Source organism: Lissotriton helveticus, chromosome 3_1 (genome assembly GCF_964261635.1).
Source record: "Lissotriton helveticus chromosome 3_1, aLisHel1.1, whole genome shotgun sequence".
Taxonomy (NCBI): domain Eukaryota; kingdom Metazoa; phylum Chordata; class Amphibia; order Caudata; family Salamandridae; genus Lissotriton; species Lissotriton helveticus.
The window spans coordinates 1,833,400,442-1,833,544,620 of NC_136061.1; positions in this window are offsets into that span (position 1 = coordinate 1,833,400,442).

A 144,179-nucleotide genomic window follows, 5' to 3' on the forward strand; every position below is an offset into this window, starting at 1 on the left:
TATTGAATGTGCTATGACTGATAAGTCACAAAAAGTTGTGAAGTATGAAAAGGTTCCTGTATCAAGGCAAGAAGGTGTTTGGGAAAGAGCTTCTCTTGACATAGCTGGTCCGATTTGTTTGTCCAAGAGTCCAATGTATATAATTGTTCTTATTGATCAATTATCTCAGTGGCCAGAAATTAAGTTAGTTCATCATATTGATTCTCACTCAGTCATTCAATTTTTAAATGAAGTGTTTAATAAGGAAGGGTTGCCCAAGTGTTTGGTTACCGACAATGGCACATAGCTAACATCCACTCAAATGGAAGATTATCTGGCTAAGCATGGTATTTCTCATATTAGAACATCGGTATATTATCCACAGAGTAATGGAATTGTTGAAAGGTGGGTAAGAGTTCTGAAAGAGGGTGTAAAACTGGCATTATCTACTGGCAAGAATTGTTCTCAGATCCTCAAAGATTTAGTGTGGAATTAAAGGGTTACTCCTAGAGTGGTAGGTGATCTGTCTCCATTTGAGAAAATGAGAGGGAGAAAGGCTGTTTGTGACTTAAACCAGTCATGGATGTTAGAGATGACAAACAAGGTTGACCAATCCAAAGTATTTAGGAGTCCTAATGATAAGTGTCGATGGCCATCCAATGAAAGGCAATTGTCATCTCAGAAATGTGGAGATACCTTGTCTCAGTTTCATGTAGGAGATTGGGTACGAGTGAAGAAGGGAAGATTAATAAACGCTGGAGAATCCAAGTTTTCTATGCCCATGAAAATAGTTAGAGTTGGGCATCAAGTTGTAGAGTTGAAGGATGGAAATGTGTGGAGCATGTGCAAGGTTGTTAGAGTGCCGAAACGTTTGTGGCCTAATTTAGATACTTCGTCTGGTCCATTTATGTCTTCATTTAGACAACAAAACTATAATAAGACAAGATATTCAGCTACTTCAAGATTGAAAGTCAAACCAGCTTGGTGTAAAGATTATGTTATGTCATAATACTTTTAACTATTTATATTCTTGTTTGGTGTCAAACTTATGTTCATAAGTGCAACAGTTGAATATGTTGTACAACTATTCTGATATTTGTAGAAAATGAAATATTTGTTGTTTTGTTTAGCCATGAATTTTTGGTTATTTTTTTCATCACATAACATGTTACATTTCTTTTGATAACAATGTACTTGTAAATTTGCGTTGACAAAGGGGGATGTGTGGCATCCTGGCCAATGGTGAATCGTGGAATCATGGGCCAGGGTTCTACATATCTCACATTCTTTGTAAGTCAGTTTGCCCAGGCTCTTTTCACTATATGGTTCATTATTTATCTCCAATAAATACATATACAAAGATATCTCGTCTGGATCTTTTTAAAATGTAACACATAGTTTCCAGCTCCCAATTGGAAATTGCATCTTATTAAATGTAATAAGGAATGCCAAGTACTATACTATAGGGGGGGTGTTAGAAAGTCATCCTTTTTACCCTGTTGATTCACATTGTTTCACTGATACTGGTGGTAACTGACTCTGACAGTGCCCTGAGCTCTGCTATCCAGGCTCAGGGCCAGTGCTCTCATGAGAACGGTATATGGTAAATTGGGGTGATTACAATTGGCAATGACACATCCCTATAAGTACCTAGTTATAGTAAAGAAAGGTGGATTCAAACTGCAGATAAGTCCTTAGTATATAAAAGGGTAGGGCAGGGTAGAGGCCCAGTAGCTTTTGCGCACTGAAGTGTGCACTGCTATATTGCCTGCTGTCACATTTAAAAGCAGCCCTGCTTTGCAGACTGCCTTTAAAAGTAATTTACAAGAATATTCGATTTTGGAATTAAAGGTACTTTCAAAGTGGTAATCTACCTTCCTTATTTTTACATATAAGGAACCCCCGCCCAGGAGCACGAGGGGTAGGATGCCATGTAACTATTTATTTATTTATTTTGGAAGCTTATATAGGGCAGGAATCAACCCCGAGGGGGTATATCTGCTCTGCGATCAGGCAATTGTAGGGCTACAGACAGTTAAGCCACAAAGAGTTCCGTTTTAAGGAGTTTTCTGGGCCGCAAGTGATCATCACAGCTGCACAGAGTATGGGGTAATGAGTTCCACAGCCATTGGGCCTTGTAAGTGAAGGCTGTGCCTTCTAAACGTGACTTCTTCACACAGGGAATAGTAAGAAGATTTTTTGTACCCGAGCGTAAGACTCTGCTCGGCTGGTAGGGAATATGTTTCTGAGCTAAATAGCAAGATCCTTTGCCATTTAAGGCTTTGACGACAATACAGCACACTTTGAATATACTAGAAGGCATACTAGTGACCAAGCATGCCGCTGTGTTCTGTACAACTTGTAATCTATTTAGCAGAGGTTCGTTGGCAGCATCCAAAAGCATATTACTGTAGTCCCAGTGACTCATAACCAGTGCCTGAACTAAGGTTTTGCGTGCAGCTAGTGGAAGGAGCGAAAAAAACAATGCAGCAAGCATAACATATAAAAACAAGTCCCGGAGGTAGCCCCTATAGCCCACTGTAATGAGGGACATTCTAAAATATATTTTAAATACCTTGGTGAGGGGAAAAGCTGCCAATTTAGTTTTTTCCCATAGTAAATTATTAGGTCCATAGACTAAACATTTTAATGTTGTGAATGTATTGCTGGGAAGGGGCTAAATATGTCACTCAAAGACTTAAAAAAATGGTTACGATAAATCCAACAACTTGCCATTTTTTAATTTATCATAACTAGCACAGAAAAAAACGTTATATAACATTCTTTTCTGTGAGCCATAATCCAACTTTCTAGCAGCCTCTCATAATTGGTCAGTTTTAACAGGCTGCTTTGATGAGGTGATAAGTTGCCTACATAGAGCAGGGGTTATCAGATGGGGAGGGCTTTGCAGCTGCAGAAAACAGGTCAGGACGGGGGGACTGGGCAAATCAAACTGGGCTTCAAAGAAAGAGCAGGCCAGTAAGGAATTACAAGCATGCCCGCCCCCCCCCCCTTTACTGTACCCCTGTCTAGATGGCAGTCCCAGGTATGGAATTCAAGGAGGGCTCGAAATGGAGTGTTAATGGAAATGAGCCACACCAATAGGTTGGCTTAGCCAGTTCTCACTCTAAAGGAGAGAAAATCTTCATCTTGAAATTTAAAGTGCAATGCATTGTGGGACAAGATTATGCTGTACTTGGAGGAAGCTGGTATGCTTTTGGGTGACAGCCTGCACCTCATTGAACAAGGGTGCCCCCATGTGTGCCACCCCAGATGGGAAACATCCTTTACAACGCAACTTTTACCACGCACTACCTTTACCACGCAACTTTTACAATGCAAACCATTACAATGCATTGCGCTGGGGGGCGCTCTAGGATAGGGAATAGGTTTAATTAAGGGCCGGACTGGCTACCGGGCAGTTGTGTGTGCTGCCGAGCTGGGGGCTAATTTCTCTGTGGTGGGTGCTTATTTCGTTGATGGAGACCTGCGTGCGCATTGAAATAAAAAAAGCAAAACGGATTTCGTTTTTCACACGCAGGTCCCTATCAACTAAATCAGCCTCCAGTTCGGCAGCACACACAAATGCCCGGTAGCCAGTCCGACCCTGGTTTAATTTACTATCCAACACCTTCCCTACTATCCATGGGGACTGGAGTTGGAATAGTAAATTAAACTATTCACTATCCAGCGCCCCAAAGCACTATGCGTTGTAAAGGCATGCGTTGTAAAAACAGCGTTGTAAAGGCATGCGATGTAAAAGCATGCGTTGTAATGTCATACATCCCCCCAGATAGTTAAATGAATATGTAAGAGCTGCATAGCAACTCAGAGTTTGGTGCCTGAAACTACAAGAAGGACTGCCCTGCTGGAACCCTGATCTGCACCCCAAAGGAGTGCAATATGAAGGATTGCTCCCGCTACACACTTAGAACTACAGCCCTGAGGACTCTGCCTTGCTTTAAAAAGGATTAAGGAGATGATACCCTGAGACCAACAGTTTAACAGAGCTTCCCTGCACCAACTTTCTACTTCAGTATCTTGCTGATCACTATTCTTGTTTCTAACCTTTGGGCCCAACTCTTTATGTCCTCGATCATCTGTAAAGCGCTCTAATACCCGCTTGGGTCATGTCTGGGTGATATAAAACTTCATATAAATAAAGAAATCTTCTATAAGAATTCAGTAGTTTTGAGTGTGTCCAGTGGACGTTTGAGGCTTTGACCACGTGCATAGTCGGAATTGCTGTCCCAAACTTCCAAGGACCATTCTAGACCTTTTGGATTTGTGTTTTGGACACTTTGAACACTCAAGAGGTACTTCAGGAAGAAGTTCCAGAAGTGTGGAGAAGTTTGGAACAACTTTTGGAAAAAGCTCCATAAGAGTCAAGCTGACTACCTTCAACAGCATCATGGCTTGCTTATCAGGTTCATCCCACTGAAAGTTCCAGAGCTCCAGACTTCCAGGATTTGACCGGGGCCTCAGGGAAATGCAATCCAACCATGTCACATCAAAATCAGCCTGCTGGAGGGGACTGCACGACGTCGAGAGGAAATCCTTCAGAAAAGTGTGAAGGTAAAATGTTGACCGGAGCCTCCCGCTTAGTGTATCTGGCCAAGACTACATCGCGGTCAGCCTCAAACTTTGACTTTGTTTTGATCAAATGTGACCAGATTTCCCAAAGGGGCATTATATGTTTTAAAGCAACAGAACGTGGTTAATCTTTGAAAATTCATACCTCCGGTTCCTTATATTGCCTTTTTTGTCATTTTGGTGTTGTGCATTGTGTCCTACTCATTGAATGTATTACTGTATTTAAATGCTTTACACACCTGTCTCTTGAGTTAAGCTTCAAATGGAAGAAGGTGCCCTCTAAAAATTAGTTATAGGACTGGGAAAAAGAGGCAAAATACAAAATGGCCAGAATTCTCTGTGTGCTTCACAAAAGCGCACCACGTCCTGCATGCTACTATGCCCTGCATGTGGGATCAAGAAGATCTGAGAAGAGGCATTTCTTTTCCTGTGCACAGAAAGACCTTGAAGTCACAACTTAGCCACTCTGGAAGGTAGTTACCAAACACAGGCACCTATTCAACACCCTTAAAAGAAAGGGTGTCTAAATGGGTCTGTCCTACCGCTCCTTTGCCAAATATAAGAAGGTGAGGAGGAGCTCTAGTCTTTCAGAGCACATGCGACAAATATATGAGGACAGCATACCCCATATTGTCTCGCCAGATGTTATGATATACATCATGAGGTCCTGAGGAAGGTGGTTTCCTATCCTTAACGCCCTCGAAACATAGTTCGACGGTTTGTTTGAAAAACTCTGGCTCACATTAGAAAATATCTCTGGATTTATTCTAAGATGTATGTGAGATCAAGCTGGGACATGAAAATTGGTTTGTAGTGTGACTGTGTGCATGTGAGGTATGAAGTAGAGAGTGTACATATGGGTCAATATGTATTGCAAAATATTTGGTGATGAAACGTGTAGATTTGAATGTACAATTCAGTATGTTCTTGTTCGGTAAGTGTGTGTATATATATATATATATATATATATATATATATACATATATATATATATATATATATATATATATATATATATATATATATATATATATATATATATATATATATATATTCAATATTCTCTTTCCAGTAAAGAAAAGAAGTTGGGTCGCACTCCAATACTTCTTAAAGCAAATCCATTTTATTTTCAAAAAGACCTCCAAACACCAACGCGTTTCGATCTCCCACTGAGATCTTGATCACGGTACCGCCCTGCTTTTGCCATTAGTTTTTAAAGGTCATGAGGTACGCTACAACCCTCCCCCTTTATGGGCAAGGCACTCTGGTTAATGTAGTGCTATTTACAACAAACAGTGACAATAATAAATACAACTTTAAAGTGGGTTGCTATTCAAACTTATATGTGAAATTAATTGAATTCTAATAACAAGTTTCTAATAATTACTGAGTTCATAGTAATTGAATTCATTCATGACTCAATCTCCATGTATTTTATAACGGATAACTCCAATTAGTCCATGTCTATCCTGTATGTTGTTGGCCAATTCATTTGTTTCCAAGAATCACCAAAAAACCTCAATGTCTTTGACACATAAATGCCTCCAGTGGCATAACAAATATTATCATCATTAGTCCAACACAATTTTCATTTTTTTCTTAACCTTGATAATAAACCCAAAGTTTATAAGTCCAACCAATTGTTCAACATGTGTGATTTATCCTCATTATTAGAACTTAGTGTGCACTTAACTCAGTTCAAGATTTCCACAGCTAACTTGATGCTAAATTCGAGACATTACTGTTTTTCTCTGCCTGTTTTGCATGATGTCATTCCAGTTCCAAAAACTATTTACAAGTGTGTATATACATTTCCTCACTCTGATTCAGACCGTACGGAAACCTTGTTCGTAGGCTGAGGATGTATCTGGATTCTTTCTTCCTCAGCATTAGTTCTCAGTTTCCTCCTCTCAGTGGTTTTTTTACTGTATCAATCCCATAGATTTTTAGATTTTTCCATTCGCTGTTGTGATGAGACTCTATATGTTTGGCAACTGCATTGCTTCTATCCTGATGTATTTGTGCCCTCATGTGTTCCAAAATTCTCTTTTTTAGTTCATTCTTTGTGCTGCCCACATATTTTAGTTTGCAAGGGCATTCAATTACATAAACCACATATGGTGTTGTACATGTGATTAACTCATCAATCTTCCAGATCTTACCATTTGCCAACATTATTTCTTGGATCGGTTTACATATTTGACAAACCTTACAGTTGAAGCATTTTTTGAAGCCTTTTCCTTTCAGCCATACTTTCTTTTCCTCTTTGAAAAAATGACTCTTTGTTAGGCGGTCTTTCAGATTTGGTGCTCTGCGATATGTTATTTGAGGTGCATCACCCATAATGGGACCGATGGTTGTGTCCATTTTTAGAATTTTCCAATTTTTCTTTAAAATGTTCCTGATTTGTTTGGACTCATTCGAAAAGGTTGTTATAAATCGTATTACCTCTTTTTCACTGTCATCTTTTTTCCTAATTTGCAACAAGTTGTTTCTATCCTTCTGATTCGCTCTTTCCCAACCTTTCTTTATGTGACTTTTTGAGTATCCTCTTTTTTCAAATCTTTTACTCATGGACATACTTTGTTTTTCCCATTCTGATTCTTCAGAGCATATCCTCCGTAGTCTCAACAATTCCCCATAGGGGATATTTTCAAACAAACACTGCTGATGGAAACTATTAGCATGCAGAGTTGCATTAGTTGCCGTTTTTTTCCTGTGTAAGGTTGTGTGTACTTCATTGTCTTTAATATAAATCTCAGTGTCCAAGAAAATTATTTTGTTGTCACTCAATTCATAAGTGAATTTGAAATTTGCAGTTGAGAATTTGGAAATAATCATTAAACTCATTTTCTGAACCATCCCAGACAATTAGGAGATCTTCGATAAAGCGTACCCACAGTATCACTTTATTCAACAAAGTGTCATTATCTGCTTGCCACGCCCACTTCTGTTCCCACCACCCCATGGTGAGACAGGCAAAGCTAGGGCTGAAAGAAAAACCCATCGCAGTGCCCTTTATTTGGGCGTAAATTTCTTCTCCAAAGTAAAAGATGTTTTGGTTCAAACAAAGTCTCATCATTTCTTCCAGCATGATATTATGTATTGAGAACTGTATATTCCTATCCTGGAGGAAGAATTTACATGCTGCAATTCCCACCTCATGATCTATATTCGTATATAAGGATACAACATCCATTGATATTAGTTTATACGAAGATTTCCAGGGAATGCCATTTAGCTGTTTTAACATGTCCGTCGTGTCTTTTATGAAAGAACTTAGCTTTGAAACATAAGGAAGTAAGAAAAAATCCAAGTAGTTAGCTATTGGCTCAAATAGGGAACCCATGGCGGAAACTATAGGTCTTCCTGGTGGTCTAGTTCGATTCTTATGTACCTTTGGCAAAAAGTACATAGTTGCAGTCACTGGGTCATCTACGGTGAGATATTTATACTCATCAAAATCAATCAAACCTGAATCTAGCCATTCTTTTAGTTTTATATCCAAAGATTCTTTCATTTGCTTGGTAGGATCATTCGTTAATTTCTTGTAGTACATTTGGTCTTGTAGTTGATCATGGGCTACTCTTGCATATTCTAGTTTATCCCATATGATGACATTTGCGCCTTTGTCAGCCATCTTGATTTCAATGGTCTTGTCCTGACTCAATGTTATTAATGCTTTGCGTTCTTCGCTGTTTAGATTGTCCATATAACACTGTTTCTTCAGTTTGTAAATATCCTGGATTACTGCTTCATGAAAAATATCCCCCTTATTGCCTGGTGAGAATTGCGGATAAAAACGTGATTTCGCTTTTTTTGACTCAGACAAGCTCCGGATTGTGTGCAAGTTTGTTCTAGTGTTAATTCTTGTGATTCACTCATTGCATTCAAATTCATCAAAGTCATGTAACTTTCAGCATCTTGAGCCAGTAAGGTGCTACTCGTTGTCTTTTTAGCTGAAGGCGCAGTTTTTTGGGTGTAATTTTCCTTTTCTTTGTAAAGCTTGGCTAGTTTTATCTTGCACACATATTTGTACACATCTATTCTCGTTTGTGCTACATCTAGATGTACCTTTGGGCAAAAGTTTAAGCCTTTTTTCAATAGTGTGCTTTCTGGTTCTGTTAGTTGACGACTTGATAAGTTGATGACAGTTAATTCTTGTTCATCCTCTAAAATGTTTTTTTCAATCTCATGCTGCGTGTTTGTGGTCCCACTCTTTCCTCACCGGTTGCCCCTTCTTCCTCTCCTTGCTTGTTGCAGCGTGGTTTTCCACGGCCTCGACCCCGGTTTGGCGGCTGAAATCCTCTTGTTTGTTCCCACTGTCGTTGTTGGAGGACCAGCCGCATGTCCCCTAAAAAAGACTGTTTTCTGGTTGACATATTTTCTTCATCGCTTTGTTCCACAGATACATTCGATGATAAACTGTCTGAAGTGCTTGCATCACTTAGATTATAATTTTGTTGCTGTAAATAGTCATATTTTCTTGCATATGTGAAAATTCGTCCTGAACTGTAATCCTTTTTGTCTCTCATGAACTTTAAACATTTACGATTTTGTACTGAGTCTTCATGCGCATGCATGTTTTTCCAGATCTGATTTGAATTGTTTTAAATCAGGTGTTAAGTCCAATGTTGCTATTTCTTTTTATATTTCTTGATTTTTAATTTTTTGTAGCGAAATTTCAATATGCTTTACTAGTATGCCCATTAATCCAAGTGATGAACAGAGCAGATATTCACCCCATTCTTGTAGTAGTTCATTGCTCGAGTCTTGATGGCTTGGCATTAAATGAATTCTTAAGCCTCTTGGCACTCTTTGCCAAGAAAGGGAAAAAGAATGGGGCTTTTAGAGTTATAACTACTTTCTCTGAGAATGCAGGAGAGATTAAGAAGATATTACGTAAGAATTGGAACATCTTACTTACGCATCCTGTAATTAGAGATGATTTGCCCACGAATCCTTTGGTCACTTTTAGAAAAACAAGATCCCTTAAGAACCATCTAGTGAAAAGCCATTATATGGGACACATAGCACAACCCAAATTACCTTCTTTAAAGGGCTTCTATCCTTGCGGCCGTTGCAAAGCCTGCAAATATAGTAAACGTGCATTAACATATAAGGTACCGGGGTTGATCACACCGAAGTGTATACAGAAATTTCTAACATGCTCAACCCCTTATGCGATCTATTGCTTAATTTGTCCTTGCGGGCTTAAATACATTGGGAGCACCATACATCCCGTGAAGTTGCGAATCTTGGAGCACATGCGTGCTATTAAAAATAATGATGAATCCTACCCTGTAGCCAGGCATTTCGACAAGGAGCACCAGCGTAACAGGGATCTGTTATCATACATCTGTTTGGACAGTGTTCCGACAAATGTGAGAGGGGGAGATCGTTTACAAAAACTCAGGAGATTAGAATCTCGTTATATCATAGACCTCCAAAGTAAAATGCCGAAAGGATTAAACATGCATGAAGAATTATCTGTACATTTGGGATAATATAGGCTGCTCTGAATCGATGATTTATGTTCTAGATGCAGGTTTTGTAATGCTTTAATTGTTCTGATAATTAACTTGGATATGGGTGATTTATCTCACATGATAACTGGGACCAGTTATTCATGTGTCATATGAAATATTTGTTCATTAGTTTTATGTACATCAGGATAAGCAATGACCGGCTGGCCTAGTAATGAACTATATGTACCTGTTTTGATTTATTAACCAGGTGACGGTAGACTGTTTCTTAACGTTCTTAAATAGATTGTTTATTATGAAAGTAAGATGGATAACCATTGTCTATGCCCATCCAGGGCGAGAATTCACAACGAGTTTATAACAAAGGCATTGCATGAACTAGCCCATTCAGGGCGTGGATTTATAATTTATAATTATTTATAATCATGTAACATTTCATTTGACTCTTGATTTCATTGAGCATTGAATATCATGAATGTTTAGTCTGATTAGATTTAGGATTATACTAAGTTTAGGAGGTATTTGCATTTTCTAATATGGCGACTGCATTACAACATAATTTGTCCCTTGTTTATGTTGTTTAAAGTGTTTAACCAATGGTTATAAAATGACAATGGCGGCCTCGCATCTCTGTGTAACAATTGACGAAGGCCGATGCCGAAACGTGTCTTACTATGCTGTGAGGTTTCGTAATAAACTGGCATATGAAACCACCCCCGTAAGTGCCATGATCTTTATGCAGGACGAGTCCCTGTGGATGTGTTGAGCGAAATATTGAAAAATGGGTACACCCCGTCACGTGAGCACCCGCTCGTGAGTGCGGCAGGCTGGTGTTGTGGAAACTGTGGTATTATTTTCCAGCCGCACCGTCGAAGTGAGGCTAAGTGAAGCCACGGATTGCACGGATACCGGAAATCGTTGTGAAGAGGTCAGGGAACACCGTGACAGACAACGAGAAATTGTCCGGGTAAGGTGCTTGTGGCACATCAAAGACGTTGATTTTTCAGACTTTCACCACTATCACTATCTATACAGAGCGAGGGGGAAACAGCACTAAGTACGGGAAGCTGCAGATGCAGCATCTGAAACAAACAGAATGTTTTGTGAAACAGAGAGACGCGAGGCGGAACAAGGCATGTTCAAAAATAAAAAGAAACAGTCAGACACACAGAAAGCGGGCACCAGCCAAGGAAGCGGCGGCACTACACGTTTGAATATGAGTCTAACAGCCCTAGAGCGTTTGTTTGAACGCGAGATAAGAAAATGGTGGGAGGCAACATCGTTACAAAATTACATAGATGTTCTATACTATACCGACATATGAGAACCCGGATCCGCTACTATTGGATGCATGGGCGGAGCATACTGCTCAATCGTACAAAGGGAGCCTGCAGATCCTGGTGCGCTTTGCCTGGAGTGATCGTGAGAAAGCGCTGGAACAGATTGAAAATCTAGAAGAAGAATTATCAAAAGAGGAAGACCAGATCAATCTAGGGGAGAAACGAGAACTAATGAAAAAACGTCTAAAAAAATATGAAGAAAAGATCAAACAACGAAAAGAAGAGAAATTCGAAACAGATGAGAAGGATTATAGCCTGGGTAGGGTATTGACATTTGCCAAAAAATATGATAACCCAAGAAAGGATTTGAGGAAAAAAGCAAGTGATCCAGCGCCTAATATACCAGAGACATCTGAATCTGATGCCACTGCAGAGGAAATATCTAGTGAGGAAGGCATAACAGAGGTTTCTCCTTTTCACGAGGAGTTCAAATTGATGAGAAAACAACAGTTGGAGGGTGGCAGAGGCAAGCCCCCAGAGAAACGAGTAGGAAGAGGAAGACGAGGCGGGGGAGGGGGGGACCAGAAACGTTGTAGGCTCACCACCAGTAACCCGCAACAAGAACTTTTACAAGAAAAAGAATTAAATGATTCTAATGAAGAAGAATCAAGTCTTACTATCATCAATCTTACATCTAAGGAACTCACCGGGGAAGAAGAATCGATTCTAAAATTAGGACTTTCCTTTTGTCCCCGAAGAAATTTCGAATTTACTCAAATGAGAATAGACATTTTCAAGTTCGCTAGGAAACTCAAACTGCATAAGTTTTTTAAAACGAAACCGCCTCCAGTCAAACCCCAGGGCACTAGAGACATTGTTGAAGACGGTTTATTATGCAGAGACCTGGTGAGTGTAAGAACGATGGAAGGGCTACGTCAAGAGATTGACGAAGGCAAGGATGGAAACATTGGCAATACCCAATTATTGATAGAAATGGAGGTGCAGCAAAAAGGAGGAGCAAGTACTTTCAAACCTGCCTCGAATTTCATGCCCGTTATGGGTATTGATGCCATTGACACTTTTTCCGACGCACTAGTGAGAGATTTAGTTCGTCTCAGAAACAGAAACAAACACACTAATACAAAGGGGAATTTTACCCACAAACAACAACAGGCATTGAAAAAGCTGAGTGATGATTCGTCCTTGGTCTGCAAACCTTCTGACAAGGGAGGAAATATTGTATTACTGACTCACACTCAATACGAAAGAGAAGCACTGCGACAGCTAGGTGATACCAACACGTACCAAAAAGTTACGGAAGGAGTATATCAGAATAGCATCAAAGACTATCATGACATGATTACGAAGTGGTATAATGCCAATATGTTGAACACAGATGAATATCTATTTTTAAGGTGTCTTTGTCCCATCATTCCGACATTTTATTACCTCCCAAAAGTTCACAAAGACAAAAACAATCCACCAGGGAGACCGATCGTAGCCTCAAATGGGAGCTTAACGGAAAATCTATTGATTTATATAGACTCATTTCTTTCTCCTCTGGTGACATCTTTACGGTCGTATTTGAAAGACACTAAGCATTTCTTGAACTGCATTGAAAACATTGACTGGAAAAACAGCTATTGTATGATGACATAGGACATCACTAGCTTATATACGTGCATTGCACACGATGATGGGCTTAGGGCTGTACAGAACTTTCTGGGGAAACGTGCTGCTATATTTTACGAACATAACAAAATGCTATCAGAATTCTTCCTGTTTTGCTTGAACAACAATGCCTGAGACTGCACTCTGTTGGGGCTACCTGTGTGATGGATATGTAACGGCCGTTGCCCGATCGTAGAGTGCGCCCACCGCTTGTTTGCGGGCCCGGACCGGCATCTACTCGGCGCTGGTGAAAAGCGGGAGGAAGGCACGTCAGAGCCAGTACAGGGCTGGAGCTGGTGTGATGTTCATTTTGACAACTCTAAAGCAGAGCAGGCATCGCGACAGGACAGTGCATCAACCCACATGGGTACAAAACTGTGTTTTAATTTTATGGAAAAGGAAAAGCAAACCCACTTGGCATGACAGTGTGCACTACATTAACCAGAGGGATGTGGGGCGGCCACGCCCACTGAGGCAGGTTTGTGGAATACAAATAGTGCACAAGCAGCGCTGCTTCCTTTTCCTGTTATCGCCACTGAAGAAGGGAAAGGGAATCCTGAAACGCGTCTGGCGAATGAAATAATGCTGATGCCCTCATCCTGTCGGACTGTCTGCCAGCGAGTTGTCATTAAATGAAGGTGAACAAATTATCTGCTTGACGCTGCACTCTGTTGGGGCTACCTGTGTGATGGATATATATATGCATATATATATTACGAAACACTCCTCCAAAAAAGAGCAGAGGCCACGTAGGGGAAATCGGGAAACACTTTATTTACGCTGTCCTCATTATCGGCGGATGCATTTCAGCATAGTAGCCTTCTTCAGCGCCTAGAGTTATGAGCAGGGTGTGGGCGAGAGGTAGTTTTCAAGGTGTCCTGCCGCACACCGATAGGTTAGCACCTGACTCCTCCCCGTAGTTTGTAGATCTGGCTCACTTGTTGGCGGGAAGCTGCTGTGTGGACTGCAGGCCCCAGAATGCTGCTCTGTGGCAAGGTGAGTGATGCGGGGAAAGTTAGATGCTGATGCGATCTGCAGGGCTTCTCGCACTTGCTCACACAAATGTCCTGCATGTTGCTTTAATTTGGGTGCCCCCTCGAGTCCCCTTGACCGCACCAACCCCAGAAGTACAGGAACTAGGATGGCGGGGGCAAATCCGGGAGTCCAGCTCACCAAAGGTGGAGCAAAATTGTTCCAGCACCGCTGAATCTTCACTCCCAACTCCGGAGGTGGGACTGGGGAATTTCAGTACCCTGAATTGAAAAAAGATCGCCGTAGCAAAAAACAGCAAGTCCCAGGCCAGCTTATGATGCGGGGGCCCCTGTTGCGCGATTCTGGCACTCGCGCTCCAAATTACGAAACACTCCTCCAAAAAAGAGCAGAGGCCACGTAGGGGAAATCGGGAAACACTTTATTTACGCTGTCCTCATTATCGGCGGATGCATTTCGGCATAGTAGCCTTCTTCAGCGCATAGAGTTATGAGCAGAGTGTGGGCAAGAGGTAGGTTTCAAGGTGTCCTGCCGCACACTGATAGGTTAGCACTTGACTTCGCCCCGTAGTTTGTAGATCTGGCTCACCTGTTGGCGGGAAGCTGCTGTGTGGACTGCAGGTCCCAGAATGCTGCTCTGTGGCAAGGTGAGTGATGCGGGGAAAGTTAGATGCTGATGCGATCTGCAGGGCTTCTCGCACTCGCTCACAAAAATGTCCTGCATGTTGCTGTAATTTGGGTGCCCCCTCGAGTCCCCTGGACCGCACCAACCCCAGAAGTACAGGAACCTGGATGGCGGGGGCAAGTCTGGGAGTCTAGCTCACCCAAGGTGGAGCAAAATTGTTCCAGCACCGCTGAATCTTCACTCCCAACTCCGGAGGTGGGCCTGGGGAATTTCAGTACCCTGAATTGAAAAAAGATTGCCGTAGCAAAAACCAGAAAGTCCCAGGCCCGCTTATGATGTGGGAGCCCCTGATATATATATATATATATATATATATATGACAAACAAAGGAGGCGGCACATCAGGAATTGTTTTAAGTCTTTTTAATCAAGACTTCACCCCACCAACGCGTTTCAGCCAACACTGGCCTTGCTCACGGTTGGCTGAAACGCGTTGGTGGGGTGAAGTCTTGATTAAAAAGACTTAAAACAATTCCTGATGTGCCGCCTCCTTTGTTTGCCAAAATTTCCCTGGGTCTGGATCCGACCCCTGGGCTGAGCACACACTGTCGAGCGCTCTCGCTAGGCTTGAGGATCACTTTGGAGCAAAAAAAAAATATATATATATATACATTATTTTTTATAACACTGGAATATATGTATTGATATCTGCTTGGACAAAATAAATGAGCTTGAAAAATATGTATGAAAAACTGATTATAAATTACAATAAAATGACATGAATTTGATTAATTATCAATGGCATCTGTTGGTGGCTAAGACATCAGGTACTAAAATGTACTTTTGAAGATATATAGGTCAAGTGGGAATGTTTTCATTCTTTTCTTGAATTACGCCTGCCTGCTCACAGACAGCTACCAAGGGTTGAGCCAAGGGCTAATGTACTAAGACCTTAACTGGACCTAATATTGCAGTGGTGACCTTATTGCTACTGGTAGGTGCATAGTTACCTCTACTAATCCAAGTTCCAACAGAGGGGTAGGTATCACAGTGTGAAAAAAGCTAATGTAGGAGTTTTTCACTACCAGGGCATGAAAACACACGTGTCCAACCTTTCAATTACACTTCTCCTGCCCTATGGGCTTCCAAAGGCCTACGGTAGAGTTGACTTATTTGTGATAAAAGGGGAATTTAAAGCTTGGCAATGAGGTTTGAATGCCAAATCGACATGGCGGTTTAACGCTGCATTCATGCTGCAATGGCAGAATTAGGTGGCACAATAAGTGCTGCAAGTTCACTGGTAGCATTTAATTTCAGGCTCTGGGTATATGGTATACCACTCTAGAAGGGACTTATTGGAAATGTAACTGCCAATTGGTTAATGCCAATGGGACCACGGGGAGTAAGCACAAGCACTTTAACACTGATTAGCAGTGGTAAAGTGCACAGAGTCCAAAGGCCAAAAAAATGTAGTGTAGCACAAAAGGAGGAGTTGAAGCAAAAAGGTTGGGGAAGACTACCCTAAGGCTGGCAGGTCTAACAATACTCATTACTCTTAGATCTTGATAACGAGTTGTATGAAGTGATACCCACCTCACATATAAGTTGCCCGTGTTACCATGCCCAGATTGACCAGGTACAGGAAGTTCAAACCAAATTTTGTCTCCAGAAAATCACGCTGGTAGAAGTGCCATTGAGTGGGCTGCAGAGCCAACCACGACCCCTCCGTCCTACTGCACTCTCTCGGCTACACTTGTCTCCCATTCTTGCATTGGTCCCTTCCAAACACATTTACCACTTACTCGGAACTGTTGTTAAAAACATGTGTAAAGTCCCACAGAATTAGAAACTGCATGCAGAATTCCCCCGGTAAATGTGGTTCCACGCAGGTATTGCTCATACAGCGGAGTTTTTCTAGTGATAGAGGGTCACATGTGCACCTATACCGATTGGGAATGGAAATTCCAGCCACCCTGCATCTCCGTATAAATATTCACCATCAGACCCATATTAGGGTGTTGCCTTGTCACTGTAACATACGACCAATCTTGGGGAAATCATTGTTGCACATAACTTACATAACGCCGATTCTTTAGGAAATGGAAAATTAAACAGAGATTCTAAACGTAAGTATTAGGACTGCAGTCCTCTCTGTGCAGGTGTTAGTGCAGGTAAATAGATTTGTAGTATTTACTATATACACTGGGTTTGGAAAATGAGGCTGGATTCATTCTCTGCTTTCAGATTGAAATTAGTGGCAAGAATATTATTAAACCGTACCTTTTGATAATAAAAACACAGATGCTCTGGCCGAAACGTTGTTGTCACCCTTGCACAAATGTGGACCTTCTTTATCCCTGCACGTCTCAGGAGTTTAATATATATATATATATATATATATATATATATATATATATATATATATATATATATATATATATATACAAACATCTCTACATTGCTGCCAACGTTTTAGACTGCTTTGTGTGACACTTTCATGATTTCAGCGTAATTATGAGTGATATTTCAACGCCTAAGAATCGTAAAAGCAAGCAATGAAGACAAGGGAAACATATAAATATCAGAAATTACACCCATTTGAGCAATGGGAAAATCTATCTTGATACTGCTGCAAAGCTCCAGAAATGGAAGGACACAAACCCGGTGCCCTTGTAACCTGATTGACAGGTGTGTGTCTGTGTGTGATTTGTGTGGGTGCTATGTGTGCAAGCACATTTGTTTAGACTGACAATTTTAGAATGACACATCAGGGACTAGGTCGGGAACTGACTTTGTTGCTGTATTGAGTGGGACGGGAAGAGCCTGCTAGTTGTGGCCAGCCACCACAACCATAATCAGATCCTGCCAGCGGCAATGCTGGCCACCAGATATGATTGGGTCTAGCCTAGCAGCTTGGCTCATCCAGCTAGCTGCAGTCAGGCAGGGGTGTTTTGGGTAGCTACACACCACTTAGTCCTACTGCTCCATTGGTCAAACAGTGAACTCCGTCAATACAAGAATCAGCCGTCTGGACTATGGTAATGCCCTAATGGTCATCATCCTCAGCCAGTTTGTTGGTGGTCCCGAGGTTCCAGAGAGTCAGGATGGGTGGCCGCTCATTCAGTGTCGCGGCGGCCAGACTTTGGAACTCCCTTCCTCTCTCTCTGAGAAGCCACAAGGATTACCTACCATTTAGGAAAGCGCTGAAAACGCATTTGTTCCCGAAAATTGTTTGAGCAGTGAGTTGTGTGCCTGCCGAAGTTCAAAGCGCCAGGATGCCCTCTGGGTGATAGGTTGCGCTTTATAAGTACACAAAATAAATAAATAAATAAATAATAAATGAATGAAGTACTGTTTGCTAAACTCCAGTTGGTTCAAAATACTGCGGGACAACTAATTGGTCATCTTCCACCTTGCTCGACCTCAGAATACATTCTCAGAACCCTTCATTGACTCCATACAAAAATGCGAGCCAAGTTTAAACTCCTCTGGTTGGTCCATATAGCCCTGTATGGAGGTGGGCCTCTTTATCTGCAGGGTAAACTGCAGGGTACCCCCCTACTCGGATTCTTAGATCCAGTGATAAACTCCGGTTACGCACTCTGTGTATTCGCACCACCAGGTATGAAGACTGTTCATTTTCATATTCAGCCGCCCAGCAATGGAATCTGCTTCTGCTGCAACTACATGCATGCACAGATTTTAAACAGTTAAAAAAAATCTTGAAACCGACTCTTCTAGACATTGCCATTTTTTAAATTTGGGCCTTCAGAACTTTTGGAGCAGCAAGAACACCGAGGGACCCACATCCGGGGTTATATGTGCAAACCTACCATAACATAGCATAACATAACATAAAAATACCCAAAAGGGAAAACATACTCAGTTGCCCTAAAGTCCTAATAACTCCCAAGCAAAAATCAATGGTTAGGAACGGTTATAAAATAAAGGGGCAACATTCACATCAATTATATATCGACCATAGGATTCAATCTAAAACAGTATCTAACTGGAGGGAAAATAGCATCAAAGTTATAATCCCCTCATTTAGACATAGCTTCGATGAAATATGTTACTGACAAGAGTGTTAGGAATGGTTGTGCAAGAAATTGCAGCTGTCACTCCGGTGGGCGTTAGTCCGTGGTTCAGTCAGTTGCGATGGGGCCCGGACAGTTTGGTTGGCATCGCGGGGTCATTCATCACCATGCGTGGCACTACATTGCCATCAACTAAGCAGCCTGCCAAAACTTTCTTTCTGATTTAACTGCCACCTGCTCTTGCCCCTGGTGGCAGGACCCACCCGCCTATTACAGAATTTCACAAACTCACACCTGACCTCACCGGCTGACTCTGTAGTAGCCACTGGGCATTGACTGACTCGCTCCTCCTGATGTCAGTGTATGTATCAGCATTGAGCTCAGCTAGCCTACAAGCCTGCCAGGAGCAGCGTGCTGCACGTGCTGCCACTCCAGCTTTCAGTCACTAAAGGGTGTAATAGCAGCTAGCGCTCCGTGCAGCTTGACAGCTGGGGAGGCGGTAAATGTGTGACTTTGCATTTCAGCTCAGTGCTGCAGATCACCGCACTGGAATGCGTAAGTCGAATGCCTGATGCGTGGTACTTGGCGGGGCTGCTCTATATGATTTAATGTCCCTGTATCTTTCTTTTCTTCTTTCAGTTAAAACTGGATGAAAAATATAGCAACCAGACTTGCGGACTCTGTGGAGATTTCAATGGGGACCAGATCAATGAGTTGATTGTAAATGGTAAGAATCTAGAAAATGAACACTCAGCGTATCATGCCTCACTTATTTTTCAATCATAAAATTCCAGCTGTTTTAAAAGTTATACATGTTTTGCCTCAATTACTCTGCATTGCCTAAGAGAGAGAAGATGTTGATGGCATATGGTGTTACATTCTAAGTTCAATTAACATAATCGGATACTGAAAAAGCAAAAGCCACAGGAACAACCTGTCATAATACTTATTCCCTCCCTGTGAACTCGCTAGATGTCTTATCTACTACCTCAGTGATTTCTAAAGGCAAACCAAATCTAGGTAAAAATGGAAAGCAATAGATTAAACCTCTGAAGAACATTCACTGAAGCGGTTCTTTTCAGAAAAATCCATTTGATCACATTGATACATTTCACTTACTAGTTTTGATCATTCTGCATTCATTTGTAAGCAACATTTAGCAGAGGTTATTGGGTAAAGGGAAAGTAATCAGTTGTACCATTGTAAAACGCCGCAGTTAAAAAGATGGACACAACTAGCAAATTAAACATTGTGTGGACCTTTTCAGCTATGACCCATTAAATCAGAGAAATGATTAAATGACATATTGTAGATAGACTTCCCCCAACATTTGCACAGGACCCGATTGACAATGTACCTTTAGTGTTTCAGTGGTGATCCCTTTCATATGGCCAATTAAGTGTCACACCACAAATTCTGCCTTCAGTATTAGCAATTTAAAGTATAGTAAGCATTAGACTCTAAAATGTTTTGCATCTTTTTATCAAATTGATCTTGCTCGAAAGGATGCGTAATAAAAATTCATAAAACTTTACAAAATTAAAATGATCACTGCAAAGTACAGAGAATAAGCAGAGAGAATAACATTCTAACAGGCGTTACAAAATGCCCAATTATGGGAAGAGAAAGCAGAAAAAAAGAATAAACTGTGGCAAAGAACAGTCTGTTATTTTATTTAGCATGGGATAAGACTCTCCTGTTTATTAAAATATATCTTTCTTATTGGTATTATGGTCACCCTACTTTATAGTATCATCACAGTTTAATGATAGGTCCAAATATATGACAATTTTGGAAAGACAGGACAACAGAATAGTAAATATTGGCAGGGGGGAAAGTGGTTGTACCTGATTGTTTTTGAAACTCTGTTTTATTTACAAAGGGACCATGCCATTTGAAAATCGTACTTACAGTTTTGACAGATTTATCTGAGGCAACATTAATAAGATGTGTGATTTGAGTTGCCTGACTGAAAGAACCAATTGTTCTGGCAGTGAAGCTGGTAGACCAAAAACCCCTGTACACTATAGGCTCTTTTCAGATACATTATGCTTCTTTTGCTGGTGGCAGGGGGTGGGGGTGTTTAACCTCCATTCCTGTTAGCAGCAAATCAATGGTAATTATCTCAAAGTATTACAACACATGCTCGGGACGCACAGTGGGCTGATTCCTGCTAGAAACACAAAGTGTTGCATGAATTATCTGGCATGACCAGGTTAGAAGGTTGTCGCACCGATTAAAGGGGCATATTATCAAGAACCAGCGTTAACATTATCGCCGCTTTATCGGCAGAAACTGCCGCTAGAGTGGCGATAATGAGCTTGATAATACGCCGTTGTAAATTCCCTTAGAAGCCCATGTTCTGGTGTGAACATGTTCTATAGGCATTCTCTACGGTGCATTATCAAGCCCATTATCGCAGCTTTAGCAGCGATAATGTTAACGTCGTGCTTGATAATATGTCCCAAAGGAAACTCCAGCTCCTTTTTCTATTCCCTGCAGAGGCTGCAGAAGCTGAGAAGGAGCTTACAGAAATGAAGAAAGGGACGTCTTGGGCCCTCATTGGCTGATATACCCTACTCCTGGCCTGCACTCTGGACTTCGTAAACTGTCTCAAAGGGTGGTTACACAAGCTCCATCAGTACTTCTCAGGACCAGCAGTGAGCAGACCTTCAGAAGTATTGGAAGGCAGAGATTTCCTAGACTTCTGTTCTATGGTCCAACTGTTAGTGCCGTAAGAGTGGTACCCAATTCCTCTTGAAACCACAGTAGCCCTGAAGGCTGTGGAAGGCCTGGATAGAAAGGAAGAGAAGGCAAGTAGATGTGTCTGCTGTGGGAAACTTCGGATACTACTGCCAAGAAGACCAGAGGAAAGGAAAATAGCTGTACCAGAAGACGAGAGAGCAGTGCCACAGGGCTTACAAGCCAGTAGGAAATGCTCACACTATAGCCTACGGTTTAGGAGGCCACTGCAAAACACCTCTGGTGGCTAGTGCACATCACCAGTAGCAACTAAAAGCAGAAATCCGACTGGAATCAGTCCCAGCATATTGCAAAACCAGAGAGCCTCCTCTGTGCAGCACCTTTGGAGCCTGCTGCGGGTTCCCTCTATACAGGGGCATCAAAAACCACTGAGAAAACCCTAGCACAATGGCAGGTTTCTGTCTAGGGATCCCGTTTGTGATGGGTACACCTGGGGGACTGAAAGGTATGGAACTTACAAGAGGGTATCATGCCACCATCCCAGGAAACCCCAGGCATGTGTAGCATGGCCTCTGAGGAGGGAGGCTCCCCAGGAACCAGCAGCACTTGGCTCTGTAATGATGCATGTTCCTGAAGCACAAATGGGCATCTGCTTTGACGGACGTGCAAGGGGACGCATGTTAAAAAGCAGACATTCACACTGTAGTGCTGCATCAGAGAAGAAAACAAGCATTTGCAATGCAATAAGTCTCGTAGTTATGAGAGTTTCAGCTATTGGCATTGTAAATAACATTGCTTTTTATTTTTGTTTTTACAACAAAAACAACAAAAAAAGGCATTTTTATTTGCAATGTCAATAGCTCAAACTCGCGTAAATGCAAGACCTATTGTATTGCAAATGCTTGTTTAACATGGTTTTAAATTGAAACCTTTTTTTTTTACCTTCAACACACATTTCTGCAGTTCAGGCCAAGTGAACCACGAACAAATATTTTAAAGCAAAAGCTGCACTGTACTGGCAAACGCATAAATAGCTTCATGTCTTACACATATTGTTTCTAAGCGTTATAATAAACCTATAACAATACATTCCACAAACACATTGATACATTGAACACGGTTGCAGAGAACATTTATTCACACAATTAACCCTGTGTAAACCATTGTTATGATCCTCATTGTCAGTGCACATTACTACATATAACCACGTGTTCCAGCACTGGAGCAGAACAAATGAAAACCACTCCTCCATTTACTGCGTGTAAGACACAGAGATTAGAGTGAAGGCATTTTGTAGCTGCAAATGGAAGTTTTTAGGTCTCGCTGAGTCAGCGCGGAGAGACATTCAGTAGCTGCTTTTGGAAGTGCTCCCAAAGCGGCCACCAATTTGCTAGAACGCGCACAAGCACGCGCGACGTGGACAGCACTTTTTCCCGGTGCGCGTGCGCGCACAAATCGTGTCACCACTCTCGTTCTTTTGTTTTTATATTTCATTTAATATACATGAACGTTGCATTTCTTACTTATTGCACACATTAATTTCCTGTTGTATGTATTAGTCTGTTTTTCTTTAGCCCATGTGGACCTTTACAATGAGTATATGTTCGTATTTCTCTAGGTTACGTTATAACTTGTGCAGCATTAAACAGGCATGGTACACTACATGCATTTGTTTAACTGTAATTACCATCTCTAAGATGGCGGTCGCTTTAGGCATTAGTTTATTTTGTCTACATCAGTCCCCTGTCTAGCTCTATTATCTTCTAGCTCGTTTCCGCTAACACTCACTATTTCACTCGACTATGCTTTTGTTTTCACTGAGCACCCGTTTTCACTGAGTGCTTTCAGCACGTCACCTTTTTTTAACTTGCTTGCACAGCTAACTACTTAATTACCTCCCTTAATAACGGGGAAGGGGGGTCGCAGGGACAAGCAATTATTTAAAGACCACTCCTAGTTCAGGTCCCCAGCTACAACATATAATAAACACAAAGGAACGAAGGGGGGTCTGCAAAACCACCTCGTGTGGCTGGCTACCCTAAACTACAATGAAGGTCAGGAGTAGGTAACCTAGTCACCCTGGATAGCCTATTTAATAACATACATTATAATGAAGTGTATGTGTGCATATAAATAAGTACATACAGTGCCAGTTTACTGAATCCCAAAAAGCTCAGAAGTGGATTACCATCAAATGAACTTGGTGATCATTCCTATCATTTGGTTCACCCGTATCAAGTGGTTGGTCCTTTGGTCATCGAAAACATGTAACCACAAGCTCGATATTAGAGCAGGATCAAGTCCACAGGTACTTGTGACAGCCGATCATTGATGGTTGTAGGGATAAAGCATGTTACCCCTGGACGCTTGCAAGATGTTGTTGACTTTGGACTTTGTTGCCAGGGTCAGTAACCAAGCTTCCTTTTTGCGCTTCATTTCACAGAGACAACTAGCTGTTATAATGTTATGCTCAGTGCAGCCAGGCAGACTATAAACAGTGCATTATTCATACGGTGCTCTTAGTGAGGTCAGGCATAAGCCACACACACTGGAATAGAGCATCCTGAGACACACACTGTAAAAATAACACTCAAAGTGTTTAGTAATTGTATGTTTCTCTTCCTCTTGTGCTGGTTTCATCTGGACGTGCTTTTATGGTTTCCAGTCTACTTGCGGGGGTCTGGTGGTTTTTTCGAGCCTGGTTCCAGGCCCATTTCAGAGTTAGTTTTTCAGGTCCCCGTCCTATCACTCTGGTGCTTTGTACTTTGGGCTTTGCCTCTGGGTTTGCGGCATCTCCAGTTCCCCACATGCACCTTTGGCCTCCGTGGGTTCTGTCTTGTCACCATGCTGGTGCTGTTTTGGTTACCATCTGCTTGCTGGCTGGCTGCTTTTGGCTCATTGTCTTGTCTGTCTGCTGGCTGTTGGTGTGTGTCCCAATTTGTCCTTTGGTGGGGGCCGGGCTTTGTGCATGTGGTGCCTCCTTCTCTGTCATTTTCCTCTGCTTTTTGCTGGCACTCTGTTGGATTGCCTTTTGAGGTCTCTTCTTTCTCCCTTTGAGTCTCCTTCTTGAGGGGGGTCACTGGATGCCTCTTTCCAAACACCTCTCACCCATACCTGCGCCTTAAACCTGGTTGGAAGCGCCCCTCCCCCGCTTCCCAGTTGTCACTTTCTCTCAGCGCCACTCAGGACGCACTTGAAGGCCGAGCCCACAGCCTCCCGGAGCCTCAAGCCATACTCGAACCATGGGCACCACCAGCTCCCCCGCAGCAGGGCAGCATCTATCTATACTGCAGCTTCAAGGACGAAAAGTAACTTTTTCATGTCTTTCTATAGCCCCTACAGTCTGCAAGCAATGATCCTAGAAGGAGGCGGCCCTGAGGAGTAAAGGGGGCGTCTGCGGGTCTTTGTCCAGAGCCAGCTGTTAAAGGGGGAAACGAGAGAATACAAGCATTTGCAATGCAATAGGTCTCGCATTTACGCAAGTTTAAGCTCTTGGCATTCTAAATGACAATGCCTTTTATTTATCTGTTTTTGAGAACCAAAACATAAATAAAAGGCATTGGCATTTACAACGCCAATATCTCAAACTCAAGGAAATGCATTTCAGGGGGAGCACTTGAATTCTCCTGGTTTTAAACCAAAACGACGTGGGCCATAGTTTGTAAACGCGTATTTGCCCCTTTGGCCAGGCCTGGAACTAGTCAGGAGAGGGGACGGAGGGCAGCAAGTGCATGGCGCACAGAGGGGACCATTACCATAGAAGAGAAGGACTGCCAAACAAGGGGGAATTCATAAAATAAAAATAAAAAACCCAGCAATAGAGCAAAAATATATCCATTGAATTCCCAGGAAACAATTAAAGAAAAACTTAATTAAGTGGTAAAATGAATGTAAAAAACATAAGCAAGCAGTAAACAATCTTTTACTCACTTTCACTGGTGCCGTCGAAAGCCAGAATAAACAGGGTCAAAGAGACCACGAAGATTTTCCATCCTCCTGAGACTGTGGACCCCAAAACACAGGGGTCGGATATTGTGCCCTAAAACAAAGTCCTGGCGTGAACCGGTACTCCAGAGAAGACCGACTCCCTCTCCTGGAGGTTTATGTCCAAAGTCCACAGCAGGGAGGTCGGGGGTCAAAAAACCACTGCGTGTTCTCGCCCAGGATCAAATGATGTGATCTTGGCAGCTAAAAAAAATAAAAATCCTAGTGCCTGGAAGCCTAATTTTGTTGCAGGTCATCAAGGAGCTTTACGCAAGCAGATTGGCCAGAAGCAAGTCAGACAGGAGGTGAAAACAAGCTTGTTCACCTGAACAAATGGTGTCCAGTATCAAAGGAGCTTGCATTTCCCAGACAGCAGAGCTGGCTCGTCTGTGCCTTTGCGCGGTTGGAAAGGTTTTCAGATCGGAACCGGATCACACAAGTAGCTTTTGTTGGAATGCACCATTAATCCAAGAGACGCCCAGTCCTTTGCATCAATACCCTTATTTTGAAGCTGGGAATGGCAGTATCTGAAAGCATTGTCCCTTCACAGCTATAGCAATAGCCGGCAAAGTAGACAGCTCTCGACGAGCTACAACAATTATTGCCACAGTTCGCCCTGTTTCGAGCTCATTACTGTAATGTGGTTGGCAACATTTGTGAATAACAAGCTGCTTTGTGTAGGGGGGCGGGGTTTTAAACAAAGCCTGACGAGCTGGGAGCTTTGAGTATCAGCGCCAGCAGCTTAAGTGTCTTACATAAAACGCTGCCCGGTAGGCACTGAATTGCTCTCTGCCAATTATAAGACGGCCTAGTGCGCCACAGGCAAGGACTGCTTTTGCCGTAGCGGTCTCACATGACTGCTGCCGGCAACCCCACTCTGTTAACTATCCCATGGGGAGCAGAAAGCGAGAAGGAATGTAGTGTAGTTCCTATATTCCCAATAGGCTCTGCCATTGGAATGATATATCCTATAGATTAGACGTAGGACTGAGGTCGACTAGGTCTCTATCGAATATACTAAACTTAATTGTGTGTGCCAGCTAGCTCAGAGGTCACTAGAAACTTTCTCGAATTCACAAGAAGGGATTAGTCTCTGACAAACGCATAAACATGAACACTTTGTTTCCCCAAGATAAAACGTATCTTCAGAGTCGTGGAAACAATAGATAGATATTTCACTCAGTCAATCGTGCATGCTTCGTTTCACAAGTGGTGCAGAGAAATAGATAGACGGGCGTTTTCAATAAAAAGAATTATTGAACAGTCTTCTTTCTCAAGCATAAGAAATGAACTGCTACAATTGTAACACGGTTCGTAAAATATAATGTGTACAGTATAAATAGTAGAATAAAATAATACTGTAAGAACATTGTATGGTTCCTAAACCATATAAAAATACAAATATAAATAACAGAGGCTAAAAGTACTCAACTGGTGCTTCTAAAATATGCCTACCCCGGTGCACCTAACCTAAGCTTAGTACGAGGATAGAAGTAAGTGAGGTGTAGCATAAATGTAGCATTCTTTTGCCAAGAATCTGCCCAAGATTTCTCTAAGAGTCTAGTCAGCTCCGTACCTTAGTTTAGAATGGAGAAGGCTGGTCTCGGGACTCGATTTCCCAACAACCCGCAAGGATAGCTTGGAAACACTGGAGCTGGATTTCTCGGCAGGGGAAAAGACAGCGTCTCTCTCAGTGCGTCTGCTGGAGGGTCGGCTTCCTTCGGCACTTGCTGTAGCAGGCTGCGTCGGGCAAGTAGATATTCGAACTGCTCCAAACCACTGTGTGTTTGCTTGGGCAAGTGTGGGCATATTTATACCTTGAAGGTGCCTGGTTTGACGTATGGTTGGACATAATAACGTCATCAAAGAGTCTCAGTTCTTTGACAACTCCATGAGTTCTTGGATAAATCAGTGCTCAAGCAAGGGGAAGTCCCTGACTGCAGAAGGAGGGTTTTTCTAAGAAATCGTTGTGGATTTTCGGAACTAGTGGAAGTAGCCCTGCCGTATTTGGACTGTATGAGCTATGCCTAAATATGGTTATGATTTCTATGCCTATATAAGGATATAGGGCCCGATTCACAGAACTAACTTAAGACAAAATCCTAAACTTTCTGCTTTTGGTATTCACAGAAGTTAGGATTTTGTCTTAAGTTTGACTTAAGACAGACTTAAGACAGACTTATGTTAGGATTTTGTCTTAAGTCTGTCTTAAGACAAACTTAAGACAAAATACTAACTTCTGTGAATACCAAAAGTAGTAAGTTTAGGATTGTGTCTTAAGTTAGTTCTGTGAATCGGGCCCCTAGTGATTTATACCTATAATGACATGAATCAGGAAACTTACAATAGGGTCCTAAAATAATACATAACACCCACTCCACGCTATTATGTTCATCTAAGAGTAAATACTAAAACATATAATCTAGAGCATGTGTCTACAACCACCAAAGTATCAATAAAATGAATTTGAAACTGTTGCACAGAAAAAATGAGCATTTTGTATAGTTCACATTTAAAGCAAATGATTTCATTGTAAGCAAATGATAAGATATTAGCAATGCTAACTGATTGAATCATGACAATTACATTTATGAAATGGCTCTTAGGTATAGAAGAGAAAAAAAAAATCTAGACCATCCCATAGCAGAATATACATACAGGTTTTGTTTGTGGATTAGGCTAATATTGTTTCTTAGGAGGTGTTCAAGGAATTCTTGTTCTCTAAGAATAGTTCTACTTTAAGCAGATTACTTAGTGCCAAAGTTCAGTCTGTTTTGGAAAAAATCAAATCAAATTGTAGTGAAGTAGAGTTCCAAACATGGAAGCTTTTATCTTGAAAAAGTGAAAGCCAAATTTCAGAATTCGAAAGAACGCTGTGGGCTTAATTTCAAAAGTTATTCTTGGTTTCAGGAGAAAATATTAAGTCATCAAGGCTGGCCAAGAAATCGTCTACCACAGTAGATGAAAGTTTGACTACTTTATTAAAAAGGTCAATTGTGCACAGTTGCGAAGCATCGCTGTCAGCGTCAGTCGCGTTAGCAATGTTCATATCAGATGGTACCTGTGTGCCTGTTGATCCGCGTATCTCACCTCCAGTTGAATTTGCTGGTGAGATCTCAATGAATGCCGTCATCATGCTGCAAATTATCAAAAAACCCTACTAAGGAAATTCAACAACTAATAACTGAGATTACAAATAATGGCCTTGTACTTGAGTTTCTTAGCCGCAATGAATACCAATTCCTGAACAAAAAGAATCCAAGAATACCGGTAATATACACCTTACCGAAAATCCATAAAGACACTACTCGGCCTCCAGGACGACCAATAGTATCTGGTTGTGGCTCGGTTTTAGAGCCCCTTGGTCTATTTGTTAACTATTTTATCAAGGATTTTGTGCCTATCACTGAATGTTACATTCGTGATAGTATGCATATGATTAATATGATTGAATATCTTCCATATGATCCCACGTCCGGAGTACTTTGTACTCTGGACGTGGAGTCATTGTATACAAACATTCCTCAGATAGACTCTATTCTGGTCATCCAACAAGTCCTCGACCGACGTCCTAGGCCCCATCAAGTCCCTACTCTTTTTATTTTACAGTTACTCGAAATTTGTTTAACAACATTTTTTTTTATGTTTTGATGACCAATACTATGGCCAGATAAAGGGTACCTCAACGGGTGCAATTTTTGCCCCTAACCTGGCGATTTTGTATATGGATCATCTTGAATATGACAGTATCCTGTCCTCGACTAACCCCTTCCATAGTGGCATTGCCCTATGGAAGAGGTATATTGATGAAATTTTTCTAATTTGGCAGGAATCTGAAGTTCTGCTTGCCCAATTTCTACATTGGCTTAACAGCAATTGTAGTGGACTTACATATACTCTATCTACCAGCCGTGGATCTATTCCGTTCTTGGATCTTAACATTCAGTACCATGAAGGTCGTCTTATTACAGGATTGTACCGTAAACCCACAGAGCGTAACACTCTATTAAGTTATCAGAGCCACCATCCTCGTGCCTTACGAGATTCCCTTCCGTATTCACAGTTCCTGCGGTTATGCAGGAACTGTTATATGAAGGAGGATTACTTTCGTGAGGCTAAACATCTTAGTTCTAAATTGAAAGTGAGGGGTTATCCACATAGACTTATTCGGAGTTCATTGAAAAGAGCCTGGTACTGCCCAAGGGACATCTCGCTTGAGCCAAAAACTAAGACCACTGAGAATCGTCTTGTATGTGTGACCACTTTTTGCCCGGCATCGAATCTTATCACCAAAAGTGTCAAGAAACACTGGCCTGTTGTAAATGCTGGAGTACTTACTGTAGACAGACCCTTGTTTGCCTTCAAAAAATCAAAAAATATTAAAGATCATTTAGTGAGGGCTGCTTTACCTTCCATCAAAAACACTGACACCTTGAACGACCTATGGGGCCTCCCCCGGGTAACTGGTCATGCTAAGTGCGGGAATTGTTCTATGTGTGAGACTACCATTGAGGGCAAGGAATTTAGCTACGAAGATGTAAAGTTTAAACATAGATATCTTACCAACTGCAACAGCGTGAATGTTATTTATGCTATTCTTTGTCCATGCCCTAAAATCTACATAGGGCAAACGACCCAAAAAGTACGACTAAGGATGTGTCAACATAGAAGCCATATTAGGTGTAAGACACCCAAGTGGTTGGTTGACCACTTCAGTGCATTGGCCTATACAGAACTGGATTTTCAATGGACTGTGATTACCCAAATCAAAATACCTCCAAGAGGGGCCAACGTACAACAGCTCCTCAATAAAGAAGAGCTCCATTGGATACTTAAAACTAAGAGTATACAGAATGGGCTCAACCGAGCCGAAGACTGGACCCCACTACTATGAACTCTGGAAATTAATCTCTGATGTGGTTCATGTGTTGGTACTATGATTACCCTTTGCTCTGTATGTATAAATTATTCATTGCACTAGGATCATTTACAATTATGTAATCCCCCAGTATAGCCTGTCGCTTTTGCCCACTATCTCTGGAAGAATCAAATAGCCTGGATTTAATTCATGTATTGTAATATCATGTTTTTAATCTTATGCAGTGTAAACTCCCCTGTCTATATAACCCTGCGGTGTGAGAAGCATTCTGAATAATGTCCGTAATGTTGCCATGGTTACTCTTTGTGTAGCGACCTTTGAATGTGGGCTTTACCCTTTGTAAACATAAACAATGTCCGTAGTGTTTCCATGGTTACCTTTTGTGTAGCGACCTTTGAATGTGGGCTTTAACCTTTGTAAACAAAAACAATGTTTGTAAAATAAGTTTTTGTTCCTTGCGGGAGGGGCATGTTAATGAGACAACTTTAAATATGCCGAGTATTGCCCTCGATCTAAACATATGTGGGCCGAGAATACGTACATCTGATTGGTGATAATGTGCCAAATGATTAAGGCAACTACTTCCTGACCAATCTAAAATGGCGGTGTAATTCAGGTCTTTGGTTGGGTTATCCCGTACCATGTGACCGCGTGATATTTACTTCCTGGTCCCTTGACTTTTGCCGGTAGGGTGAATCGATCCTTAGACGCTGACCGCATTGTCGGCACGGCACTACTTTATTCAGGTAACAGCTCATATGTCGGGCTTTTAAATAAAATCCTCGACTATCCCCTATCTCGCTAAGTAAGTTATGGTGGTGAGAAGTAACATAGTGTTTTTATTTACAGCCATCTCCCTTATCACGAGGGCTGCATTGCTGCACCAATTGGTAAGCAGTCTTCGTTTTAGATTGAAATTAGCTCACGCACACCTCAACTATATCGGTCTTTTTTAACTTACCCACCTTTCATTTAGGTAGCTTGCTAAACATCGAGGCTATTGACGTCTGCGCCTCTTTACAGGTATAACTAATGCAACACTAGTTGCGAAGTGTTGAGGTGGTGGTTATCTGGAATTCACACTTAGTGCACTTAAACCTTTCACAACGTGTGACAATTGGTTATGTACAACATTCGCTAGGTGATTACATGTTTCATAGCTATGACGATTGAGTTGTGCACTTTCGGCATCACTCTATGGGTTATTGATGTCTATATATTCTCACTTGCATGTAGTTAGAGATCTGCATGGATATTACGCTATAGGTCATTAGAACTGAGTAATGGCTACAAATTCACGGCTACATCTGTGGGCAAATGGAACAAATTAGAGGCTTTTATTATCAGAATAGGTGTGTATGTACAATGTTTGTTTACATGCCCTATTCTATGAAATTTGTTTGTCTCCCCTTTTGTTTCCCAAATTTTTATGTTTGTTACAATGTATGGTTTGGCAATTTTTGTTATATATAGAGGCTGAGCAAGTCAAATCTGATTTTGTTATATTCTCTGATAAAGTAAAAGGCATATATGTAATGTCCTGAGGATGAACCTGTATTAACCATAGGTTTGAAACGTTGTCGACTATACCACACTATATGCAGTTGAAATGTACTAATTTGTATCGGCAATAGTGTGTTTGTATTATTGTCTGATTGTGAATTGACTACACAGACTGTTTTAGTTGCCTTGTTTGTTTTTCTTAGTGTGTCAGTTGACATCGGCTGGTGTCCTGCTGCAACACTTTTTAAAAACTTTTTTCTAAAATTGTTTATTACAAAATAAATCTGTCCGGCTGGACTAAGAATATAGCGTCTATTTAGCCTATCTTTATTTGATACAATTGCTTTGTCTAGGGACCACTGTCCTGTTTATAGTCATCAGGATTGGTAGCCGTTGGGGGCAACACAACACATGAGCCGTTACCGGACCCAGTAATGCGTCAGCATCCATTGGCGCAACCGATAGTAGTGTTAGACAGACATCTAACACGCATTCCTCTCCACAAAGCAGGCATTGTTGAACAGGTAAGATGCAATCTTGCCAGGTTGGTCTGAATGACAGGAACCATGTGGTATTCAGATCTCTCAAACAAGCCAAGCCAAGGATCTGTGTTATTCTGTCACGGTACCTCATCGCCTGTAGCGCATGTCCCATGCCGGCTTGGGTATTGTTGGTGGCTGGATTTGCCATAACGGAGCAGTGGGAATAAAAATAAGATCCCTGCTATGAGTCCCAAAATGAGAGGCAGGCCGCCGAACACAGAGTGGACAAAGTTAGGAATAATGCCCAGGACTGCTTTAAAGGGTGCTAACAGTCCCGAAAAAATCGTCTTATATACAAATGCAATACCGCTGGTGTCAGACATGTTAAAGATACGACCTAACATTTCTGTGAAACGTACTGGGCAGTTTGTTGATAATAATGCATGTATCTCTGCAGAAGTCCTTGCAACTTGCAGATCATACGTCTCTTTAGACGAGGTCAGTGGCACAGTTTTTTGCAAAAGAATGGCTTTCATTCTGCTTAAAGTATCAATTCGTATAGAAGAGATGTTCAGTGAAGACCATTGTGGTGACTCCCCGTCTGTCATGGTTTTAGGAAACAATACTTGCATACAACAAGTGACCCTGGCTGACACAGTAACGAGATAGCGTATTCCTGACATCATTCCCCAACAGCTGTGATCATTGAGCATAACGTAGCTGCCATTGGAAAGCTGCCCGAAAATTGGATCTATCACCGCTATGGGTGAACCTTGCAGGTGGCAAGAAAGGTTATTGGAAGAACCTTTGCAGGCTCTGTGTAAATTAATACCTTGACACAATAGTGTACCGCTTAGTGAGTTTTCACAATTTTTGCCACTAAGAAATACTTCCTTTCCCCCACTCCAACATTTGTGTGTGTATGGTAAATCCCAGGTCGACTTAATGTATTCTCTACCCAACCTTTCATAGAGGCCTGCTGGTATATGTTTTAAGCAATACTGAAACTGGAAAGTCGTCACTGGTATCGTGATGGTGCCATGTATTATCCATTCAACTGATGGTTTCTCAGAAACGGTCAATGGTAATCTCTCTAGTTTTTCAATGCTCAGCACCGTATAGTCTGCTCCCCTCCCCAACAAGATTTGTTTATCTGTAAGGTTAAATATAGTAAACAATGACGTTGTGTTGATTAAACGCCAAGGCACATAGCCAGAACGAAGGTTTTGCAATGTCCAGCCAAATAGCATTATAGAACGTAATTGAGACTGGCCATGTTGTAGCATTAGCAAGTCCTGTTCCATTATGTCTACGGCAGAGGATACAATGCCGTCCAAAGAATACATTCTGGACGAGAGAGTTGACCCAATGAGGTTGTATTTAGAAACTTTATTAATTTTCATTATTTCTTTTCACTGTGTAGTACCCAACACTTGAGGTCCTGAAGAATTGCTATATTGGCATGAAACATGTCGACCTTCTTAGAGGGTTGAGCAAGTTCACTGTAGCTTATACAGTCCCTTTCTCCCCTCTCACCCTTTTAAACTAGGGAGCCAGCCACCCCAAATAAAGTTTATTGTGGACTGACTCACCTCTTTTTAACCTCACCTTCTCACTCACGACTACACTTACACCAGACCCCTCACACGCACGCAAGAACTGGCTGGAACAAAAGATCTCCAACAAAGAGCGCCTACGGCGCCCGTCAGACATTGCAGCGCCAGTCTGACGAGGAGCAGGAGACCAATGATGAAGCATGACACCTAGGCTCCCGTCTGGGTGTGTGAGGTCCCCTAGTTCCAACAAGGGAACACCTTGTTCCCTGACTGACTGACTCTCTCCCAGCTCCATACACCTCGTTCCTTTTCTTTCCTTTATTCTAATTTGGGGAACTAAGTATTTATTTGTTTATAAGTTGTTAACCCATTGTCAACTACTGAGAGTGATTTCTCTAGATTAATACGATCAATTTTATGTATTCTTTCAGCTGTTTTCATTCGCGTGACTTTCCAAGCTTCATTTTAAGAAGCATATATACCGGTGAATATGAAACGTTTATGACGTGGATTACGAGGACCTAGTAGGAATTCTCGTAACTCAACCCCATCTTTAAGCAAAAATAAGTGTTGTTTTATGTCTGGAAGTGTGGATCTCTGTAACCACGCAAGGCATAGTTTTCCTACACTATAAGTTATTATTATCCCGGGATGTTGTCTTTGGATATATCTTGGATCTGGCCGAGTTACTGTAAACCCTTATGTCTTGTTCAGGAATCTATCTTGACAGTTATTCATGTCTGTGGGCCAGATTAACCATTTTTTCCATTCAGGATTTGTTCTGTTCTGTTGTAAAAAATAATTTAGGTCTACCTCCTCACCTGAAGTTAAGCTACTAACAGGTGCTTGGCTTAGGTATGGATGGTTTATTTAAATCTTTTATCTTAGCAATGCCAAGACAAGATGTCTGTTTAACAGTGTCATTTAAGAACATCATTTGTTCTGGGATGATGCAGGCTCTGAACAATGCTTCTAAACCTTGTACCTGCCAGTCTTTTGTGCCCCAAACAGTTTTTGTCTCAATGTTGTCTTTCCAAAAGTCAAATCCTAAGGTGGACAATTGAGCATAAAAGGAAGCAGAATAAATGTATTTAGTATTTGTCAACATACTTTTAATGCCTGTCTTATTCACATTTTTAAAGTAAAAACTTTCTGGGTTTGTAACATTAAAACCTGTGAAATACGGACATGTTCTAAGAAAGGTTTTAGAACTACCTTTTGGAGGTGTTGGACAATGTTCCCATTGATGATAAGTTAAAACATTTCTATCGTTTGCAGATTTATGCAAGTAATGATGGCCAAAATTATTAAAGCAATACATTTCTTCATAATTTGATGAAGCTTCTAAGTATTCATGTTTTGTAAATGTGCCTGACATTTCTAAGTCTGCCATCATGGTATTAACAGTCTCAAAGTCCCAATCATCAGAAAACGTGCTAGGTGAGACAAAATCACTCAAGGAAACCTTAAATTGATGAGGAATCTTTAGCAACTCAACAGGGCCATAAATGTCATAATCAGTTCTATCCCATGCTATTCCACCGGGTAGTGGGACCGCTGTGATGTTCACTGATGACAGGTCTCGTTGTTCATGATGAGATGATTTGTGTGGCTTCAGGAGCAAGTTTATGTTCTTACTTGCTGTGTCCATTTTAATGTGCTTTCCATCTATCAGCTTTCCCAAACTTAACACAAGAATGAGCCATAGCAGGAGATAAAGTACACCTAACACAAACCAAAGTTCAACCCAGGGTGAAACCAGATATGTATTTGTAAGCTCTTGACCAAGTTCCTTTACTATTTCCTTGAAAAATGTGTTTGCTGGCATTTTTTCAGGTTCACTGGGATCCTCAGTAAAGTTATCGAAGTTGATAAAATAGCCAGAGGCAGTTCTGTCAATTGTTGGTATTGCATCCGGATTCTTTGAAATCGCTGGAGCTGCTTGTTCCCTTAACATGTTTGTATAGTCAGATGCTACATCATTGTAGACGGGAGTTTCTTGACGAACTGTTATTTGGGTTTCAAGAGGCACAAGTTCCATGGCTTTATTGCATAGTCCTTCTTTTCTCACTGCAGGTTTATCAAAGGTGATAAGTCTTTCAGTTTGAACCTCTTGGATAGTAGCAAGATTTGGTCATCTGCTACATCTTGGGAGTCCACTGGGCCTACTACTTATTATCGGCCAAGAACGTACGATCTCCTAATGAGGAGGATCTGGACAGGTTACAGGTCGTGCAGAACACTGCAGCTAGGCTGGTTGTAAATGCTCCTCCCAGAACACCATCAAAACCACTTCTTGCCAGGCTTCATTGGCTCTCCATTCGTCAGAGGGTCATCTTTAAGATCTGTTGTACGGTACATAAAGGACTTCATGGTTTGGGTCCCCCTTATCTGGCAGACAAGTTTGTGCCGTATGTCCCTTCCCGTGCTCTACGGTCCAGTGATCAATTGCTTCTTACGATTCCTAGGATCAAGCGGGCAAGGCAAGGGGGTAAGGCCCTGTCGGTAAGGGGACCGAAGATTTGGAATGGCCTCCCCCTCCAGCTTAGGCAGCTTGAAAATCATCTGGCCTTCAGGAAAAAGCTGAAGACGTTCTTGTTCCAGGTCTAACCATACAGTTTCAGAATTGGATTGCAGTTATGTAACTCGATCTCCTGCAGGTTCGGCAGTCATACAGCGCGGAGATACTCCCCTGGGAGTCTATTCTAGCGCTCTACAAACACGCAAAATAAATAAATAAATAGTGTGGTTTTACCAGGTCAATTGACACAGACAGGTTTTCCTTTTTTCCAGCAAGGGGCGGCAGTAGTACTGTTCTTGATCTGTGGATTGCTAGTACAGGTACTGGTTTTCTGTAAGGAGGCCCACATTCCTTCTTGTCCCCTTTTTTCTCCCTGACCAGATCCCCAATCTTTGGAATCCAGACAGGTCTTGCTGGGACAGGTGGTTTTACTTCAGTGGTCATTTGTTTTTGTTTTTTGATATGTTTTATTGATTTTTTCACATACACACAGCACAGTAAAATATAACAATACTAAACATCGATACGAATCAAAAAATACAAAATACAACGAAAAAAAAAGACTAAGAACTGCTTTTTGCGGGTTCTTATACATAACACAACTAACAACCGGACATGAAATATATACTAGTACATGTATTCAACTCCCAGACATACCCTCCTTCCATATCCGTATTGGTTCCCAGATTTTCTTCCCTACCACCCTCGCCCTCCTACCCTTTCTAGCATATATGCCTTTTTCTAAGTTATAGACAGGCAGGAGGCTAGCCAGCCACTGTTGCATCGCCGGTGGTGTTTTATTCAGCCAAGTCCTAGCTATCGAGAGTCACAGAACTGCCATGGCAACAAATAAGTATTCCCCATACATACTATCCAGATCTGTACTAACGCCAAGTAGTATCAAAGGTGGGGTACGGGTAGTACTGACCTCTAACGAGTGGACAAAAAAAAAATCGATATCTTTAATAAGTGTATAGAGTTGTGGGCAGGTAGCAAATATGTGTATGATATCTGCCTCGGGTGCATTGCAGCGTGAGCAAGTGGTCCCAGAGGTTCCTCCCCACTGAGCTATTCTTGCCGGGGTAAAATAGCGAGAGTATAGTGTCTTATAATGCTGAGCTTGCAGAGAGGCTGAGCATAATACTAAGCACCCTAGATCTATAGAATCTTGAAAGCAGCCTATCTCGATGTCTAATTTATTACCCCACTTGGCTCCATGCTTTCCCAGGTCATCTGGTTTGGCAGCTGCCAGAGCTGCGTAAAAACTGCGGATTGTACACTCCCGCCCCTTTCTATGGAATCCAAGATGTCATTATTGGAAAACCCTGCAGCCCCTCCCTGCCTGTTACTTAAAAAATTCCAAACCTGTAGGTCTTTAAAAAAGCTCCTCCTGTTTATGTGAAATTTAGCCTCTAGATTCGAAAATTGAGGAATAATCTCAGACGGGCCCATCAGATCCCCTATCTTCACAATCCCCTTTTAATCCCAATCTGCCATAATTGAATCTGAGAATATCGTTGGAGGTAGAGATCTATTTTTATAAAGCCCTGTATATATTTGGAACCTCCCCAAGCCGAATTTCTTCAAAACAGCAGTCCAGACTGTCTTAAACCCTGTCCTTTTAAAGTAGGAGTAGTCGGTGCAGCTAAGAAAAGAGTTCTCCGTCTCAGTATGAAGAACAGTTGCATAAACTTCTGTAGAAGTGGACGTGATTTTAGGATCTAATCCACCGCCTCCAATCAGACCCTGCATATATTGCACAGCCGCTGCCCAGTAATAAAGTCTAAAGTCAGGGACCCCCCCAGCCTCCTCTAGCCCTACAGAGAGTAATAAACCTATATGCCCTCCTTGTTTTCTAGTGCGCCCAGATACATTTATTCAAAACTAACTCTAAACTACTGAACCATTTAGCCTAAAAAAATAAAGGTATTGCCCTGAAAAAGAATACAAATTTAGGTAAAATTAGGATTTTAATTATATTTGTACGACCTACCAAAGATAAGTGGAGATTATTCATTTGTTTTTTGCTGGTATTGCATAGACTTCTTCTTGTTTCATTTAAGTCCAGTAAAACAGCCAAACGATCTTTGATATCAAAGGGTTTTTGTTCCACCACTGAAGTGTGACAATCAAGATCTTCGACCAACATTCTAGTTCCATTAAAGGATTTCATATGGAGGTTATTAAGACTACGTTGGACATTTATTAGATGTTTGACCCACCCATCACACGAACCTAATACCCTAGCTGTTATAGATTGCTTTATGTCACAGTTTTTTCTCTCCACGACTGAATTTCCCTCAGGATGGAATGGACTCAAAAATCGCAATGCAATGCCCAAACTGGCCATGGCCTCCTTGTAAGCCCTAGAGCTAAACGCAGGACCCTGGTCAGAATGTAGCGTGCCGATTGCGTATGTGCTGATAAAGACTCGCAAATCTTTTATAACAGTTCGAGCATCAGCTGAGCGCTAGGGTCACATCCAAATGAATCTTGTCTTAATATTTGGGGGACTGTATCAGTCTATTTGGACGTCCGCATGTAGATATCCTTATGCTGTCTAACAGTGGTGTCTGTACTGGGCTGGCTACTCTGTAGTCAGGAATCTGGTGGTGTTTAAAGCTGTGGTATTTGTAACAGTCATCGCAATTAGTTCCGAATTTGTATACATGAGCTTTCATCCCTGGCCCCAAGTACATCTCTTCTTCATCTAGTAGAGATTTAGAGATCCCTTGATGTATGAGACCCTTGCCATATGTGCTTCGAAAATGAGAGCACCTCTCCTGTTTCAGTTTGGAATTACCCTATCCCCCACTCCAGGTATTCGAGCAAAAGGAACAGAGTTTGCATCAATTATGTATTTATATTCGAGTGGATAGTTTAGAGGTAACGCGACTCCACTGCCTTTGCTCGTCGCATTGACAGCGAGCATGGTTTCACCGTCTATCGTTGTTTTTGAACGATTAATTGTAGCTACGGAAACCGTTTGCACAGCTGCCTTTGCGGCTGCATCAGCCAATGAATTCCATGCAACGTGAACGCCATCACGTTGATGACTCAGTGCATGAATCAGGTGAGTCTTTTGTAGCTCTTTCTGCAAAAGAACTACTTGTTCCCACAGCTTTTTATGATTGATTGTGCCACCTTTTGTATTTTTAAAACCATTTTGAACCCAGGTCTGCAGTTACATTGTAATTCCTGACGCAGTTATAGGAATCGCACACTATGAGTGTGGGGAATTTGCGATCGGTATTTTCAAGCGCCATCTTGAATGCCTGTAGTTCAGCTCGATGAGCTGTACAGTCTCCGAGAGATTGAGTTTTTGTGACCATAGGTCTGAATTTACGATCGTGCCAGCGACCTTTAACAACCGCGCATGCAGCACTGTAAGCTTGTTTACCCCCAATTGCGAGCTGTACTGATCCGTCTGTATCCATACTACTATTATAAAGAGAGAGCTGAAACCTTTGAGGCGGGTAAACTCAAGAAGTACAGCACCAATCACAACACCCAATACAGCATTGGAAAGGGGAGTTGCAGCAGATGGACATAGGCTATACAGGTGGCCACCATATACATGGCCAAAGAACCTTAGGGGTAAAGTAGTCCCTTGTGGGCGTGGGCGTTGACGTGGGCATGTCGGGGGTGTGTTCGTGGGCGTGTCAAACTACACACATTTTACTTTGTGGCCGTAACCGTTGTCAGAGGGGCGTGGGCATGTCAAACTACACACTCAGAGGGCCGTGGGTGTGTCAGGGGCGTGGTCGTAGCCGTGTCAATGTACACCCATTACACTTTGTGAGAGGGGCGTACCACAACAGAGTTCTCAGAGGGGCGTGCACAAATTTTATAACAAAAAAATGGGCGCGTCATTCAGTAGCGCGCCTTTCCATTCACGAGTTATAATCACTTCTCACACGTCCTTATAGAAGACACAAGAGGCGCCGCATTCACGCACATTGCCAGTCAGGCGGCATTAATAACATATGTTGCGAAGCAACCTTTGTGGGCATAAGCGTTACCGATCTCAACCGGGGATAAACGCAGGCGTCTCACAATGCACACACCCACACGTCTCAGAATGCACACGCCCACACACAACAACGCTGAAAAGCACGCACACCTCACCACGTGCACGAACGCTAATCTCACTGTGATGAGATTAGCGTTCATGCACGTCGTGAGGTGTGTGGCCGTGTGCATTCTAAGACGCCTCCTGCATTGGAAAGCGGTGGGGTAGCGTTCGGTAAAGTGTGCCGTCCTTCAGGTAAATCTTTTTTATACCCGGACAACGACGGGACGGGCAGCTAGTATATTATACAGCCGTAGTGTTCTAGAGGTAGAATTTCAGTAGGCAGGGGACATTCTTGTTCGTATTGGAGAAATTCTTGTGTCTTCAAGTAATGGTCAAAAACGTATTCAATGTCTGTTGCAGCAAGATAATTAACCCATTGTATCCATCTCGAATGTAGAGCTTTTGCATTTGGAATGCTTGCCTTCATCACTGCCTCTAAGGCAGGTACAGGTGTAACGACTTTAATGTGTTTACCCTGTGCGAGGGCTCTCTCCTTTGCTACAGCAGTCAGAACCGGTGTCAGAATTTTTTCTGTTGAAGTGAATTTCATTTCAGCTTGTGTGTACAAGTGTGACTTGTAAGCTATTGGTACCTTTTCACCTGCGTTAAAGGTTAGGTATGTGAATCCGCATCTCCCTGGGATGATTCAGATTACAAGGTTGCGTACATTGTCACGTGTTTGTAAGTGTGTTGTTGCCAACATGTCTGTTTGTACTGAACGCTAAATTTCTGTATGTTTTTGAGTCCAATTATTAGGTTTGAAATCAGGTTTGATTAATTTGTAGAGAGGTTTAACCCTTTCTGCGTAATTCAGAATGTAAGTTCTTCCAAAGTTTAGGAATCCTAGAATTGACTGTAGGTTTTTCAGCGTATTTGGAGTTTGGAGCAGCGCACATTTTTCTAAAAAGTTTGCTGCCAGGCTTTTAACTTCATTCAAAAGTTCGTACCCCAAGAATAGGACGTTGAGGTGGGCAATTCTGGACTTTTTAAAGTTGAATGTATACCCTTCCGAGGCGAATCCAAGTATTATGGTGTTCACCCTGTTTAAGTGCCTGTCCAAATCATCATCTGTAAGATCGATGTCATCGACGTAAGATAATGCCTCATCATCATACGTTTGTAGTAACTCTGTTACTCTGGCTGAAAAGAATCCTTGACTTTTCTTGAATCCCTGGGGGAGACATCAAAATTGTTTCTGTGTCCCCATAACTGAGAAAGCAGTCAAGTACCTGCTTTCTGGTGCAATGTTTTGACAGAAGAAACAGTTTGAAATGTCTAATGTCGTTTTGTATTTTTTGTGCACAATGTTATTCATAAGTGCTGCACTGTGTGCATTTTGTACTGCAAAGGTTTTGCTACAAGAGTTTAAATGTCTGTAGTCCAAAACTAGACGATATGTATTGTCTGGTTTGGAGACAGAAAACAAAGTATTGTTCATTGACGAGATGCATGTTTCAATCACCCCTTGGTATTCAAGTTGATCTAAGATCTCCCTGACTTGTTTTTTAGCTTCCTGCTTTACTGGATACTGGCTCTGAGCAGTAGGTTGATTTTTTAACTGTATTTTATGGTGAGTAGAATCCTCATCCCATCCAACATGATTTTTATATAATGCTGGAGCCTGGGCCACAACCCATTTTCTGGCATAGGTGTATTTTTTATGAATAGGAATATGATTTGAGAAGGCTTGCATAATGATTTCTTCGCCATGTGGGCACTCCCTGACAAATTCAGGTGGCCAGTCTTTTTCAGCTAAAAGGATGTCATAACCCTTAGATAGTTTTTCCCAAAAGAGTGCTTTTATTTTCCTAGTTATATCCCCCTCTATCCGGAGCGTTACTTCATATAACCTATGGGGTACACTAACCCTGGTGTCGGCAGTTTCAACCTGAATGTATTCATTCAGATCCACTGTCTCCAGAAGATCCTTCAGGATACTGCGAGCTATGGTGACCTCTGCTGCGCTGTCCAGCATTGTCTGGGCCCACTCCCCGTTCTTGAGTTGTGTCCCCAAGATCCTCGGCATGTCTGATTTTTAGACTTGCTACCTTCTTTTTTGTGAATTGGGTTTTCTTATTCTTCGGAATGTGTTGATCGTCTTTGGACTTAACACGTTCTTCTTTTTGTTCTGATCGTCCTCTTCTTTTGGATTTCTGCGAGGAAGTCTGAAAGGTTTGAGAGGATCAGTATCTTGATATCTATCAGGTTTTCTTATATTATCCCTATTTCTAAGATTATATCTCTTCTCAGAGGGCTCCTTCTGAGGAGACCTTCCTCTGGACTGAGAGTGCTTCTTTTTAGGAAGTGTCTGTTCAGTGTTCTCCCACTTCTTTTTAGGAGTAGTGAGATTATTTTGGATAAAAACTTTTTCATGATTTTCTGTTAGTTCAGGCTTTACAGGTTTCCCTCCCAAACTATCTCTACCTAGTTCTTCATAAGATTTTTCAATATTTCTGGCAAGTTCATATGGTTGCTCAGTAATATCTGTTTCTTTTAGCTTTTGGCGGATTGCCACAGATGCTGCTTCACCTTTAATGTTGGCTAATAGTATAGCCGAGACCTGTTTGAAATCTTTCAGTAATTTCATACCAAGATTTAAGGCCGGTTCTGGACCGTATTCATTTTGAATCTGTCTTAGAACGTCTGGAATTACCGCCATAGATGGGACACCATGTGTTTTTGTGTATATTGAAGCAAAGACTGTACCCCAAGTGTCACAGTCCTCTACATGTGGTGCAATCCCCATTGGTAGACAGATTGTTAGAATCCTGTGTTTTTTATGAGGTGTACTATCGGGAAATACTGCCTCTATTTGAGTAATTTTCTGGGCTAACCAGAATGGAATTTGTTCCCTTTTTGCAGGCAACTTACCGATTACTGACTGTATAGTCTGTGGTGTGATGTTGTTTGTGTTCCCCTGATGAGGGGTGTGCTGTGGAATTCTTACAGCTAGTTGGAATGTTAAAGTCCGCATGACATATTGTACCAATTGCCTATGTATTTTAATTAATTGTTTTAGCTGAGCTAACAGTTTTACATCTGTCATTCTTTCGATGTTAGGATGTGGTGTATAGCTGGCTAATACCGGCCATGTAGCTCCCGGTCTACCTAGTGGACCGAGCCTGGTAATGTGATTTTGATGTTGTAGGGCACCATTAAACCAGAGCTGATGCTCTTGCTAAGTTAGTGGAATTTCAACGTCCTCGAAAGGAGCTTATTCCGCTGGATGTTCTTCTATTTTATAGTAGTGGAACTCATGTGTTACTGGATTTGCTTGTGAAAAGACTATCCATGAATAGAATACCTCTGTCTATTCATGTGCCTCTATCACAAATATTACTTTACCACCTCTCGATGATACTCCATTATTTATGAGTTTGTAAGTTATAATTTTCCTTACATTTGCCGGGATGTGTATAACATCGGGGTCATTTTGTTGGAGACCTGTCTCATCTAGGTTTTGTGCAAGTGCTGCTGTTGCAGCTCTAGCTAACTCTTCGTCACTCTCCGTAATTTTTTATGAAGGTTTGCAGAGCAAGTTTCAAGGAAATTTTGGAACATTGTATCCTTCAACGTTGAACAAAACCATAAACTAATACATAGGATTTTTCGTCCTACTCAGTTTGAGGTGGATATGTTATTCTTTAACCCACTCCAGACGTCTATTGGAGTATTTTACGGGAAAAAGGGGTCTCTGTGAAAAGCACGACTGAGTTACTCTAGTATCTAGCGTTAAATTAGTGCCTTGCCAAACGTTGGGCGCCATGTACTGTAGTTCCTATATTCCCAATAGGCTCTGTGCATTGGAACAATATAACCTATAGATTAGACGTAGGACTGAGGTCGACTAGATCTCTATCGAATATACTAAATGTAATTGTGTGTGCCAGCTAGCTCAGAGGTCACTAAAAAGTTTCTCGAATTCACAAGAAGGGATTAGTCTCTGACAACCACATAAACATGACAACTTTGTTTCCGCTAAGCATGGGCGTAAAATCCGTTCCGCTCGCGGATTTTGCGGATTTTCGGTAAATTCGCAATCCGCGAACTCTAGCGAACTTGCCGAAAATTCGTAAAATCCGTGCGAAGCGGATTTTTTGCATGCCAACTAGAATACTATACAATTTCGCGGGAGTAAATACTTGCGAACACGTAGATGCGGCGGGCAGCGACAATCTCGCAATTGCGAGATTGCAAAATTTGCAATTTCGCACAAGAAATCCACCAGCAGGCAGCATAAACCTTGAAAATTATGATTTTTATCAGAATAACTCCTCAGGTTGACATTTGCCTGCACTTTTTCTTTGCAAGGAGTCCATTTTGGGGGGTGGGGGTGGGAGGAAGGAAGTGCCCCACAGTCTCCAACTTCCTGTTCCTGTCCACCAGGCACCTCCCAGTGCTTTCTTCATGTGCTGGTCACTTTGATTTGGATCTTGACCTGGAAGGATTACTTTTGTGGATGCTGCTGGATATTTGGATTTTTGCAATACTGAAAGCACTCAGCAGGTGCAAAAGTTCAATCTTATCATTAGTAACCATTCCCTGTAGTGCTTCCTGAGGGGCCGCTTCAGAGTTCATTTGCCTACTTGCAACTATTCTATGACCCTGCTCTGACCCTCACAGCAGGCTCAGAGAATAGCTACAAGTATACAACAAAGGTCCTGTTAAAAAAATTACACTGCAACAGAAAGCAATTACAGACAAAACTGAAAGCACTCAGCAGGTGCAAAAGTTCAATCTTATCATTAGTAACCATTCCCTGTAGTGCTTCCTGAGGGGCCCCTTCAGAGTTCAGCAAATTACAGATAAGGAAGCAGGTGCCAGCCAGACTGGAAGTTTAAATTCAGTGACACATTAATCAACCCCAAATTAATTCATGTCAGTTGAAGCAGGGCAGGCGTGCTTGCTTTTTTTCACCCACATGATCTACAGTGATAAACCAACCAGAGGGTGGCAGTGATGTACCAGAGGGTGGCATGGGTGTACCAGAGGGTGGCAGTGGTGAAACAGAGGGTGCTGTGAACCTGTGATGATGAACCAGATGTAGAAACAACATAGTCGCGGCCGTTGCGAGCCGACAAGTAAGTTCGCAATTGCGAATTGGTACAGAACCCTCGCGAACTGGCAGAAATCCTTGCGAACAGAAAAAAAAAAAATTCGCGAGAGTTCGCGGATTTTGCGGATTGCGAATCCGGAAATACGCAAGTTCGCGGATTGCCAATTCGTAAAATCCGCCCATGCTTAGTTTCCGCAAGATAAAACATATCTTCAGAGTCGTGGAAACAATGGATAGATATTTCACTCAGTCAATCGTGCATGCTTCGTTTCACGAGAGGTGCAGAGAAATAAATAGACGGGCGTTTTCAATAAATAGATTTATTGAACAGTCTTCTTTTTCAAGCATAAGAAATGAACTGCTACAATCGTAACACAGTTTGTAAAATATTATGCGTACAGTATAAATATTAGAATAAAATAAAACTGTAAGAGCAGTCTATGGTTCCTAAACCATATAAAAATACATATATAAATAACAGAGGCTAAAAGTACTCTCAACCGGTGCTTCTAAAATACGCCTACCCCGGTGTACCTAACCTAAGCTTAGTACGAGGGAATAAGTAAGTGAGGTGTAGCATAAATGTAGTATTCTGCAGCCAAGAATCTGCCCAAGATTTCTCTAAGAGTCTAATCAGCTTCGTACCTTAGTTTAGAATGGAGAAGACTGGTCTCGGGACTCGATTTCCCAACAACCCGCAAGGGTAGCTTGGAAACACTGGAGCTGGATTTCTCGGCAGGGGAAAAGACAGCATTTCTCTCAGTGCGTCTGCTGGAGGGTCGGCTTCCTTCGGCACTTGCTGTAACAGGCTGCCTCGGGCAAGTAGATAGTCGAACTGCTCCAAACCACCGTGTGTTTGCTTGGGCAAGTGTGGGCATATTTATACCTTGAAGGTGCCTGGTTTGACGTATGGTTGGACATAATAACGTCATCAAATAGTCTCAGTTCTTTGAAAACTCCATGAGTTCTTGGATAAATCAGCGCTTAAGCAAGGAGAAGTCCCTTACTGCTGAAGGCGGGTTTTCCAAGAAATCGTTGTGGATTTTCGGAACTAGTGGAAATAGCCCTGCTGTATTTGGACTGCATGAGCTATGCCTAAATATTGTTATGATTTCTATGCCTATATAATGATATAGTGATTTATACCTATATAAGGGCATGAATCGGGAAACTTACAATAGGGTCCTAAAATAATACATAACAGGAAAAGCATTGTAGCCCGCTGTGATCATACATCTGGATGCAATGACAAGCAGCAAAATACAAGTTGGGCGACGCACTATGCTAAGCACGATTTTAAGGTTACGTGTTTATAAGCCATGCCCTTAATTACATCAGCCACGCCCCTTGGAGAAACTCAATTTTTTTCAGTCCACCTATAGCCCTGGGTGTAAGGTTTTTAAACCCCACCATCACTGCTGCAGTGTCCAGGACTCCCCTCTGCCAGGAGGGCAGGGGGCTTTTTAATAGGGTGAACGCTGCTGGTGGGGCAGGGCCCCTCTGCAAGGATGGAATGTGGGCTCCTTAAATTAGGTGAATGGTGCTGATGGGGTAGTCAGGGGGCTCTTTAAGTGGTGAACGCTGCTGGCTTCCCCATATCTGACTAAGAGCCGTGAGCCACCTCTGGACAAAATGTTGTGCCCACTTTTGTTGAAGAGACCCCCCCCGGTTACCCCTGTATGCTCTATTAACTCCATATCCTTATCAATTAACCACGAACTCCAGTCGGAGTGAACATGTGCAGAGGGCCAGTTTACCGTGAGGGTACTTCCCCCTGTTACCCCTGTACGCTCTCTTAACTCCATTAAAGGGGGCCCTTGCAGCTCTGCGCCGTTTACTGTCGTCATTGTGCACGTGCGGGGTGGCCAACCAGCCTAGAGAAAGCGTGACTCCCCCCTCCCCTGCACCCCGCCAACAGGCTGTAACTGCCCCTGGAGTTCTAGGAGAGACCACTTGTCCCTCCCCTTGGGCGACCCCATTCAAGAATGTCGCACCCCTCTAAGGACCTTAAAATTACTGCTCACCAATCATGACCTTACCTCAACAGGCCAGCGTAGTTGACCGACTATCTGCCCCCCCTACACTTCCTCACTGAAAGGTCATGCCCTGTCCTTAAAACTCCCCAGCCAAGCCACTATATTCTTTAACAGGATTTCAGTCCCTAGCCTAAACAGGTAGACTCCGTCTTTTAAGAAACACGGCTCCCCCTGATGCACCCATGTGTGATCGCCTGTAGTTGAGGAGACTTGAACAATTTCCCTATTTTATTATTGATCCTCCTTACAGAGTGATTCAACGCTTTTACAGAATCCCCCCACATTGAAATCTGGGTACCACCTGAGACCACACTATGATGCACCCCGGGCATGTCTAAGCTAAAAACCCACCTCTGAAATTATGGCTCCCCTTCGCCCCAGGTTTACCCGATCGTTCCCACCCAAGTGTAGGATAACTATGTACAGGAATGTACAGGAATTTATATAGCGCAAATCACCGAGCGGTTTCTAAGCGCTTGCTTAGGGAACCCGTCCTGGTATACTATGCTGGGTGGAGCCCCATGTTTACCTAAAAGGACCGTAATGAAACCCCTTGACTGACTAAGGCAGAGCCCCCCCTTTTCTATGAAATGACACCCTAAAACCGGCCTGTTCAACTTATCCTTTTTAAAGATTTCATTCTCAGAGACACAGTACCTGTCACAGGGCGTATCTCGGCCATAGACGTGGAAAAACCAACCCACTTCAGAAATGAGTGTTCCTGACTAACCCCCTTTCTACCCAGTCATTCCCAAGTTGCAGGATAATGCTAGGGCTGGCTTACTCATAGGCACTACACACCGTTTTGGAGCCCCTACCTGGCCTCAATCGATAGCATCACGGTGTCCCGGATAATCACGTCACCCCAGACAATGCCACGCATTGCTGGTGCAACTGTACCATTGCAAGGCTACCCAAGGAGTGACCCACAGCCCCCACGCTCTCCCATAAGTATATCATGTAAACAGTGAACTATCTATACCTGACCACTATGTTCCTGGGATAAGCTCTATGCAAGCCCATCCTCCAACTACGGAGCAACCCAACACTGTAGTGTCCGCTACGAAGGTGCCCGCGAGCACCATTCCACGACAAGGGTGTTGCTGTGTCGCATCTGCCTGTAATACCTGTGTTCTGGTCAAGCTAGCAAGGTACACACCTGTCAGGCAGCATACTGCTAACTTACCACAAATGGCAGCCACCAATGGTTGACACACTTATACATTTCAACTATAGTGCATGGGCCGAAGCGTCTCCTACTTGCACCAACTGAGCCCTTGAATTGATCGCCCTTCACACGTGATGCCGTAGCTTGCCACTCACGTTTCGGATCCACTGATTCCCTTGGTTGTTCACATCTTGCAGTCATAGCGATGTGGATCACTTCCCCGGCATCAGGCGTGGACCCAGTCATACATAAATGAAAATCAAACATCAATGATTAGTGCCTTTTGCATTTAGATGATACAACACAATTCGCAAGTAAGCGCTACTTAATGAGACTGTACCCCCCCTTCCACACCCACCCCCAGCTTAGGGTGCTTCAATACTGTCCGCTCCTAATGGTTCACAGGTACTGTCTAACATAGGCATCCAAATGCCCCAAATGTGCACCAGCCCCAGGGGGAGTTGGACCTGTGCAACAACACAGGAATAGCTGACAGGCACAAGGGTGCAGAGACACTGCGTGACACTGCCATATTGTACACGCACAGGGTTGTGTGCCGGTACTGTGTGACGCCACACAGATGCATCAATACTGCGTGATAATACACCTGTATCCAGTCTGTCTGACAACATAGGCACCCAAATGTGCACCAGCCCCAGGGGGAGTTGGTCCAGTGCGACACAAGACAAGAATAACCTGTTCAACTGTACAGGCCCAAGGAAGTCAGTAATGTGTGACCCCACACGTACATCTCAGCAAATAATGCGACATTGTACACCCACAGGTATGCAATGGTACCGTGCGATGCCACACGGACTACCATGGTCTAAGTGCACAGGCACATGGGTACAGAGGTACTGTGTGATACAGTATATTATTGTGCCTACGTGCATGAGCACGAGGATGTACAGATACTGTGTGGCAGACACCGGCGTACAATGCCTACGTGTAAAAGCAGACTGGTGCAGAAGCACCACGTGACATAACGCACTCCTAAAGCTTATGTGTACCTGCCCATGGAGTCTAGGGCTTTTAACACAGATCCCTAAATCCTATGTACCACCGCACCACGCGCAGGGATACCCTTGAGGTGACAACAAGGCCTGAGATGTACTGTTTGACGCCATAGGTGTTAAAAGTATACTTGAGGGACCCTCCCTGACTCCAGTGCCAAGTAGGCCTGACCTCAAAATCATGCAAATTACTTGCTGTAATATGCTAAGCATACCTCCCTCAGTAAGTAATTTCACCCAATGTGGAATCCTGGAGCCTATCTTAGAGGCAACATATGTAGAGAAAAGGAGGTTTGGCCAACATGGCAATTTACCAATTGTGTGCGCAGACCCTACAGTGATAGGTCAGACATATATATTACATGGCTGCGGGTGGCACAACCGGTGGTGCAAGCCCAATAGCAGCATTTAGCTTACAGGCCATGACACACACCCATGTAGTTCCAAGAGGGCCTAGCATAATATAAGTTATATTACATAAAGATCACTGAAATCAGACATTCAACGAGAGCGCTTAGTATAGCACCAGTTACCTTCAGAATTCCAACTCAGAGCGCTTAGCATAGACCAGTTGTATTACATGATGCACATTGAAATTATGCTTACAGTGAGGGTGCCTAGCATAGGACCAGTTGCATAGCTGGGGACCTCTTTGTATATTTCCGCATTGCTGTGATATTGATATGACCCGATAAATGAAGCCTTTAAATGAGAAGTGCAAGTGCCATCTACCATCTTGGACCCTTATGAAAAGTGCTGCCAACAAAGTGAAATGCCCATGGCTAACCCACTGTGTCCGACGGGAGGGGAATGCAATTAATTAATGTTATTACTGTACTGGCTTGTATTCAAAAGCATCCTCTGCACTTTCCCCCCCGAATGTTTACTCCACGTGTGCGCACCCTACTAATTAAAGAATGTCCCTGGAGTATACAGTGTAATGTAATAGCGCCTCCATGGTTACTTAATGATAGTATGGAGTATAAAGTCGAGTGTAACAGCGCATTCATAGTTACTTAAGATGTGTCGAATCCATGGTGCGAAATGCACATTTCTTGCCAAGTTGGTGTTATTGGCATTACCGAATCCTATTCAAGCGTAAATGAACCTAGACACACACAGCATTCTATAACGCCTGGCCTAATCAAGGCATATTCAACACATGATGGGTTACCTTGTGCGTGCCCTTTCGGTCACCCATTAAAGTTCCCACCCACCATCATGTTTCTGGGTGCTGGGGCCTTCCCCGCGTAACCATTTTATTGTCTCCAGATCTACACATACGATGAAATCGTCAATAATTCTGCACACACAGTGCCCGAATATGACACTAAGGGCCACATGTAGGAAGGCATTTACCGGTCGGTAACGGCCGAATTTGGCCGTTACCGACAGGTAAATGCCTTTTCCAATGTAGGGGGCATGTATTTACAGATTCGGTATTTTTACCGAATCTGTATTTACCGAATCGGTAAAATTACCGAATTGGCAAATACAGACTCGGTAAAAATACCGAATCTGTAAATGCAGTGCCACAGGCCCCTGAGAATTCGTTATTTACCATGTAATACTATTGCATGGTAAATAACGAATTCAGGTGTACATGCACATCTGTGCATGTACACCTATGCCATGTGACACACAGACATGCCCTTAGGGCATGTATGTGTGCCAAATGGCACACAAGCCTGACATTGGGGTGCTACAGGGTGTCAAAGTGACACCCCGTTCCCCCTGCCAGGATTCGGTATTTACCGATTCGGTAAATGCCGATTCGCTATTCCCATTAATTCCTATGGGCTTCAAGGCCCATAGGAATCAATGGGAAATACCGATTCGGTATTTACCGATTCGGTAACTACCGAATCGTACAGAATCGGTATTTTTTCAAAGAAAAATTACCTACATCTTCCTACTTCCAATTTACCGACTCTTAAATACCGAATCGGTATGATTCGGTATTTAAGAGTCGGTAAATCGGAATTACCTACATCGGGCCCTAAGTGTATTATGTACTTATTGCACATACTGATTCTAAACATGGGGTATCTATATGTATCATGTGCCCATGCATACACAGACTACAAATACGGCACTGTGCTCCCCCCTTGTCCCCGGTGTAACCCGTACAGAGTATGTAATTTGGTATCCTGTCCGGTGCACACACGGACCATGTATGTTCTTGTATCCTCAGTTGACGTTACAGACTATACAAGTAATAGTGTAAGCATGATGTCCTGATTTAAATCGTCCAAATATAAATACAGTACTATGTGGTTCCTCCCATTTTTTGTTTGCACACCTTCCGACTGTGAACATGCCACTGTGTATATCAAGGACTTAGTGCACACACATGCCAACTTTAAACATGGCAGTGCTTGCCTTGAGTGTTCAGTGCATATGCAAAGATATGCACAGTGCACACACATATGTACCAAAAACATGACGTATGTAGTGCACGCAAATAGATACTGCAGTGTGTTTACGTGTACTCAACACATACACACTGTACTTGACACTGTTTATCCTGTGCTTAGTGCACACACGCATAAATCACTATAAAACCGCTTTATTTCATCCAGTGCTTCAAACATACATTGACAATTGTCAACTTTACACATGATTATCAGGTGATTTGTACACATGCACAGACACTAAATTGTGTGTTATGTTTATCCTTTGGTTAAAACATATAAGTTAACTTGTGCTTAACAACTGCACGGACACTCTATAAGCTCTACATTGCATTTATCATGTGATTATCACATACAAGGACACTCGGTTACCTTTACTCATGTGTATATAATGTTCCTAGTGCACACAGACACTCTATTCACAGTGTGATGTGTTTATGCGATGAATATAAGACAAGCCAGTTTAAAAAACACCCACGAAAGCCCTGTCCTATTGGCGAAATACATTCACCTTCAACTATAAAATTACAAATCTTCGAGACCCCGGACACCTATGTCACACCTGCAGGGCCTGGAGCACGCCGTGCATTAACCATGCTGAAAACCCTATAAAACAAGGCAACCTCAGCATTATTCCCTCACGCTGCCCTAGCTGCACCAGGAGTAGTAACCCGCTACGCAGGTATTAATACACACTGCGCACTTAATAACCTAGTCTAGAGGCCACAATAAACACATTTTTTATAATATCATGGCAATAGTGAGCACGCACGAGCCAGTATAAGGCTATTAACGAGAGGACACTTCACTCGGCAGACAAATGTTGCATTATTATTCTTGCTGCCTCCGAGACACTGCCCTTAAAACTATGTTCCTTGGCTGGGAGGCTGGGAACCGGCACAGATGTGAAAGCTGTCCTGTAATTATGGTGAGGTCAGGAACCGAACCTCTCACCTTATAACTGCCATATTAGCTCTTTTAACACTTGAAATAAATAAACGCGCAGGTACTCACATAGAGTACCTGCTTGCCTGCAGGATGTGCCAAACTTTGCAGCCTACGCCTTTGCGGCAAGAGCGGGAGTACTTACACTCTGATCCCCGCTATTGGCTGCAGCTGGAGTAAACAGCTTCCTTTGCAGGCTCATTAGCTACGATACTGCACTGTTTACTAGGTGGAAATAGTCGGAGCTGGAAAGAAAGACGGCCTTTATTTGTGCCCAGTTTCTAGCTGCATATTACCGCAAGCCTGTACTTCTCTTGCGCGCTGCTTGCAAGGGTGTATGTTAGACATGCTTACTGCCTGCACGCAACACCTACGACGTGATAGCGTGGCACACACGGCCCCCAGGCTCACCCATAATGAAGAAATCTCCGCGCCATAAAGCAGGCTTCGCCGATGGACCTATCCTCAGCTGCTTCCGGATAATGTTGTCCTGCTTCTCACGGAAATGCCGATCGCTTCGTCCCTGCATTTGGGATCACGCTTCTCCCTTCTAAGGATAGTGCCGTGTCTCAATTCGAATATTGACAGACACGAGTATATGTATAATCAGGAGCTTTATTCACTATGTCTTATCTGGTCTCTGTCCCTACTCTAACTGCCCCCTTCCTGTCCTGGCCCTTCCCCTTCCTCCAACCCCCTGACTCCGCCCATCCCATCTACTAGACTGCTCACATCTCTACACCTCATCCAATACGGCGATCGTGCTGAACGCATTTGTGGAAGACACAAACTGAGCTATTGGGAACCTCGAATACTCATCCATGATAGCCACCACATATTTGCCTGACTGAAGAGGTCCATAAAAGTCCATGGCAAGTTCCTGCCACACCCCACTGGGCAGTTTGGTCATTTGAAGGGGAGCTGGAGGATCCCCTGGCCTCACCAGTTGACATTGGGGGCAATCTTTCAAAAGTTAATTCCACCATTTGATCAAGTAATGGAAACCATACACGCTCCCGGAGCGCTCTTTTTGTTGCCACAACTCCCTGATGACCCTCATGTGCTAAGTTGATGACACCTTGACGTAACTGCCTCGGGATGACAATCCGATGGTCCTTCAGTAGGAGCCCTCTGAGGTGGCAGATAGCTCTTCACTTACGTGCTTGAAAGCTTGCATTTCCTGCCGACTTTGAGGATCACTCTTCTCATCCTCACTATCGTGCCTCCAACGATGTGTGCGCAGTCGGCGCACTACTTTCTGGAGAATGGCATCTTGAGCCGTGGCCTCTTGAATGGCTTCCAAGGGGACTGCCGATGGTCGGGCTACACCCACTACAAAGTGTATATATTCGTCTGCTATTGACGGAGACGAAACCTGTGATGTTTGAGGGTGTCGAGACATGTAATCCGCTGGATTCTCCCCTTTTCTGGGTTTATGGACAATTGTGTAGGTATATTCCTGCAGGCGTAAACCCCACCTCTCAATGCGAGGAGGCATCTTTGCTCTGGGATTGCCAAAGATGGTAACAAGCGCCTGGTGATCCGTGACCATGGTGAAATGTTTGCCGTAAATGAACACATGAAAGTGCTCACAGGCCCATACAACCGCAAGGCTTTCCTTCTCCGGTTGGGAGTAAGCCTTCTCTGTATCCGACAGGCTGCGGCTGGCATTGGCCACAATGTGTCTTCGATCAATGTCATTATCATATTGGGCCAGGATGGCACCCAATCCCACTGGACTGGCGTCCACCGTTATCTCCGTCTTTCTCCTGGGATTAAAATACGCTAAATTGTCCGCGGACTCCACCGCCTGCTTAATTTCTCAGAACGCCTGTTCACACTGGGAGCTCCACACAAATGGTTGTCCTTGTTTAGTGAGGGCACGAAGGGGGTGGCTGATGGTGGCATAATCTTTAATATATCTGGCGCAATAGCTGGCCATTCCCAGAAATGATCGAACGTCACTGACATCTTGAGGGCTCTTGGTGGTATTGAGCGCAATTACTTTGTCAGGATCGGGTTTCATCCCGGCACCTGAGAATACATGTCCGAAAAACTTGAGAGTGGATCGATGAAATTCACACTTGTCCTTATTGAGGGTTAAATTGGCTTCGAGTAGAGCGTGGCACACTCGATCCAACGCTGTGTCATGTTCCTGTGTGGTCGATCCGTACACTAGAATATCATCGCTATAGTTCAGTGAGTTGGGTATGTGTCTGATTGTTTGTCGAATGACCTCCTGAAATATTTCCACCGCAGAGGAGACACCAAAACTTAGCCGTTTGTAACGAAACAGACCCAGATGAGTGGCAAAGGTCGTTATGTACCTTGATTTTTCATGTAATTCTAGCTGATGGTATCCCTTATTTAAATTAAGTTTAGAGAATACTCTGGCTCCATTCAGTGCTGCGATCATATCACTCAGGTGAGGTCCTGGGTGACGCTCTCCTTCTATGGCTGTGTTGGGAAGCCTCATGTCCACACATAAGCGTACTTTGTCAGGGGTGCCCTTCTTTGGAACTATAACAACTGGTGACACCCATGGTGTGGGACCATCTGTTTTTTTGATAATGTCTGCCTGTAGCAGTTCCTGGATTTCGTCCTCCACTGCTTGCTGCAGATGAAAGGGTACTCTCCTGGGATGTTGAGCCACAGGGCGCACCTGGTCATTGATGTGCAGGCGGATTAGACACTTATTCATTGTTCCCAATCCGGTGAATAGTTTGGGGAACTTGCGGACTACGTCCGGATTGTCATCAACTCGGTACAGGATCTCAACCAATCGGAGACGCTCAGCTGTCGGCAAACTGAGCAGACAATCAGCCTCTGGGCCCTCAATAACATGGAAGTACGCCGACACTGAAGTAGATTCATGCTTGAGTGTTGTTGCAAATTTGCCCAGACACGGAAGGGGTTTTATCGCCATCCAAGTGAACACCCTTACATGTGCCGGACTCAGGAGGGGTGGCGGTTTCATCTTGTTATATTCAGTCACAGGCATGTAATTCAGGGACGCCCCGCTGTCTAATACGAATTTGGTTGCATGTGTCCCCACTTTGATGTCTAGTGGAGGACACTTCTTGAGCTGGTCCGGGTCGGCCACCATACAGATATATTCATCAGTATATACTGACTCTTGGGATGTTGACCTCGATCTACTCGATGGCGACCGCCTCGGCAACCGTCTGGTCCATTGGGATCTGCGAGACTCCCTGCTAGAGTGTGACGAACCAGAGGACGATATACTCTATCTTGTACAGCTTTCACATGATGTCTCTTGTTTTCTGAGTGGTGTGACTTCGTTGGCTCACTTCTTCTCTCTTTGTTGTAGATCCCGCACATTGCCTCAAAATGATTGTTTCGTCCACATTTTCGGCATTGCTGACTAACCCTGGGCGTAGTGGGGCGTAGTGGGGCTCCGCGGAGCTACGCGGAGAGGGCGAGAAGCTACGCCCACTCCCGCACTCCGCGTAGCCCCACTACGCACCTCCCTCCCGCTCTCCCCTACATACTTTATTTAAGCAATTACACGGATTAAAACAACTTTAAAGCACTTACCTTGTCCGGGGCTCGTCCGGGTCTTCATCTTTGAATAGCGTCCTTTTCCTGGATACCAATGCGCATGCGCGGGCGGCCGCGCATGCGCATTTCTCCCGAGAAATGCGCATGCGCGGCCGCCCGCGCATGCGCATTGGTATCCAGGAAAAGGACGCTATTCAAAGATGAAGACCCGGACGAGCCCCGGACAAGGTAAGTGCTTTAAAGTTGTTTTAATCCGTGTAAATGCTTAAATAAAGTATCTAGTGGAGGGCGGGAGGGAGGCGGGTGGCGGCCGACTCGGCTACGCTCACGGAGTGGGCGTAGTGTTGCCGGCTACACTGTCTACGCAAAATGCGTAGAAGGCAACACTACGCCTACTCCGTGGGCGTAGCCGATTCGGACGCCCACCCTTATTGCTGACCCATGGCTGGACATGCATCACTATGCGGAAAATCGTATCCACACCTGTAGCATTTCCGTGAGCGCTCTGGTTTTCTGGTACGATATGAGTTCTTGTCTCTCCTTCCAGACCCATGATGTCTACGACCTTTTTGTTGATGACGGAATGCTGGCCGAGACCTTCTTGATTGGTCGTTTGATCTCTTCTGAGTGTTGCTGTTTTGTGTCCAGTATGCGTGCTCTCTTCTATCACTGCGCCCTGTCTCCATGCTTTTAGCATGCTCCTCCGCTTGGTCATGAACCCTCGTCATTTCCTCTATTTCATCAAGATTGTGACTTTTCCTTAGTAGCCTCCTGCGAAGTGTCTCCGAGTGGCAGCCCTCGATGACTCTTAGTCGGATGGCATCTTCTGTCGAAAAGGCGTCAAAATTGCAGTACTGAGACAGTCGGCGCAGTCTGGATATGAAAGTGCTCATCATCTCTTCTTTGTCTTGACGGGCCTGATGAAACACATACCTCTCGTAATCCACATTTCTTTTGTGCACAAACTTCCTGTTCAGCGCATCTCGCACCTTGACATAAGTTCCTTGATCATCAGTCGGCAACTCTTTGATCACTTTGCATATCTCTTTGCCAACTAGGTTGCGTAATGCAATCAGCTTGTCTCTGTCTCCCGTAACTTTAGATCCTTCAAGATAGTCTTCAAAATCCTCCAACCACTCCTGCCATCTAGGACCCATACTTCCGCCCGCCACCAAGGTCAGTGATTCTGGGGGGCGCAGATGCGAAACTCCAGGCATTACAGGGGCAGCCACCGCTGCACCACCACCGGCCCTGTTTGGGGAGTTCGACATTGTTGAACTGTTGTCTCACTATCACCTCCTTGCACTTGTCAGTGTTTGTTGGATCACTGTCGGCGCTCGTTTGCAATGACCAATGCTTGTTTCTACAGTTGCCAATGTTTGTTTGGTTATTGTCACGACTTCAATTTGCATGTACCAATGCTTGTTTTGCAACTTCCAATGCTTGTTTAACAGTTGCCAATGCTTGTTTTGCAACTTCCAATGCTTGTTTAACAGTTGCCAATGCTTGTTTAACAGTTGCCAATGCTTGTTTTGCAGTTTCCAGTGCTGCCTGACTTCAAAATGGCCGCTTATAATTTTCACAGGGAATCTGTCCTTATGGCTGCCTGACTTCAAGACGGCCGCCGTCACTGAAATCTCAGTTCACACGAGACTTCCTCTCTGTTCATTCTAACCAGGGCCGATTCAAACAGGACTCACCGGCAGCCGGTCTTAGAGGCAGCAATTCTTCTCCAGGTCTCCACACCTTTTCCAGCGCTGCCACGTTCAGGTGAGGTCAGGGTGGGCTCCCACCTTGCTTCTCTGGGTCACGCGCTCACTCGGCGACAGCTTGCCAAACCTCGCGCATCAGGGGTGAGATCCCGATGTCGGCGCCGAGTGGTGCTCAAAATCAGTATTCTTTGGCGCTCGATAGCGCTGATCAGTGGGGCTTTTCTGGGGGCACCAGGCAGCATCAGGGGCGCTCCTTCGTCAATTGGAGCGACAGGCAGAGTCGGGGTGGGCTCCCGACCTTTCCTCATGTAGCGAGTGTCAACTTGCACGCATCAGGGGTGAGTCGTGTTTTTGGCGCGACCAGGCACACCTCTTCCAGACGCCCCAGCGCTTACTGTTTTCCGCTCCCTCTGGGCTCTACACAGTTGCCGGACTGTGGAGCAGGGGCAGCTACCGCTGGCCTCTTGATCTGGGCGGCGGCCTCGTTTTTCACGACAGCGTTTTCCTCTTCTCTTTACGCTGCACGGGACAGGAAACTCCTTCAGGGTTCTGGGGGTGGCGGCTACACCAATCCCACCCTCGTCGCCAGTTGTCGTGTCTCAATTCGAATAATGACAGACACGAGTATATGTATAATCAGGAGCTTTATTCACTATGTCTTATCTGGTCTCTGTCCCTACTCTAACTGCCCCCTTCCTGTCCTGGCCCTTCCCCTTCATCCAACCCCCTGACTCCGCCCATCCCATCTACTAGACTGCTCACATTTCTTCAGATAGGTCACAAGATCAGTTGCGCCGCTCCTTTTAGCTGTCCTGTTCGGAAATCCAGAAGACCTGAAAAACACAAAAGGAAAAAGAATTACTGCCTCTCCAGAGGCTGAAGGTTCAGACCGTGGAGCGCAAAGTCAAAGAGGCAGACTCCCGCGCTCGATGGCTTTTTAACCCCTGACCTGCCTGGCCTTTGCTCACTGGTGACCGGGAAGTGATATTATCACTTCCGGGTCACAAGGAGACCCAGGGGTCCAATCGGCACCGGGGCGCGCCTGTCGCGTCATTGTAACGCGATAGGCTTGCCCCAACACAGAGAGGAGGTGGGGACCAGTGCGCCCGCCATACTTGTGGCGGGGCCGATGCCGGCCCCGCCTTTCTTGAAACATCAAAACAAACATACAATATCCCAACTGGTATTATTAGAAAGACAATTAAACAAGTATGCATACCGCATTACGAGAACAGAAACAAGGAGACTCAGTAAGTTTTTTCAAAAGTGCTCACGGCATCATATAATTAAAAGAATTGTTAGGTGGTTTACAGTTATATCAGCACTGTAAGTGAATGGATAACAAAGCAACCCGAATTGGACTTGGTGCTCAGCATGTGCAAGTGACACAAAAAGTGGCGACGCAAGTGACAATTGTGGTCAGCATAAGTGGCGCACAGTGAATGGTGCTTGGATATATACAGTGAATTAAGAAAAACAATGTGGCTCTAATTGAATAACTAAGCATGAATTTCTAAGTTGTGTTGGTTTAATTAGGATGAACCACATTGGGGGCTGCGCCTTTTATTGCGCTGAACAGTCGACGTTGTTTCGATCCTCTTGGATTGGGATCATCTTCAGAACTGGGTTGCAAATGGTCAAAAGTGCTGGAGAAATCCGAGAAGGCAGTCCGGCACACTGTATAGATCAGGATCGCCGGGGAAACAAAGAGTGCGTTCCTGGCCCTGAGGCAGGATCGCCTAGGAGGCGGCTGGTAAGTCAATTAACACGGATCGGAGGTGCATGCGTGAGTATGCACAGTAATTAGAAGAATGGTTCGCTCGGTAATCAAAGTAAACCGGCGGATTTTCGGGTCCGTTCAGGGATCGGTATAGTTGGGCGAGGGACGACTGCAACTGGCCGTTCCTGAAACGTCGACAGCGTAGGGGTTCTGCAGGCCTTTAGGGCAGAAGGAAGTTGTTTCCTTATCCCCAGCTACGTCCTGTATAATAAACGCAAAATATGCTGTAGTACAGAGCCTCTTTCAGTAGAAAGAAGTGTTGCACGATTGCAGCATAATGTGCAATTTTGTCACCCTGCCACATGACTTGGTCTTATAGGGTTGTATAGTTCCTGGGGTCCCAAACTGATGTTCAAAACAAACGGTCGGGAACCGGGAAAAGAAAGATTCCCGATTGTAACTAAACAGTAAATCGTGCGGAAGTGCTGTACTCGTGAAAAAAATGAAGATAAAAAATATGTGAGGTATATTAGATGACCATTAATAATGAACCATCTCATATTTGACTCCGGAAGAGTCTAGGTTTGGGCAAATTATCTAGGTATTGATAAAGGATTAGCCTAGCCTGGGAGCAACAGAGCGCTGCGCAATATTGCTGTACATTGCTACATATTCATTAAAGCGGCTAACTGAGAGGAACAGCTCATGCTATTCCCTCATGTGACAATTTTTGTGGTAAAGGCAGCATTTCAACCCAAAATCCACGCCCTACCCTATGTGATATCCATTATATTTCTTTAGATGATATCGGTCTTTACTTTTAAACTCAGAACGTTTGAGCTGTCTAAACCCCTTCCCTCTAACGCTCTTCAGCTTTGTTGCCAGGCATATTAGATTCTCCTTTGAATTTGTATTTGATATAAAAATATGAAACTCCTCTATCTACTCATAAGAGCTCTATGATGCCAAATAGTTGGCCTCGGTGTTGAAGCTTAGTGACCAAACTATTAATCACACATACACCAGCATATTCTCAGCTTCTTAGCTCTATGTTCCAAGTAGCAGAATTTAATGATACTACCCGCTATCTATATTCTCCTTGAAACACTCCACTGTTACCTTATTCATCCATTACAAAACGATCAACTTTGTCCCCATGCTTGCTTGTTTCAGCGCAGTGTAATATGATCCAATAGTCAATACATTCTCAATGGATCAGACTCCTACGGCAGCAGCCATTACATCATTTTCAGCCAGTACTTCACTTCCTAAACCCTGCAAAATGTGGCTAGTAAAGGAGTAACAGTTCTTACCATATACAGCACAAACACTACTCCTTATGATTAAATATTCATAACTTGCCTTATGCCTGAAAAAGAATAATGTCTGGCAGATCCTAATTCTCGAGCATACTACCTCACTCAAATGCCGTTAGCCAAACAAATAAATCACATTTTGTGCCAAATAATCAGTCATAACCACCTTATAAGAATCAGATCAACATGTCTCCCTTCCTCCTTCCTCACACGCTCCTCTGCCCTAAATAGCATGCGGACAGATGCCCGATCAGCAATTGCTCATGTTTGCCATATTGCAAACTTACTAACTACCCACCTGCTGACATGCTTTTCATCACAGAAACATAGCTCACCCCTATATCATCCTAGTACCAGAAGGTTATTACATTAGATATAAAGGTTAACCAATTAAAAATGGAAGGTTAGCTATAATCGACAAAAAATCTTGGGATTATATAGAATCAGTCTCTTATTAATTTCCCTTTTTCAAATGACAATCAATCTCTTTCAGTCTGAATCACAATACAACCTGGTGTTTCCGCATGATATACTACCCTCTGTGCCACATCCCAATTGTCCCTACACTAGCCAATAAAATGGTGTGTAACCTTTCAGACATCAGCAAGCTGGAAAACAGTTTTTAGGAGATCATCAATTGGATGTCTGCCTTCTACCTGAAATAGAAGTTAAATGTCCAAATGGGGATATTTATCTGGGAGGGGGCACCCCTGCCAACTCAATGAATGCACTAGGCAATATCAAAAGCAGAATATTAAAAGGAACAATATGACCATGACCAAAATGTGCAGTGTTAGGTATAGAAAATCTACACAAACTTACCTTGCAAAATGTTGTCCTATGATATTCTGTTTATGATATTGTTACACTTTGATATTCTGTCTCTGATATGCATGAGCCACACCCAACTCAATAAACCCAGGTTAGGAAAAAACAGAGTTCTGAGAGAATCTCTGATTATACCTTGGTACGTACCTATGGCACAAACAACAGGTCATTCCCAGAGAAGTGCATGATAAGCTCAAGCAGTACCACCAGTTTAAACATCAAGAACATAATGCAAAAAACGCCCAAATCAATGTAGAAAAAAAGAGACAATTTTAATGACCAAATCAACACAGCAAGATTACCTGAATTAGTTAAGAGGGAACAGAGAAATAGATTTTTAAAGCTTTAAAGCACAAAGGTTCTTGAATCAGTGAATCATTATCGAAAGAAAACAATTCACAGTGGATGTGGGCCATCCTGTAATTTAAAGCTGAAACAGTGGGTGGTTTAAATATACACTGCATCCCATATTTAACTTTCAATACCATAAGTGCACTTAAGGTACCATTTATAATGTATAGTGAAGGTGAATAGGGAGTGCCACTGGGAGCCCATAATTTAAAGTTGAATCAAAACTACTTTAATACTGTTTTGCAGTGTAAGATTGCACAGAGTTCTAAAGCCAGCAAAAATTGTCTCCAGAAAAAGGAATAACATCTGGGACTATGTTGCAAATGGCCCTTTCCACAGAGTCACCCCCAAACTTTTTGCCTTTCTCCTCCCCCTTTTTGCTGATTTTGTGTTTGTTGGCATTAGGACTGTGAGCACTTTATCACTGCTAACCAGTGCTAAATTGCATGTGCACTCTCCTCTGACATGACAATATTGGCTCAGACCCAATTTACATTTTTCATTTTCTAAGTCACTAGTAAAGTGGTACAACATTTGCCCAGGGCCTGTAACTTTTATTTTTTATTTTTTTATTAGACAGCTCGTAATAAAACAAATATTCAACAATCCAATCTAGGATTACCATCCATAGTGAATTATAATCAGTACAAGCCATGTTGTAAATGAAACATAGTATATCAGTTCAATGCGGAACAGTCTAGTGCATGTAGAATCTGAAACAGGAGAACAATAATAACATTATAGAATGCTAACTCCCTTCCCCTATTCCGACCCCACCCAAATGAATCAGTCCCACCCCACCCCCCTCAACTACGTGGATTCCAGTACATTGCACACTGATGACACGGTAGTAAGCAGATATGAATGTGATTAGATGGCTGGTAAACTCTTACGACATGGTCTACATCATGAGAAGTAACCTCCCAGTAAATGTTATGAGTACAGGGAAAATTATTCACATTAAGTTCGGCGGAGTGCATAGATAGGCCATAAGGGGCGCCCAAAAATCTTTGGGTCCTGAGGTTTCAGGTAGCTCCTCCGCATATACCTCTAATTTGTCCCTGCAATAAATCAAGTCTCGAATCCAGTTTTTAACAGTGGGTATAGTTTTTGCCCCCCAGCAAAGTGCAACAGACCTCTTCGCAAACAGACTGGAAACAGCAACTATCCGCCTATTACATGGTTTTAACTGTTTCACATATCCCAGCAGGCAGATTTCCGGTGTACAATGTATAGGTTCCAACAAAAACTCCGTAAGGATATGTACAATCTTAGACCAGAAAGCAGATATTCCAGGACAGGTCCAGGACATATGTAAAAAATCAGCGTCAGCATTCCCTCATCCCACACAATTAGCATGTTCACGCGAACCATATTTGTGAAGTTGCAATGGGCTATAATAAAATTGGTGCAAGTATTTAAAATGTATCAACCGCAGATTGCAGTTCGCCGTGAGGCAACCTGTTAGTGCACAGCAGTATTTCCACATATCCAGTGTAAGTGCCGATCCTAGTACATGTTGCCACCTACAATAAGAAGAGTGCTCTTCCATCTCCCGTTCACGAGATGAGGCATTATATAACCTGGTGACAAGGCCTTTTCGTTCCTCCCCCCTAGCATATTCTGCAACGCCTGCAAACCGGTTTTGCCAGATAGTAGGGATGAACTGTTTTGATAGCTTGCCTCACCCTAACATATGTGAAGCCTAACATGAACCCCTGCTCACTGGAACCCTGTATTTCCTGCAAGGGCTTGAACCGTCCATGTTTGTATAGATCTCCAAGAAGGTTTATCTCCACAGATGCCAAATCCTTCAGGGCCGGTGTTTCCCTTGCCGCAGAAATATGTCTGGGTGAGAAGCCAGAGGTAACGGCTGGGCATAAATATATGGAAGTCCTGCCCGTTTAGCGAGCATTTTCCAGGCCCAAGCAGTGCATAACACTGGGTTAATCTCAGTTCTGGGACCCCCCCCCCCCCGAGCCCCCGGATAGTGTCGCTGCCTGCAAGGGTAGAGGTCGGACAGCATCAGATTCAATCGTAAGATGAGGTAGAAATCGTGTTGGATAATGCCAATAGTGTGCAAATTGAGCCTGGGCACTCAAATAATAAAGGCGAAAATCCGGAGCTTCAAATCCACCCTGGTCAAATGGTTGCACCAATACCTCCCAACTACATCTAGGTTTCTTCCCGCCCACACGAATGTAAGAAGAGCAGATTGTAACGTCTTGAAGAGGGCCATATTCAGTTTGATGGGTATATTGATAAAAAAAATCTAACAGCCGAGGAAGGAAGGTCATTTTAATAACTGCATGCCGATCTGCAAGTGAGAGTGGCAAGTGCGCCTAATGCTCCGCTTGCTCAGTAATGCGTGTGATGGCCTGGCCATAATTTTCGGTAATCACCCTATCAGGGTCTCTATGCAGCTAGACCCCAAGATATCGTACTGGTTCCTGAGTCCATGTCAGAGGGAAATCTAAGTCTATCTCCTTGGTACCAGCCATCAGCGGGAACACTACAGTCTTTGACCAATTAACGCCCTGGCCTGAGTGACGCTCAAATTTCACGTATTCCTGCAAAAAACCCGGCAAAAAGGTATCAGGCTCTCGGACATATAACATCATATCATCAGCATATAAGGAGACCACCAGTGGTCTTTGCCTGAATCTTAATGCTGCGGTCGCATGTAGTTGTTTGAGCTTACACGCTAATGGTTCCAGAGCCAATGAAAAAAGCATGGGTGACCGGGGGCATCCCTGCCTCGTGCCTGTTTCTATGGGAAATGCTGAGGAGACCCATCCATTGACAAGCACCCTCGCGGCAGGGGCCGTATAAAGGACCCGGATCCATTGAAGAAAAAATGGAGGGAAGCCCATGCGATTTAAGACCGTAAACATGATATCCCAACGTAGAAAGTCAAAGGCCTTAGCCGCATCAAGCTGCAAACACAACAATGATGGACAGAATGTGGATCAATGTCACACATTCACCCCAGTCCAAAGATCTGGGCCCAAATCCATCGTTTTTCCACTACACACCACCCTGGGTTAGACAATGGCGATATGCAAATCAGCGCTGACCCTGTGCCCCATGGGAACAGTCCAGTCCGAACTACAAAAGCCATGTCCTTCCCAGAACGGAAACAAGCATCCGAGGACCGGCCCGGTTTCGAGGTAACACCTCTCATCAGCCCGGCTAGCTTGATTCCAGTGGTGTGGAGTGCCTGGGACTCACGTCTGAGCATCCCCAGTACACTTAGAGCGGTAACTGCAAACACAACAATGATGGACAGAATGTGGATCAATGTCACACATTCACCCCAGTCCAAAGATCTGGGCCCAAATCCATCGTTTTTCCACTCCACACCACCCTGGGTTAGACAATGGCGATATGCAAATCAGCGCTGACCCAGTGCCCCATGGGAACAGTCCAGTCCGAACTACAAAAGCCATGTCCTTCCCAGAACGGAAACAAGCATCCGAGGACCGGCCCGGTTTCGAGGTAACACCTCTCATCAGCCCGGCTAGCTTGATTCCAGTGGTGTGGAGTGCCTGGGACTCACGTCTGAGCATCCCCAGTACACTTAGAGCGGTAACTGCAAACACAACAATGATGGACAGAATGTGGATCAATGTCACACATTCACCCCAGTCCAAAGATCTGGGCCCAAATCCATCGTTTTTCCACTCCACACCACCCTGGGTTAGACAATGGCGATATGCAAATCAGCGCTGACCCTGTGCCCCATGGGAACAGTCCAGTCCGAACTACAAAAGCCATGTCCTTCCCAGAACGGAAACAAGCATCCGAGGACCGGCCCGGTTTCGAGGTAACACCTCTCATCAGCCCGGCTAGCTTGATTCCAGTGGTGTGGAGTGCCTGGGACTCACGTCTGAGCATCCCCAGTACACTTAGAGCGGTAACTGCAAACACAACAATGATGGACAGAATGTGGATCAATGTCACACATTCACCCCAGTCCAAAGATCTGGGCCCAAATCCATCGTTTTTCCACTCCACACCACCCTGGGTTAGACAATGGCGATATGCAAATCAGCGCTGACCCTGTGCCCCATGGGAACAGTCCAGTCCGAACTACAAAAGCCATGTCCTTCCCAGAACGGAAACAAGCATCCGAGGACTGGCCCGGTTTCGAGGTAACACCTCTCATCAGCCCGGCTAGCTTGATTCCAGTGGTGTGGAGTGCCTGGGACTCACGTCTGAGCATCCCCAGTACACTTAGAGCGGTAACTGCAAACACAACAATGATGGACAGAATGTGGATCAATGTCACACATTCACCCCAGTCCAAAGATCTGGGCCCAAATCCATCGTTTTTCCACTCCACACCACCCTGGGTTAGACAATGGCGATATGCAAATCAGCGCTGACCCTGTGCCCCATGGGAACAGTCCAGTCCGAACTACAAAAGCCATGTCCTTCCCAGAACGGAAACAAGCATCCGAGGACCGGCCCGGTTTCGAGGTAACACCTCTTATCAGCCCAGCTAGCTTGATTCCAGTGGTGTGGAGTGCCTGGGACTCACGTCTGAGCATCCCCAGTACACTTAGAGCGGTAACTGCAAACACAACAATGATGGACAGAATGTGGATCAATGTCACACATTCACCCCAGTCCAAAGATCTGGGCCCAAATCCATCGTTTTTCCACTCCACACCACCCTGGGTTAGACAATGGCGATATGCAAATCAGCGCTGACCCTGTGCCCCATGGGAACAGTCCAGTCTGAACTACAAAAGCCATGTCCTTCCCAGAACGGAAACAAGCATCCGAGGACCGGCCCGGTTTCGAGGTAACACCTCTCATCAGCCCGGCTAGCTTGATTCCAGTGATCTGTCCATCACTGTTGTGTTTGCAATTAGCCGCATCAAGCAGCACGGCCACCGCCTGAAAGTCGGGTTCAAAATAATGCAGTGTAGAGAATACAGTGCGCAAATTATGTGTTGTAGATCGTGCAGCCACGAATCCGGACTGGTCTGGTAAGATTAAAAGAGTGATCAAGGGTTGCAGCCGGGAAACGATCATCTTTGCTAAGATTTTAGCGTCAATGTTTATAATTGAAAGGGGCCTGTTTGGTTCACATCTGTTTCGGGGTTTATCGGGTTTCAACAAGGGTACCAGCAGAGCCTTCCTTAAGAGTGGGTGGAAGCTCCTCTTTATCATAAGCTTCCGCAAAGACTGCCAAATTACATTTTATAGAATTCGTTAGGCAATCCATCCATACCGGCTGCTTTGCAGGTGGGCAGTGCCTTAATAGCAAGTTTGACATCCTCCTCGTCAAAGGGCTGCACTAAGTATTCCCTGTGTACATTGGAGAGCCACCCCAAAGCCACGTCATCCAGATAGGAGTCCACTTCCTCTGGCGGGGGGCCTTCTTTGGCAGCATATAGGGTAGTAAAAAATCTTAATACAATATCATTAAGCTCCGAGTTCAAGTAATGTGCTTCCCCTTCCTTATCCACTAGTTCATTAATATGCTCTTGACTACGGGGTTCAGATAACTTCTGTGCTAATGAGCGACTGGGACGTCCCCCTCACCATAGTAGTTCGACGAGAGAGGTTCTGCAGCTCCTGGTCAACAGTATCATTATATTCAGATACTAGATCTCTAATCTTAGCTAATAACTGAGGAGAAGGATTTGACTCTTATTTACCTTCCCACTTAGATTTCTCAAGCGCCAGCTTATTAATCCTGCACCGGATATCTTTCAGTACACCAGATTGAGCTTCAATACAGGCACCTCATTCTGTAGCCTTGAAGGCCTCCCAAAGCAAGCCATCTCTATCAACGGACCCCTCATTTTCACGGAAAAAATGATGAACAGTTTCACCAATAGTCTGCCGGAAAACCGGGTCCGCAAGTTCAGTAGGTTGCAGTCGCCATGCAAATAGTGGCCTCTCACATAAGGGTATCTGCAAAGCTAAAACCACCAGAGAGTGGTCTGATAGCGTGTGAGGTGCGTGACTCACACAGACAGTCCAAGCCCCAACCACCTCTGAGACAAGCCAATAATCAAGATGGGACCAGGTCCCATGAACCGAGGAGGCGAATGTGCTTACTTGACCTCCTGGGTGCCGAAGCCGCCAAATATCCAGCAGTGGGCCCGCATCCAGGAGTCCAAGAATAGTCTCAGCAGCTTGCTTACTTCTGCCCAGTGTTCCCCATTCTGTCCTGAGATACATCTAAATAGACATTAAAATCTCCCCCCCAGATTATTTCCCCCGAGGGGAATTCCAGGATACGACACCACACATCGGAGAAAAATGAGGGGTCATCTACTTTTGGCCCATAGATATTGACCAATAGAACCGGCTTGCTCCCCATCTGACCATATAGAATCACCACTCGTCCTTGGACATCTGCATCTGACTTAAGCAGGGGAAAGGCTGTACCTTTTTTTATTAGGGTCATCACTCCCCATGAGTTGGTTGAGTATGCCGACTCAAGCTTGACAGCAGCCCATCTCGTACCTATGTGTTGCGCCGAATTTTTTAGTCAAATGCGTCTCCCGGAGGAGAGCCACAGACGCTCCTAGTCTGTCCAATTGAGCAAAAACAGAGCACATTTTTTTCGGAGAGTTGAGACCACGCCCATTCCACGTGACAAACGTAACCACACCACTCATACCATGCATCGAGCAATCAAAAAATATCCTATGACAGTTCCATCAATGAACATATTAACAGTATCATGTGTGAGTACACATCAATCTACCCAGTCCACCCCAACCCCACAACCCGATATACCCCCCCACCCACTTCGGCTACCCCAATTCGCCAAAGCCATCCCAAAATTACCTCAATAAAACCCTGTAACATCACTAAACAACTGCGTGACGTTGGGGACTCCCATAGGGGGGCGTCAGAGTGCTACTGTCTTCCATACTTTGTAGGAGGTGGCTGATCCGGTCTAGGACCTGTGTTACAGCGTATGGGCGAATATACAAAACTTAAGGCATCACTTAACATACGTATAACTGGTATATAGCACAATATTATGTGCCAGGTGAAGCAAAGTCAGTGACAGTACATGTAGCCATCTAGAAGAAATAAAGCAACATATGAAGAAGTCATATAGTTAAGACACTAAGGGCCAGATGTAGGTCGCCAAATACCGGTCGGTAACGACCGATTTCGGCCGTTACCGACCGGTATTTGGAGTTTGAGATGTAGGGGGCTTAAATTTACAGAATCTGTAAAGTTACAGATTCGGTATATTTACCGATTTGGTACAATACCGAATCGGTAAATTTACCAATTCTGTAAATCCAGATGTAGGTGGCACTGAAAACAGTGCCACAGGCCCTTAGGAATTCGTTATTTACCACCGAATAATACTTGGTGGTAAATAATGAATTTCTGTATACATGCACAAGGGCATGTATGTGTGTCAAATTGCACACAAGCCAGAATCAGGGGTGCAACAGGGTGTCAAAGTGACACCCTGTCCCCCTTTTAAATTCGGTAATTTTACCGAATTGGTATTTACCGATTCGGTAATTGACATTGATTCCTGTGGGCCTCAAAGCCCATAGGAATCAATGGCAATTACCGAATCGGTAAATACCGATTCGGTAATTACCGAATCTTACCGATTCGGTAATTGAATCGGTAAAAATACCTACATCCCGATTGCCAGTTCTTAAATACCGAATCGGTATGATTCGGTATTTAAGAATTGGTAATCTGGGATTACCTACATCTGGCCCTAAATACTTTCTTTCAATTATTATTAGTCGTTCTCCTCTTGCTCAACTGCGGCCCCTCTGTGGTTACTTTTCAATTGCTTTGCGTGCTCCATCGCCGCCTTGGGGGGTGGAAAAAATCCTGACATTTCCATCCGTCCCCACTCGAAGTCGTGCGGGATATAACATAGCGTAAGGGATATTCTCAGACTGCAAACATTTCTTGACTGCACTATACTCACGCCTCGCCGCCTGACCAGCGACTGTAAAGTCAGGAAAGCAGGACAAAGTAGTACCTTGATGGTTAATAGTACCCTTCTCCCTGGCCAGTCACAGGACAGTATCTCGGTCTCGGTAGTTCAATAACCGAGCTATTATGGGACGAGGCGGGGCCCCAGGGATAGGGCGCGCCGCCAAGGAGCGGTGAGCTCGCTCTACAACAAACATGGAAGACAGGTGCTCGGAGCTAAATATATCCTTAAGCAAGGTCTCAATAAAATGTTCCATTCTCCCAGTGTTTGTTGACTCGGGCAGACCCGTTATGCGAATGTTGTTCCTCCTAGACCGGGCCTCCAAATCCTCATTCTTAGCTTGTCGGAGGGACAACACCTTTTCCATATTAAGAGTCTTGCTGGTCACCTCGCCCAGGCCTTCCTCCGCCGTTGAGACCCACTGCTCGACCTCCCCCATTCTCGCATATTGTTTTTCCAATTGCGAAGACATGTGGTCTAACCGGTGATTTATAGTGGACATGCCTCCCTCTATAGCCTGTAGACTCTTCTGCATGGCCAGCAGCGTGGATTCCAGATTTGATGGACCATCTCCCTGTCCATCGGCCTCAGAGTCGGAAGCTGCTGGGCCCTGCCCAATTTTCGCGCCTTAAACATGAGGCGGTCTGCGATGTCTGGCTTCCCCATACTGAGCAGCGGAAAGCACAAAACACAGTACAGTCGAAGGATGTTCCAGAACCGCCAGGTACAAGCAGACGGTACAGCAGTATACTGCACCACACACTATATGTTAATTACCTTCAAGGACATGTACACGTCTTATGTAAAGTGTTAAAGTTCCAGGGCGTGTCAGAGATTATACATGTATGCAATTCAAACATAAGCAGCAATGCCACGCCTTATGTAGAGTGTTAAAGACCCAGGGCATGTCGAGGATTGCACATGTATGCAGTTCAACCATAAGCAACAATGCCTCAAAGACTAGAAAATTCACGCCTGCAGGTGGCCACGAAGTGCAGAGAGCCCAACAAGCCCCAACCGTAGGTAACTCACTGCTCCCAAAGGCCCCTTCGACAGTATCTCGCAGAGCTGCCTCGACCACCCTCCAGGCGTATGTAGCTCTGTTTTGCCAGTAATGACAGCGGGCCAACTGTCGCTATCTCAGCCCCAAATAGCCAGCTAGGTCTTCACACTGTCTACTTCAGGCCTAATTATATGGGGAAAGTAAGCTGGTCCACTCAGGGGGTCAATATGTAGCGTGACACACTTCAGGTCTCAGGCCCCAACAAAAATGAAACATGCGCCCTCCAACTCCTGCAGGGTTGTCAATGCAGCTGTATACACGCCAGTATAAAAGGCCAGGTAACAAATATGAGGCCTGATTATCAGCAAAATTGAGGGCTGCCTAAGCAGGCAAAACAGTTCCCTCGCTGCAGCGCCACTTCAGATCAAGCACATAAATGATATCCACCCAGCGGGGCAATCACAGGCAGCACTTCAAAGAGGTGCACATGGGCTGCACATGCAGGCTTCAGGCGGCAGGCCACGACCCGGATCCCCGGCCCACACCCACCTCCGCAGCGCAAGCTAAGGATTGTGCCACACCCCCCTACCTCAGCCAGCCATGGCCACCGATACACCGAAGTCTCCGGCAGTCTCCCGAGCGTCTCCAAGCCTCCGCGAAGACTCTCAGGCAGCCGCACAAGGTCCGCAGGAAATCCACAGCGGACAGCAGCCTCCCCACCACAGGTCAGCTTCCGCCATACAGCCTCAGCAACAACAGCGCCCAAGGCGATCTGCCGCAATAATCACCGGGTCCAGGCGCCAACAGAGCAGCAGCGCAGTTCCTCCACCACACCAGCAGCGCTTAGAATCTTCCCGTAGTCCATTTACGCCACCATTTTGCACCCGGTGGAGGCTATACCATTCTGCCCATTTTTAATGCACCGCAAAGCTCACCAGGCTCGTATGCAGGCCCAAACAGCTGCAGGGATGGCAATGCACTCCCGTCAGCGAAAGAGATGTTTGGATGTCACTATATTTTCTAAATATTGGGCGGATTGGAGATCAGCCGGGCAGAGCTGCACTAAAATGCGGCCATCTTGCCTGGCGCCCTCTAGCGCCCTAGGGCCTGTAACTTAAATGCTACTAGCAGGCCTGCAGTACTGGTTGTGCCACCCTCTAAAGTAGCCTCATAAACATGTCTCAGTCATACCATTGCAGAGCCTGTGTGTGCAGTTTAAACTACCAGGCCCAGTCCTTCTTTTTAAATACATATTTCGTCCCTGGGGAAGGACCTGGACAGCCCAGAGGGCAAGGTGCATTGTATTTAAAATGCAGGACATGTACTTTTAAATTGCACATGCCCTGGAAGTCAAAAACTCTTAAGAGTGTTTTTCACTACTGAAAAGGCCTCTATCTTCTGTAGGATAACATTGGGATTACCTTATTACATCCTATAATTGTAATTTCCAATGGTGCTTGTCACACAGAATCAACGCATCTTCTCTACTGAGCGACACATCCCTGAGTAGAATTTACACATTTTCTCGGCTGAGCGGCGCATCCCCGAGCAGAACTGACGCATCGCTGCTGCCTCTTGAATTGGACCCATCGCAAAAGACTTTATCACCGTCACAACACGCATCCTGGGACCGACCCATCACCCTGGGAACCACTACTGTGCAACGTTTTCTCCAGTGTAGGTCCTTGCATACCTCGTCGACGGTAGACTTTAGGCCGATACTCCTAATTGCAGCTTCACCACTCATCGCAATCGACGCATTGCTTCAGCGGTGCATCATATCTCCAACAACAGACTTTTCATTGCAATCCCCATCTAAGGGATCCTCGACGTTGACGCAACAGGACCTTGCCCTGCAGCCTCGCCGCAGCTCAGAACCGACGCATCCCCTTGGCTGTGCAATGCATCTTCAACTCAGGTCTAACTACCAGGATTTAAGATACACTATTCAGCAGGCCTAACTGGGTCCCTCTGACCGGCCTGCACTCCATCACGGTCGGCCTGAGGTTGTGACTTTGTCCCGGCCTGCCGTGACCAGATATCTTCAACGGCGTTTTATTGTTTTTCAGAGCTGTTTCTCAATATAAACTTTAAAATTCAATAACTGCAGTTCTAATTGTGACAGAGCAGCAATTAATACACACTAACCAGAAAATGGTGTGTATTCTGGGTAGGCAACTAAATGAATTAAACCACCTTTTAACTGGAGCCATAGATATGGCCTCAACCTTTCATTTTCCACACACAATTGCTATCAATCAATTCAAAAGGTGTATCACTCTCAACGTGGCAGAGTTCTAGTTAACAGAAAACTATCTTGAGTAAATATTATTGTCTGTGGTACTCGACAGGGTTACCCGATGTCACTGTTGTTCTATATATTGTCCATTTGCGCAGACGATTCGTTTAGAGTCTAGTATCCTTACCCTCATGGTACAGCCTCTTTCAATAACGTTGGCTCTCTATGCGGATGATATCCTTGTTTATACTGCAAACCCACATACCTCAATCCCCAGGCTTTATGTGTTACCTCAGGTGTATGGCTAGCTTCCAGGATAAAAATAAATCAGCCTAAAACTGAGGTCATGTCATAGCCGAAAGATGACTGCACACATAACCTGAAGCACCAAATAGGATATCTAGGGATCACTAGCCGAGTAGCTAAAGAAGGTAATCTATTGCTCAGGAAGTGGACAAATCTTCCCTTAAATATATATGGCAGAGTAAATCTGATAAAAATGTGGATCCTCCCTGAACTAAATTTTTGTTTTAAGTGCATACCATTAATGTTTTCTTATAAACTGATTAACAGACTGCAGGGGTAACAAACTCCTTTATTTGGGGATACAAGACCCCTAGACTTTCTTGGAAAAAGCTCAGGAATAAGTTAAAGAATGGCAGCTAGGCATTGACAGACTTTCAAATAGATGCATTTGCCTATCAGTTGACGTATTTCCATATACTTGATACATCTCCAAAGCAATCTACTAGAGGGTATCTCTTTTCAGCAATGCTGGAGGAGCATAAGCAGGATAACTTCCTTCAGACAATCGGGAAGCCTAGGTTTAAAAAAAAAAAAAAAGTCAGAATAAAGAGACGGATATCTGCTCTCTCAGTAGGGTGGATCTTAATGAAATATTTTGGAATACCTTATTATTCGAAGATTGCTCCAATTTGGGATTCCCCTGGAACATCTGAGTATATGAAAGCCAGTTTTTCCATTCCTCATACAGACGCTGGATTTTTAACCAGGGGTGATCTTAGAATAGGATCCCAATTAATGCCCTGGCAAGAGGCTCTGGATGAACAAGTGGTACGCTCTCTAAATTGAAGTACTTACACATTTGCTCGTGGTGGTCATCTCAAGCATGGGAATAGCAGGTGAGCGAGGAAATTGAGGATACGATAGTTTCTAATCTAATTTATAGGAAGGAAGTCGCACTTTGGTATTATAAAATAATTGAAGCTGAGAATGCTAAAGCCAGACAGCTATGTTTAACATGGGTAGACATATTCCCACTCCCACTTCTTGAAGATGTATGGTTAAAATATTCTAAACTGTTTTCTGAAATAGTTAAACCAGCATCCTTGAAGTGTGTCCACTTTTCACACTGCATAGACTGTATTGGTCACCAAAAGAATTGGCAAAATCAGCAAAAGAAGCCCAAGTATGCACAAGGTTTGTCGTAGAGGGGGCAGATGATAAGAATCTCCTTATCGCATGCCCTAATCTTGCCTTATTTTGGCAACATCTGAACACTTTTTTGTCCTAGGTTCTCAAAGAGCAGGTCGAGCTACTGATACCTTAATACTCTTTGGCACTGACCATGTCCTTAGGGGGAAAGTAAACAGAACAAAGAAAGAACTCCTTTTCTATTTGATTTTGATAGCATGCGGAGAGCTATATAAAAGGTGGATATCTTCAGAGGCTCCGTGTGGGGCACTTAGAGTTAAGGTAGAGAATATGCCCTTCCAGCAGGATGTTGAAGTTGATCAAAGAAGAGCTAACATTTTCTGACCTTTTGACTCAGGAAGGGGCCACTATCCAATGATTACACCACTGTTGCTCTGAGGGTGGTAACATATATACAGTAATAGATATGTTATGTTATGTTATTAACATTTCTAAAGTGCGACTGTTACCCTAAGGTGTCCTGGCGCTGAGCACTGCCTAATTGGTTCCCGTAGTATGAGACAGTTATAATGTGAATAACTAGGTTTTCATCCCTCGTCTGAAGGACAGAAGCTCAGTTGAATTTCTAAGGTGAAATGGTAGGCTGTTCCAAGCTTTGGCGGCGGAGGTAGTAAAGCTCCTGCCACTCCAGCGAGCGTTTTTCACTGAAGGAACAATCACTTATTTTGCTGCAAGAGAGTGTAAAGTTCTTCCGAGGACATACCATTGAAACTGTTGTTTTATGTAGTCAGGACCAATTCCATGTAACGCCTTAAAGGCTGTGCAAACGGCTTTTAATTGAGCCAGTGTTGTTGCTACATTTGACACAATGGGCAGCACCATTGCGGAGGCATTATTATCCTTAGCCTGTGTGAGAGCGAAAGATGAGAAGACGGCTTCCACCTTTAGCTGAAAAGGGGAAGCAAGATTTTCTCACAATTCAGGGTTACTCTGAATTCTAGGTGATTCGGGGGCCGTGAGTGTAACAAAAGTTTTAAAAAGTTCTTTGGAGGAGGATTTTGCCAGATTTATCTGTTCAGGAAAGAACCTCTTTTTGGTATCTAGGAGTATTCTCTTGTAAAAAAAGAGAGACCTACTTTATAGGCCTCTTTATCTGTCTTGCGGTAGCCGCTCCTCCAGAGTCGCCTCTAGCCATTCACAGGCCTGTTTTTGCGTTATTAATTCTTCAGAATACCAGGGGGCTGATGGATGGACCCGTTTAGGAGTTCACCATTTTACCGGGGCAAGTTTATTGCAAGCGGCTTCTACCCATATGCTGCTCCTCGACTACACTGGCTCTGAGAGAACTGCACTGGTTGCCAGTGATGGAACGTATTCGTTTCAAATCCCTATGCTTGGTCTTTAAAGCGATACATGAACTAGGCCCTGTTCCTATGCAGGAAAGGTTCTCTTGGTATCAACCTACAAAGGCAGCTCCGCTCCTCCAGTGCTGGGCTACTCACGGTGCCTAGATTCAAACGGTCTAGGCTAGGAGGGAGGGCATTTAGTGTGGCCGGCGCCCGACTGTGGAATGGACTGCCCCAGAGTCTTAGACAGATCAGCGCCTATTTAGAGTTTCGCAGGAACCTGAAGACCTGGCTTTTTCCTAAGGCTTAGTCTGAGTCCTCTCTCTTTGCTCTGCCAGTTGCGACCTACTCCATCGTGGTTCGGTTTTTAGTCTGAAGCGCCAGGATACCCGTGGGGTGACAGTACACGCTATATAAGTTTAAAATCAATCAATCAATCATTCCGTGTAGGCAGCAGTTGCATCATCAACTCCCTCTGGCAAGTTGCGGGTGGTTGCTTTGAGAAGGTTTCTTAGCCTTATACTATTATTATTATTCCAGACCCTAATAGCTATCTTATCCTTAGGCTTTTGTTTGCCTTGAGGACATGGTATCTGTGCCAATTCAAATAAAATGGCGGAGTAATCTGTCCACAGGAACGGCAACACTGCTGTACAAGTCCGATTGGGATGATTGGAATAAATCCCATCTATAGTGTGTCCTGCTACACGGGTGGGGCCTTCTAACAGTTGTTTGAGATCCACACCCACTCATCACTTGTCCAACTTTACAGTTGCAGGGTCTTTATTATCCTCAAGATAAAAATGTAAATCCCCTGAATCAGTAAAAGAATTAGAGCAGAACCCATCCTCTAATAGCGTCTCAATGGTCTCCAGAAAATCACCTCTGGGGCCAGGAGGGCAAGAAAGCTGGATTCTCTTAAAATGTGTCCTGACTAGAAGTGCGTACACTGAGCGACAAAGCTTCACAAGCAGTGTTTGAGGCTCATTCTGGTAGAGCATATCCATTTAGACAATATTATATAGCCAAAGGCTATAGGGCTGACGGTGAAATGAGCATAAAAAGGAAATAAAAATTAATTTTTCCACACAGGGATTCTTTTATATCCAAAAAAACACTTCCACATCTGGTGGCCTAAGAGAAACAAGAAGCAAAGACTAGCTGAAAGATTATGTCAACTGAAAAAATAGATGCACTCCAATGGCCTCCTCGTGGCTAGCTCCCATACTCTGGATTCAAATGTCAGAGGATACAGATTTATTTCACAAACAAATTAAAATGCACCCCTTCAAGCTCCACTTTCCAGAGCTTCTAAACCCTTCTAAATCCTTTTGATACTTGTTCTCCTCTGTTACTTAATGTTTTGATGATTTATGTATTCATAGTGCTCAATTTAAAGACCTCCATGCACCATTGACCAAAGCTGTGCTATATAAAATAACCATACATGAATTACACATATCCTTGAATTATACACATTACATGTTAACCCCTCCCATGCTGGTGACGAACCCCAACCGTCACGGCTGGGGTTCGTCACGGCCCCGCCCTGTTCTTTTGTTTACCGCACAGCGGAAAAATCGCGGCCGCAGCGAAGGGGTTAAATTTGTTTTCGAACTCAGGGCCATATTATCAAGAACGGTCGATAAAATTATCGCCGCTTTATCGGCAGGAAACTGCCGCTAAAGCGGCGATAATGGGCTTGATAATATGTCCTTGTGAATTCCTATAGCAGCCCAGGTTCTGGTGTAAACCTGGGCTGCTATGGGAATTCACAAGGGCATATTATCAAGCCCATTATCGCCGCTTTAGCGGCAGTTTCCTGCCGATAAAGCGGCGATAATGTTATCACCTGTTCTTGATAATATGCCCCCAAATTCTCCAAGCTCAAAGTTAGCTTAACTCCTAGTCCACATCTCCTACCAAAAGGAGGGCAATCTTCATACTGCTTTCAGATCGGCACAGAAACAAAAAGACCATTTCAATGTTTTTAAAAGATTAAAGGTAATGCTATAAATAAAACAAAGGTATGCTTCTTACAGGTGAAATGTTGACGGAAATAGACTTTGGAAAACTTCAAAAGTTGGTTGACCCTGCAGAAAGCTGTGAAGATTCAGTATCTGAAGATATGCAGGAGTACCCTCAAGAAGTAAGGACACTGTTTTTCTCTTTCTTGGTCACTTCGTCAATAAAATAATTAATGGATTTCTGCCTGAATCAGGATGTTATGTGTTGCAGATGTGGTAGAAATAAAGTGCGCAGCAATGAATGTGTCCTTGTGTAATGTATGGGGCTCATGTAAAGCGCTCCAATACCTTTGGGCTGTGTTTGAGCTATATAAAAATGCAGAAAAGTAGAATATATACGGGTTCCTTGAACTAATGTACCCTGAAGTATTGGCAAGACCAAGTGCATTATTACTGAGTATAATTTGTACTATAAACACCCTTTGCCCACTAGCTTTACGGCTAAAGCTGAAGCACGCACTTAATGCTCTTATTGAGCCATCTCAAATTTATAGTGTTTGATTCTTTCTTTTACGCACCCCCAAAGTTGTAATTTCAGGGGGGTTTGTCAAAACATTATTTACTTGTAAATGATGTTTTTTTAATTCAGTGCTAATAGATTGTCCATAATTGCCCACAATGTTAAACGTTGATAGTGGAGAATGACTGCAACGCGGAGAATCGGGGGTCTGAAAATAATATATGAGCAAGCTTGCTGGACATGCTGTGAAGTGTATGATTGTGCACAATTAAACAGGTGCATGAGATGAAACTTCACACCTTATGATTTATAAACAGATGGGTTCATCTTATGTGAAATGCTTTTGTATACTGCTTAACGTGTCTATCCTTAGCAGTATGAAATAAAAGCGGGACAGAGCCTCACCAATTAATTTGCGCAGAGCAGAAATGAAGCTGTGAAAACAAAATGTATGCATAAAGCTAATTTCTGTGTCATCATTTTGTTTCTCTTCACCACTCTCCCTCCATACCATTATCCATTATCACCTCCTTGTATCCACTTACCCTCAATTGACTCATTCTTTATCCTTCCTTTCACTCTTTTAGTCATATGTTTATATTTTCTTTCTTGATTTTATTTTCACTTCCTTATTAACATTTACAAATATTCAGTCAACTTTATTCTATCAATTTGTATTCCTTTTATTCTTCTTCACTCATCTATTCTTACCTGCCAATCTTCCTTTCTTCATTCTATTCAATTTTGTTTTCACTATTTTCTATATATTTCATTCGTTATTGAAATCTTTTTTGTTTTTTTCAATTATCTAACTACCCACAGAAGCTGCTTGTGCCCTAGTTCTAAATAAATCATCGTTCCACTTGAGGTGGGCAAGCAACTGAAAGTTCGAGTCTGGCTCTGGCTCAGCTCGAGATATTCTGGGAATCTCAAACCCAATATGAGCTGAGCCCTAATGCACCTCCAGAACACTCTCACCTCACCCAACACTGAGCCTCTCCCTACCACCCAGGCATACAGACAGGCGTGTGCTTACACCACTTTCTCCCAGAGATGTTAAGACATGATCCATTTGAGGGGCCTGTGTCCTGTGTCCCGTCTCTCTGATTGAGATATTCCCACATTAGTTAAACAAACGACATGCCCTATGCACACTGCAATGAGATTCAATAAAGGGATTGTATCCTGATGAGTCAAAACACATTTGAAACACAACTGCCAAGAAAAAAACACAGTTTCTTTAGAGTGATGGAATCTTCGTTTAATAGGTCTTGCCAGCCAGCCGACACGTGTTTCATCGCAAATGGAATGTAATTTCCGCGACTCCTCAGGGCTGGGAAGGGATACACAAATTGGCAATGGAGTATACATAACACAGATTTTTGTTCTTGTTGTGAATACCGGTTGGTCATGTGTAACCGGTGGTGCAGTTTAGTGCAATTAGCCCTAAATAGAGTGTAACATTTCCTATGGATACGACTAGTGGAAACCAAAAAGAGGAACCTGGAAAAAGGTCGTGTATGGAAGTGAAGAAAAAGTGTGGTGGTTTGTACTATCAATGTAAGGCGAGTACAGTTATGAGGAAAAAAGAGGGAGAAGGAAATAGAAGAGGGTGAAAGGAACACATTGGATCACGAGTAACCACATGGGGCTCGTGAGACATTCTGGCACTATGAACAAAGAGAACGTAAATGAAGAAGTCTCTGCTTAGTTTATCTGATCATTGTCGAGGCTGGATGAGAGGAAAACGGTGGGTGTCGTGAGTATACGTTACAAAACATGCAGGTGCCCTTTACATTGTGTCATTCATACGCAAACACTGGAAAAATAAGCCTGGTACCTTCTGGAAAGAGAAAGATTTAGATGGAGGTCTGTAAGGTATATGATAGAAAAAGGAAGATAAGAGGAAAATGTAAACATTGGGTACTAATGAGGAAAATACTCTCAAACCAGATACTTAATCAAAAAGAAAAAATCGAAAATTTTCCAGCTCACCGCTAAGCCGGTGATAATTCCGACCCGGCTTTGCTCAAGACCAGGTGTGGTTGCAGAGGATCCACGTCAAGGACCCGTATGTTCTGAGAAAGATCACGCAAAGAGCAAAGACAGGGAGGGAGGAGTGAACATGAACAGAGGATTAAAAAATTGTGCCATGAACATGTTTCAAAACCAAGCACAAGCATACACAGGGGGTGGTCCCGGGGGGGGAGAGACGGGGTTATTTAGGGTGGGGTCTCATTGCAGGTTCTCAGTGTCTCAAGATAAATATGAAATCTCACCGGGTAACAAGAGCTCGTGTGTGAGATTTTGGCCGCTATCCTTAGTTAAAAGTACGAATATGGGGCTTGTTAGGTCCTCCACGTAGGTCCGGGATACTAAAATAAAAGGATAACAAGAAGAAAACAAGACGGGAGGTAATGAATTTGCTTGCACATAACCAGCGCGAGGAAAGCTACAGATTAGATCTGAAACAAAGGCAAAGCGTAGACTCGTTCCAAGGTAAATTACCTGTTATGGTGTCTCAGAAAGTCTTTAAACTGCAGGCTGTAGGTCGGTTACATACGGTGAACGGATCAGTTCTTGTGTGTTCAAGGACCCTACACAAAATGCAGGAGACAGGGGGGAAGCATCGTCAATAATGCAATACAGCTAATGGGGTTTTTAAGAATTCCCAGAAAAGGAGGGCGCTCTACCTCGAGTATACGTTGAAAGTGTCTCAATGGCTAGTAAAAAGTATGGTGCGTAAGAGCGAACGGAGAAGACCCCTTAACCGCTCGTAAGAAAATCTACAAAGACCTTCACAGCAAACAGAAACAGTGAAGCTCTCGCACACATAAACAGGGTATGAAACTGGTAATCATGTAACAGTAAACACAATACATATATTGCCAATAAGTAGACAGATGCAGTATCTTGGGTATATTCTTGTGGTAGGTGGTTTAATGAATCCACAACCAGCCGACACATGTTTCGTCGTGTGGGAACAACTCACAACGACTCTTCAGGGCTTGTGGCACGACCTACATGGATATAGGTCCGGAAGAAAAAGATTCAAAAAGATCCGAGTTTCATTAATTCCGAATAATATCGGTACGGTTACTTATTTATCATTTAAAGTTAGGTATTCGGGAACACTTGTAAGTGTTTATCTGGTAATCTCGAGCACACTTGGTCAGCGGGTGCCGAGTTGATTTACGCTTAATACGTGTGGGTATTAAGACAGTACCGGGAGGGGATCCACCTTCCGTTTCTAGTTATGCCAGTGTCATTCGATTCTTGACGTTATACAGCGATGTGGCATCCCTCCTCCTATGTTTCCCGGTCGCCGTTTTCCGAATACCTAACTTTAAATGATAAATAAGTAACCGTACCGATATTATTCGGAATAGCAAAACATTTAAGTTTATTCCTGTCAAAGGAAGTGAGTCAAACGGAATGGTAGGCATGTCACTCTACATCCGGTTTTGAAAAAGCTAGAGTGCTATTGCGACTCGAGAAAGACTTTCCACACAAAAGATTTTTGGGAGAATAAGTTAGGACCAGAATATTTTTATTTGGTATAGAGCACGTTCTAAGACCCGGATACGGGAGACTAGAACGCTGATACCCATAATGGTCGGATTTATTGAACAGCCGAATATGTTATTTCAAAGACTCTGCCTGAAGTTGAGTAATTGAGTGGTTCTTTTGGGCAGAGTGCGTATCATATGGGCTGAGACACATTCTTGTGTAAGTATGTGTACTGATAAACGTGGGGACCGTCTTTGTGGTTCACAGGAGATAGTAGTCAAGATTTTGAATAAAACAAACGGACCTGTAGTGTGATCCGTGCATGCACAACAAGTGCACGTGTGATCGTGAGAGAGTAAACATGCAGCCACACTGTACACGTGAGCCGCTGAGAAGCGGTAATGTACCTAACAGTCGTTTGAATTCAGAACAAAATACAACCTAGAAATACAGTTAAAGACATCCTCAAATGAATGAGTTTACACAAGAGATGGATATGAACTCCAGTGCATGCATGTGTATCTTGGTGCACTGAAGTTCTAGGAAAGTCTAGTGTAAACTATACTATATTATACTATATAAGTATCAAGGTCTAGTATATACAGTTTATAAGTATCAAGGGACAATATTATACATAGGAAATAAAAGACACTATGGGGTGTGCTTAACATTCGCATAGTACAGAAATCATCGCAATCAAGTAGTAGACACAGCATATATAACCGCATCATGTAGTAATTCTCGTTTTTAAGATAGCATATGTTAGTTCAATTTAGAACATCAGTATGTAATATATGTCCTGTAAAGGTTAGAAGGCATCCTATGTTGCATCCCATTTGGGAATATGTACACCTGAAGCATAACTCTGCATATATTCGGTTTCATAATTAATCACCCAGAAAATATTGCAGTTCTTGGTCATAATTGAGCCCGTTGCCCACCGTACGAAGGCGCAAAATCCACATCGCTTCTGGGCGCCTTAACCTAAGTTCTCTGTTGCCACCTCGTACGTTGGGTTGAGCAATCTCGATACTGAAAAAGGTTACTTTCTTATCTGAGGTCTGATCCTGGCACGCAGCCGCGTGTAAGGCAACAGGATATTTGGGATCCTGTTTATGAATAGCCCTCATGTGCTCCGCTATTCTATCCTTGAGGGGTCGGATTGTGCTGACTACATAATATTTTCCACAAGTACATTCGATAATGTAGACCACGAACCGTGTAGTGCAATTAATGTTAGTCCTGATTGAGTATAGTTCACTTTTGGGTCCACAGAATTGTTTAGTTTCGTGTTTTGCCCATCTACACATGGAGCAGAAACCACATTTGTAGAAACACTGGCTGCGTGGTGTAAGCCAGGTAGTGGTCGTGATGCTCCGCGGAACCGTAGGGATCAGCCTGTTCTTCAAAGTTCTCCCTCTCATGAATGTTATTTGTGGGAACTCTGCAATGTATTCTTGAATGGTTTTGTCTGATCTCAAAATCCCCCAATGTTTAGTGAGGCTTTTGCGAATAGAGTGTTGCAAGCCATTGAAATCAGTGATCAATCGAACCTGTGTAGCACCTGATTGTGTTCTGGCTTGTGTTTTAAGTGAGTCAGACCTCTTGACCTTTTTATTTCTCTGGGTAGCTCTCTCTAGTGTGTTCTCTGTGTCCTCTCCCTCACCAACGACCCCGCCACCGCCAGATCCAGCCTCCAGGAAGGAATGAAAGACGTCGCAGAATGGATGAAGACCAGCCGCCTGAAACTGAACTCTGACAAGACGGAAGTCCTCATCCTGGGATCATCCCCCTCCACCTGGGACGACTCCTGGTGGCCCCCTGTCCTGGGCACCGCCCCCAAGCCAACGGACCACGCACGCAACCTGGGTTTCATCCTGGACTCCTCCCTCGCGATGACCAAGCACGTCAATGCCGTGTCGTCATCCTGTTTCAACACCCTGTGCATGCTCCGAAAGATCTTCCGGTGGATCCCCACCGAAACTAGGAAGACGGTCACCCAGGCCCTCGTCACCAGCCGACTGGACTACGGGAACACCCTCTATGCTGGAACCACAGCCAAACTACAGAAAAGACTCCAGCGCATACAGAACGCCTCCGCACGACTCATCCTGGACATCCCCCGCCACGGCCACGTCTCTGCCCACCTGAGAGACCTGCACTGGCTCCCCGCCAACAAGAGGATCACGTTCAGACTCCTCACCCATGCACACAAGGCTCTCCACGACATGGGCCCCAAGTACCTCAACAACCGCCTCACATTCTACACTCCCACCCGCCACTCCGCTCGACCAGCCTCGCCCTCGCCACCGTCCCACGAATTCGCAGATCCACCGCCGGAGGAAGATCCTTCTCCTACCTGGCGGCCAAGACATGGAACTCCCTCCCCACCCACCTACGGCTGACCCAGGACCATATCTCCTTCAGGAAACAACTCAAGACCTGGCTATTCGAGCAGTAGTGGATCCCTCTCCCCCAGCGCCTTGAGACCCTAGTGGGTGAGTAGCGCGCTATATAAATTTGCCTGATTGATTGATTGATTGATTGTAGCCCCTTTTACGAAAGCGGTTTTTCATCTCCTGTAAATCTCTTTTGAATACTGTGTCGTCGCTGCAGTTCCTGCGAGATCTAAGAAATTCTCCATAAGGTATGGCCCCAATTTGATGGGGGGGATGCGAGCTAGTCGCGTGTAAAACTGCGTTACAGGCAGTACTTTTCCTAAACAGTTTTCTTTGTAGGATGCCATCCTCAACGTAAATTTCCAAATCTAGAAATTCAATCTTAGTGGTGCTAGATGGCATCGTGAAGCTCATTTCCCATGTGTTGTTATTAAGGTGTGTATAAAAGTCCTGTAGATGTTCTTGTGTACCTGACCAGAGGAGAATGCAATCGTTGATATATCGACCCCAGAATATAATGGGGTCTACAAAGGAGCTGCCCTTGGGTCCCCATATCAAGTCTGTTTCTAAGGCGCCCATAAAGAGGTTCACGAAGAATGGAGAAAATTCCGAACCCATGGCCACTCCCTTTGTTTGCCTGAACCATAAGTTGTCACACATGAAATAATTGTTCTTCAGAATCAGTTCCATCATTGCTATAAGTATATTCGTGTGCTGCCACATAGTGGCAGGTCTGTTGTGAAGTGTTTTTGTGATGACCTTCATGCCCAGTTCGGGATTTATGCTAGTGTAAAGTGCTACCACATCAAAAGTGGCTACAATGGTCCCTGTTTGCCATTGCAGGTCTGATAGTGTGTTCAAAATATGCTTCGTATCCTGGATATAAGATGGAAGATTCCGTACTATGGGTCCCAGGAAGAGGTCGACATACTCCGCTAGTCTCTCCGTGGGTCCCCCTATGCCCGATATAATGGGCCTGCCTGGTGGAAAAGGAAGATGTTTGTGTACCTTGGGTAGCGTGTATAGCCAAGGAATAGAGGGTCTGAACACTTTTAAGTACAAGTATTCTTCCTCATTAAGTAAGCCTGTCTCTTTCCAGATACCAAGTTTTTTGTTGATTTCGGTGGTAAGGGCGCCCATGGGGTTATGGTCCAGGCGCTCATAGCAGGAGGTATCCCGCAATTGGCTGTGGATCTCTTCTAGGTAGTCTTTTTTATCCATGACCACCACATTGCCACCCTTATCCGCCTCCCTGATGATGATGTCATGATCTTTGGTGAGATGGCTGAGTGCTACCCTTTCACCTTGTGTGAGATTATCTCTGTACTTCAGGGTGTTGTGACCTTTTCTGTCGTCAAGTCTTTCGATGTCCTTTAGGACACGTTTATAGAAATTATCGATTGCATTCCCTCCTGGCAAGGTCGGAATCCACTTGGATTTGGACCTCAAACCACTGACAATGCTAAAATCTGACTCGATATTGAGTTCCTCTAGAAGCCTCTCCATATCATATGGTGTTTGTTCCATGTATGTGAGCGAGAGTAGTAGTTGTGTGGTTTGTATGTTACTGATTGATAGAACATCAGATGCAAACTGAGTCGGGATGTTTCGAGATGCTTTATTTGAGGATTCATTATTTGCAAAGTGTTTTTTCAGTTTCAAATTACGGGTAAACTTAAACAAGTCAATTTTGAGTTTGCAAATATCAGCAGTGGCAAAGGGATTAAAATTGAGCCCTTTGCTTAAGAGTGTAGTCATGTCAGGGGTGAGGGTCTTGGAGGAGAGGCTAATGACCTGTACCTCATCAACTCCCATGTTATTCAGTTTCTCGTGGTCCCTGATATTAGTTTTCTCCTGTAATCCTCTGCACCTGCCCCTCCTGCCCCTTCGGGTTTTGGATCTGGGATTCTGTTGCCTCTTGAATTTCGCATAAAAAAGAGGATTTTCCCTCTTGTCCCATGCTATCTGAAAAATCAGTTTCGCTACCACTCACACTCACTGTGCTAAGGGAGGTATTGCTTGAGGAAGCAGAACCAAGTCCTGTTTCTGTCATCCTATTCTTATCGGGTTGTGTGGGTTTGCGTACCATAAAGTCATATTTCTTGGCATATGTAAAAACCCTCCCTTCTTTATAGTCCGCTTCATCCCTTTTCAATTGTCTGGCTTTGCGACTCTTGATTTCATTTTGGTGTTTTAAAAGAATCTCATCACGAATGGTGTAGTTTTTTACAGTGGCTTCAGGCAAATTCAAATCCTTAATTTCTTGTTCTAGGAGTGCAATTTCTGATTGGAGTTTTGCACCTCTACTCAACTACTTTCTCTGACCCTTTCTTTGCGAAGAATAGTTAGCTGAGTGCCCAGTATTTCCCCTCATTCCTAAAAACCCTTTCTTTTGGTACCTTTCCCCCATTAGTTGCATGAGCCATCTGAAGGGCCTGTGGTCTGTCTGAACCCAGAAATGAGTCCCAAACAGATATGGTCTCTGCTTCTTCAGTGCCCAGACCATAGCAATGGTCTCCCTTTCAATCGCACTCCACCTCTATTTCTGTGAAGGTAGGTCACTGTCCAGATCACATTTCTGGGATTCTTCGTTGAAGGCAGCTCTTTTAAGGTGGCAACAATTGGGGCATATCCTTTAACAATCCTCCTTACAATATCCTTTGAGGCTCGAAAAGGCCCTCACAACAGATTCTGTATTGGGGCGTTGTCAGGGCAGGATAATTTCAGATGTGACCTAGAGGTCTGCATCTGTGTACCATGTGGCCTAGATACGCCACGGAAACATGCCCTGTATGGAACTTACTGGCCTTGATTGTCAGGCTGGCCTGTTGCAGGGCGTGAAGCACCTCCTGGAGGTGATACCGTTGTTCCTCCCAGCTGAAGCTGTAGACAGCTTTGTCTTCCAGGTAGACAGCATGGAATGCCTTCTTCCCAGCTTGGGCCTTGTTGACCAACATCTGAAAGGTGGCAAGGGTATTCTTTAAGCCAGGGGTCTCCAACCTTTTCTGAAATAGGAGCTACTTAAATTGAATGAAAATCACCTGAGCTACCAATATATTAATATTGAAATAGTAACCAAATCAGACAAGATTACATTATGAGCTATCACACACAAGAAAACCAGCAGTGATCACACTGGGTGCATCAGGCCAGGTGCCAGCAGTAAATTATAAAAAAAGGCTTCCTTAATTTGAATGGCCTTTACAAGTGTAATGCACAACAGGCATAGCTGAAGTGCTCCTGGCACCAAGTAATGATATTAATAGTAAGTCTCCACAATGCCAGCTGCCTAATCACCGATATGCCAGCATTAAATATATTTTAGAAACTCAACCATTTTCTAAAAACATCAGCTTATGAAATCTGAAAATACACACATTTTCTTCTCCAATACATACTTTTCAAAACTAGGATACATATAATAATTCACTCACACAAAATTTTCTAATTGTGTAGGTTGGGCTTCACACACAGGGCCTACTTACAGGTAGGTGGAGAGCTAGCAGTAGCTCATGAGGTGCTCACTGGTGAAACCTGATTTAAGACAAAGAGCATCACTCCAAAGATAAAGCCAGCTTTCTTGACTCCTTCTTGCCGATTTCCATGAAATATTCTCTCCCAGCTTTGAGTCGCCTCAAATCAGGATCTCTCTGTGATCCAGATCCCACCTTTATCTCGTGGGGTGGAGGATATTAACCTGCTGGTGAATCAGCTGCTTAATGCCTGCCTTTCCTCAGCTACTATGCCCAAAAAATGGAAGTAGGCGAAAATTGTACCACTTCTAAAAAAATGATCTGGCCAATTACAGACTGATCTCTCTCCTTCCAGCTCTTTCGAAAGTGCTGCAAAAACATGTTAACCAACAGCTATCTTCCCATCTAGAAAGCAACAACCTGTTGAATGCTTGTCAATCGGGGTTTCGCCCAAACTGAAGTACTGAGACAGCTGTGTTGGAGGGAGTCGATTTCATCAGACCATGATGTGGGTGATAGGGCACTGCTGATTTGGTTAGACCCATCGGTTGCGTTTGACATGATCTCTCACCATATCCTAATAAATCATCTCAGCTCAGTGGGAATTAGAGGGCAGGCCTGCAATTGGCTTGCATCTTTTCTTGAGGGGAGAGGACAAAAGGTGTGGTGTCCCCCTTTTTCCACCAACTCTCATGAATTGAGGTTTGGAATGCCACAGGGCATGGCTCCGAGCCCTACTCTATTTAATGCATATCTTGCTCCTTTGTCACTCTGGTGGAGTCCCTAGGGGCCAAGATTGGGTCATATGCTGATGACACCCAACTGCTCTTTTCTTGGAAGAATAATGAGGAATTACCAAGTGATAAAATCCGTGAATGCCTACTGTGGTGTTTGAGTGGCTCTCTTTAAATCAACTTAAATGTGATGCTGGAAAAACTGAGCTCTTCTTCTTTGGTCTAGATGCCGAAGTACCTTGGCAGTCCTTCTGGCCATCTGATGCCTCTCCTCTGCTGACTCAAAATTCTTTGGTGAAATACTTGGGTATTAGTCAAGCCAAGTCAAATAAGCTTTATTCAATTTCTTAATTAAGATAATCATAAAAGCACAACAAAATTACAACATAATTATCATTTCATAAAATAACTTAAAAATGTAAGAAATATATGGTCAACTTGATTTTGTACTCAAAGTATTCCATTCACTTAATCATGCTCAAAATAGTCTCACATCATAATTGTTTTTCTACATTTAATTTTTTTTTTTAAAACACAATAATAGAGGTAATTAGAAAATAATTTTCTAGGGATTTTAGAACCAGAAGTGCAGGACAACATTGTCTAAGTGCGAAAGCTCCTAAAATCGGGAGAATCTATCTCTTTCTCTGGACAGTGTAAAATTTACAGAAAAAAATACGTGCAATGTCGTCTTAAAGATAAATCATCACACCGGCATTTACTCAGCGATCTGGACCAGTGGCTCAGTTCAGGAAAACTTATTGTTCTATGTATAATGCCTAATCTGAAATGCGTTAACAGAAATCTATCATAGTCACTAGCAGTAATCCTTATATAAGGCTGAATAAGAAATATGGATAGGGTAAAATGGTGCGCTTGAACAGTTGCTTTGTCATTTCAATAATGTTTCTGTTCGCTTCCAAAAAGCGCATGCAAGGGGCGTGGTTTAGCGGGCTAACATGGAGGACGCTGCCTAGAAGAGCTCCGTCCTGCCCGCAACTCATCCGACAAAATATCCTGTCTCCCCAGTCCATGTGGCTGCCCAAAACGGCTGCATAGCTCACAGAGCCGAATCGACACGCTCCGGTGGCGTTTCCTGAATGCTGGTGCCCCCGGTCACCGAGCAGTGAAGAGAGAGACAGTCTGCGGCCTAGTCGGGCGACGTGCAGCCGGGGCCTCGAGTTTGGCGCTCCCAGAGCCAGGAGCGCCGAAGGCTGCAGAATACATCGGAGTGGGGCTCGGGGTGCGGAAGTGCCCCGACCTACCCTGGCAGTCTTTAGCGAACCTCATAGACGCTTAGTACCAGCAGCGGCTGCCGGTGAAACACCGAGTCCCCATAACATGGCGGAGATGCAGGGGCCTCCGGGACGCGAGGCCTAGGGATCAACGCGAAGCCGGGGACTAAAGTTTGGCGATACTGGTGGGGAAGCCCAGGAAGTGGGTGCCCTTGGCAGGCGATCGGGGGGATTGTCGGCCTCCAAAGAAGATACTGGGGCAAACCTGGCCAGCGATTGGGATTGGCAATTTTAGGCGGCTGCTCTGGAGCCCACTGGCCCCTATGGAACATTATTGACGGCGTCCAGAAACGCACGGCGGCCCGGGAAATTTAAGGGGGCCCTAGGAATCTGCTACTGAGGAAGGACGGGTAAAGGAAGGGACTGGGCCCCTGAATGGACCGGTGGTGCGGAGACTATCTGCGGCACGGCCTGGCGACCTGTGGGGCGGCCTGGGAGCGGGAGAGGTGTGCCATCCGAAGAGATGTCCCCCACACAACAACATCGTAGGGAAGATATCGGGGGGGTAGGTCGGCCCCCAGGAGTTGCTGTAGCGGTACACAAGGCCGGACGCAGGGGACGGCGAATACGCCGGGCCTGAGGAGGTGCCGTAGCCTGAACAGAGATTTGGACAAAGAGCTGGATGGTGCCGTCCATGGATGCTGCAGGGGGACAAGAGCTGAGGCATGCAGCGGAGCGGCATTGAGCGGACTCTTGCGACGGTTGCCCACCCGTCCCTGGTCAGCCCCCCACGCGACATCCGGGCATAACGGGTACAATTACGGAGTTGGAGACGTGTTGAGACCCTGTCAGTAACTTCCCCCCGGCAGCGTTGGAGAGGACGTCCCGGGGCACGAACCATGGGTCCCAGGGCGAGTGCCCCCGGCCACAGTCCATTATGACCAGAGGCGGGAGCGGTGGAGGGACCTCGAAGCAGGGTCCCATAGACAAATTGAAGGGGCCGAGTGGCGGCGCTGGGGCTACCGGGGGCCATCAGGGCCCGGGGCCGGACAATGCAGCACTTATGGCAGCGATAACCCAATCCAGGGATATGTTGGATGCGGAGATAGAAGCTGTAGGGGCGGATGTCACACTGCTGCACCAGGATCTGCGAAATGCCGTGGCCCGCATCACAGAGGCCGAAACTAGAATATCTGGTGTGGAAGATGATGTGGTGATCTTGAAGCAGAAGGTGGCCAGTATGGAGGGGATTCAGAAAGGCCTAGCACTCCGAGCAGAAGATGCGTTAGGGCGGGCCCGGCGGAACAACCTGCAATTTGTAGGGTTCCCGGAGGGCTGTGAGAAGGGCAACATGGAGAGTTTCTTGACTCAGTGGCTGGAGAGCTGGCTCCCGCCTGACTCCCTCTCCAGATGCTTCGTAATAGAGCTAGCGCATAGAGCTCTCATACAAAAGCCGCCTGTGGGATCTTGCCCCCGGCCAGTGATAGCCAAGCTGTTGAATTACCACGATCAGGACACTATTCTGCGACAGGCGCGGGCAAAGGAACCTCTCTTGTGTGACAATCAGAAAATCCTGATCTTTCCAGACTACACCAGGCTCGTGCAGCAACAGAGGCAATCATTTACGGTGGCCAAGGCACGCCTGCGTGATCTTAAGCTCCCCTATGCCTTATTATACCCGGCCCGCCTGCGAGTGGTATACCAGTCCCGCATTTTTTTCTCCGACACCCCATAGGAAGTGTTCCACTGGACCGATGAGACAGTGAAAGTGAGGGTGCATACTCCGCCGGGCCAAGACTCAGATTCCTCATCAAGCGGTGCACCGGGGCACACCCCCCGACGATCACGGAGCAAAAGCAACTGGAGATCCAGATCTAGGAGGCGCTCTACCTCTGGGGGGGCGGCAGATGGGAAGACGACTGCCCCCGACCCACCGAAGTCGGATCCTTGAACATGACCTATGAGCGGTAGAACTTTGGACCACATATACACCTGCGGTAACTGGTAGGATGGGGGACACCCTACTGAGCGACCTTGGGGCTGAAAGGAATGACCAAGAGAGACTGTTGAGCTATAGTGATTTTGATTATACGGGGCGGCAGAGCGGGGGGGGGGGTTGCTGTATTAAGGGCGGACGGTTTCCCCTTGTTCAGAGTTCGTTTCTTGGGGGGGAGGTTGGGTGAATGGGCGGGTTGTCGGGGATCCATTGGTGTGGACGACCTCGGGTCCCGCGTTCGGGATCAGGGGTTGCCCACGCCGCGACAGGTACTTCAGCGTTCTTGAGGTATGGGGGGGGCGCGGTTGGGGGAAGGGGAGAACTGGGTTTTGGGGGGGTATGTTTGGGTTGAGCTGCACGATTGTCACGAGATCTCACTGGTATGTGTGTACATGTATACAAGGCCCAGCGCGTGGGCATATGTCTTATATCTCCCCGGATGGCTGATGAGTGAACTAAACCCCAGGGCTTCAATGTATGTCCTAAGCTGGAATGTGCGGGGAGTGCTTGATAAGGTTAAGAGAGGGGCGGTGTTGCGACAGGCGAAAAGAGAAAAAGCAGATGTCTTGCTATTGCAAGAAACACATTTATTGGGCAACAAAATACTATGCTTACAAAGATATGGCTACCAACAGGTTTACCATGCGGGGTTTGTTAGAGGGTTCAGGGGGGTGGCCATATTGGTGCATCGTAGACTGTCGTATGTTCACTCGTCGCAATGGATTGACCCGCAGGGCCGATATGTTTTTATTAAAGGAATGATTGGTGAGGAGCCTGTGGTGTTTGGGAGTGTGTATGCCCCACCTCCACTGCAGTGGTCGCTTGTTGAGAAGCTGTTTGCAGTATGGGCGGATATTCCCGAGGCACCAGCAGTGATTGGGGGGGACTGGAATGATGTTATGGACTGCTGTGTGGATAGATGTCGACCGGGGGGAGGGCAGGTAGCCGATACGCCCACCAAATTGGGAGATCTGATTAACGGGATGGGTTTGGTGGACACATGGCGCTACTTACATGCACAAAGCAGGGCATATACCTACCTATCAGCGGTCCACAAATCCTTCTCGAGATTGGATTACATATTCGTTCCCCGTGCAGTGATCGGTCGGGTGGAATCGGCGGTGATCTTGCCGCGTGGGTTGTCGGATCATTCCCCGGTAGCGGTAGGATTCCGGCTGGATAAGGGGCGGCAGCCATTTCGGTGGCGCCTCTCCACATGCATCTCCAGGGGAAGGACTATACGAAACATATGGGGGAGGCCATAAGGCACTTCTTAGATGAAAATGTTGGTTCGGTGATGGACGCTGGGACGATGTGGGAAGCCCTGAAACCCACGCTGCGTGGAGTGGACATAGCTTGGTGCGCGGCAGCCCGCAGGCAGCGCAGGGAAGATTTGGTGCGAGCAACAACAGAAATTGAGGCCCTGGAGAGACGTTGCAGTGGGGAAGGGGACTGTTAATTGATGGGGCAACTTCAGCTGGCACAGCAGTCCTATGCGTCCCTCCTGCTGAATGAGGCGCGACGGGTGTGGTTGGCGACGCGCAGCAGAGTTTATCAGTGGGGGGATGAATCAGGTTCGATGCTCCACAGGCTCTGTCAAAAGGCATTCCAAGCACAGACCCTACCGTGAATCAGGGACGCTGTTGGGTCCCCGATCACAGACCCACAGGAATTGGCAGACAGCTTTGCAGCCTATTATGCCGAGCAATATGCCCAGAGGGAACACCTCCCAGCAGCCGAGGTAGACAAATTCATTGCAGACCTGCCGCCATGTGCGGTATCCGAAGACGTGAGAGAGAGCCTGGATCGCCCATTGACTGCTGAAGAGTTGGGTACGGCCCTTGGGGAGCTTAACACTGGGAAGGCACTGGGACCCAATGGGTTCCCGAGTGAATTCTTTAAGAAATAGCACCTCCAACTGGGCGCTCATTATGGAGCGGTGTTGGAGGAGGCTAGGGAGCGAGGTAGCCTTCCGGCAGATTGGAGACATGCAGAGGTAGTAGTGTTTCACAAACCAGGTAGGCCTTCGGATCAGCATGCGTCTTACCGACCGATATCCCTCCTGAACGTGGAGGCTAAGATATTGGCCAAGGCGCTGGCTAACCGTCTTCTCCCACACATAGCAGATCTGGTCCACCCGGATCAGGCCGGGTTTATGCCACGTAGGGCGACGAGGCATAATATTAGACGCGCCCATATTGCGGTGGCAGCGGTTAGGGGCACTGGGGAGAAAGCAGCACTCCTTTTGGCAGATATAGATAGGGCATTTGATTCCCTGAGCTGGTTTTACCTCTTTGCACACCTGTCGCGACTTAACTTTGGGCCCCACTTCCTGTCCTGTCTCAAACTGCTTAATACGGACATAACGGCGTCGGTGAGGGTGGCAGGAGCTATATCCACCAAATTCTCCATCAGACGAGGCACAAGGCATGGGGTGCCCCCTCTCGCCATATTTGTTTGCCCTTGCAATGGAGCAGCTGGCCGCGTGGGTGCCTATAGATGCGCAACTGCGGGGCTTTGAGTGGGTGACCGGTCCATCGGAAAGAATAGCGCTCTACGCAGACGACGTTCTGTTCTTTATTACCAACCCTAATAGATCGGGACCGCGTATTCTAGAAATCATGCGGATATTTGGTGAAGCATCTGGGCTCTACATGAATCCGCGTAAATCAACCCTATGGATCCTGGGAGAACGCTCCGGGGTTGGGCCATGGGCGTCCCCATTGCAGGTGGCGGTGGGTGGTCTCAAGTACTTAGGAGTGTTCATATCCGAGACTCCTACTGTCTCGTGGGAGCGTAATATAGCGCCAGTATGGGATCGGGTTCGCACCGAAATGAAGACATGGTCTCGCATGCCCCTCACGATATATGGCCGGTCAGCCATCTTTAAGATGGTTGCCCTCCCGCGTCTGCTCTACCAGCTGCAGAACCACCCCTACCCGATTCCGCCCCAATGGTTCAGGCAGGTGGACCCGGCGCTGGGACAATTCTTATGGACGGGCGGTGCGGTGCAGGTGGCATTGCGCACCTGTTTCTTGTCGACGTACTGTGGAGGGTTGGCAACGTCGGACATACTATCGTACTATCAGGCATCCCACCTACTGGCCCTAAACGAGTGGTGGTACGGGGATAGGGGGGACCCTGTGTATGCTTTGGAAAGGCATCTTATGGGGTCTGATTCCCTTCATGCAATCCTGTACTCGGCACCGCTATGGAAGAAGCTGCCACCGGCCACCCAGGTCGTCTTTCAGACTTGGAGGCAGGCCTTACGTCGTATGGGCTGGTGGAGCACCTTAACTGAGGAGACTCCCCTGTGGCATAATGGACGTCTGCCGGCGCTGGCAACCCTCAGCGGGTTTCGAGGCTGGGACAATATAGGAATATCGACACTGGGACACGTAATGTCCGGCACTAATCTTAAAGCCTTCCAAGACTTAAGTAGGGAATATGGGATGCCCCAGTCCCAATTTTTTAAATATCTCCAGTTCCGCCACGCCATTACGCCGAGTTTAGAGGGCCTGGACTCCTTACCAGAAGTTAGCCCGCTGGAGGCAAAAGTTTTCATGGGGGACCTAGGGTATAAGAAGATATCCAGCATATATCAAACCCTGGTAACACACTGCTCTACCTCCCTGCACAAGCTGAGGGATGCCTAGGAGAGAGATGTCGGGGCAATGGAAGAAGAAGATTGGCGGGAGGCACTTGATGCCCCCAGAGGAACTGCAATTGCAATGCGTTTGAGACTAGTTCAATTTAAATATTTACATAGAATCTACTTTATGTGTAAAAGGACGGTGCACCAAAGGGAGTACTCGAAGCTCCAGATCTTATTTCAAAAATTCTTTTATTTTATTTGATTCCCATTAAAACAGACTCCTAAATAAAAGAATTTTTGAAATAAGATCTGGAGCTTCGAGTACACCCTTTGGTGCACCGTCCTTTTACACATGAACTTTGGGATCTTCTTTGCAAGAGAGTATTGGTGTGGCATACTCTGGACGCTTTGTGCACAACCTTTGGACTTACATTTCATACTTTGAAATACTGTGTGCATAACCTTGGTCAGCCGCTCTGTTCTTTTCAATTGATAGAATCTACTTTACAAGGGAAAAATTGTGGCGGGCGGGCCTGATTGCATCCCCAGACTGTCTTCGGTGTGGTCGGGAGGTGGGGACATTGATTCATACGGTGTGGAGCTGTGGCTCATTGGTCAGGTTTTGGGGGGGGGGGGTGTGGAGCAGTTTGTCTGAGGTTCTGGGATGGTAGCTTCCGCGTACACCGAGGTGGGGTCTACTGCATGTCCTAGAGGGGGTGGGGAGAAATGCATATAAACGGCACTTGTTGTTGCTAGGCCTCACCATTGCTAAGAGGGATGTGGCTAGGGCATGGAAGGATCCCAGGGCGCCATCAGTGCCGGTGTGGAAAAGGGGGCTGGACTTCTGCATGGGATTGGAGCGTCCGATATTTGAGGCCCGGGGATGCCCAAGGAAACACTATAAAATATGGAAGCGTTGGGCGGACTACAGAGGCCTGTTGCTGGACCCCCCAGTGGAGCGGGAGGATTTTCCGGGGATGATATGAAAGGACTGGCATAGCTGTTGAATGTACTTGAAATGTGAGATGATCTCCTGCGGCGGGTTGGGGAGGGTCCTGGGAGGGGGGAGCTTGGGGTTAGGGGTGGGATAAGGGGCGGGGGGGCATAGAATGGGATTTGCTATTGTTGTTCATTCTAAAAGACATCCAGATTGCCAATTGTCTGATACTGTATAAATGCTTGCAGTTTTCTCCGGGTTACGGAGTGCTGCGCCTGGTGTGCAATCTTCAATAAAATCTGTTTTGAAAAAAAAAGCGCATGCAACTATTTTTGAGATCTTTCCTGGCAACCGTGCTCATTGTGTTTGGTTCATTATAATATTCTGAGTGGCCAAGATAGCAGGTGAATTTTTTAATATAATTTAACCACATAATATGCATGGCCACATCTAACCCACAGCTATCATTCAAGATTTGACGGTTGAGCAACATTTTATCTGTGGTCCAGATCCTATGCCACAGTAAGACTGGCTGGATTTTTATGATGTCCATTAAATATGCCATGCCCAATTTCGTGTGACAAACATGGGTAGAAGTACTGTCTGGAACAACCAACAAGAACTTAAGTATTACATTTGGCAGACAATTACTATTTCACACCCAAGTCAATTTGGTGGTGGGTACTTTTTTGCCATGTTACGTACGTTGCGAAAGTTACTGTATCTCTGGTCCTTTACAGCGAGACAACAAGTGATCCAAACCTTGATCACATCACAGTTGGAATATGGGAATGGACTTTACATGGGCCTATCTAAATACCTGATTGATAGGCTGCAGTTGGTCCAAAATGCAGCAGCTCGTACTATGTTCAGCTTACCTCATAATTCCCATGCCACAGGATTTCTTCAGTCTCCTCTGGCTCCAGATGAGAAAAAGCATTATCTTTAAGATAGTGCTCTTTAGCAGAAAGCTCTGCACAGAACATAAAAAAGAATTAAGTTCTATACTCCTCTGAGACACTTCTGCTCTGCAAATCTCTGTCTTGCCAAAATTCTGTGGGTTAGGAAGGCAAGGTAAGGGGAGAGATCTTTCTTTTCCTGGACCCCTCCTTGTGAAATAAACTTCTGCTGACACTCAGATGCATCAAGGCTACACCTGTGTTTTGGAAAACAAAACTCAAGACCTGGCTCTTCAACAGTCCATAGGTCTCTGCCTCCTAGTTCCCACTGACTGCTCTTTCTGCACTAGTGCCAGGACACTTCTTGGAGTAACAGTTGTGCTCTACAAATACACTACCTAGATATAAATAGGAAGTAGCCCTCTTGGGTGAGAATGCATACCTATCTTTCGCCCCCTCAGTTAGGGCAATCTGCCAGTATCCTGATCTAAGATCAAAGGCACCTAGGATATTGGCAGCACTCAGCCTGTCAATGAGCTCACCCGCTCAGGAAATGGGATTTGTGTAATTCTTCATGATGGAATTGGGTTCTCTGTAGTCCATGTAGAACCTAAGTTTTGGAGTGGTTCCCAGTGGGGCAGCCTTGGGTACCAGCACCACAAGGCTAGTCTAGGGACAGTTGGAGGACTTAATCACCCCTATTGCCAGCATCTTGGAGACCTCCTATATTGATACTGGACCCACCTTGTCTGACAGCCTGTAAATTGTATTTTTAACAGGTGGACTGCCTCCATTGTCCGTGTCATTGATGCACAGGTGTGTGAGTCTATGTGTGAGGGAGAACAGAGAGGAAAACTGCAGCATCGAAATGGCGACAGTCACTTTGCTGTTCTGGGGACAATGGGGTCAAAGTAAGGGAGAGGCTACACCCTCTACTGACCCATCATGCTCATGGGGAGACAGGAGGTCAGGGAGAGCCTCATTCTCCTCTTCCTCAGTGGGGATCTGTAGGGGGAATAGAATCAAGAGGAGGCAGTAAATCTAGAATGAGGATCAAGAGAAGGGCATCAGGGCTTGGCAAGATGCATATCAAACACAGCTTACATCTGATAAGCATGATAACATTGAAAAGAAATCAATACAGTTGTATGGCTTGTTTCTGGGAGCATGTTGGCCTGTGTTGGTCAAGTCTGAGAGAGTGCATTGTTCATAGTGTGCCCCCATCAAAGATTTAGGCTTGCAGATTGGCCTGAGGACAAGAAGACTGAGAAGGATATGTAGTAACTCACTGCTCTTGACCTGTAGGATGAAAAGTCAACCATCGGTGCAGAGACAACAATGCAGCCAGGGCCCTGGAGGGTAAATGGTAGTATTTGCTCTTGAGGAATTGTGACTGGCAAATGAGGGTAAAATGGCTGTGTCAAACCCTGCACTCAACCATAGGAAAATAGTTTTGAAGGCCATAATTTGGCATGATAAAAGACAGCAGAATATTGATTTGAGAGCCAGGTGGGCATCAGAATGCAGCAGAAATGGTAGCAGCAACACTAATACCCCTAGGGGAGGCCACACATGCCATAGTCTTGCAATGTGGTTCGGGTGATTTTGAAAGGGGCTTGTCGCTCTTTGCCTTACAAATGCACAAGACAGGGAAATCTGGGGATGATCTGTGGGCTAGTTTTGTTTCACTACTCAAAACTATTGCAGAAAGCTTAGATATGCCACAAGGGAAGTTTGGTAGCCTTTGGATGATTTTTGGGATCTTTCATTGAAATCAATGAAGGATTGAGTGAAGGGCAGCAAAGTAAATGATTATAATGTGCTGTATACCGTGTTCCTGAGAGAGACGATTTTAAGGCAGCAAGTGATAGATTCAAATCTCCCTGATCCTAGCCAGCTCCAAAAGAGGTTGATCTGTGGCTCAGTGCAAGGGTAGCAAAGAAAGTACCTGAAAGGGCCATAAGAAAGGTAGAAAATGAGAACCTAAACTTCCGACTGAGGGAGAGTTCCATACCCCTTTATTGAAACAAGAAGGTGGGAATCAAGGGGTAAAGAAGTGTAAGGAAGATCAAGTGCTTTGACTGTCATCATCAATTTCCAAGAACAGTACCTATAGGGAGAGATCATAGTAAGAAATGGTCCAAGGGGAAAGTGAATGTCATATGGGCACTGCCTTCTTAGAGTGAAGGGGGTAGTTGCCTAAAGCAAGATACCTGTGTATCTCTATTTAACTAGAAGGATCCTTGGTAGCGGGTGAGGAACCAATGTGTTAAAGCATCCAGGTTTCCCGCTACAGATCTCTTTCTGTACTGAATCTAAGGTTAAGGGTGAAGGAACGAAAGAGGAGGGCATGGCCGAGCTGATGACTAGTATGGCCGCCAGGCTCCGAAGCTCCGACGGGCACTCTAGCGTTGCAACTTATTCCTGGAACATTTGCCTGAACAATGCCGCTAGACGAGAAGCACTGATGAGCCGAACGCCCCCTGAACCAGCCGGACAAAAAACAAGACATAGGGGTGCCCCTAAACCCAAGATACAGTGTCGCAAGAAGCCCGGGGGTGTGGCCTCTCAAGGAGTGAACTATGCCATTGGCGTGATGGCGGACCTGCGCAGGCTGGGGCTTGGTGGACCGAGGTGAGCGTGCCCAGGACTGCAGCGGCTGGGCGCTAACGGTGAGGTGGATGTTCATCTCCCCCCCTTGCCCAGGGGTGCTTGGAACGCAGCTTCATCACTACAGGCGACTCACGCCTCTCCCATTTCAAAGTGCAGATGGGGATTAGGCCCGCCTGCCAGCTCCACTAGCACCCTGATGATGGCGGGGGTAGATTGATTACAGAGTGCCCGCCACACGCCTTGTCTGACGACCCAGCACGGAGGGACCGCGCCTACCTGGAACTTTACAAACCACCTCGGTGGGGCAGTGGTCTCTTCTAACCGTCGGCACCTATACTGCACAGAGACAGCAGCGGGGGCCCGTGCCTGCACTCCGGAGACGAGTGCCCCGATATTTGTCTGGCCCCCTGAGTTATACTTTAGCGCTGTGCTGTGTGCAGCACCCCTCGCTGTGGGGACCTCCCTCTTGGCCAACGAGGCTAGGGCAGCAGTACTGATGGTATAAACACACTAAACAGATGCACTAACTGCCTGCATAGTGTGTCCCCACACACTGGGTCCCGGGCTCCTCATGTGACTCTTGAAGCTGCAGTATACTCGCCTCAGCTGACTGTGTTGTGCTGTTACTTGGCTCTTCCTACCTTCACAAAGTGGCTCCTGCTCCTCTACCGGTCTGCCTGGGGTCACGACTTTGCTCATTCCGGTCCTACATTCTGGCTTTGCTTCCCACGCTGCTGAGTGGTGCAGCAGTGATCGTGCGCTTAGATCGAGTGGCACTCTCTGGAGGGTTACTATCACATCCTGTTGCCTGCCTTGCTCCCCCTCGGCATGAGACGTAAAGACCCCAACCAAAAAATGCTCCCATGCGAAAAGCTAGTCGACGGGGCCCGTCACACAGCTCCAGTATGGTGGACAATGCGCAAAGCACAGACAATGCAGATGGCTCCTCCGAGGGGTCTGCCTCTCTTCTCCAGGAAATGAGGGCCGGCATCAAAGCACTGGACAGCCGGTTTGATTTACTTGACCAAAATATATCAAGATTGGGGTCCAAGATACAAGTCCACGACAGGAAGCCTGATGCAGCAGAGGCCCTCATCTCTGACATTGAGGATGGGACGGCCCAATCTATTAAAAGACTGGAACGCATGGAGTGCATCCTCAAAGAAGTGTCTATCAAGAATGAGGACCTCGAAGCCGGCAGTCGCGCAACAACATATGCATCCTCGAGGTTCCGGAGACGGCCACCACTGGTCGCATGGACCTCTTTGTCAAGACTCTGTTAACTGATCTGTTTGGCAAAGAATCATTCACTTCTGGCTTTGTGATAGAGAGAGAGCACAGATCACTGGGGCCTCAGCCTAATCCTCGTGTGTCCCCCCGAGACCCATCGTTGCACGCATTATGAACTTCCAGGACTGTGACTCTGCTTTGAGACTTGCTAGGGAGCATGGTGACATTATTTGGCAGGGCACTAAATTGTCATTCTACCCAGACTTCACAGCCATGGTTCAGGATGCCCGCCGTAAATTCAATGGGGTCAAGGCCACCCCTAGGAACCTGGGTATAAGATACGGTATGCTGTACCCTGCCAGATTGAAAATTGATTTGGGAGGCAGGGCGTGCATTTTTGACACTCCTACTGAGGCTCAGGAATTCTGTCAGGTTTATAAACAAAATATCAAACTGTCTTCGGGGGTCGGAGGGCAGCCTTCTCCCCCACATAGCGTATCCGACGCCACTGCAGATCGCTCCTCTGGCTCTGGCACGGGTTAACATTGTCACAAAGTCCAAGTTTCGCTGCACACTGCAGTACTAGGAATACGTCATCCATCCTATTATATGGTTTTTAGATAGCTGGTTGCTTGCCTTAGTTTGCCACCCCCATGGTGTATCCTTTGGATCTGTTTATGCTTGTTCTGGGGTACCGTTTATGGGGATGGTCATGTAAGCACAAAATCGATTGGTACTTCATGTTCAGTTTTTCTTTTGGGATTGGCCCTACTCTGTTCGGTGTATTGCTGGGTGGGGGGTGGTGGTAGAGGGTGCTCATGATTGCACAAAATGTTTATTGCTAATGCCGAGACATTCACTGCTGCAGGTTCTGTTTTATTGTCGCTCTTTTATTATGACAAGTTTGATGAACCTTTCAGATGGCCAGGTTGGGTAACATAGTGAGCCCCTCTGACCTGTCCCTGGTGTCCTGGAATGTAAGAGGGCTCAATGACACATGTATAAGAAGGCAGGTAATCCACTATCTATTAAGACATAATGTTGATATCACCTACTTACAGGAGACACACCTTCCCAAAACTGACGCAGAAAGCTTTGGAGCCAGCTTGGGAGTGCACAGATACTTTGCCAATTTCAGCAATTATGTTAGGGGGACGGCCATTTTGATCCACAAGAGGGTCCCCTTTAGTTTTGGTTCAATTACCCAGGACAAAGATGGCATGTATATTTTCATCAGAGGGTCCCTGATGGGCTGCAAAACTGCCCTGGTATGCATATACGCTCCAAACTCTGACTCCCCTGACTACTTTCACTCCCTGCAAAGATCAAATCTGGCTCCCCAGCAAATCCTCTTCCATCCCGCTTTTGTATTAAAATAGCACCTCTGTTAAAATCTAGTCCTACAGAGATCTTTAACATGTCACTAGACCAAGCAATGGTCCCAACCAGATGGGAAACAGCTCAAGTCAAGCCCATCTTGAAAAAGCCAAACTCAGATCCTAGGGTACTAGGGAACTATCATCATATCTCACTTCTGTCGTACTTCGGGAAGGTGCTTGAATCCCTGGTAAACAAACAACTTACCACCTACCTGGAAAATCATGGATTCCTTGATCCATCGCAATCTGGTTTCTGGTCGGACCATAGCATCAAAACTGCAGTAATAGATATTGTTGATAATATCAGGCTGGCCCTGGACAAAAGAGAATCAGCTATGTTGGTCCTTTTGGACCTGTCGGCTGCTTTCGACACCATCTCCCACAGTGGATCGGGGAGGTGGGAGTCAGGGAGAAAGCCCTGGACTAGTTCAAAGACTTTATAAAGAACCATTCAGCAACTGTACACATAGACACCCTGGCCTCACAGAGTAGGTCAGTAAGCATAGGAGTTAGACAGGGATCCATCTTAAGCCCTATGCTTTTTAACCTCTATGTAACACCTTTGGTCAGGGTAATCAGGTCCTATGATTTTGAGACTGTGTCTTACGCTGATGATACTCAGCTGTTGATCACGTGTGGTCCCTACCCTGCAGACACAATGAGCCGGTTTAAAAACGGTATGATCCACATTAACAACTGGATGGGCAATAACAAACTACAGCTCAATCGCAGTAAAATGGAGATTATCTTGTTGGGCAGGGCTAAAGAATATTGGTCCATCAATTGGTGGTCACAGGAATTGGGCCTTTGCCCATTCCCAAAGCAAGCTGAGCATAATGTTTGAATAACCATCGAAAACAAACTATCCATGAAATCCTATGTGGGATATGGGTAAGCCTCCTGATCCATACTACCTTTGAAATCCGATACCTTCCGGCAGCTGAGACAAACACTGGTGTGGGGCAGGTGAGTTCATAAAGTCAACGGGACGACAGGGAAAAGAGGTTGTGATAACAGGGAGGTTGGGCACCCTTTCTTGATAACAATGTTCTTTGAATCATAATTTCTTTCTTTCCAACCTGGACAGATGTATCACAGTTGCAATTTTTATATTTTGTAAAGTCAGATGGCGATAATGTATAGCAATTAACAAGTGAACGGATTTGAATATGTGTATCCTTTGTACTTACGCAAACTGGAAAATAAAGTTAAAAAAAAAGGAACGAAAGAGGAAAATAGAGAGTAAAAGGAGGGATCCACCTAATGTGGGAAGACCAGTGAGACAGGTGGTACCTTTTCAGACACGAGGGAAACACCAAGACTGGCACTGGTGAGGCCACTTTTGTCCATCATGTACTGTATGCGTTCTAATAGAGACAGCTGGAGACCTAGACCAGGCAAAGCCTGCTTACCTCAGGCAGATTTCCCCACCCTTGATGTGGGTCTGCATCAAAGCTGAATACCCTGGACTGCTGGCAAGTGTTCTGTCTCAACATGTCACCCCCGAGATGGAATCGGGTGTCTGCAGTTTGAGGCTGCAAACCATACCATGCGGGCACTAGGAGGTCTACAACATCTCAGGAAATTTCCTCGGTCCATGGCTTAGGGTGCTTCCTCAGAGTAAACTGGCTTAAAACTGGTTTCTATCTCAGTCCAGCTTCAGAGACTGAATAGCATTCTTAACTAACTTGTTTATGACCCTCCTGATGGAAGACAATGGCTTAAGACTCCAACAGGGCCTCTTAGCAAGGATTATTCACCTGTGAGGGGACAGAACAATTTCACAGAACAAAAAGAAAGGATTATTCACCTGTGAGGGGACAGAACAATTTCACAGAACAAAAAGAATGTTTTACAGCTCTAAATTTGATGTAGAAATGCCAAATGGGGTTGCCAGAAACTGCACTGCAACCATTGACACCCAGAGCCACCTTGTGTTTCTGTCTGTGCCATAAGCAGGAGGGAAACCCAGTTCTAGCACTAAAAGAAGATAGGACAACTCATCTCCATAAATGATTCGATAGAGGGAGGGCTGAAGCACCTGCAACTAGAAGAAAGCTAGGGCTAGTGTGGAGGAACAATCTGGGAAGGTTTGCAGTAAATTGAGAAAGGAAGTGCTGAAAACTGAGGTGGAAATTTTGCACAAAAAAAACAGTATTGCATTGATACAATTCTCAGTTCACAGGATGATTCTAGACGCTCACCACCAGCTTAGCTCACATTTATAGACCTGGAAAGAAAAGATCTTGAAGAAAGAAGATTTTGCCTCACAACTTGAAGACCACTCAAGTACTACTGATTCCTGCTTGCACCAGAGACTGCCTTCCTAGGATCAAGTAGTTGTTCTCCTGTAACCACTTAGAGGGGAATAAAAAGCAATGCTTCTAACTCTTACAAGGCCCATCTTTCCACTAAGGACAAGACCTTGCACTTGTCCGTCCTCTCTGATGTGGGATCGAGTGCTTAGAAGTCTGCTCTGATGCCCCAGGAACTGCAGAAGTGAACAGAATGAACTTCCCCTAAAATTTAGAGAACAGTTGGACTTAATGATTTTTTCCACCTTCAAACAACGAGAAAACGTGTTGAAGTTTTCTAATCGAGGGTAATCTCTTGGCGGACCAGGTTCACTTCACAAGGAGATTTATGCTGCACAGAAAATGGTTTCTACTGGGCCTAGCAGCAAATGAACCTAGCTTTTTTAAGCTCTGCATGCAGTGCATTAAATGGGCCGGTACTCACCGGTTCTGAGTACCGGCACTTTTAATTTTTATCCTCCTGAGTACCCGCACTTTTTCATCGCCACGGAGCGTACAGGTACTCATAACCGGTAGGCTCAGTGGTACTTGTGCTGCTGAGATTGAGGCAGTCTGATCGCCACTCTCGGCCAAAGCGCCACCATCGCCCTGTGCCGTGCCGCTGCTGAATCATTCAGCAGCGGCTCATTACATTTTGTTAGTGTGGCAGGGTAGCAAGCTCGGTATCACGCTGTGAGTGACAGGGTCGGATAAGACCCTGCATTGTAAATCACAGGTGTGAAATTGCGCAGGCACTGAAAGTCCAGACAACTGGCTGAGAGTCTGCAAGGAGAAAACCGTGGGAGGTAGGAATTGCAAACAACGTTCTTAATTCTGTGGTGAGCCTTTTGTGCCAGTGAATGTCTCCTTTTGTGTGTGAATGCGGAAGTGGCAGAGAACATTGGGACATTATGTGAAGATATTTTAACCAAAAATGTGAGGAATGTTTTGTGTGTGCATGTCTGCTTGCTTTTGGACCTGTGTGTGTGAGTGTGTACTCATGGGCAAGAGAATGTATGAATGCTGTACGTAATAAAACAAATAAGAACTGAACCTGCAAATATAAAAAACACAGAAACTAAAGCATAACACATTGTTTGTCCTTTATTTAATCTTTTGTGAGGAATTAACCACTTTATGTTCATACATTTATCCTGTTTTTTGGTGTGTGCTGAAACTGCTGTAACTAACATGTTCCTTTAAATACAATGAGCGGCTTACACAGTTAAAGGGGCATATTAGGAGACAGGTTATTAATTGTCTACATATGCCATGCCCACATGTGCAGATGTAATTTGCACATGCAGGCAATTTGAGACTGTTGATAAGTGTAATTTAAGGGCAAAATGATTACTTGACAGATGGCAGTGGTGTCTTTATATAATTATGCCCCACCCTCAGCTCCGCCCCTTGCCCCGCACCTTAGCTCAATTTTACGAGTACCTGCACTCATTTTTCCCCATTTAAAGCACTGTCTGCATGGCTGCACTTTCCATCTTTGCGCCACTGGTGGATTATGAGAACAGTGACCAAGTCTAAAGGTAAATCCCTGGACCGGAGTGATACAGAAACAAGAAGAAGGGACTTCCGAGGATACGGAAGTTAGTTTTGACCTGTTCGGAGTGTTTGATCTGAAACTAAGGGTTTCAGCCTAAGCTTGATGATGGTGTTTCCAACTTTGAGTAACCCTTACTGACTCACTGTAGCTTCTTACCTCAGTAGGGGCTTGGAGCTTCAGAAAATATACTTAGTCTAAAGGTAAAACTTTGACCAGTTTTAGAAACCTGACTACTGCACCTATGTCCTGTTCAATACAATACAATACAATATACTTTATTCGGCATAAAACACAATACCATAAAAGTACAATTTATAAAAAGGACAAACATCACAATATCAAAAAATAAAACGTGCCAAAATACATAGGAAATCCATTCGCAGGTGGAGCCACTTCTCCTATATCTTTCTTGTGTAGGGTCCTAAATAAATAGTCCTGGGTTTGAATAGGTCGAAACAAATTAATAAGGGGGTAACATATAAAATCGGCCACATAAGATGCATGAATAATGAATCCCTATATACTTAAAAAATACCCCCCCCACCCAATTCATTGCTAGGACCTTTAACCGGCCAATGCTGTAACCATGTGTTCACCCCTCACCTCTTGTGTTTCTGAGTCTCATTGCAGACCTTAAAAGATTTACAGTACAGAAAAGTGTTAAAACCTCTGTGGACAGCTTCATAAACAGTAAGGCCACCTTTGCCTGCTTAAAACTAGGGTTCTTTAAAATACTTTTTAAAAATAGCTTCCTAGAGCGTGCATAGTGGGGACATAATAAAACAAAGTGGAGGGTATCCTGTGGAGACCGGTGGTCGCAGCCTCATGGTCCCTTCAAATCTGTAGAAGTTGTGTAACCTGCCCGCACGGCTAGACTATGATGTAATAGGTTTAGCCTGAAGCGTGTCATCAAAAATCTGTCTTGGGCATTGTAAAAAAAAGACAAGTAAGGCTCAATACCCAGACAAGATTTGGTCAAAAGGTGTGCTCTCACAGAGGGTTTGATCAACTCCCTGTCTTCCCTACGGGATACCACATGCTTCTGGAATTCCACCTTAACATGCGCCTTATCCCGGGGTAACAATTTTGTAGGATGATTAAAATAATCTGCACAGCCCATGTCTGTTAGTGTATCCCTCACGTACTTGAGCCATGGGATGTAACAGCCCCGGTCACGTGTGATACAATCCATTATGATCTGCTTACTTAGTAGGGCCTTGAGATTTGTCCAGATTTTAACCCAGCATGTAAGGGGTTTAAGTTCCAACCTGTCTCTAATGAGGCTTACACCCAGTTCTTCGTGAATGATATGGGACGAAGAGCTTTGCAGGACTTTCAACAGCCGCCGCAAATATTTGTTCTCTTCAATTTGGAGATGTTGCGAATCAATAAAACCCCAGACCTCACTACCGTAAAGAGTTTTAACACAGCACATAGAGTTATACAATAAGCATGGGCTGAAAATTCATTCTGCTCGTGGAATTTGCGGATTTTCCGTGATTTCGCGATCTGCGAATCTCGCGAAATCGTAGTAAAATCCACAAATCAGCGGGGACGGATTTTCAGCCAAGCTCTTACAGGGTTACAGCAGCAGGTGCAAAAGTTAAAGCAAATTTTTTGTAACCTTTTACAAAAGGGTTACAAAGAAATGAACTTCAACTTAGGCACCTGCTGCTGTAAGCCTGTAAGTGCTTCCTGGCGCCTCGTTGCCTACTTTCAACTATTCTCTGACCCTGCTCTGACCCTTGAAGCAGGGTCAGAGAATAGTTACAAGTAGGCAATGAGGCTCCTGTCACGAAAATTAAACCTCAACAGGAAGCACTGACAGATATAAAAACAAGCATTTGCAATGCAATAGGTCTCGCATTAGGAAAGTTTGAGCTATTGGTCTTGTAAATGACAATTTTTTTTATAGCTTTGTTATTTACAATGTCAATAGTTATAACTTTCGCAAATGTGACACCTATAGCAGTTGTAATGCAACATGTTTTGTATTTACGTGATTTAGCTGAATTGATATTACAAATTACAATGGCTTTTAATTTTTTTAAATAATTAATACTTAAATAAAAGTGATTTTAATTTATAATGGCAATAGCTTAAACTTTTGTAAATAACTTTTGTGAAGATTATGTTCAGTGTATTTTATTGTGACGAAAATCCAAGAACAGAAGTGAAATATTAACATCTTTTTGTGACATTTGTAATAAAGTTTGAAACATTGAGAGAACATATTTGAGCCAGTTGTTGTTGAATGGTTGCGCAGATTGATGCTGGGGTGGCGCTGAGTGGTGCTGTGGTGGTGCTGAGTGGTGCTGTGGTGATGCTGAGTGGTGCTGTGGTAGTGCTGAGTGATACTGGGATGGTGCTGAGTGATGCCGGGGTGGTGCTGAGTGGTGCTGTGGTGGTGCTGAGTGATGCTGTGGTGGTGCTGAGTGATGCTGTGGTGGTGCTGAGTGGTGCTGTGGGGGTGCTGAGTGATAATGTGGTGGTGCTGAGTGATGCTGTGGTGGTGCTGAGTGATGCTGTGGTGGCGCTGAGTGGTGCTGTGGTGGTGCTGATTGGTGCTGTGGTGGTGCTGAGTGATGCTGTGGTGGTGCTGAGTGATGCTGTGGTGGTGCTGAGTGGTTGTGGTGGTGCTGAGTGATAATGTGGTGGTGCTGAGTGATGCTGTGGTGGCGCTGAGTGATGCTGTGGTGGCGCTGAGTGGTGCTGTGGTGGTGCTGAGTGGTGCTGTGGTGGTGCTGAGTGATAATGTGGTGGTGCTGAGTGATAATGTGATGGTGCTGAGTGATCCTGGGGTAGCGCTGAGTGATGATGTGGTGATGCAGAGGGCAGAAAGGCACAAAAAGCAGTCTAACAAAGGGCAGAAGGGCAGAAAAACAAGGGAAAAACGAGTCTAACAGAGGGCAGAAGGGCACAAAAAACCAGTCTAACAGAGGACAGAAGGACAGAAATACAAGGGAAAAACGAGTCTAACAGAGGGCAGAAGGGCACAAAAAACGAGTCTAACGGGGCAGAAAGGCACAAAAACGAGTCTAACAGAGGGCAGAAGGGCACAAAAAACGAGTCTAACAGAGGGCAGAAGGGCACAAAAAACGAGTCTAACAGAGGGCAGAAGGGCAGAAAAACAAGGGAAAAATGAGTCTAACAGAGGGCAGAAGGGCACAATAAACGAGTCTAACAGGGGGCAGAAGGGCAGAAAAGCAAGGGAAAAACGAGTCTAACAGAGGGCATAAGTGCACAAAAACAAGGGAAAAACGAGTCTAACAGAGGGCAGAAGGGCACAAAAAACGAGTCTAACAGGGGGCAGAATGAATCCCGCCCTGCGTGTTTGTCCACGAAGATGCAACCTTTTTGTGCAATACCTCTACTCAACTGGAGTACTTTCTACTGTCTAATCAGTAAGTGCTCCCTCGTTGGCTAAATGTATAGGGGCAGATTTACAATAACTGGCGCATCCCCAGGGATGCACCAGTTATTGTGCGCCGCAGCTCCGCCACCCATGGTGCGCCGCATTTACAATGCGGCGCACCATGTGGCAAAAATGACACAGATGCGTCACGCATCTGTGCCGTAAAAGCAGCGCATTGCTGGAGCTGCGTCGCACTTGCGACGCAGCTCCAACAATGCTCTGGGGGGGCCCTATCTCCCCAATGCTGCATTAAGCCTTGCGCCTGCTTGAAGCAGGCGCAGGGTTTTGACGCAGCATTGGCCTAAAAGTGACTGAGTGAAATCTTGTAGATTTCACTCAGCCACTTTTAGGAGGCGTTCCTGCGCAGGAACGCCCTCCTCTGCGCCGGGACGCCTCCTAATGGCGCAGGGCTTTACAACGTGACGCATCTCTCAGATGCGTCACGTTGTTAATACCCAGCACCATGGCGCATCTTTTGTACTGCCGCTGCATCATAAAAGGTCTCAGTAGAGGGTGGCAGTAGTGAACCAGAGGGTGGCAGTGATGAACTAGAGGGTGACAGTGATGAACCAGAGGGTGGCAGGGGTGAACCAGAGGGTGAGAGTGCTGAACCAGAGGGTGGCAGTGCTGAAACAGAGGGTGGCAGGGGTGAACCAGAGGGTGGCAGTGATGAACCAGATGGTGGCAGGGGTGAACCAGAGGGTGGCAGTGGTGAACCAGAGAGTGGCAGTGGTGAACCAGAGGGTGGCAGTGCTGAACCAGAGGGTGACAGTGGTTAACCAGAGGGTGGCAGTGGTGAACCAGAGGTGCTGTGATGAACCAGAGGGTGGCAGTGGTGAACCAGAGAGTGGCAGTGGTGAACCAGAGGGTGGCAGTGCTGAACCAGAGGGTGACAGTGGTTAACCAGAGGGTGGCAGTGGTGAACCAGAGGTGCTGTGATGAACCAAAGGGTGGCAGTCGTGAACCAGAGGGTGGCAGTGGTGAACCAGAGGGTGACAGTGCTGTACCAGAGGGTGGCAGGGGTGAACCAGAGGGTGCTGTTATGAACCAGAGGGTGGCAGTGGTGAACCAGAGGGTGGCAGGGGTGAACCAGAGGGTGGCAGTGGTGAACCAGAGGGTGGCAGTGCTGAACCAGAGGGTGACAGTGGTGAACCAGAGGTGCTGTGATGTACCAGAGGGTGGCAGTCGTGAACCAGAGGGTGGCAGTGGTGAACCAGAGGGTGAGAGTGCTGTACCAGAGGGTGGCAGCGGTGAACCAGAGGTGCTGTGATGAACCAGAGGGTGGCAGTCGTGAACCAGAGGGTGGCAGTGGTGAACCAGAGGGTGACAGTGCTGTACCAGAGAGTGGCAGGGGTGAACCAGAGGGTGGCAGTGCTGAACCAGAGGGTAGCAGTGCTGAACCAGAGGGTGGCAGTGGTGAACCAGAGGTGCTCTGATGAACCAGAGGGTGGCAGTCGTGAACCAGAGGGTGGCAGTGGTGAACCAGAGGGTGACAGTGCTGTACCAGAGGGTGGCAGGGGTGAACCAGAGGGTGCTGTGATGAACCAGAGGGTGGCACTGGTGAACCAGAGGGTGGCAGAGGTGAACCAGAGGGTGGCAGTGGTGAACCAGAGGGTGGCAGTGGTGAACCAGAGGGTGGCAGTGATGAACCAGAGGGTGGCAGTGGTGAACCAGAGGTGCTGTGATGAACCAGAGGGTGGCAGTCGTGAACCAGAGGGTGGCAGTGGTGAACCAGAGGGTGACAGTGCTGTACCAGAGGGTGGCAGCGGTGAACCAGAGGTGCTGTGATGAACCAGAGGGTGGCAGTCGTGAACCAGAGGGTGGCAGTGGTGAACCAGAGGGTGACAGTGCTGTACCAGAGGGTGGCAGGGGTGAAACAGAGGGTGCTGTGATGAACCAGAGGGTGGCAGTGGTGAACCAGAGGGTGGCAGGGGTGAACCAGAGGGTGGCAGTGGTGAACCAGAGGGTGGCAGTGGTGAACCAGAGGGTGGCAGTGCTGAACCAGAGGGTGACAGTGGTTAACCAGAGCGTGGCAGTGGGGAACCAGAGGTGCTGTGATGAACCAGAGGGTGGCAGTGGTGAACCAGAGGGTGACAGTGCTGAACCAGAGGGTGGCAGGGGTGAACCAGAGAGTGGCAGTGCTGAACCAGAGGGTGGCAGTGGTGAACCAGAGGGTGGCAGGGGTGAACCAGAGGGTGGTAGGGGTGAACCAGAGGGTGGCAGTGGTGAACCAGAGGGTGGCAGTGATGAACCAGAGGGTTGCAGTGGTGAACCAGAGGGTGCTGTGCCCATACACGACCGCATGGGTAACTTCGCCATGCAAGCGGTCCGCGAACATGCAAAAAGCCCCGCGAACACGCAAAAAAACCCGCAAATACGCAAAAAAACCCGAGAACACGCAAAAAAACAAAAATCCGCAAATTCGCAGATTTTGCGGATTGTGAATTTGATTTCACGCGAATTCGCGGAACGCGAATTCGCAAATTTCGCCCATACTTATTATACAATCTCAAGATTTGTTCTGGAGACCAACAACCCAGCCTACGTGCAAAATTCATAATTGCCCCGGAGCAGTTAGCTAGTGAGCGGCATTTCTCTTCTACCAAGGCTTTAAAACTAAGACCGGTGTCAAATAGTAAAATAAATATGAGAACGTCTGCACCTTTTCTAAACGATGAGAGCCCATCATATAATTATATTTCCTTTTTGGTGTTTTCCCCACTTCCATGATATATGATTTTGAAAGATTGGGGGACTGATCTATGCTCTCCATGAAACGGACAAAACCATCAATCAAACACTGTAGCCCGCGAGGGGTACGTGCTAGAAGCACCGCGTTCCTATCCATGGCGAGTCCACCCCGAGAGCACCTAGCGCCTGGTCCAGGCCGTTTATATACAAAGTGAATAAGAAAGGGGCCAGAATGCAACCCTGTCTTACCCCCCTTGAGCATGGAAAGGGATCGGTGGTACTCCCCTCCTCATTATATCTGACTTGGGCAAACGTGTTCCGGTGTAATGCTCTTAAATGTTTACCAATGCCGGATCCACACCAAGAGCCCCCATGAGTTTCCACAATTTCCTACGGTTCACCCGATCAAATGCTGCCATCAGGTCCATGAAGGCCAAGTACACAGTTTCTTGCCTGGCAATAGTGTACTTGGCTACCAATAGGTATAAATTAAGGCATCGGTCGGTGGTTGACAGTCCTGGCCTGAACCCATACTGCGTGACTATGTGGTGTTCAGCCGCCCAGTCCATTAACCGGTTGAGGATGGCCCTACACAATACTTTCACTGGCACGTCAATAAGAGAAATAGGGTGGTAACATAATGGGCTTTCCTTATTTCCCTTTTAAAAAATAGGGACAGTTGTATCTGTGGACCAAGATGCAGCATACCCGATTCCACTGCTGCGTTAATGACCCTAGTCAATATGGGCACCCAAAGTTCTACCTGACTCAAGAAAAGATCTTTGGGAACCCCATCGGGACCCGGGGTCTTGTTCCTTGTCAGACCCTCAATACCCGTCCTTATCTCGCCCAGGGAAAATATTGTCTGGGCGATTGTCTCGCCCCCTCCTCTACTTCTGGCGGATCATCAGACCTACCGTGATTGTAGAGGCCGTGGAAGTGCTCGTACCAAGATTCTGGCAGGATATGATTTGCTATCTTTGATTTATTTGCGTCTTGGAAGCAAGGGTCATTTATAACTTTCCAAAAGGCGGTTGGGTCTTAAACTCAACCGCTTCCCTCAAGTTCTCCCACGCCTGCTGTTGCAAGGAGGTTTTGCAATGTTTTACTGCCTGATTATAGAGGGTCCTACATGTGGACACCCTCGTCTTATCTTTTGGGACAGCTTTTAGAGCTGACTTCAGCTCCCTCAGGGAAAAGGAGCATTGATGGTCAAACCACCTATGATCCTCCTTTCCGTTTTAATTAGTTCTACTCCTGAGTAGGCCATCAATATATTGGGCGACACCCTTGCAGGCTTTGACCAATTCTGCCCCATCCACTGTTAGGCTTAAGCCTGCTGTTCTTTATCAGCCATTAAGGCTCTATAAAAGGCTTTACCCTCAATCTGGGACCATCTGAGCCTCCTTCCTTGATCAGTGGCAATTATCGTACCACTGTCCCCCATTTGTACAGGGTGCTTAATTGGGTTTAGATCCCTGAGTAACATGACCAAAGGATTGTGATCACTAAAAAATTGCTTACGTGTATCTTTAAACTTAAAATCCACGATTTAGAGTTTTGGAAACGAAAATAAAGTCAATAAAAGAATCACAGCCTCTACCTTTGAAAGTTGGATGAGCCAGTCTATCCTCCCCCATTTTAATCAAATCCATAGTGTGTGTGAGGGCATGAGTGCCTAACACCTTACTTAACTCCCTTCCCTCCCTTATGTGTTCCAGGTGCGTTCCCTCTTCCAGTGGGCAAAAAGACCAATCCCCCCTGCTGGATATCAAATTTGGGCACAGGTGGCAGTTAAAATCACCAAGTAACACCAACTGGGACATCATCGCCCCATGATCTTCTATACCTCCCAGCCTACACTCCAATTCATTCAGTCTTATTGTGGTCTGTCCCGCTAAGATGGCATTATAAAAATTAATCACATTTAACTTATAACCCTTATTCCAAAATCTGGTCCCCTCCATAAAATCTGGATCCCAACCCAAATCATCCCACCTCCCCTGTAACCTCAAGTCAACGTATGTAATCAGGCCTCCCCTAGCTCTTCCAGCAGCTGCCTTGCGTGCTGGTACAAAGTACATTTTATAACCTTCTAAGGAAAGCACACTACTATCCACCTCCCACGTTTCCTGAAGGCAAATAACCTAGAATTTCCTTATGTATGCTAGCCATTCATTGTTTTGTTTTTTAGCTGAAAGAACAGCTGTGTTCCAGGAAACTATCTCAATGTTACCCTGTCTGAGGACGCCTCTGCTCTCTGATATGGGGCAAAGATTGGGACTGGGAGATACATTAGCTACTTGGGTATTCCCTTCAACGGCGGTCCCACTAGGCTCTCCAGGTAAAGAGGGTATGATGGACTCATTAGCCTTTAACATGACTGTCCCTCCCGTGCTTGCGTTAAGGGACAAACTCTCCAATCTATGAGCATCCCTGCTTGGCGTACTCCTGACGAGTCAATCTATGTCATCCAGGGCTGATACATTATTGAGAGGAGCATACCGGTTCGTTAATGGAACAGAGAAACCCCCTCGATCAGGTCCGGCTAGATGTCTCCTGTGTTCATCACGAATATTTACACCCATCATATCCCTATAAAAAAAATCCCAGGGGGAGCATTCTAATACTTGATCCGCCCTCCACCTGTTAGGGCCCCTTTCGCTGGGTGAGGAGATCATGTACCAGTCCTGGATACCTTAGATTTAAGATCACACTATCTCCTGGAAAGCACTTCCTACTGCTTCCAATCCAGGACACCCTTCTAGCCATTAATATATGCCTGTGGTTTGAGATGTTAAAACCTGCATTTCTATTCAGTCAGTGGGCCACCTTGTTGATCAGCATTCTCGGGGTTTCTTCTCTGTCTCCGCTAAGAGCCGGGACCCCTGTCAGGACTACTGTGTATGGGCAGATTGCTGGCTGCAGATCTAAAACAGGCAAGCCCGCAGTTCACATAGCAAAGCCACTTAGGGGCCGATTAGGATGGCGGTTTTTCCGCATCCTCCGGGCCGGCGGAAGTGTCCGCCGGCCTGGAGGATGCGGAAAAACCGCGGCGGAGACTCCAAAGACCCACCGCCAAATTAGGATGGCTGGTGGGTCTGGAATTCCGTCCGCCGCTTTTCCGCCGCGGTCGGCTTCCGACCGCGGCGGAAAAGCTATAACATGGCAGGCGGTGTCTATGAGACACCGTCCGCCATATTATGATGTTGGTGTAAATATGCTTTTCCACGGCGGCTTTTCCGCCATGGAAAAGCATGCGGACATTCACTTTGGGGGCCTGTTGCGGGCCCCCTGGGTGAATGGGGGGTGGGGGGTGCACATGGGGGGTACCTATGGTACCCCCCTGCATTTGCGTACACAAAGCAGCAGGCACCGTGCGGTGCCTGCCGCTTTGTGCATGTAAATGCAACACATGCATTTTTAACATTGCGGCGGGTGCAGCTTGAAGCTGCACCCGCCGCAATGTTAAAAATAGAGGATGTGACCGCCACCCTGGCGGTCACATCCTAATTGCCATGGAGGGACCGCCGCTGCCCATGCGGACGGTCCCTCCTACTCAGGGGTGGCGGACGGACGCAAGTCCGTCCGCCATCCTAATCGGCCCCTTAATGTGGGCGCAGTATCATGTGGTGTTGGTATTCTACCCTCTGTGTTTGTGGGGGCTGGGTCAGAGATCGGGTTTTGAGCTGCGGTTCCCACCCTCATATGTCTATTGTCTCCCAAGATGATGTTTGACATTGGGACATTTCCATCTGTAGGCCCCACAGTTTGCCCTTTATCTACACCCTCCTGTGTGCACTCCAGCTGTTTACACTCGTAGTTCCCGTCCTCTTTTCTCCCTAGGGGAATCGCTACCCTTTGAGGTGTGGGACTCTCTAGTGCCCCCGAGCTGTTTACTGGATGCCCTGCGACCACATTTATCAAGCTACTATTCTGTGAGATCAACAGGGACAGTTTCCCTTCTATCAGATTAATTTTCTCATGTACGGGCCCTAGGTGGGTAGTTAACAATATTTCCAACCTAGACCACAATTCCATATCCGCCCGAGTCTTTTCTGCCTCTCCACAATTTGTATTATTATAAATCTTGGGGTTGGACCCATATAGTCAGTGGGACCTGGGTAATTGGACAGTATATATGAAAAGGGGTCCCAGACAAAACACACCAGATTAATAGATTCACAGTGTTTAAGTTAAATTAATTCAAAAGATCGAATCAGGGTGCAAGGTGTTTTTATTTTCACCGCACCTGTTCTAGATATTCAATAGTTCATTAGTCAAAAGGTAAATATATGCACAATATACACAAATTCAATGCGCCCACGGGGGAGAGGGGAAAGTGCAAGGGAAATGATACACATTTTTTGATAGTTCAACATCACTAGTCAAAAAAATTATTTTTCAATTGCATATGTCCACATTTCAAAATCACAAGCAATCATAGATCCCCATATGAGAGGTCAAATACAGTGTATAAACATCAGAATACATTTCAAACAGAATCTCCTATTCAGCTATAAACATTAAACTGTTCTGTAGGAGTTCAAGTTAGTAGAGAAAGTCTACGTTTCGACCCATAGGATGTAGGACGATCGATCCTTACTACGCGGGTCTTCGTCAGGACGTGAGAGAAGGGGAAGGAAAGTGGGGCTGTTTCTAAAGACAAAACAGTGAAACACGAATTTAAAAAGGTCTCTGAGCAGAGTCCTTGAACGTTAAATAACGGTATACTACAGGAGAAATGAATTTATAAATAAAATTAAAGGCGATTAACAAGGAGGTGATACTGAGGGCAAACCCTTAGGTTACACGAAGTTACCTGATTGGTAATCAAATGGCGGCCTGAGAAAACGTGGTCCTTGCCATTGCTGAAAGTAGAAGTAGCTGTATCTAAGAACCATAATAAAAAGTAATAAAGGCGCCAATCAATTTGTATGTTCGCCGTAAAAATTATCATTCTACTTAGGAATACACACTAAATGTCCTACCTCTGCCGTATTCCAGGTTGGACTCGAAGATTCAATGGTTTGTATTACTCTCCACCATCATGGCGGGGGGTATTTCGTAATCAGGTCCAAAAAACGTCATTTAATCTGTAGGGGCAAATTATAAGGAGCCGAGTCAGATGTTGAGAAAGCTAGCGGCTAGATCAAAGGGAGGGGGGTCACAGACGTCTCCAGACACCGCCTAGTTGGGCACTCACCCGATCGGATTAGAAGGGTTGGGGAGCGTGCGAGCCAGCGTCTTCCCCGTCGGCGGACAAACAGGAAGTGCTGCCTTGGTAACCCAAAGGGTTTAGTCACACCGCGTGACGAAAGACTGGCGTTACTATAGCTACACAGAACGCAGTCGAGAAACTCTAACGTGGGAAAAAAGACTTCCATTGCAAAAAGTTCGCATAGGAGCTGAGAATAATAAATAAATAAATTTCGGCATTTGTTATTGTGACGTTCTCCAAAAGACTTCCATTGCAAAAAGTTCGCATAGGAGCTGAGAATAATAAATAAATAAATTTCGGCAGTTGTTATTGTGACGTTCTCCAACAGGTTGTTAAAAATGCATCAATAGCTAAAGAACAAATGGTCGGCTTAACACGTTACACATATTTTGCGCAGACCTACCGAATCACAGGGCGGTCAAGGCGCACATTGAAGCACGGGACATGTCATCTTATTGATAATATATTATTAAGCAAAACAACGCGCGGACCTGCCAAGCATGGTGGTCTAAGGCGCGGTATCACAACACAGTTGCATATCCATCAGAGCGTAACGGAGGACCCAATGGATAACAATCACCATTGCTACATACCGATCTGTCTAAAATTCACAGTTGAGGTGTATCAAAAAGAAGAAGACCAGTAATGTGATTCAGCACAAGCATATCAAAAGACATAATACACACATAGCCTCTGATAAGGAAAACCCACTATCGGTGTCACAAAATTGGCGTGAACCTACCACATGGTGGTTAAAACGCGCAAATAATTTAGAGGGTGGCCATCTGGGCAAAACTACTCTCAGACTCATTGAGACCCCTACGTACTGAATCAAAAAACCTGATCCATTTGATTTCTCTGACGTTGAGGATGGGTTCTATACTACCACCCCTCGGACCCAATCTCACTTGTTCTAGAATGGTCCACTTAAGGCTTTCCGGGGGGTGATCAAGGTTTTTGCAATGATCTACCATAGGAGCTCCCTCAACCTTACATCTTATGCGACTGCAGTGTTGCAAGAAACGTACTTTGGCTCGCTGTTGTGTCTGGCCAATATATATTAAATCGCAGGGGCAAACTATGCAGTAGATCACATTAGATGAATTACAATTGGTATGCGATTTGAGGATCACTTGATGTTGACCGTGGGAAAAGATTTTAGTCTGAATTGTTGCTGCACAGGCTTTGCAAGAGCCACAGCGGTAGTGACCCACAATGGGGGGTAAGTTCCACATGGATGTTATAGATGGTTCTTTCGGGGTCATCAGGAATGAGCACACCACGTGGTCGCGAATGTTCTTCGCCTTTTTAAAAGCGTGAAGGGGTGGGTGGCTGCAGTTGAGATCCTCAGAGATCAAGTGCCAATATTTATTGATGATTTTCTTTATGGCATTACTTTGTGTGGAAAAAGTGGTTACACAGATAATGCGTTGTTCATTGTTGTTCCGTCGAGAACCAGATTGCAGTAAGGTATCCCTGGGGTTATGCCATGCTCTTTTTTTGGCTTTTTTGACCAGTCGCCTCGGGTATCCTCGTTCAAGCAGGCGCTCCGTCAGAATTGTTGCTTGCTCCATATAGTCATCTTTTTTACTGCAATTACGGCGGATCCGTAAAAATTGCCCAAATGGCAAGTTGTCACGGAGTCCCCTTGGGTGATGGCTTGAGTATAGAAGCAGAGAATTTCTCTCCGCAGGCTTCCTGAAGAGGGTCGTTTGTAGGATCTCATTCTCCACAAAGATAGTTAAATCCAAGAAGTCAATTGATTTTTTGTCATAATGGATAGTGAATTGTATGTCAGAAGTTCTACCATTTAGCCAGTTGAAAAAGGTTACGATATCTTCTTCATTACCGGTCCAGATACAAATGATATCATCTATGTATCTCATCCACATATTTATTTTGGATCTGAAGGGGTTGACATCGTTGAGTATGAACACGTCTTCATACATGGACATGAAGATTATGGCCAGGTCTGGAGCAAATGCCGCCCCCATCGCAACACCCTTGGTTTGAAGGTAAAAGGAATTGCGAAAGATGAAAAAATTCCTCATCATTGCGATCTTAAGTAATAAAATGATAAAGGATGTTGGTACTCGGGTAGGTGCCTCCCGTTTGTCAAGTGCAATCGTCATGGCCATCAGGGCCTCATCCTGGGGTATGCTGGTATACAGCGACACGATGTCGCAGGTTACCAAAAGTTCCTGCTGTGAGTTGTATGGACGTCCGTCAATCAAATTAATGATGTGTGTGGTATCTCGCAGGTAAGTTGTAGTTGCCTCTGCTAGCGGTTTTAAAAAGAAATCCACGTACCTACACAATGGTTCCAAAAGAGAGCCGCACCCAGATACTATGGGTCGGCCTGGGGGCTGGTGAAGATCTTTGTGTACTTTTGGTAATGTATAGATGGTGGGAAGGCGTGGGTTCTTTTGATTCAGGTACTGAAATTCATGTTCAGACAAGAAACCTTGTTGCAATCCATCCTGTGTTACTTTCAGGATCTCAGCTTTTAGCTCTTTAGATGGGTCCCCATCCAATTGTTTGAAACTCACCCCATCATTCAATTGTCTCATAATCTCACTGGTGTAGTTATCCAGGTCCTGTACAACAATTGCACCACCTTTATCCGCAGGTTTTACTACCACATCCGTGTTATCCCTTATGGATTTGAGCGCAAGTTGCTCGGCTTTGCTAGTGTTGAACTTAACAAATTTCTTTTCTTCCAAAATTTTGTTCACGTCCCGTAGGACGAGGCTCTCATAGGCCAGGATCCGTTGGGTCATGGCGTAAGTAGAAGGGACGAAGGTAGATGGAGTCCTGAAATGTGTTGCAGATATGGACTGCTCAAAAGGTTTATCCTTGAAAAAGTATTTCAGTCGTATCTTACGAAAGAACTTGTGGAGTTCAACTATGGTGTTGAAGGTATTTGGTTTCGAGGTCGGCACGAAAGATAGACCGACCTCGAAACCAACCAAACCTATTGAGCAGTCCATATCTGCAACACATTTCAGGACTCCATCTACCTTCGGACTTGCGCTCAAATCCATAAGGGATAACACGGATGTGGTAGTAAAACCTGCGGATAAAGGTGGTGCAATTGTTGTACAGGACCTGGATAACTACACCAGTGAGATTATGAGACAATTGAATGATGGGGTGAGTTACAAACAATTGGATGGGGACCCATCTAAAGAGCTAAAAGCTGAGATCCTGAAAGTAACACAGGATGGATTGCAACAAGGTTTCTTGTCTGAACATGAATTTCAGTACCTGAATCAAAAGAACCCACGCCTTCCCACCATCTATACATTACCAAAAGTACACAAAGATCTTCACCAGCCCCCAGGCCGACCCATAGTATCTGGGTGCGGTTCTCTTTTGGAACCATTGTGTAGGTACGTGGATTTCTTTTTAAAACCGCTAGCAGAGGCAACTACAACTTACCTGCGAGATACCACACACATCATTAATTTGATTGACGGACGTCCATACAACTCACAGCAGGAACTTTTGGTAACCTGCGACATCGTGTCGCTGTATACCAGCATACCCCAGGATGAGGCCCTGATGGCCATGACGATTGCACTTGACAAACGGGAGGCACCTACCCGAGTACCAACATCCTTTATCATTTTATTACTTAAGATCGCAATGATGAGGAATTTTTTCATCTTTCGCAATTCCTTTTACCTTCAAACCAAGGGTGTTGCGATGGGGGCGGCATTTGCTCCAGACCTGGCCATAATCTTCATGTCCATGTATGAAGACGTGTTCATACTCAACGATGTCAACCCCTTCAGATCCAAAATAAATATGTGGATGAGATACATAGATGATATCATTTGTATCTGGACCGGTAATGAAGAAGATATCGTAACCTTTTTCAACTGGCTAAATGGTAGAACTTCTGACATACAATTCACTATCCATTATGACAAAAAATCAATTGACTTCTTGGATTTAACTATCTTTGTGGAGAATGAGATCCTACAAACGACCCTCTTCAGGAAGCCTGCGGAGAGAAATTCTCTGCTTCTATACTCAAGCCATCACCCAAGGGGACTCCGTGACAACTTGCCATTTGGGCAATTTTTACGGATCCGCCGTAATTGCAGTAAAAAAGATGACTATATGGAGCAAGCAACAATTCTGACGGAGCGCCTGCTTGAACGAGGATACCCGAGGCGACTGGTCAAAAAAGCCAAAAAAAGAGCATGGCATAACCCCAGGGATACCTTACTGCAATCTGGTTCTCGACGGAACAACAATGAACAACGCATTATCTGTGTAACCACTTTTTCCACACAAAGTAATGCCATAAAGAAAATCATCAATAAATATTGGCACTTGATCTCTGAGGATCTCAACTGCAGCCACCCACCCCTTCACGCTTTTAAAAAGGCGAAGAACATTCGCGACCACGTGGTGTGCTCATTCCTGATGACCCCGAAAGAACCATCTATAACATCCATGTGGAACTTACCCCCCATTGTGGGTCACTACCGCTGTGGCTCTTGCAAAGCCTGTGCAGCAACAATTCAGACTAAAATCTTTTCCCACGGTCAACATTAAGTGATCCTCAAATCGCATACCAATTGTAATTCATCTAATGTGATCTACTGCATAGTTTGCCCCTGCGATTTAATATATATTGGCCAGACACAACAGCGAGCCAAAGTACGTTTCTTGCAACACTGCAGTCGCATAAGATGTAAGGTTGAGGGAGCTCCTATGGTAGATCATTGCAAAAACCTTGATCACCCCCCGGAAAGCCATAAGTGGACCATTCTAGAACAAGTGAGATTGGGTCGGAGGGGTGGTAGTATAGAACCCATCCTCAACGTCAGAGAAATCAAATGGATCAGGTTTTTTGATTCAGTACGTAGGGGTCTCAATGAGTCTGAGAGTAGTTTTGCCCAGATGGCCACCCTCTAAATTATTTGCGCGTTTTAACCACCATGTGGTAGGTTCACGCCAATTTTGTGACACCGATAGTGGGTTTTCCTTATCAGAGGCTATGTGTGTATTATGTCTTTTGATATGCTTGTGCTGAATCACATTACTGGTCTTCTTCTTTTTGATACACCTCAACTGTGAATTTTAGACAGATCGGTATGTAGCAATGGTGATTGTTATCCATTGGGTCCTCCGTTACGCTCTGATGGATATGCAACTGTGTTGTGATACCGCGCCTTAGACCACCATGCTTGGCAGGTCCGCGCGTTGTTTTGCTTAATAATATATTATCAATAAGATGACATGTCCCGTGCTTCAATGTGCGCCTTGACCGCCCTGTGATTCGGTAGGTCCGCGCAAAATATGTGTAACGTGTTAAGCCGACCATTTGTTCTTTAGCTATTGATGCATTTTTAACAACCTGTTGGAGAACGTCACAATAACAACTGCCGAAATTTATTTATTTATTATTCTCAGCTCCTATGCGAACTTTTTGCAATGGAAGTCTTTTGGAGAACGTCACAATAACAAATGCCGAAATTTATTTATTTATTATACTCAGCTCCTATGCGAACTTTTTGCAATGGAAGTCTTTTTTCACACGTTAGAGTTTCTCGACTGCGTTCTGTGTAGCTATAGTAACGCCAGTCTTTCGTCACGCGGTGTGACTAAACCCTTTGGGTTACCAAGGCAGCACTTCCTGTTTGTCCGCCGACGGGGAAGACGCTGGCTCGCACGCTCCCCAACCCTTCTAATCCGATCGGGTGAGTGCCCAACTAGGCGGTGTCTGGAGACGTCTGTGACCCCCCTCCCTTTGATCTAGCCGCTAGCTTTCTCAACATCTGACTCGGCTCCTTATAATTTGCCCCTACAGATTAAATGACGTTTTTTGGACCTGATTACGAAATACCCCCCCCGCCATGATGGTGGAGAGTAATACAAACCATTGAATCTTCGAGTCCAACCTGGAATACGGCAGAGGTAGGACATTTAGTGTGTATTCCTAAGTAGAATGATAATTTTTACGGCGAACATACAAATTGATTGGCGCCTTTATTACTTTTTATTATGGTTCTTAGATACAGCTACTTCTACTTTCAGCAATGGCAAGGACCACGTTTTCTCAGGCCGCCATTTGATTACCAATCAGGTAACTTCGTGTAACCTAAGGGTTTGCCCTCAGTATCACCTCCTTGTTAATCGCCTTTAATTTTATTTATAAATTCATTTCTCCTGTAGTATACCGTTATTTAACGTTCAAGGACTCTGCTCAGAGACCTTTTTAAATTCGGGTTTCACTGTTTTGTCTTTAGGAACAGCCCCACCTTCCTTCCCCTTCTCTCACGTCCTGACGAAGACCCGCGTAGTAAGGATCGATCGTCCTACATCCTATGGGTCGAAACGTAGACTTTCTCTACTAACTTGAACTCCTACAGAACAGTTTAATGTTTATAGCTGAATAGGAGATTCTGTTTGAAATGTATTCTGATGTTTATACACTGTATTTGACCTCTCATATGGGGATCTATGATTGCTTGTGATTTTGAAATGTGGACATATGCAATTGAAAAATAATTTTTTTGACTAGTGATGTTGAACTATCAAAAAATGTGTATCATTTCCCTTGCACTTTCCCCTCTCCCCCGTGGGCGCATTGAATTTGTGTATATTGTGCATATATTTACCTTTTGACTAATGAACTATTGAATATCTAGAACAGGTGCGGTGAAAATAAAAACACCTTGCACCCTGATTCGATCTTTTGAATTAATTTAACTTAAACACTGTGAATCTATTAATCTGGTGTGTTTTGTCTGGGACCCCTTTTCATATATACTCTCCACAATTTGGACACTGGTGGCTGACTACGGAACCTTCTGTGTCTTTAGACCTGGTCACTTTGGGCGCACCCTTCTCCTTTGATTTACCATTAGAAATATGATGCCCCACCCCCCTGGTTCGCTTTACTGGTGCTGTTGAAACAGCCAATGAAGTAGCGACACTGTTTGTAATACTTTTGTCTATTAAGGCCCCTTTGGAACGGGTAACCACCTCCCCACCTTCTCTTGAGATAATTTCAACGCCAGTTGGATCTACGGCCAGTGCAGGCTCTCCCTCGGCAAGCCCTGCCCCATGTGATAACACAGAATTTGGATCAAAGCCCCCCTCAGTCTCTTCTGCATTAATCTCTGATGGGCTCAAATCATCAGATAATAACTCGATAGTTTGTGTTAACAGGCCTACCGCCTGTGGTGATAAAGCGACAGGGGTTACGCCATTAACAATGTGACCACTTTTTGGTATAGCTTGACCTAGGGGACAACCAGCAATAGGAGATTTGATTGTGGTTATACTGCCCATTGAAGACCGCTTTTGCACAACAATTGAGTCCAAAGAGAGTCTCTTCCGGCCAACTGTATTTCATGGACTAGTAATGACTCTGCTCTCATCAGGAAAGCATCTAGGGGGTCCCCTTTACACGCACCCCCCCCGCCACCAGGGAGCCCGTTGCCTTCCGCTTACTCATCCTACCAAATGATGAGTTTGGACAGACTAATAAGTAAATGAGAGTCCAGTACCTTAAAAACTGATTGAGTTCTGTCCCGATGGCCTCTGTGTTTCCTGGGCCCTAAATGTCTGAAAAGGGCCCTTTATACACATCCAGACATTTGTTAGTGAGATGGGAGACAGCTATTAATCACCTTCGCCCAGTCCTCACGTCTTCTTCCAGTGATCGACAATGCTTTGGGGTTCTGCTGACGATATTAGAGGGGCCGCTTACTTTGACACGGGAAATGGGCGCCACTAGAGGACTCTGGGAGTTGGAGTCCCCGTCGCTCGTTTGGGTAAAGAAACAGCGTGGCAGCAGGAGTAACGTTGCAGCCCCCTCTGGACTGATTCAGGTAAAGCAGAATGAATTCTGACAGTGGCAGCAAAGGAATTACGAGGGACCCGTGATGCGGGAGTCCTCGAGCGTTTTTGAAGCGCCTCCTGGTGCTTACTTTGACGCGGGAAATGGGCGCCACTAGAGGACGCTGGGATTTGTAGTCCCCGTCGCTCGTTTGGGTAAAGAAACAGCGTGGCAGCAGGAGTAACGTTGCAGCCCCCTCTGGACTAATTCAGGCAAAGCAGGCAGCAGGAGTAATGTTGCAGCCCCCTCTGGACTGACAAAGGTAAAGCAGAATGAATTCCGGCAGTGGCAGCAAAGGAATTACGAGGGACCCCTTGCACATTTTTTATCTCGATATTAGGACTGGTTACGCTTTTTCAACCTGAAACACTTCACAAGAAAAACAATGTGCAATTCGCCGAAACAAGGTCCTGTTCAAATGTGAATTGAACTATTGATCGGAGCTTTGTGTTTTTTTTAAGCTTTTTACCTTATACACTCAAAAAAATCATAGCTCTGGTTCCCTTAATAATTGTAACCGCTTTGTTGTCTTCTAGGTCATAAAATTGTTCTCTATTGTTGCCGTTCCTTCAGGTCGCACAAGAAACCACTGTCCACAACTTCTTAGCAAGCAAGAAAGGCCACTTTATTAAGACAGGTGTGAAACAAAACATCTGAACAAACTATTTATTTATTTAATTATTGAATCAAACTTCTCTCAGCCTAACAGAGCATTCTTACCAAAGAGTAAAAAACCCCCACCAAGTTAACCCTAACCAAACCAGAAGCCCCTAACTCTTGTGTATACCTCCTCCTTTCCTTTAACTGCCTTTTGAGGATGGACCAACCCGCTCCAGGCTGCCCACCCCCCACTAAAAACCCGCCTGCAAAAGAAAAACAACCTGTCTTAGCGTGGCAATCCTAAAACAACTAAACCAGCACGTGAAGCACTGGAAAAGAAAAAAGGCCTAAAACTAAAACTTGAGGGAAGGGCGGGTGGGACAAAAACGATCCCCGCTGCCCGCCTCCCAATGTCACAATGCTCACCCGCCCTGCGCTGGCCCTAATTAGCTCCACCTGACCCTCACTAATTTCCCCACCTGCCCGTTGCCAGCCCCCTCATGCGAACATACCCAGGGAGAGACCGGCTCGCGAACGGCTCTCCCTGGGTCCCCCCTCGTGCAAGAAACCACTGTCCACAACTTCTTAGCAAGCAAGAAAGGCCACTTTATTAAGACAGGTGTGAAACAAAACATCTGAACAAACTATTTATTTATTTAATTATTGAATCAAACTTCTCTCAGCCTAACAGAGCATTGTTACCAAAGAGTAAAAACCCCCCGCCAAGCTAAACCTAACCAAACCAGAAGCCCCTAACTCTTGTGTATACCCCCTCCTTTCCTTTAACTGCCTTTTGAGGATGGACCAACCCGCTCCAGGCTGCCCACCCCCCACTAAAAACCCGCCAATCAGGAAAACCTTTAGAGTTTTCCTGCCCCACCTGAAGCAAGTTAAACTTGACTCTGGGAGCACCACAATTGGACATCAAGTACTTTGGCAATTAAATCTCGTAACTCTAAGAGGTAAAATGACTGACCCATCTGGGAAAGGTGGACCCCATCCTCGAGAAATAAATGCCATTCAGAAACCTGCAAAGGAGGATGAGCCAAACTGTAAATGCTTATCAGGTAGATGCATCAAGCATTTTTGCGAGCACAAACGGTGCGAATCGCAAAATTCGTCCGTTTGCGCCCGCAAAAATGGCATTTGAGATGCATCAAGGGTTCATGCACTCGCAATTTAAGAATTCGCAAATAATTGCGAGTTCGCAAATTGCGATTGCATTTAGGGAATCGCAATTTGCGATTCCTTAAATGCAATGCATGAACCATCCCAAGATTGCGAATTCGCAATCTGGGGCTGTCTAACTACGTGGTAAATAGCAAAAACTTAGAAATATGCACTGTAATGCATTTTTCTAAGTTGTATGTTACACACACACATGTCCTTGTGACATGTGTGCGCACAACACCAGTGAACATTACCATTTCAGGGGTGCAACAGGGTGTTCTTTGGACACCCTGGCACCCTTGAAGTTGCTTCCTTATTTGCGATTCACTAATTGCGAATCGCAAATAAGGAATGACTCCCCATTCATTCCTATGGGCCTTTAGGAATGAATGGGAAAGCCATTCCTTATTTGTGATTAGCAATTAGCGAATCGCAAACAAGGAATCAGTAGAAATCGTAAAAAATATTGTGATTCCTACATGCATCCCGTTTTGCGAGTCTTTAATAGAGAATCCGTAAAATTCGCTATTAGGACTCGCAGAACATGACTTTGATGAATCTGGGGGTTAATCTTTACAAAACATTCTCATAGAACGGTTCAGCTTCTTCCTTGCTCTGTCCACGGCTGTGTAATTCTTTGCCCTATTCCAGTGTAGACGTGGCACAAATTCCGTCCAGATCACCATGGTGCTCGCCCAGGCATCTTTGATGACTTCCAGATCCATCTTCATCAATTTTATCAAAGTCAAACCAGATAAAGAGACCAGGTCGTTCTCACCCAGGTGAATTACTAGCAAGTCAGGCGGGCCCCCACCCCCTGTACAAAGTGCAGACAACAAAGGAAACAAACCCCTCCAACGCTTTCCCCCTTTGCCATGCCAAAAAACCTTGTGTGTTAAACTGCTGAGACCAAACGATCTCCCACAAAGTTGTCCTTCTGCAGCAACTGCGGCCCACTTCACGAAAGAATGTCCAACAATCCACACCCTCCGTTTACATATGCCCATCCTGTGCCAAGGACCTAGAAGAAAAACAAATGTTAACAAAAGACAAAGATGGGCTACTTTCTCACATATTTTCCATCTCCCAATTCTGCGAATCTGAGACCAGTCCCACCCAACCTAGCAACCTCAGTTGCCGCCCCAATCCTAAAAGAATGAGTGCCAAAGTGGGAACGCTCCTGCCCCAACACCAAAAGCACCTTCCGTAAAACGGCCAATAACTGAGCAACAGTAAATGGGCTGCCATCAGCGTGGCAAAAGATAACCCCAGGCGTAAAAACAGAGGACTCCAGGAAAACCTCCCATTCCCCAACTGGGCAACAAGCAACCAAACCACTCCTTCCCAGGAAAACCCATTTACCCCTACCCAGCTGATCCGTTTTAGAGACTCTCAACCAAAGGCGCAACCTATCCTTCTCAACGACCACTTCCTCACTAGTCATGCCTAACCTGCTGCGCAAGCCCAGGAGGTCAGAAGCCCGAAAGGCCCCAAAAAATAACCACATAAAACACAGCCTAAATTTGAGACACTCAAAAGCATCATAACAGCAAACCGCTAGCTTAGACAACATTTGCTGAAGTAACTCAAAAGTGACAGGCTGTCGCAACCGCTTAGAACCAGCCTGCAGCCTACCCAAACCCTTCAGAACGTTTTTGACCAACACCCCCCCACCGGATCCCTCCCCCACCTCAGCTTCCCATAAAAAGAGATCCCTGCCAGCTTACCAGAGATGGTTGTGTGCGAAAGACCTTTGTCAACCAAATACAAAACAAAAGTCAACAGAAACTGCTCCTCAGACAACTCCCCTTTCGGAAAAAGAAACCCATCGCCAAATTCACCAAATTCCCTCCATGCTTGCAAGTAACTCCATCGAGTAGAAACAGCTACTGTGTTCTCGACCAACTGGGCGATCCTCAATCCCCCCAGGCCCATACGTACTGTGGGATCGGTGTCCGCTCGAGATCTGCCCCAGGAGTAAGTCTGCGGAATTCCTTCCACTGAAATCGAGATAAAGCGTCTGCTATACAATTAGTGGCTCCCGGGATATGTCTTGCTTTGAAAACAATATTCAGTTGCAAACACCTCAACATGAAAGCACGCAACAGCTTCAGCACACGCCGATCCCTTGCTTTTTTTCTGTTAATTAGCTCAACTACTGCCAAATTATCCACATGGAATAAGACAGACCTGTCCTTGAATTCATCACCCCAGATGTACAGCGCCACCACCAGAGGGAACAATTCCAAGAATGCAATACTGCGGCCCTGACCTTGCCAATGAGCAGGCCAGCTTGCAGCACACCATCGCCCCTCCCGGAATATGCCAAATCCGTTGGCACCAGAAGCATCCGTGTAGATTTGTACCTGCCAAATCATGTCCTCGTCCGCAAAAAACAAGGACACGCCATTAAAGTCCTTCAGAAAAGACAACCATATGCGCAGATCCGCCCTGATGGCCGCTGTAATGCGCACCCGATGATGAGGAAGATACGCCCCAGACAAGGACATACCCAACCTTCTACAAAATGTTCTGCCAGCTCGAACCACCTGACATGCAAAATTCAAATATCCCAACAATTTCTGTACCTTCCTGAGCTCCAATTTTTGCTCTCCCACCACAGACAACAAAAAGGCAGAAATTTCCTGAACCTTTGCAGTGGGCAGTCTCGCCACCAGGTCAAAGTGGTGCACGGACCTTCCGTCTTATCAGGAGCCAAAGGCACACCCAGCTCCCCAGCCATTGCCTGAAAAGTCTGCAAGGCCAGATGACACTGACCGGAATCCTGCACACCAATGAAAAGGAAATAGTCCAAATAATGACAGACCAGCACATGGCCACTGATGAAAGAGAAGCGCCACAGCAAAAAGGTACTGAAAGTCTTGAATAATGCACATGACACCGCACACCCCATCAGCAAAACCTTATCCACATAGTACTTCCCTTGGAATTGCATTCCCAAAAGGCCAAAATCAGAAGGATGAATTGGCAAAAGGTGGAAAGCCGACTGGATGTCACTTTTAGCCAGCAGTGCCCCCTGACCCGCAGCTCTCACCATACCCAAGGCATCGTCCAAAGAAGCGTAAGAAGCACTAGAGTCTTCCGGAGCAATAAAATCATTGATGGAGGAACCCTCAGGCCAGGACAGGTGATGTATAAGACGGAACTCACCAGCCGCTTTTTTGGGCACCACACCAAGAGGGGAAACAATCAAATCAGGTAAAGGACAGTGTAGGAAAGGACCAGCAACCCTGCCTGCAGGCAGTTCAGCATCTAACCTTTTCTGTACAACTTGGGGGCTCTCCTTAGCGGATTTCAAATTATCCGACCACCTACCCATCCGGGGCCCCCTATACCCAATCCTGAAACCCACTTTGAAGCCCCAGGATAAACGTTTTGCCGCTTCAGCATCCGGGTACTCCTGCAACCACCGATCCAAAACCACCACCTTAATAGGAGTAGGAGCCCTTTGAGACAAACTGAGAAGACTGGCCTCTTCCCCCTTGACCCCTTCCATGATCTCCAAGACGCTGACCCGGGAAACATTGGGTGAGGGGATGCCTGCCCCCACATTGCGCACACTCATGTTTATATTTGCATAACGGTCTGGTACAAAAACCTTTGTTATAATGCCAGCATGCACCGGAGATCGCTGACTGACCTCTGCCCAAGGCCCCCGCCCCAAACTGGACCGGACGAGAGTGAAAGGGCCAATACATGACCGGCAACCCGTTAGCCGTATGAGTAGTTGCGGGCGGCTGAGCAGAAGCCATCCACTGTAACCATAGCTCAGCATCGACCTCCCCCCAAGACCGCTCAGTGAACAAACTCATCCTAGCACGGAATTCCTCGTCATACGACAACCAGGCAAAGCCCCCAAAATAACTGTGCGCCTTTCTAATGACATCAACATATTTGAACATTGCCACCGCCTTATCCTGATGCTGTTGGCAGTAGACACTAGCATATATCAAAAAGGCAGACGTCCAATTTTCAATGGACTTCGGGACCCGCGCCCGCCGAGCCAACTCCATTTCCTCCTCCTTAGACCCCTCTTTGGCCTGAACATCACAATGAAGCAACTTAAACACATCAACAAACTCATTATTCCAAATCCTAGACTTAGTTTTTTCTGACAGGTGAGAACCCAAAGGCATACCAATTCCTGTATAGGGCAACTTTTTGTGTATGTTCTTTTCCCCTGCCTCTTGATCCATGGGTGTAGCAACGTCCCCTGTCCGCCCATTCTGAACGGCGGTGGCGTCCCCTCAGACGTAGCATTCACATCAGCTTGCCGCACTGGCAGCGTTTTAAGAGCAACTTGCTCACCAACGTCCCCATTCCCAATATCAATAGATCGAGTACGCTTAATGTGGAGACTCTCCCCCTGTTGCCACACAGACCACCAACCCGCCTTACCTTTAGGCAACTGCGCCAATTTCTGCTGAAACACCGCAGGGTCCCTTTGACGCGGCTTGGTCGATGACGATACTCGTACTTTTGCGTGGTCCGCACATGACTCCTGCAAAATACTAACAACATGGGATTGCCCCAACCCCCCCTTCTGAACCTGTGTGGCAACATCTCCAACATCCCTATCTCGCAATTCAACCTCCTCCAGATCATCATCATCAATATCCAATTGTAAAATATCACCATGACCAATGTAATCTCCACTGCCACCAGCCATCTCCCCGTCCCCAACTCCCCCATCATAAAATTCCCATTGAATGTCATCACTGCGCACTGCGCCACGCACCGTAGAAGAGGAATCCGCTCCGGATCCCCCTTCCGCACCCCCCCCCCCCACACAGAACCAATGTTTGGGCAGTCCGTAAACCACTCTTGCCAGTTGCAGTCCGTCTCGCCGGAGCTGATTCCCTACGCCTAAGGCCGCTCAAACCAGACCACGCCGTCCCAGAAGCGCCTAACTCCACAGCTGTGGCCTGAGGAGCCACAACCTACCCCCTACTAGCACCCAACCAAACCCAGCGCCCACCACCCAGACCCCCTGCCCGCCGACCAAATACCTCAAGGGGCGCCCCCCGTGGCTCAGGAAAAAACCCTGAGTGGTTCGTCAAAGGCAAAACTATGTCGTCTCCATTATCCCCCATGCAACCAGAGAACCGTGGGAGACCAGGCGAAAGCAGTGAAAAACCTGCATCCTTATCCTGCGGTGCCAAATCGTCCACCACCATATGCAACTCATGGGGGGACGGCACCTTGTGGGCAACATGACCCCCCATTGACGGCAGTAAAGGCGACTTGGGCAAAATCTCAACTTGCGCCAGCAAATCCTCACTGGGAACTCCCAATGCAGGGGAAACCTCATGGACAGCAGATGGGGCAGGAGACAGCAGGTAACTCTGCCTATTTAAAGTCATGAAATGCTGCTTCCCAGGCCCAGGGGCACCCTGCAGCGCAGTGGGGGCAGAAACAGTGTTAGCCTTGACAAACGGCTCGAGAGAAGGGCACCTGGAACCAAGGCTCCGCCCGCCTACCCCTAACGCCCAGTGAAGGCTTGACCGTCAAGCAGGGAAGGCTCCACCCCTCCTCCTGGTGGCCCTCCCACCGGAACGCCCACGCCTCCCAGCGGACACCCCACGCAAGCTCAAAGCTCCATGAGGAACAAGACATACCTGCGGCAGGGAGCCCGGCACGGCGGCAGGGTCAAGCAGCTGCTCCGGGTATCCTGCGTCTCCAGCCGTCACCGTCTCCGGCATGGCCGCCACACCGTCGTCTTCACCGACTGCCTGCGGGGAAAGGCAGGCAGACACGGCCTTCGCCACTCCCCCGGCCGCCTTGCGAACGGGGCGGGCCAGCCCCACCCAGTCCGCACCAGAGACGCCAGGCAGTAACAGGTCCTCCCGCCCAGCCTTGCAAAGGACCCGGACAGCCCGCCGCACCTCCTCCAACTCCTCCATAATAAGCACCAGGTATTGTGGAAAGACAAGCAATCTACGCAGCAAAACTATCCCCGCTGACAAAAACGATCCCCACTGCCCGCCTCCCAACGGCACAATGCTCTCCCTCCCTGCGCTGGCCCTAATCAGCTCCACCTGACCCTCACTAATTTTCCCACCTGCCCGTGGCCAGCCCCCTCCTGTGAACATACCCAGGGAGAGACCGGCTCGCGCACGGCTCTCCCTGGGTCCCCCCTTCTCCAGCAGCGAGGCAGAGCAGGAACTTAGAGCTTGGACGCGGCGCTGCGAGCTTCACCGTAACCCTCAGAGACTGTGACGTGGCCCGCGCCCTTCAGCCTTGCACTCCACAGCCTCGTGCAGCACGCTGTGTAGGAGAGGCGACGTCCTTGCCCCCCCCAGCTGTTGGTATTGCTCTTTTTGGGGGTGGGGCTGGGGCCGGGTGAGGTGTGATACGGCAGCTGCTCGTCTCTCCTGAATCCTCCCCTCAGAGAAGCAGCTGCAGGATTGAAGCCGCAGTATGCCCAAGTTTGAGCCTTGCGTTGCTCCTGCTCCCAACGCCAAACAGTGTGGGCTTGCAGATGGCCCCGGGAGGGCCAGGCCGTACATCTGCCGGACCCATCGGAGTGACGAAAACTAGTGCTCACAAAAGTCACTGTTACCCCAAGGCAGCATTCTCTGGGTTTGAGGACGTTGAAAATATAGAAATATCTCAAAATGATGTCCTGAAAACAATTATAGCCAATGTCTTTTCACATCTTCCAAAACTCTGCGAAATATGAATACAAAAAGCAAACAACCTTGTGTACATTGACCTGGATAAATTCCAGAAACTTCAGAGCCTCAAATACCTGTTAATCTCAAACGAAGGGATTCAAAGATACGGTCTTTCCATTCTGTTTTGCTTGATGTTTAAGATAAGATAAATATACGACATATAGGAAAAAACTCCTTTGCTGGATTGAGTTCAGAAATAATAACAACACGGAAATACAGAATAGCATCTGGCTTTCTGTAACTTACCCAGACATAGCTTGGGATGCGATCAGGGAAGCAGAGGGGCAGGGCCCCACAAAAGTAAAAGAAGCAGAGAGTTATGTACGAGACACTGACTGTAGATACAGATCGGATACTTGGCCTGTCGACAAACACATCCAAAAGCACTACAGTTAACACCCTCCATCCACTTTCACAGGAATCTGGATCCGTTGGATATAAACCATCTGGTATACAACTGAAAATAACGTCTAAATTTGCTTTTCTGAAAGACGCAGGGTCAGCCGTCTTCTCTAGCAATATGAGAATCAAGGGCTTACCTGTTCCTTTGAGCCCCACTGTGACCATCTGCAAGGGAACATCGAGCTTGGCAAGTTGCAAAATAACACAGTCATAGACACCAGCAATCTTGAGGAGCCAGACACATCCCACAGGGAGGAGACCCTAACACTACCACGTTGGGCAGTTTTGGGGTCACTTCTGCAGCCATCCACCCTGCCAGCTCAGACCTCATGTCCGAGCTCCCTAACTCATCAATAAAGCTCTTCATACAGGGCTGTATTAGCGATACAACAGAAGGAAGAGTGGAAATTTCTGCAAACACACCGTACGCACTGCAAGCGCATTCATCACAACGCGGGGACGATGGGAGAGAGTTTGCCCAGTGCTCACCTCAGGGGCAGGGACAGGGCTGGATTGTGCCTTTGCAAAATATGGAGGATGCTTACGTGTTGGAGAGAGATCTCTCCTTTTTACAATCAAAAGAATGGGAAAACATTCTTTCATCATATGGTAAAGATGCTCCTAATCACCCTATGAAATCACTGGTCCCAAATGGGGGGAAGGAGGTGGAATTCTAACAAGAGACGGGCATGGGCCACTGCTTTGGACATTTTACAAAGGTCATCCGATGCCATGACATACCAAGTCAATAAAATGGAGAGGTGACACAGGCCCTCGTCAGCAGCAGACTGGACAACGGCAACGCACTCTACGCAGGAATCCCAGCCAAACACCTACGATGACTACAATGCATCCAAAACGCCTCCGCCCGACTGATCGTCAACGTCCCCCACCACAGCCACATCACCCCCCATCTGAGAGACCTACACTGGCTCCCCGTCGACAAGAGGATCACCTTCAAGCTCCTCACCCACGCACACAAAGCATTCCACAACGCCGGACCAGCCTACCTGAACAGCAGACTCAACTTCTACACCCCGACCCGCCAACTCCGCTCCACCAGCCTCGCCCTCGCTGATGTCTGCCGCATCCAATGAACAACCTCCGGCAGCAGATCCTTCTCCTACCTCGCCGCCAAGACCTGGAACACCCTCCCTACCTACCTACGGCAGACCAAAGACCTACTCGCCTTCAGAAGATTCCTCAAGACCTGTCTCTTCGAGCAGTAGCGGCACCCCCTCCCCTCAGCGCCTTGCAAGGGGACAAGGCAAAGAAAGCGAAAGGGACGTAATAAGATCCGCCGCATCATGCAGGACTCAAGCCTTTACCCACTGTTTAACACCCACACATGAGCAGCCTCAACCGGCCATAAGGACTCAAAAAGAACAGATGAGGTAGCTAAGGAATCGGATAACCCAATAACCTCACCTGGCAACGCCAGAAAGCAGCAGATTGGCTCTCCACCGCTTAAGGAGGAGAAGGCTGCTGTCGGAGAAGACCCGGAGCCTACGGGATAAAGGGGAAAAACAGGGCCAACTGTTAACAGCCAACTGGAACTCTCGAGACCCACGCCTTTGCCTTGGGCAGAGGGCCCAAAGCGCACCAGGCATACAGACTTTTCAGGCATCACCAAATCACCTAATCGAGCCAGCAGCCGGCATAAAGAACACTTGGTCAATTTCATTACACCCAATCAGGTCAATGGCAACGAGGGGCAAATCGGCCATGGTGCAACCAAAAAAAGCATTATAGAGCACTGAACAGGTTGACTCCTCCACCAGTTCAAAAGGCAACTAAGGGTTCAGCCCCTGGACCTTCCGCAGGAACCATCTCTATGCACTGTATGCTGGGGTCATAATCACTGCCCCGGCTTTCTGAGGTTCTTTCTGGGCAGGGACCTTCTTATAGGGAACTGAGACAAAGAAATCTCACTAACAGCAATCCAGAGACCACTTACACTGCAACCAAACATGAAAGTCTACAGACCATTAGGCCATTTCATGTAACTACAACTTTTACTCTATTCTATCCAGAGTACAAGTTCAAAGGTAGCTGTGACGTAATAAATTGTGAGAACATCATGAAACTGATAGAAGCCATAGGCCTGTCAAACGAAGTCACATCACAAGACATTACCTCCATAGAATTTATTGCACCAGGCCAGGGTCAAATAAACAAAGTTACTAAGGTCACCTAGCGCTATGCGCAGGCATCAAATAAAATCTTGAGGCACATGGAAACCTTTAAGCAGTGGGGTACCTCTATAATCCCTGGCAGGGAACCAGGCTACCCACATGTTCTTCAGAACACCTGGGCTGTGGAGTGCCCATGAGCAGGACCGAAACTGGTCTATTCGGTCCTGAGTAGTAACCTCTAACTCAAAAACAGCAAGCGAGGGTCAGCACACACAAAACACTGGACTGGAACAGGCCTGCACATTGTCATGGTTAGCGAGGTTATTAAATTCAACCAGACTGTTACGTTGAAAAAATAACAGTCAAAAAGCTCAAGAGGATAGTCCACTAAGGATTTGCTCTTGGAATATATACGGGCTAGCAAACAAACATGGGGATGAGACCACTATGTCCTACCTACGGTCTTATGAGATTATTCTGTTACAAGAGACATGGCTCGTTGAGCCGCAGCACTTGAATGGGTTTAAAATTCACCATACTCGAGCAACTAAATTAAAATCCCTGGGACAAGGTAACGGAGGTCGAGCCATCTACATTTCAGCCAATATCGCAATTAACTCATGGGATCTTGCAAGTTCCTCCCAGGCTCTCCAGACAGTGGGAATCACACTCAGAACCCACAAAGGTCAGTCCAGGACCGTAATTGTTTTTTTAAAAATTATTTTATATCCTAATTCACCACCAACTTCACTTTAGTTAGCACTCAAGATATCTATACCCACACTCAGCAAGCTGAGAGGTGTAGGCGGCAGGAGGTGGAGACCCCGCCTACCGGTACCAGAACTTGCTTGGGTGCTAATGAAGCACCAGCTGAGACAACTCTTCTGCCAAGCGCCAAGAGAAAGATGACACCTATCGTAAAACTGTGAATCAATAATATGTCACAAGATCAATGAAGTTATACAAACAAGGGAAAGTGAGAAAAAAAGAGAAAATAAAAATGGAAAACTTTATGGGCCAAAGAGAAAAGTGATTCAAAAGAATACATGTGATTATAGAAAAGTACAAAATGTATTCATATTTAAAAGATTAACATGAGGCTCAGACAGGTTGTCGGTTTAACCAAGACATCACACAACATATACATAAAACCAGACAAGTGGCAAACACATAGAGATTACATATACATAAGAGTTCTAAAACCATGTAAGAACTCCTACACACAAAACAATGTGTCCTCTTTAAATTATGGCCACAGTATCGTCGACGGCGTTTCGACCATTGTCATAAGTACATGGTCATCCTCAGGACAATAGTTTTTCTGAGGTTGTCAACAAACCATATAATAGCCAACTGATATGGAGTCAGTATAAAGATTCCACTGATTTTTGGGAAATGCGTCCATTACTGATAACTGAATTGTCACGGCTCGTCGGAAGAATAATTGACCTAAAACCTAATTTATATTTGTTTGGGCGTTACGATATTGCCGGCTGGAGGCAACCACTATCTTTGCGAGTGGGTCGCGACAATTCAGTTATCAGTAATGGATGCAGCCCTCAAGAAATACTACTCAGCATTAGGCTGATGCAACATGTTCAGGCAGTGGCACAAGCTTTTGAAAGCTTTACGATCAACTTAAAATGCATCAAGTGTTCAGTTAATAATCTCCAGCTCTTAGCAACAGAGGCAAAACACATGATAGAGAACACCAGCAGGATAAATGAAGACCCAATTGCGATCTGAACAAGCTTCAAAGGGAATCTGATAGCCACGCATGCAAAACCGATAAAGTATACAAAAGCAACCGGGTCCCAACAGCCGACCTCCTCGGACCCTGTGATATGATCAGCTAAACGCAGCAGGAACCGGCTATGGCGGGAACTTGAGAGGAAGCCAATGGACCCACTAATAATAACTAAACTGAGAGATGCCCAAAGTCACTTGAAGGCTGCCAAAAGGGAACACCGAAGGGTTCACTGGAAATCCTTTTGGGCCAAGCTATACCATGACATAAGGTCAAACATTCCAGCGAAGTTTTAGCGCAGCATAAACAGCTTAGAATGGCAGGGTCCCCAAAGTAGCCTTGTCAAATATACTGGAATCTGAGTGGTGCCTCTTCCTGTACACTCATTTTAATGACCCACAAGACTATATCCTTAATCAGGCTACTGGCACAGAGGGCAGCATAGCTCTGGAGGCTTAACCTTGGACAGAGGGAAACTCACCTCTAGAGCATTTCCACAAAGCACCAAAAATCGAAAAGGATATCAATAGTTACAACCGAGTTAACAGAATAGAGTACAGTACAGCCCCGATGACCAAATCCAAAAACAGATCACAAAGGGACGGAAAGATGGGCCCCCAGGACCAGGAGGCATTGCTCCAGCTCGGTTTAAGGAGGTTCCGGCATTCTGGGCATCTAAGCTAGCACCACTCTACTCTGCCATCCTAGAAAGGATCATCACCCCACCCTCATGGCAAGGATCAATCCTTGTCCCAATTTTTAAAGGAGGAGACAAGACATCTCCAGGAAACTATCGGTTGGTTGCCCTAATTGACAACAAAGGGATATTGCTCAACTCACTTCGGGCATGGGCAGAGGAATGATCAATAATCCCACCAAACCAAACTGGATTTGCAAGCAATACCGGCACTACAGTCAATCTTATGACACTTTCCTGTTTAATTGACCAGGGAGAGACTAGCACCAGTCCATTTTACATGGGGTTTATCTACCTCAAATCGGCGTTTGACATAGTCAACAGGTCAAAGCTGGGGCAGAAGCTCTCCTCACTTAACATTGCAAATGGATTACTGAGAGCTGTGCAGCTTTTGCATCAGGACACATGGGTCAGGATCAAGATTGGAGATGGTTCCAGACTGTCACGACCAATTACAACAACGCAAGGCCTCAAGCAAGGGTGCGTCTTGGCCCCCACACTTTTTAACTTATTTTTATCGGATCTCCCGGAAGCACTGAATATAGTCAACTCGCACACACCCAAACTAGGTTGTCTCCATTTGTCAAATTTATTGTATGCTGACGATGTGGTCCTCTTAAGCCACATAAAGATAGGTCAACAAAGGCTCCTGGATGCAACTGCTGCATACTCAAATACGAATGGGCTTCAGATAAATAGTAAGAAAACCAAAATCCTAGCGGATCGTCCAGGAAGGCTCAAGAAGCTGACATGGGTCTTAAACTCGGAAAGTATTGAAGAAAAAGAATGCCACAAGTATTTCAGAGTCTTCCTCAATAACATCGGAAGATATAAAAGCCATTTGGGCGAGCAATAAAGGAAAGGAACAGCGCTAGCATTCGCACTTAGTTCCATCCACAAGAAATTACTTGGCCCAACCTTCGCTCCAGCACTTCAAGTGGCCCAGGCAAAAGTCTTTCGAACTCTAACATACGGAAGCGAGGCGCTAAAAGGACTGGATTCTGGTCAACTAGATAAAATCATTGCAAAATTTTTTAGAACCGTCTTGCAGCTGCCGTCACACACTTCACCCGCACAAATCAGGCTGGAACTCAGCATTTGCAAACAATCAATGGGCGGAAAGACGCTGAAGTTGTCAAAGGAGGGCAGCCTAGCGCAACATTTGTGGACCAACCTGAACACAAAACGATGGCTAGCGGGACACACTACTTGTCCTGCGGCCTTAACACCCTCGGCCTGAGCGAAGTCTGGGACCTACACGTAAGCCAAAATGAGTTCAACAGGCTAGCAAAATTCAGTGCGAAAAAGCTTTCGTCAGCAGAAGACAGGGCAAGCCTCACAGCTAGAAGTCATGGTTGGATGACCCTCAAGACATATGATCAGCTGAAATCTCAGAGCTATTTAACTATCACCTTCAGTGCACGCACCAAGCTTTGCTTTTTAAATTTGAGAATAGGGGTGATCCCATTGACTTGTCTTCCTAATTGGAAAAGAGACTGTGCCCTGGAATCATGTTGGCTTTGCGGCCATTTTAGGGAAGACCTGATGCATGTACTGTGCCTGTGTCCTAAGCTCTTGAAGGAAAGAAGGGTTCTTCCACGTAGGGGCTGGAACGACAAGGATGTTAGATCATTCAGAGGTGCAGTATTGGCCTGTTTTGATCCCCGGAATACCAACCTAAATAGTGCACTGGTCAGGTGTATTGACCGTGCAGCAAAAAAACTAGCGGAGGGGAACTGCTTAACGTAACCTCGGCCGGAGATTCAGACCCCTTGCTCATCGCAATAGCAGTTGAACAACTCTTTTTGCGGGGCAGTCAGTCACATGAATAGTTGTCGGAAACACCAAAACAAAACGACTATCGGAACGGGAACAGCGCATAGGCGAGCTAAATCTGGGACTCAAAAGCTATTTCAACTAGGACCACAATTGCCACTTAAGGGAACACCCCTATTGGATTTATGGACAGTGCACTTACAATGAGAGTTTTACAATTGGGATGCTGGGTACTTTTATTGATAGGAACCGGGGTTCTTTTTAAAAAATGTAATAAGTGCTATATTTTTATTTTCTGTATTGTGCAAAGGTTTTATCAAATGATGCAATACATTTTTCTACAAAGTTCTCTTTTTTCGAAACCGGATTGGAAGTTTCATTGTGCCATGTTCTTGAATTAAAAATTGCTGGTACTACTTCAACTTAACCTGCAATCCTCAGGTAAACTATCTGCTATTTGTTACACTAACAGGAATTAAACAGAGCTTCTTCAAGAACGTAATTTTGCTCCAAACAGCCTGTGTTAATTAAGTTGGTCGGGGTTCACCCCTCCCACATTCATAACACCATTTCTGGCAGGGGCACTTTAATAAATGTAGTTTTCTTATGTTTGAAATTGCTACTAATTTCAAAACAAGCCTGAAAACCGTATGGTAAACATGTATTGCAGAAAATACTGTGGTTGGGCAACATTTGTTTTAAATTAGTGTGCTTTTCAGTAGAAACTATGCAATAGAGTAAGCAGGTACTGACATGTTTATTTTGTTTCTCTACAGGACGATTTCTGTATGTCTACAGTGGCAACATTGCAAGACTGTTTAGAACGCCTTCAGTACTCCCCATACATAGAGGCCTGCATTAAGGACTCGGTTAACTGCGAGGGGCCTCAGAATATGCTCTGCATGTGTAGTACCCTTTCTGAATTCTCCAAGCAGTGCGCTCATTTTGGTGGGAAACTTGCCAACTGGAGAACGTCAGACGTCTGCTGTGAGTACTCCTATGTGACACAGTCAACTGTGTCTATTATGAGACCTGAACAACATTATCTGTAACTAAAACTGCACGAGAATTCAGATGTGTTTTTATTGTAGTTTGAAAGGTGGGATGCTGTGAGGGGCTGTCCTAATTCTTATGCAACCTCTGCTTTCACACTGTAAATACAGATTAAATTGGAGATTTTAGTCTGTGAGGTTGCTGGGGTGGGTGAAAGGGGTGTAGCTATCCACAGTGTAGAAGATGCAGTGGCACTGAGGCCTATGAGTGTGATAGTCCTAATACACTCCAATACCAGCTGTATTTAACAACTGAAACGAAGGGAAAATGAGCCTATTTCCCTTATTTGTATTAAGGTCTGCTGCACGGTTTTAACTAGGCCGCACTTTGGTGAGTGCTAAGATTTAGAAAAGTGTGGGCGGAGCCAACTTCGAAGCCTGTGTCACAATTACTGACGGGAGCTCCACATGAGTAATGTAACACTTACATTTTGCAATTCAATGCACATCGGTGAAATAAACACGGGCAGAAGTGGAATTTCACTGGCAAATGGTGTATTGTGATACATGAATGGCCTCCTAGATGTACTGATCGCAGCATAACAAGTCTTAAAATCCGTTTTCCTTCGTTTTATCGGGTAGTGTTTTTTCATTCAGTTTGGAAATATCCTGAAATGTGCGACTGTGCGCTGTGACTTTGTATTTTCATATTATACATTTTAATATTTTTTATTTGCTCAACACCCTGCATTCTACAAAAAGTATTCAGATTTATAAATACTGTAAGAGGATGTTGGCTCAAGCACGCATATATTGTGTCGGATTTCTTGTTTGTTTACGCACTATTATGCAAGTCGATAACTAAAAAAAAAGTTACCAACAAATAAATTAATTTAAAACAAGCAATACAAACGTTCACTCTGTTGAAAAAAAAAAACACAGTTTCATCCAATATGGAGTGATAGATATATCGAACGACATAAGCCCTTCTAGAGAAGCGTCTGTGGTAAATGGCACTTCAGAGTGCCATGGATTTGGCACTCAAATTGTGGATATGAAAGCAACGAGGTGGAGATTTCGGAAGAGGGCCTAGAGGTGATTCAATTTGCACTAGGCACTATACCAAAAACGCAACTGAAAATGTTCTCTTTTGGGACCCCGCCAATAAGTCTTCCATCACCACCAGGCAGTGACAATCTGAGAAATAATGTTCCCAGGCCCATTTCTAGGAGTATACTTCACAAAGAAAAAAGGGTTTTGTTCACAGGGAATACTTGCGCTCCGCTAAGTTTTCGACTACCTGTATGGTTGAGAATTTAAGTTGGTGGTGCCGCAAACAAAAAGGGAAAACCCTCCGAACCCTTTTTACAGGTATTGTAACACAAAACCTGATAATTGCAGAAACTAATTCCTTGTGCACACACAATAGTAATTCAAATACAAATTATTATAGACATTAGTAAATTCAATATGATCATAGAATTAATTTCCACTTCTTCTTGTATGAGCAGTTTTTCTTTTATTGCCCTAGCCAATTCACGCCAGCCGACACGTGTTTCGTCAGAGTTCAGATTGCTCAGACTCTTCAGGGCTGGAAGTAAAACAAACGAAATATACATAGTATTGATAATTCTGATGTACAGCTCAGTGTACTAAATGATTTCACATGTGAGTGGCAACACTTAAAAGAAAAAATCTTGAAGATGCAATGCAACATTATCTACGACACAATCATGGTCGATTAAGGTTTGAACAATCATGGTCGAGAGGTTTGAACAAAAGTAATTCAATCAATGTACAAAAACAGCACACAAAATTATGGTCCGAAATATGCTAAAGAAAAAAATACCATATTCGTACATTGTCACATACGGTTCCTTACAGTGCTTTTTCACTTTACACTAATGTAAGCTAGCAGCACTTACTGGGAAATGAATATTCTTTACATGATTTCTTTAGAAATTTACGTTTGGATTACAAAGACCAATCCTTTTTCCGCCCGTGCATTTCAATACGGCATTTTGAATTTGTTACTCATCTCAACTAAGGTGA